The 144,179-nt window shown below is 41.1% G+C and overlaps 2 protein-coding genes and 1 long non-coding RNA gene across 7 annotated transcripts; all 3 read left to right on the plus strand.

The window, feature by feature from the left end:
• Positions 1-404: 404 nt before the first annotated feature.
• LOC116862796 (receptor-type tyrosine-protein phosphatase gamma) lies at positions 405-81,515 on the plus strand. Of its 3 annotated transcripts, XM_032850206.1 has the most exons (19): positions 405-543; positions 712-844; positions 13,116-13,202; positions 25,716-25,807; positions 37,981-38,072; positions 45,038-45,134; positions 49,886-49,968; positions 50,156-50,290; positions 51,286-51,420; positions 53,344-53,516; positions 55,047-55,182; positions 55,918-56,064; positions 57,935-58,028; positions 58,927-59,003; positions 59,494-59,622; positions 62,844-62,990; positions 63,688-63,830; positions 79,143-79,278; positions 79,838-81,515. In XM_032850206.1, exons 1-19 carry the CDS (start codon positions 420-422, stop codon positions 79,982-79,984), a joined length of 2,307 nt encoding a protein of 768 aa, XP_032706097.1. In that variant the 5' UTR covers positions 405-419; the 3' UTR covers positions 79,985-81,515. The 3 variants fall into 3 exon arrangements, with proteins under 3 accessions (XP_032706097.1, XP_032706098.1, XP_032706099.1); XM_032850207.1 differs by lacking the exon at positions 13,116-13,202; XM_032850208.1 differs by lacking the exons at positions 405-543; positions 712-844; positions 13,116-13,202 and adding an exon at positions 24,971-25,066.
• Positions 81,516-96,740: 15,225 nt separating this feature from the next.
• On the plus strand, positions 96,741-113,010 carry LOC116862797 (uncharacterized protein C3orf14-like). 3 transcript variants are annotated; one of them, XM_032850210.1, is made up of 6 exons: positions 96,741-96,759; positions 99,019-99,130; positions 99,752-99,835; positions 101,234-101,357; positions 110,838-110,912; positions 112,854-113,010. In XM_032850210.1, exons 3-6 carry the CDS (start codon positions 99,783-99,785, stop codon positions 112,983-112,985), a joined length of 384 nt encoding a protein of 127 aa, XP_032706101.1. In that variant the 5' UTR covers positions 96,741-96,759; positions 99,019-99,130; positions 99,752-99,782; the 3' UTR covers positions 112,986-113,010. The 3 variants fall into 3 exon arrangements, with proteins under 3 accessions (XP_032706101.1, XP_032706100.1, XP_032706102.1); XM_032850209.1 differs by lacking the exon at positions 96,741-96,759 and adding an exon at positions 98,296-98,366; XM_032850211.1 differs by lacking the exon at positions 96,741-96,759 and adding an exon at positions 98,296-98,366 and having other exon boundaries at positions 99,755-99,835.
• A 17-nt stretch (positions 113,011-113,027) lies between these two features.
• On the plus strand, positions 113,028-116,846 carry LOC116862798. The gene is made up of 2 exons (XR_004381706.1): positions 113,028-113,266; positions 116,580-116,846. It is a non-coding gene; the product is annotated as an uncharacterized LOC116862798 (long non-coding RNA).
• The last annotated feature ends 27,333 nt before the right edge of the window (positions 116,847-144,179 follow it).

The raw sequence follows: 144,179 nt of genomic DNA on the forward strand, positions 1-144,179 counted from the left end.
ATAAGTAGCTGGCTGGGACCCCAGGGGGGAGAGCGGCAGCCCTACCCGGAGTCCTGTTCCCGCCCCCCGCCCCCCGCCCCCAACCCTTGCCAGGGAGCCTGGGAGCCCCATGCTTGCAGGATTGTCCCACTACAACTTTATCTTTTAGGGAGAGGTGCTTTCCCCAAACAGAAGTGGGGGCAGGTACTAGAGGAAGGGGCAAGGGGTGCAAAGCAGGCAAAGAATAGAACCATTGTGGTTACAGCCAGTTATCTTAGCAAAACCCGTCCTGCCTTTCCTCCGGCCTTGGCGCTGGGGAACCTGAGAGCCTCCCAGCCACCTCCCACCACCACTCCAGTCCCTTTCCTGAGGCAAGTGTGATGCTGCATTCAGGACAGAACACATTTCTTCATTGTATCCAGAAGCCGCTCTGGGTCGTAATGTTCTTGGAGTGGAGCTGGATGTCTCTCTCCTATGCAACTCTCTGCGAGAACATCTTGGCCTCCGTCTGCGAGTCCTTCCCACTGGCCATTAGAGAAAAAGCCCGGCTTGGTCTGGGACTCGGTAGGAAATGGTGCCTGCTGCTGATTGCCCCTCTTGTCCTAGGATAGCCCAAACAGGCAGCCCCATCCCCTGGAAGCCACCCCAAAGTGGAACAGAGCTCTGTGTCTTACTCTGGCTCCCCGTTCCCCCTCGCCCCTGTCTTCTGACTGCCGTGGTTTCTCTTTGCAGCAGAAAAGAACACCTCGGGAATGATAAGCCGTCCTTCTCCAGGGAGGATGGAGTGGATCATCCCTCTGATTGTGGTATCAGCCTTGACCTTCGTGTGCCTCATCCTTCTCATCGCTGTGCTAGTTTACTGGAGGTGAGTAAGCCAGGCTGTACCTACAGAGGGGATGTGGGGGGGGCTAGGTTCTGCTCTAAGCACACTGCCCTGGGCGGGGCCGGCGGTGGGGCAGGGAAGCCCAGGGCTTCTCATTCAGTAAGGCAAGGCAGCTGGAGTGTGTCTGGGGTCACCATCTGGGGGGTCTGCTTTATCTGGAAGCTGCTGGTGGGCTAGAGCCACGATTGAGATCAAGGCCCTTAGGCGGAGCTGTTATGACTGAAAGCCAAAGGAGATTTTGCCTGGGAATCGTGGACCTCCACATTCAGACCCCAGCCTTGATACTTGGTGGATTCAAACCCCATTTCCCCCTTAAGCTTTAGTTCCTGAACCTGCAAAATGAGTAAGTTTCCTAGCATTTCCAGGTTCTCCAGGGCCATATTTCACTTTGTTGTATCTGCATAATGACCCTTCTTTACTTTAAGATGTTTGTGAAAGCCATTTGCTGGAAATCAGGTGATAGGGAAACATTGAGCACATTATGTGGCATTTATTACCCACAGTATAAAAACAGCTGATTTTTAAGTCCTCCCTGAGTTATCATTGTCCTTGAACTGGTTCTCACTGTTCCCCTGGGAAGTCTGCTTGCAGCTTCTCTTTAAAAGTTCTGTTTTCCAGCTACGTTCTCTGAGGCAGCTTAACTGAGTGAGGCAGGCTGGCCCACTTGGTTGGGTCTCACCTCTCCAGCTGCTCTAAGAAACTTCTGCCCTTGAACGAGCGTCCTCTGTGACAAACAGGTGTCCTGTTTCCATCCTTTTTTTCCCCTCTTACCATTCACTCTGTTAATTTTGAGCTCCTATTATGTGCCAGACAGTCTTACCTCCTGGAGCTTACTGGAGATAGGCAATAAGCAAAGTACGTAAGATATGTGATACTTAAAGTGATAGTAAGTGTGTAATGGAGAAAACTAAATCTGGAAAGGGGAGGGGCCTTCTGGTACTTGGGTTGAGTATTCCAAGTAGTTAAGGAAGCCCTAAAATGGCAAGTGATATTTGAGCAAAGACCTAAAGTGAGAGGGAGTCAGATGGGCTTCACTGGGGGCAGGTAACAAGCAAAAGAAACTGCATGTGCAAAGGCCCTGAGGCAGGAGTGTGCCTGGCGCATTTCAGGAAGAGCTAAGAGATCAGTGTGGCTGGAGCAGGTGAGCATGGGGAAGAGTGGTAGGAGAGAGGGTCAGGAAGAGACGGGGTAGAAGGGAGTCATGTCAGGTACAGCCTTATGGGCCATTTTGAATACACTGCCTTTCACCCTGAGATAAGTAGGGTTTGCAATAGAATTGTGTTGTGATCTGACTTCTGGATTACCTAGCTGCTGTGTTGCAAAAAGCCTGAAGAGGATCAGGGGCAGTACAAGGGCGACCAGCTGGGAGATGAAACAAGTCCAGAGGGAGGTGACGAGGGGGTAGCAGTGCAGGTGGTAGGAATCCGTTGGATTTAGACCTCTTTTGAAGGTGGGACCGACAGAATCTGCTGGCAGAAGGGCTGTGGGTCCCTGGGCCCATTCTCCATTCAGTAGAACCAGGCGATAAGGAAGGGCTCATCCCCAGCTTCCCCGGGTGTCTGACGGCAGCTGTAGCTCTATGACTACAACAGACCAGCAAGATCATGAATTTCCTGGGGTTTAGGGGTGAGCCTGGGAATACTAGACTCCCCTCCCTCTTGTGCCTTCTCTAGAACAGGGTGGTTTGCAAACAGACATTGGTCTGGAGCCCACTGGTAAGTGGGAAGCTGCCTGACATGGATTTAACTGAACACATGCAAGTAAGAAAAGGTCTGCAGGCTCCTCTCTTGGCTCTGCTCCGTCATACCGTTACATGGTTTTAATCGCAGACCCTCTACACAGCACAGCAGAGAGTGTGCACAGCTGACCCCGGGCTCGGCACGATCAATCGCTCAGCAGCCCTGACGTGAACAAGTTCCTGCCCTGAGCAGCTGTAGCAAAAACCTCAGGACTGTTTCTGACAGGCCCACCTCAGTCCTGTGCCCACCCAAGAACAGATCCCTATGAACAGCGGCTGTGGGGCCGCGCATCCATGGAGACCAGGCCAGCCAAAACTCGCACGACAGGCTACGTTAGGGGCCTGTGTAATACTGTAACGAGAACTTTGAGACCCTTACATTCAAGAGGCATTTTCCCATTAGAAAATGACAACCGTTTATACTTTCAAAAAATTTGGTTTAAACAGAAAATGTTTTGAATAATACTGGATGTATAAAATATATGATTTCTATCCTACATTTTACCAGTTTGGATATATCCCAAGCTTGGTTTTTAGTAACCAGAAGTTTGAACATCAGTGGACTCGGCATACGAGCATTTATAGACTCTTCCTGCTGGTCCACAAAAGGGAATATGAAGGAGAACATTCTTCTGGTTGGAAGTAAAATTGAATTAGTATTAGGATGGATGAGTTGGCCAAGCACGAGAACAGCCCAGAGGAGACAAGGACCTATTTTCTGTCCGACTTTTTTGTTTCTTGTTAATGCGCAAGCAGGAGGCACTGGGGAGCCCACACAGAAAACTGGTTAAGAGCATTTCCCGTTGGCGACACAGGTGTGAAGCTAGGACCGTGATGCCCTTCCCCTGCCTTCTGAAGCACAGCGAGAGTGGGGGATTGCCAGACAGAGGTGACCTAAGCTGGGCATTGAGGCTGACGAAAGCCTTCTGGGTTCTGTCCTCAGTGGCAGGTGTGTACCTGGAGTTTCAAACCAGCTCACTGTGGTGGCCGTTTCTACAACCAAGGGCTGACCCTTTGCAACGATGCTCGTTCCTGAGTGTGTTGGAGTCATTGATGCTGCCGTCGAATGAGCTCATGAGATAGTAGAAATGAAACCTGAGCTCTCTGATTTCTTTTTCTCTACCAGTGTGCCCTTGTCCTATGGTGTTCATGCTTGCTGATGTTTCCCAGCTCCCTTTTTACATGCCGGGCACCATGCCCAGTGCTCAAATGGTACCATCTCCTGTGATTCTTTGAGGAAACCTTAGGGCAGGGACTACTATGATCCCCATTTAAGAATGAGGAGCTGGGAGCTCCTGGAGGTCCTATAGGAAGTGGTGGACCCTGGTTTTGACCATGGGTCCTCTTCACTCTAGAATCCATAACCTTACTGAAGCATCAAGGTGCCGGTCTCCCACCTAAATACTGTGAAAGCTGAGCAGGACCGATATTCAGCAAAGACAACCAGAGGTGGGATTAGCAGGCCTGTTGTGCCACCACCTTCCTGTGAGCCTCCCCTGCCAGCTTTGACCAGGGAAGGTAGAGGAACTAAGGCTTGTGGAAGGCCCACTATGGGCTAAGCAGTGTGCAGTATTCCCATCTACCGTGTTGGGATTTACAAAAATCTATTTCACAGTGCCTTAAGCACAAGGGGGGAAAAAAGAATCCATTGATTCATGGAGTGGAACAGTTTGGAGCATCAGGCCCACCTAGACGGATGAGATGGAATGAGGATAGAAGGGCTCGGCTTGGGTTGTGTTCCTGTGTTTGTCACTCCCTTTGTCTCGAGTGTCCGCTCTCCCTGTGTTGGCTTTTCTCTGTGGCCCTCTGTTTCCACATGGTGGCCTCTGGCCCATGTCAGACCTACACCCTCCCATCCCGGTAGAAAGGGAATTTCTCTTCCCTAACCGTCCCGCTTAAATCCCCAGATGGTGTCTCTTAGCAGACTCAGGTCATTTGTTCACCCCTAGAACCTTCTGGAGCTGAGGGAGTAAAGACTTTGGTCAGACCTGGCTCTGAGATGAACTCTGGAGCCCAGAAGTGAGGTCTTTGCCATCGTAAACCCCATGCACTGAGAGTGCACAAGGGAGGTTTTCCCCAGGGACCCTCAAAGCCCAGAAAGGGGACCGGATGGAGGTGTCAGGCAGACAGAAGCAGCCCGTGTCCACACTGGGAGATTGGAATGAGAAGGGGAGGGACTTCTGCTGAGAAAAAAGACTTGGATGGCAGAGAATGATGCAGTCAAGTAGGAGGAAAGGCATAAGATAGGCACCGGAGCTCAGTCTGGTCAGCCTCAGAGTCTCCGTGAGGACTGCGGTGCCATGAACGCGTGGGCCATGGAGAGGAAAAACGGGCCACTTCCAGTCCCATCTCAGCTGCAGGATTTCTAGAGCCGGCAGACAGCAGTTGAGAACCATCGCGTTGTCGAAGAAAGGTGAAAGTGGTTTCTAAGATTGCCTGGGCACGGGACCCCCATGCACCTTCTCTGTTCGTGCCGTGAAGTCATGCCTGCTGCCCATCATGCTGGGCCTGGGGATCAGGGGATGAGCTTTCTCCCAAGAGTTGGGGGAAGCAGACGAGTCCATAAAATGGAGCATAGAGAATGGAGGCTGGAATCCAGGGTGCTGTGCTGGCACAAAGGTAGGACTTCATCCAGGCCTAGAGAGGGGGTGGCAGGATCAGGGAAAGCTCCCTGGAGGGCTGATGTCCACCCTGGGTCTTGGAGAGCAAGCAACTGGAAGCTAGTAAGAGGGTGTACAGGTGTGGAGAGAAGCCGGCCAGTCGTAAGCACGTCCCCGTGTCCAGCGTCCCTGGAGCAGAGTATGGGGACGGAAAGAGCCAGACCCTGAAGGTTCTGGGTGCCATCTGAAGGGATATGTACCTTCTCTGAAGCAGGATGGAAAGGCATACAGAAACCACGTGACAGGAAGGCAACGGGAGAAAGCAGCTGTGCTATGTAGGGCTGAGGGGGCAGCACAGGCCTGGAGGCACCCAGGCTGGATTTGGAGCCGGTTCCGGCGTTCACTACCCATGGCCTCCAAGTAGGTGTCACTAGCAGGGGTGTAGTTATTCCCAAAGGGGTGAAAATGGGTATTTAGGAGGTTCAAAACAAACAAATATAAATTTTTTTATATATATAGAAAGAGAGCTCAGGTATATAGTGCCCAGATATACAGCAGGTTCCTGGTGCATATCCTGGTGTATCCCAGTGGAGGGCAGTGATGAGGAAGTGGTCTGCTTCAGGATGTGCCCACGTCGGGAGGAGCACAGGCTGATGTGTGGAAGTGTTGAATCTTCGCACGGTCCACCTGAAATGGATAGAACACTATTCTGCTAACTCACTAGAATTAAAATAAGAGCTTTGAAAAGGGCCCCCTAGGAGAGGGGCCAAGGGGGGACAGAGGACAGAGGAGCTGGGTCTTTGACAAAACGACTCTACCACCTTCAGCTTCTCCATCTGCAAAACAGTTAAGAAACGTGTCCCTTGGGCTTGCTGAGGGAGAGGGTGACCCAGCACCTGGCAGGTGGCAAGTAAGCCACAGTGGCTCTGTTACCCCCCGACTTCGGGAGAAATCAGATTGTAATTCTGGGTCCTGGTGTGCCTAAAAAGTTGTTCTCTAATAGCCTCGGATTGACAGACCTCAACAAATGCTATCCCCTAAGTGTAACCCGTGTGTAGTTATTCACTTTCTGATAGTGGGTCCTTGCTCAAAGCATTGCTTGAAAATAGCTTTTGGAAGTTCCATCTAGAGTTCATTCTTTTGAATACCAGTAGTGCCAAGTATTTATCCTAGAAATAGCTAAAAGTCACGTGTCTGGAGCTAAATATAGTGTAAATGTAGGTGAACCAACTGAGGAGAACCGCTTTGGGCCAAAAAAGGAAAGGTTAATGAGATAGGTTCCTTTGGCACTCCCAATGAGCCTAGAGGCCATTCTGGAGGAGCCCGTCCCTAAGTAACTAGGTTAGAGGCATGACTGACCCACCACCCGGCACTCTCTGAAGCCCCATGGTCAGCCTACTTCACTCGGGATCGGCTGCATGAGCCTCCGTAGATGGACCCTAACACCCTCGTGGTCTCACCACTCGAAGGTTCCTTGTCACCTGTGTGTAGTCTCATGGAGCTGCGCAGCCCTCTTCCACCTGTAGCCTCTCTTCCTGGGACATGTGTTTCCCAAATGGCTGCCACAGGGTAGAAAAATCAAGGAGGCACCTTGTTTTCAACCGCATGACCCAGAACTGGAATCCCACAGTTGCATTTGTTCACCATGGGCCAGAGAGGGTCACCCAGCCCCAAGGACACAGGCTAAGGTGGAGAGCACATGGATGTTGCTTGAGTGGCCGGAAGTATCCTTCATAATTCAGACCCACTGGTATCATTTAGCAAAGAGTGAGTTTCCTTGAAGGAACAACTTTGGAGGTCAATCATTAGTTGAGTCTCATTACTCCACCTTTGGCCCAAACTAGAAAATATGGTAGGGACCTGTTTCCTATACTGCCTCCCCAACTAGAAGATTCATAGAGGCCCACTGGGGACTATTTGAGCAGTGACTTTACAGGTAGCAACATGGGTCTGGGGAAGAACCTAATTTCTGAGCATTGGTTAGCTCAGATATCACAGGTAGGATGTCACAGTTCTTAAGAGCTCCTTACGAGGATCTGCATTGAAGAGCTATAGTGACCGAAATCCCTAACCATGCAGAAGTCGCTATGAGGCTAGCAAGAAATGCATGCAAAATGTTTTGGAGCAAAGGCTGGGGTTGTAGGGCAGCTGATAAAGATGAAATCAATAGTCACAGTTTGTGTCCTCTTGCAAACGGTGCTGGGAGTGTGCCTTTTAAATATTGTAATCCATAACCACCGTGCAATGGTTCAGAGCTGTAAGAATCTATAGAAATGAGGAAGAAGCCCTAAATCGAGTAGTTTTTGAAGTCTGCCATCTCGGCCTTACTACTCAGGATGAAAACAAAAGGTACCTTTTGAGTTTCTAACAGTCAGAAACTCATTCCAAGAGCTCCAGATCCCCTGTCTTACCAAGACAAGCTGTTTACGTGGCACCAGTGTGCTGACGTTCCTAAAAAGACAGGGAGACGCACAGCTGCTGCCACTCAGGAAGGAGAGGAAGGTTTTTGGAAGGTTTTTTTCTGATTTGCATAACTTGAGGTAGAGGCTGGGCGAAGAGCTCTGTGCAGACGGCCCAGACACTGTGCCTGGGGTACAGCTTGTTCATTACCCTGCTTTGTAGCATCGCTTGGCTACTAAGCGGCAAGCCCTTGGTGTCCACGGAGAACTGGGAGTATGGACAAGTCATTTAGAATTTTGTTTTTCCTGTGACCTTGAGGAAAATTGCTCTGAAGTTAGCTTTTTTCTCTCTAAGCAAAATTGCACACCTAAAATGAGTTCATATCTCTTAAGGCCTTATAGCCAAGAATCTTTTCTCAAATCTTCACCATATTGTGTGTGTGCTTAGCGGATGACGTTGCCACCTGATCAGCATTCAAATCCTAGGAATTCCTGCATTTTGCAGCTCAGAAAACCAAGAACTGGTGAAATCAGGTGACATGCCCAAGTCACTGTTAATTTTTGGTGGATCCTGGATTTGAGCCCAGCCACTTTCTTAATCATGAGCTTATTTTGCCTAAATGAGGAGTAGCATGTCCAAAGGCATTTACTTCTTTCCACAGCCTGTTTTGATAGCATGTTTGTTTAAAAAGAAAAAAAAAATTCTATGGTTTGCATTTGCCAAGTCATGTGGAAGAAAACTTTACAGGACCAACTATAATTTCAAGGGTTTGAGAAACGGAGTAAGTTGTGATATTGAATCAGATAACCTGTGTTTTCTTTCTTATACCAGCTGATCAGTGCTATATTACTTTCATGTCAAGTTTGAGCATCTCATTGACCATAATTCTAGCTTGAAAAACTTTCCAGAAATGTAGAGCAGCTTTATTTTTTTTTTTTTTTAAGACTTTACTTATTGATCTGACAGCAATAAGCAGGGGGAGCAGCAGAGGGAGATGGAGAAGCAGGCTCCCCGCTGAGCAGGGGTCCCAATGCAGGACTCGATCCCAGGACCCTGGGTTTGTGACCTGAACTGAAAGCAGGCGCTTAACCAACTGAGCCACCCAAACATCCCCATAGGGCAGCTTTAATTCTCTGATTGAAATAGGACTTAGTCAACCATATGGACTCTGGAGCCGAAAACTGGAAACTCTTAAGTGGTTATTGTAGCATCCAACCCAGGTTTGTTAGTGGGTATTAGGAAGGTTTCACGATCTGATCTGAGAAATGTTTGTCCCCCTTCAGCACATGACTGAGCCATCTGTAAATTCTGTGGCAGATCAGTCAACACCAATTTCACCTCACAGGCAGAGGGGAAAAGGTCTCTTTTACTCCCACCTTTACACTGGGAGAAATTTTGCCATGTGCTGGTGCCTCCTCATTGAGAATGCCATTCACAAAAACAGGTGAGTTTTGTTTATGTTGCCTTTTTTTTTTTTTTGCTTCCCTGGATGTTCAGTGGGAGACAGCTTAATAAATCAGAGGGGATGCAGACCCCAAATTGCGGGTGGGGGGTGTCATGCTAGTATAATGGAGGCTCCAGAAAACAGATGCATGTGAATGTTGAGTGGAGGCAGGTGGTGATACCCCTCTCCTGATCACAGAGAGACCGCACACGTGCCCCTCTGGAGCAGGGATCCCTCCTGGATTCCCACAGAGCAGCCGTGAGCACAGGACCAGGCTCTCCACGCATCTGCTCTAGCAGCCAGCGCTTCCAGCTTTACCCCGATGACTGCACTCAGTCTAAGCATTTGTCCCCCCCCCCCCCAACCCAGGGAAGTCACAAAGGAGACGACAGATGCCATTAAGAGTGCTGTCTCCCATGCATGTGACTGTGATCATAAATACTTATCACGGTAACCAGTAATTGTGGAATCTATACAAAGCAAACATTCTATTTCATCCTCCTAGCAGACCTGGGTGGGAGCTAAGGGGTCCGGACTGCATCACCTTCTTCCCAAAGGAGGAAACTGGGTCCAGAAGGGGAATGACTTGCCCAGGATCACAGAGCTGGTGTGTTTTAGAAGTATTTAAATCTAGGGTTTTGTTGTGTTGATGTGAGACCCTTTATGGCTGGCATCTGGTTTGTGCCAGGCCCGGGCGATTCAGCAAGAAGACCAAGTTCCTGTCTTCAGGCAGCTTGTAGGCTAATGGGGGAGATGAGCAGGTAAAGGAAGGTAATCCAAAATGCAGGTCCCAGACTTATTTTACTTAGCTGACCCATGGTTTTCAAAAATCTGAATTGTTTAGAAAATTGGAAGATGTTACTTAAAACTCCAACTGTCTGGGTTCTCCTGATAAATTGGGTGAGGTGGCAACATTGTTGCCACCTTCTCCTGTGGCATTAGTGGGCTGGATAGAGCTAACCATGGGGATATCTTTTGGGGGAGAGGGGCACCTGCTGGCCAGCCTGTCCGTCTCTACCCTCCCCTGGCTGTCCCCTGCGTTTGGGTTCCCCTGAGTTTTAGTTGTGACTTAGGGAGAATGGGATGGGCTCTGACCACTGCCAGGGCAGGGTGGGAATGAGACCGAGCCAGGGAAGGCTCCTTGGAGGAGAGGATGTTGAGCTGTGATTTTCACAGAACAGAGAGCAGCCATAAGTGCTCTGCAGAGCTCTGTGTCAGCGCTGACAGCGGGGCACTTGGGTCCTTGCAAGATCCATATTGCCAGAGGGGAGATGTGGTCACACAGCCCCTTGTCCAGGCAAAATAAAGTCTGCTTTTTTTTTTTTTTTTTTAAGATTTTATTTATTTATTTGACAGAGAGATCACAAGTAGGCAGAGAGGCAGGCAGAGAGGCAGGCAGAGAGAGAGGGAAGCAGGCTCCCTGCTGAGCAGAGAGCCCAATGTGGGGCTCGATCCCAGGACCCTGAGATCATGACCTGAGCCGAAGGCAGAGGCTTTAACCCACTGAGCCACCCAGGCGCCCCATAAAATCTCCTTTTGTGCGTAGAATCATGCTTTGCTAGGGGATTCAGCCTGTGCAAAGGCACTGGGTTAGTCCAGTGTGCTCTTAGGTGGCTTGTGTGTGGAAGGGAATGGGAACGAAGAGTAGGTTTATATGCTTTAACCAAGTCTAGAAAAATCCAGGTTTCCAGCTCACACTTTGTGGCAGCTTTGTGCAATCACCTTTATCTCTTCTGCAAACAGACTGCTCAAGGCACCCCTGGTATTCCAGGCATCACTTTTTCTTTTAAAACTGGTGACTGCCCATGTCCCTCACCCCCTTCTGGAACCTGTATCTGTGGCCATAGTTCAGGATTTTTTTTTTTTTAATCAGGAATAATTTTTTATGATTCAACCCATCAAATCCTGACAATGTGTCAAGCCAGTGGGGAGAGCTAAAGCGCTTTGCATGATTGCAAAGTATGGCTTGCCTTGGAGGGCTCGGGTTGATGATATGGCGATGCTAAGCTCTCTTTGCTCTGAGACACTAAATGGCATGGGGGTGGGGAGCCGTCTGAGGTCCCCAGCTGTTCCTTGAGGTGGGCACTGCTTTTCCTTTGCCCCTGCAGCTGCGTGCCGGGGATCTGGGTCACGTGTCAGCTAATGCTGCCGATCCCAGGCAACTTTCTGCTCGATAACCGTTTCCCAAATGGCTACTCGGGGGCCTTTCAGAATTCACAAGAACTGTCAGTTGTTATAGTAACCGGCCCCCTGCTGTCGAGTTGGCCCTGAGATGCCAGTCGAAGCTCTTGGAACAGGCTAACATGTAGTCATTAGACAAAAGCAGGGAGAGATTCACTGCTGAAGGTTGCCATTTAAACATACTCTATGACACTGAAAAGAAGGGATTGGTTCTGTTAAGGAGGAAATGGATGGATACGTTTTTTTAAAAGCAAACTGACTTTTCAGGAAAGGGAAGCTCCTGTGTGGAGTCTCTTGCTACATAACCAACACCTGTCTTCGGGTTTCTCACAATGAGGTGTCCTCTCTCGCAGGATGGCTTGTGTCTGGCCTGTGGGCTTGCTTGGGTGGCCCCCGCAATTATTCCAGATATTAGTTATTGGTTTTGTGGCATTTGCTTCTCAGCGACGTGTTGTCAGTTTACGGGTGGTAGTTTTAAGCGCCTGTGATTGTGTGTGAGGAAAAGCTGCGGAGATAGCCGGCTCAGCTCCAAAATTCCCGAAAGAGTGAATCTGGCAGAATTCAGAGTAAGGCTAAGGGTTGAGAAGAAGTCTAAATATTTTAGGAAGCTGCAAATTTCAAGTTTCTATGAAGATTTGCAAAAACACTCCAACACGCTCGTGATTTCTTCAGATTAATGTTCATCACTGCACCGAGTACGTTCGTGATGTTTGGAGGACAGTTGTAGTTCCAGAATGTTCTCAACAGAGGGAGACAGGGAGTTCTGAATTACAGCGGGCTCCCTGCCCCCGACCCTGACCCACACAGGCTTTTTACATCCTATTCCCAGCTTTCGGCTTCTCCAAATTTTGGTTCATGTGCCAAGCACTTTTACCCAATATAGAGGCTAATGATTATCAAAATAAATGAAAGGTAGTATTAAAAGATAAGAGAAATCTAACGCTTGAGAATTCAAGGATGTTCATCCCAGAGTAAAAAGTACCAGGTGAATCAAAAGCTCTCCAGCTTTTGGGAATCACACACCTGAATTCAGAGTTGTGAGTCAGGCTCAACAGAACTTCCAATGAAAGAGAACTTTGTAGCAAGTCTGCCTTTGCTGTTCTGTCAACAGAGTTTGGAAAGAATAGGAATCATTCCAGTGTGAAACCCTATAGCCTAGGTTATTAGGGAAATAAATATAATTGAGCAAACACCTTCCAGTGTTGCCGTGGAACAAAAAATTTATCTTTCAGGAGCTAGAAACAAGACTCAGATGCTGCTGTTATTAAGTTTTACAGGGAAACTGAGTGTCAGACCAGGTACATAGATGTAACTCGATGACGGCTTCCCTCCAATTCCCCAGTCTGGGTTGTGAATCTGGGAAGTGTCCGGAGAGGAGAGGCATGCCTGGGGAGAAGACAAGACCCTGGTTGGTCTAAAGACACCACATTCACATACATTTGCCACAGACAGAGGGGAGGTTCAGATGATCCTTAGGACAGTCTTGCTGAGTTCTGTTGACTTTAATGGTGTCTTAAATGATTGCATTTGCCAAAGGATCTTCCCAAAGGTGGAAGGTTGGATGTATGAATGGGAAAATCCAGTCATGATTGGATTTGAGATAGCCTTACCTACCATCAACACCAGGAGTCCTACGGGTTTCCAACCTGTAACCACCACTTTTAAGAGCAAAGTTCCCATTGTCCTATTCCTTAAGGAACCGCAAAAAAAAACTTGATAAACCCAGTCCCCTTTATGTGTAAGCTTTCTCTTTTGAAAATGCCCCAAATTCGGACCGATGGTGGGTATGTTTGTATTAGGTGGGAGGGAGGGCATTCATGTGGAACTCTTGGTGGTCGATTGAAAGTACTGTCTTCTCTACCTGTTCTCTTTTGTTTTTTGTCTGTTTAGAGGGTGTAACAAAGTAAAGTCCAAGGGCTTTCCCAGACGTTTCCGTGAAGTGCCTTCTTCTGGGGAGAGAGGAGAGAAGGGGAGCAGGTGAGGGGCGGTCAAGCTTAAGCGGGGGATGCCTCTTTGGCTGGGACTGGCTTGCTGGATTTTTGTTTTGTTGCTCTGGGGATGAAAGTCCTGTAGACAGCACAGTGCTGCAACTTACCTGTCTTACCCCAACTCCCAAAAGTAAGAATTACAAATACCAACATGGCTTGCGGGTAGCTGGTAGCAATGAAAGTATGTCCCGCGTGTGCTTGCTCTGCTTTATTTGGCGGTTTCGGGGCGGGGGGGTGTTTATTTCTAGAAGGGGACATACTGGAATGTTCTATGTTGGTGTGTCTGTATGTCAGTTGCATCCATTATCTTTCCAAAATTTCAGATGTTTGCATGTTTCAGAGCTATAAAAAAAATGCATGCATTTAGCCTTACAAGTGAAAAATATCTTTTAGAAATCTAAATGTATACATAAGCTGAGGAAGAAGAGTAGGAAATGGGGATAAAGGACATGTTTTTCCGTAAGAGTGAAATTTTTTAAAAATGAAAGCACACGCGTTCTACGTGGCTCAAATACTGGGAAAAATTGTCCTGGAATGATTTACAGCAAACCTTTAGAAGTCCTGATCATGTGATCTTAATCACCCCACATGGCCTCTTGATAATATTTGTATAAGACTTATCTATACAAACTCTACTTAATATGATAATTAATATTTAATATTGCCAATTATGATAATTCCCTAATACTGTGTTGTGAGTAGTTTATTACTTTCAGTGAACAAATTTATAGTATTTACCTTAGAGTTTTTACATGGAATGATTCATCTGCCTTGGTTGAGGATAAGTCAGATCATTGAGATAAAATTTTAGATACCCATCAACTCTAATCAGGTATACTTAGGAGATCTGAGAAGGTAGAGTACAAGAACTGTGGAAGATGAATGAGAAATTCTATGATCTATCCTCTTAAGCTACATGGTATGGTTTGGGCCTTGTAGGGAAAAGGGGTAACTGCAGACACCGGTAATGTAATTATTCTTTCTAAGATCTTTTTACTTTTTACTTCAGTGTTCTAATCTGTTTCCAAAACTCCAGTGGTAAAAAGTGAAACAAGTGAAACAAGAAACCCCTCTGCATAGCTTTAGCTCAATCCCAAGTTCTAGTCTTAGAAGGTACCTTCAACATCATGTAAATGCCTAGTATTCGTGCCCAGTCTATCATAATGTGTTTCTGACTGTAACACAGTACAGAGTGGCTCAGCTCGCAGGCCCCACAGAGATAACGCCCATCTAATTCTAGGTTCTCTTCAGACACAATGCCACAGCTAGGTGGCCTGTGGTTAACTCTGATTTACGTTCCTAGCCCCAGATGTGGGAATGGCTTATTACAAATGTATTTTAGTTCCTAAGAGGGTGTATTTTGTCTCAAGCTGCCCAGTCTCTCTGGTTTCTTCTCCACTTCTGAGTGCCGGAAGCTTGGGGAGAGGATGATGACTTTCATTTAGATCTAGAAGTTAAGTACTGTCTTGGAAAGCTCCAAGTGTTTGTACAATCCACCTGATTATGAATCCCATATTTTACTTTACTTTGTTGATCATGTAGTAGCAAAGACAGACAGACCTTGGCTCAGGGAGAGACAGGTTCTCACCGTGGCTCCACCTCTTCCCAGTTGTGGGACCTTAAGCAACTGAACAAAGCCCTCTGAGCCATTTAAGACTTTTTTGTTGTCATCATCTAAGGGTAGGTCCAGTGATAGTTCCTTTTCATGGGGTTGTTGCGGAGAGGAAATGGTGGAGTACATGTGAAGTGCTTAGTGCCTGTAATAAATTTCCCCACCCAGAGGATTGGACGACAGAGACTCTGAGAAGTTACTTGTCTGGGCTCCGCAGCTTGGGTGGCTGAGGTGGGACGGCCCCGTGGTAGTCTGAGTCCTGAGCGGCGCCCCTTCTCTTCACTGCTGGATGGGCTTTGCTAATCAATCCATGATGAAGAGTGGGCCCGGGAGAGATCCTGTCCTCCAGGGGCTCAGATCGCCCCCATTCCCTAGGCGGTTGCCCTGCCATTCTCTATTCCTCCGGAGCCTACAGTTCCTCGTTCCTCTTGACGACTGTGTGTGCTGAAGACCACCAGCTCACTCTCCCCTCTCCTCCCTCCTTCTTTATCCCAGGAGCCTTGGCAGCAGCCTCCTGACCCAGTTCTGTCCTCTGCTGCTCTATAAAAAGCCTCCCAGAGAACAAGGGCCCCGCCCTCCTCTACCAGGCTGCAGGTGCTTCCGGGAAACAGGGCCGTCAGCCTCTCATCTCCTGCCATGGCCTCTTTCTGTCCACTCTCATTTCCTGTCCTGGTCTGCATCCTGTCCAAAATGTGGCAGGAATCAGGAGAAGAGCCCCCAAAACTGCCTGAATAGCAACCCTCCAGACAGTTACAGTTGCTGTTGTAAAGTCTGTGCACATAAACCCCAGGTTAACAGCCATTTGCCCGTTTGGTCTGACCTCACTTGCCTTGAACAGTCCCCGCCCACAGCGGGAGGGGGATGCCTGTGTAGTCAGCACATGGACAGAGCCCGTGAAGGCCAGACACAGGCTGCAAGAAGTGACAGCTGATTATCCCCCTCCAGAACAGAGAAGGAAAAAAAATAAATAAAAATCAGACCCAGGGGCGCCTGGGTGGCTCAGTGGGCTAAGCTTCTGCCTTCAGCTCAGGTCATGATCCCAGGGTCCTGGGATCGAGCCCCGCATCGGGCTCTCTGCTCAGCAGGGAGCCTGCTTCCCACCCCCTCTCTCTGCCTGCCTCTCTGCCTGCTTGTGATCTGTCAAATAAATAAAATCTTTAAAAAAAAAAAAAATCAGACCCAAGTATTTTTTCAAAAACACAGTAATTGACAAATTTTGCATAGGTCATACTTGACACACTTGAAAATGAAAGAGCTTAATATTCTATATACCCCTCCATCTCCATCTGGTCACCCACCCACCTGACTCCATCTACCCAGCTGACTCCCACAAATAGGTAACCTCGACTGCTGGTTTGTCATCCTTCTTCCGGACATTGGGGGCGGGCTGTGTGAGCAAATAGGAACCTCTATCCCCAGACCTTTCACACGGTAGAACGCTGTGTCTACTGTCTTACACCTTGCTTGTTTGACTTAATGCAACTTTTCTCTAGGTGTCTGTGGTTTCCTCATTCTTTTTCATGGAAGCACACTATTCCTCTGTATAGTTGTCCTGATTTATTTCAGCAATCCCGTATGGCTGTCATTTGGGTTGTTCGCAGTCTTTTGTTATTACAAGCAGTACCAAGGTGAATAACTTGATGTCCTTATGCAAGTGGAGAGATCTGTCTGTAGGATAGAGTCAGGAAATGGGCTGTGTCAGGAGCGATAGGCATTTGTAATTTTGATGGATGGCACCAAATTGCCCTCCTTGGTGCCATACGCAGGGCGGCTTCTCTCGGCAACACAGGGATCCCTGTTTCCCTACACCTTACCCACCACCGTGTGTTGTCAAATGGGGGTGATTTTTTCCAACCTCATGGGTGGGGGGAAAAATGGTGCGTTAGTATAGTTGGACTGTTTTTTCTCTTATCATGAGTGAGGCAGAGTACCTTTCATGTTAATGTCCTTTGTGTTTCTTTTGCCCTAAACTGTAGGTCTTTTGCTCATTTTTCCTTTGCATTGTTGGTCTTTTTCTAATCGAGGGAGATGACTGTCAGCAATCAGGGTTGCAGATATTTTTTTTCCTCATCTGTGGTTTGTCTCTGAACTATATTCATGCTGTTTCTTTGACACCATATACTCAAATTTCCCCATAAACTTCTTTGTTGGTTTCCAGATTTTGAGTCTACATTAGAAAGTCTTCCTCCATTCTGAGATGACTTATTTTAGTACTCTTATGGCTTCAAAGTTTAATGTTGAATTCTTACATCGTTTGGAATTTGACCTGGTTGATAGTGTGATGTCTGGATCAACTTTTTTCTTTCCCAGATGGTCCCAAGTATTTAGAAAGTACTAAATGGGACTGTTTAGTGAAAAGACCTGTCATACCTCGCTAAATCCTTAAAATAACACTCTTCCTGGTGAAGTCTGACTGACTTAACATGTTCATGAGATAGTTGCCAATAAGTGTTTACCGGAACACTGTATGTTACAGATGTTGAATCATGTGCAGGGAATAAAATGTGAGTTTTCATTTCCCACCTCCTGCCCAAAAGGAGTCAGACCATCCTGTCCCCTTTAAGCGCCTCCATCTGTGCTGGATTGTGTCCGTGCCTTGAAACAGTGGCAAGGGGAGGTGGAAAGTCCCTTAAGCCTCAGTCCAAAAATTGAGAACATTCCAGGACAGCTACCTCAAAGCTCCCGACTTGAAGCCTTCTTCTGGGTAAGAGCTCAAAGGACTGGGCAGTGCTGTTAGAGCTCCCTTGTTGAAAGCCAGCCACGACGTAAAAACTGCTCTGTTCATGTTCTCGGTCTGGTCAAAATGTGGTTTATGAAATGACCTCTGCTGTCTTATCTCCTGGAAAGCATTAGCACAATTTCAGTCATTCCTAGGACTCTCCAAGGATTGCTTGGCAAACTTAATATTGAGCATGAAAGTGTATTGTGCTGAGACCACTTAGGTGCATATAATTTAATTTCCTCCCACATTCCTCAGACAGTAATTGCAGGCACTTTGTATCCTCCAGTGAAGTTCTTGCTGCAGAAATCAGATTTTTGTCACTTGCAGCTATAATAAGAGTTGAATGGGCCACCTCTCCTGACCATGTGAGGTCTAAAATGTTTTGAAACCTCTTCTCGTTTGATACACGTATCCTCTCTCACACCTCATCCGTCTTCATAGTTTGGTTCACTTTTCCTCTTTCCTTCTTCCCTTCATCTCCTCCTCACATCTGACAGGCTGTACTTATCCAAGGTATGACAACCATATGTCTCAGGATTTCCAGAATTGCCCCGATGTGAAGTATGTCATTTGATGATTCCCAAAAGTACTTCGATATTTGTCAGATCACATGTGCCTTTTACGGTTTGGAGACTATGAGAATGAGCAGTGCAAATTCCGAATTCTTCTTTCTAGAAGATTCTGTCCCAGGAAGATAATACAAGGATAAACGGAGTTATACAAACAGAATCCTTTCACATACAGTAAAGGGAACTGAACAGCAAGTGAGTGGTGGCAGCCGAAAAAAAAATGTCAACTCCGAACTTAAAGTGGGCTCTTTTCCAAGTGGGACCCCTGAGTTACTGCAAGCAGACTCTCCCCTTTGAGGAAAAGCCCAGCAATGCCCACAGGCTTTTCCTTCTATTGTTGTCTTTGTCACTTCAATTTCCAGAAACATTTTGCCCTAATAAATCAATCCCCATCTTTTTAACATCTTCCTTGAAGGCATGTGAATGTTCTCAACTTTCTATTTATAAGTGGCTCTTTTTCATACATGGTTTACTATAACAGCTCCATTCACAAAAGTAAATATTAATGTGCTTTCTGTAGTCAACAGCATGAAAATAAATGGGATTATTAGCAGGCATGGCACTGTAAATTTAAATGAGGGCAGTATATAAGTCAGTTAGATTGCTTAATTAATATGCAGCTGCAGCTCAGCCAACTGCCTGTTCTAGTCTGCCATTAGCATTTTGAGCTGCATGCTGCATGACAAAGTCCTTGTCACCCTGATATGATAAAACCGTGGAGCTTAATTGGAAGACAATGACTGGACTTCTGACCCCTACACACCGTTCCACTATTTTGTCATCCCAGGTTTGTGGAAGATTCTCAGACCGGTCTTGTGGTCTTCCCTCGTGTGGGCCCCCGCGGCAGTGAGGTCAAGAGCAGTGTGGTAATAAGCCAGGGACCCAGAATGAGAACAATGGGACCTCTCATCTCTTGTCAAAAGGGATGTACGCTTTGACCCAGATGTCTGTACATTTCAGAAACCGCTGGTCCTGTAAGCAGGGCTGGACATGCTGCCTTTTCGGGACCCTTTTTGGTATATGGTGGTGCTGAGTGGAATTTCAGTATTTTCAATATTCAGCCTTCCCGGGCCCAAGATCAGCAGCTTGTTTTCGAAAAGTCTCTGTCACCTATTTCCCAGATTCTTGTCAGAGGGGCAGGAAAGGTTTTAAGTAAGAATGAAGGTAGCAAAGTTATCGATGTGAGTATCTGGGGGAAGAAACTGAAGCAACAGAAATGAGTCTTTCCATTGGACTTTGGTCACTCTGGGGGTTCTGGGTTAAGGGTGTGTCAGATTCCTGGAAGGCGATGGGGAGGGAGAAGGGCAGGTCTAGAGATTTCTTCCTCCTCTTCCTTGTTGGCTGCATCTTAGTCTCTGTAACTTGAGTAATGACTGATGCTGATAAAATGCTGTCAGAGCAGCTGCAGAGGGGGAGCGTTTGTCCATCCGTCTGTCTGTTTGTCTCTCTCTCATCCAGAGAAGCAGTTAAGCACCCCGGGCCTGTCCCGTGCTGGCCATGTGCGCGTGCGCTCTAGTGGGGAGCTCGGAGCTCGGAGAGCCGACACTGAGGGCTTGCGGATCCTGGTGGATGTCTACTGTATTTATTGCTTTCTCTCCAGCACAGATTCCTTGGTGTTTGAAAAAGCTTCTCTCTTCAAAATCTCTCCCTTATCTGAAGAAATAAGAGGTTATTTTTAGGAATTTTAGTCCAAGACCAAATGGTCATGACTTCCTGACTACCCGCTTAATGTGTCCGTGGGCTGTACGCAAGCTAGACTGATCCACCCATGCACGAGACCTCGGGCACCACACGGGCCTGGGCCACGGATCATGGGGTTGGGCTTGAGACCGAGGGAGCTGCTGGCCAGAATCTGTATCTGTTTGATGAGCTGATAGAGAAAGTATCCCACGTTATCCTCTTGACTTCCAGTCAAGCCTTTCCTAGAAGTCTTAAAATTTAAGAGCCCACGTTCGTTTTCTAAAAATGGATGAATGGAGAGTGATACAGAAAGTGCGTTTGCATTTTGCTACTTAGAACTTTTCCTGAGATGCACGTGTATCTAATAGGTTGGCCATCTTCGGTCAAGCACCGGAAACCCTTGGCTTGGATTTAGGATCTGTGTTACATGAAGAATGTATACGTTTAAACGGTAGACTGGCATTCAATGCTGAGAGGCAGTCTTTCTAAGAGCGGCATGTAAGAAGTGTACCAACTCAGAGACCAATAAATGTGCATCTCCCTTTTTGTTTGCCTTCTGGTCCCTACACCTCTTGAGTTGGAACTGAGGAAAATGACCTTGTGCCCACCGGGTTGTCTTTCTTGTTCCTATTTAGAAGCATTCAGTGAATGTTTGCTGTCACTCTATCTTGATATTTCTTCATGGGGAGGAGTTTGAGAGAGCCATCTAACTCCGTGTTTTTCAGTTTCATTCAAGTGGTGGGACACTTGGAATAAGGACATCAGAACATCCATGAGTTACTTAATAAGTAAATACAGTTCAATTCCATGACAGAAACTAAAATTTAATTGGCCGATAAGCAGAACCGTCCACGAAGGTGGCTTAAAGAGTCGCTTTGACTGTGAAAGAAAAACTTTCACTTGCGAAGTCTGTGATCTGACGAAACAGTTCTCCAGTATGGGTGGCAGAAGATGATGCTTCAACTTCAGGAAATGCCATCCTCTTTCTGAGAACTTAGGTTCCATAAGAAACAGAGGAGAAGACCTTTCAAATTCTTATTTAAGTATATGAGATGCAGTTTTATTTTTTACTGAATTTGAGAGGATTACATTAACATCCTTGAATTCTCAACTACGGTTTTTTATCCCATCTGGGTCCCTATAAATTCTAGGTGCTTACTTTTATGGTCACTTTCATGGTACGTGCCATCTGAGACCATTTTGTTTCTTCGGTGGCTTTCTTAGAGTCTGGAACCATTTCCCCTGTATCACTGCTCTTCTTAACCAGGGACAGCACACACCATTGTCCTCGGGGGAGTTTTTCCAGATGACACGGGCCTGTTCCCCAACAATGGAGCTGCTCAGCTAGAATCACTAGGGGTGGGGTTCATCCAGCAGGGGCGCTTTAGAAGCTCCCCAGACCAAAGAGATAGATACGTAGCTCACTGATAACCACCACTTGACTGAAATCTTACTGACTTGTGTGCTTACGTGTGAGAGAAAGAGAGAGTGACTGACTTCAGGACCCTTCAGTATGGAGGTGTACCTACTTTAGGAAACTCAGTATCAGCAGAATCTGTTGCAAAGGTAGATTAAGGGAAACAGAAGTTACCTAATTTGGATCATTACTAAGCTGGTCAGAGTCATTGGAAAAAATTTATCTGTTCTCATTTCCCAAGGGAGACATATTGATGGTGAGTAGAGGGACAATAAGGAAGGGATGAAAGAAAGGGGGAAAGGGAAGAACATAAGATGTATGGTGGGGATCCAGCAGACTGTAATTGGTAATTTAACTTGTAAATGTATTTTTCATTCCAAACATGGTGCACTTCATTGTTTTCTTTCCTTTTTTAAGGTATTTGCTAAGTAAATATTCATTGTAAAGAAATGATAATTTTAGAAAAATGGCCCTTTATGATCCAGAATCTGTTTCATTCAAGGGGCATTTTTAGAATAAGTTGAAAGCGAATCGGACCCAGGCAGAAATTTGAAATTGTATGCACAGTGACCCCCTTGAGCATTTTCAGAAATTCTGTGCCCATTCTCCTGAGCTCAAAATGAGAGACAATACTGCCTCTTCGAACACATCACCGTGAAAGCATGTAAGAGGCCTTTACTTGTTTATCCCTGGATACTGCTGAAGGCCAAAAACAATCTCTCGTGGGACTTCTCTGAAAGGAGTGAGTTCAGATTCAGAGTCATGTTGGACCCTTGGATCAGCTGCTTTTCTTAGGTATTAAACCCACCGCGTCTAATTTGCACACAAAAGAGTTCACCTCAGTGTGGTCGATGATAGTGAAAAGTTGACACCAAACCAGCATTTGGATCAGCCTCTCCGTCAAAGCAGACCACCAGGGGTGCCTGGGTGGCTTAGTCAGGTAAGCGTCTGCCTTCTGCTCAGGTCATGATCCCAGGGTCCTGGGATCGAGTCCCGCGTCAGGCTGCCTGCTCAGCGGGGCATCTGCTTCTCCCTCTCCTACTCACCCTGCTTGTGTGCTCTCTCTTTTTTTTCTTTCTCTCCACTCTCTCGAATAAATAAAATCTTTAAAAAAAAAAAAAAAAAGCAGGCCTCTGGTAATTAGTGATTAAAGGGCTAAACATCTGACCATGTGACACAGCCATAAAATGGGGGAGAAAGTCAGCATTAATGACTATATCAGTTCCTATTTGTTGTAAGGGAGTTAGTACAGTATGGTTCAATTTTGTTACACAACAGAAAACAGACTGTGCGTGTGTCTCTGTGTGTGAGATGACAACAGGAGCCCCCGATGGATGTCCTCACTCCATTTATGCTGTCCTGTCCTCCCCGCTTGTCCCATAGCAGCCAAAATGAGCGTTTGGAAGGAGACGAGTCTGACTGTGCCCCCCACTGATTGAAGCCCTGGGTCAGCTTTCCATTTCCGGTAGATACCAGCACGCTTGCGGCCTTGGAGCTGTCATGATCTGGCCCTAGGCCGCCCCTCCACCCTTGCCTCCTGCCGCCCTTCCCTTGTTTACCTCTGGCGTCCTTTCAGTTCCTGTAACAGGCAAGCTCACTCTGCTCTCGAACGAGCTCTTTGACCTGCCGGAGCCGTCCTCCCCGACACGGGCCCTTGGCTAATCCTCTTCATTCGGGTCTCTGCTGTGGTGACAGGCTCAGCCTGTCTTACTCTCTTCATGCCCCTTGACTACGTGAAATCGGTTGTTGACTTGTTTATGGCAGATCTTGACCAAAAGAAGTGCCGTGTCTGTCTTCTTGGTCACACTGCACTGCCCCCTCATCGCAGATGTTTGAGGGACAGTAATAAAAGAGGAAGAGCGTGGAAGGATATACTCCTCAAATGCAGATAGTGTTGGTCACTAGGTAGACGATTTGGAGTAACTTTAATTGATTGCTTTTCCTTTTCGTGCCTTTGTATTTCCTAATTTTTCTGCTGACATCATGTATTATGTATGCAATTTGAATGCTTGGCCGGGCTTAAGGAAGCGGCTTTAAAGCTTCTAGGCATTTGCAGGGAGAAGGCATTGCTTGCCCACTCCGTGCCGAGCGGGGGTGTTGGATCGATGTTTGCGGAGTCCCCCGATACCTTTATTCTGAGGGAAGTTGTTTCCCCAAAGTTCTGTAGGTCATTGTCCACCTGAGTCCTTGTGTGGGTGGGAAGTAGGTTTGACCTGCACTGAGGTGCCCATGTGGAAAGCTGCGTCTCCCAGATTTCTGACCTTCATCCACGGCGGTGCACTTTTCTCTGACAATCACAGGGTTATTTTGCTCCAGGGAAAATCCATTATACACAGCAGCACATGGCGCACTGGGGTGTGATGTGCTTCGGTACACGCTGCCCTTTTTCTTTTTCCCCAAAGAGAATGCAAAGCTGCTAGCTCCCCACATAACAGTGAGTGGATGGCGTCCCTGCCTTCTTCCAGAAAAAGAATCGATGATACAGTTTATCCTTTCAGAGTCACCTGACTTGAGCACTACCTTGACCAATAGCAGTTCTATGTACCAATAGCTTTATATATTAGAAATTTAACAGGTGTAGGAGTTATGTCTTAAAATAGGAGACTTATTTGCGTGTGTGTGTGTGTGTGTGTGTGTGTGTGTTTTCAGCTAGTTCAAGTCTGACCTGATGAATTGCATGTCATTTGTTTTGGTGTTGGAGAGCACTTCTTTGGGCTAGGAAGTTCCTCAGTGGTCCAGTATCTCAACAAAAGCAGGTCATCTCTAGCTATGACACTGGACGGTTAAGGTTGTACCTCGCTTGTGGAGTTCGTCACCTGTGTTTTTACTTGAATGCTACTTTCTGGAAATCCATGCAAATTTGAGGGAGAGAGGAATCCGAGATTAGAAAACTTGATGACTGATTTAGAAACAGAAAGAAGCTATTCCCTCAGACAAAATCATGTGTGTGTGTGTGTGTGTGGCTTTTTTTTCCACATGGATTTCTATCATTTTCACATGCGGTAGAAGATCTGGTTATTATCAGAGCCCTAAAACATTTTGTTCATTTCATATCCGTGTAGCTTAAGTCAGACTGACTGACGTTCTTTCCAAATTTAGGTAAAGACAGCTAACGATGAGTGATGAAAACTTGTTTTATTATTTATATTACGAATGCCAGGCAATTCACGGGGGGAGGGGAACATCATTTTCAGCCCTTTGCAAGAGCAGTCCTGCAAGACATGTGCCGAGTAGGAGTGACTTATGTTCAGAACCCCCTAATGGCATGGAGCAGCGGTCCAGATTGCTTCTAGAACAGTGCCCAAATGTACAACCGGTTAGAGCTGCTTTCCGTCTGGAAACAGGCGCTGCTGAAAGAAAAGTGCCGTGCCCAGCGGAATCATCGCAGGATACTTTGGATTAAATGAGCAAAGACAGCTCTGAAGAAAAGTTGACTTACTCTAGTGGTTGGAATGCAGCCCCCGGGAATAGCAGAGCTGGAGTGTGTCATCGGGGCTTGGTGTGGGGCGCCCCAGGAGCGGGCTGGGTCCCAGGGACACCGAGCAGCAGAAGGATGCCGCCTGCTTGGCTAAAAGCCCCAGCAGCAGGGGCAGCTACGGTGAAGCCCCTCGGCCAGATGAACGGGGACCCTTCTCTGGTCACAATAGCCATTCATGCTGAGCAGCCTCATTAAATATTCAGCCTGTGCTTCCGGCAGCTCATTAGGGCCGCAATGAGCAGTGACGCGGATGCTGGAAAGCCGAGGGCCAGCCGGCATCAGTAGGCAGAGGCTGAGTGAGCTGCCGATGGCTTTTCTGTGCACTGCGTGTCCTGTGATGACCAGTGTTTGCTCCCTGCTTTGCCTCAAGTCCAGGTAAAATAACACAGACAACAGGCAGGGGACACCTGTGAGCTCCAGGTTCTTCTCCCCAATGTTGTCTGTCCAGGGCCCCGGATCCTGAGGGCTTGCCCCCTCCGAGCCCTCCGACCCTCTTAGAAAGCTGTGTGTAGCTTCGGGGGCCTTCCGAGCACTGACAATGTGCTGCTATTGTGTACTTGGGGCTGTTTGATGACTGCGTTTGGGAGGATTTGAGGTGTGGTTTTGAACTTGGGGCTGGAGGTGTGGGAAGACCAAACGACTCTTCTTAATGGATCAAATTTAGAACTATTGTGGGGTCATCCTAACAGTGTGTGGAGCAGATTTTGCTCTGTGGATGCCAAGTTTTGGTGGATTAGAGCAGTTCACTAGTAAGCTTTCTCCTTTTAACTCTCAGGAGAGATATGGTACAATAAAATATATAATATATATATATATTATATATTTATATTCTTCAGCTATTGGGGATTCTTCCAATAGATGGAATGTTGTCCTTCTTAAATCTTGTTACTTTCCCATGGGCTTGCACTCAGTGCTGTGTGGTATTTAAAGCTGGTAAAATCTGTGAAGGAAGAATGGGAAAAAATGAACTCCAAGTGTATTTCTCTGGTCTCACTGTTTTCATGTTTTTCTCTTTGCTGCACAGGAAATGTTTTCAGACAGCTCATTTCTATGTGGAAGATAGCAGTTCACCTCGGGTCGTCCCCAATGAAAGTATCCCTATTATCCCTATTCCGGGTAAGTAAGACACACTCTTCTTTCCAGCGGGCTAATCATTTTCCTCTTTTGTTGGTACTTTTGTGTGACACCCATGACAAAATATTATTTTCCTAGCCTTTGAAAGCTTGCCCTAAGAGATCCTTCCCTAAGGGGGATTTAATGAAATCTTTTCTCCTTTACATAACTGCACTGTGATGGAGTCCTCTTTTTAAGAGGAACAAATAGCTATGAGTTAATACAGGAGAGACTCACGGACAGGGAGGGGAAGTACCAACAGACAAAAGGGAAAGCAAAGATCATTTGCAGTCTGCTTGGACCGGGTTTCATTTTGATAGGCAACTTGCACTTACATTTTTTTTTTTTTTAAATCACCATTTGTGATAAGGTTTTCTCGAGGTTTCTCTTGAGATTCCTTCCTCTACAAATACTTTATCTTAGCATTGGAAGTTTTGCTTCTTAGGAACTTGTGGGGAAGTTTAGGGAAACACTCTGGGTCCAGGACTCATTTCATGGGTCCTTGGGTAAAAAAGGTGAAACACTCAGCTGATGTTGGGGGGTCAGGACTGGTTGGAATACGATGTAGTGTATCCCGGCAGGTGCCGCTGAGAAGTTCGGTAGCTGGTTCGTTGTGGTAGATGGGATGTGGGAACTGAAGATGGCTCCCAGCTTGTTCGTTTGGCATAACTGCCTTTTTTGCCAAATCTGAACTTTCTTCCTGTGGGTTTCTTTATGTGCTGGTAAACATCTATCTCTCGATATGTCCAACATCCACCCTTCTGACATTATTTTTTTGGTAACCAGAAGCACTGCTTTTCCCCTAGCGCTACATCCCGCCCACCTGCAGCTTCCCGCATTCTCCAGAAAGGTCTTCCCCATCTGATATGCCATGTATTGTAGTTGTTGGTTTATTGTCTTCTCCTCCTACAACAAGAGCTTCATAAAGGCAAGTGGGTGTCTCCTTGGTGCTAGTTAGTCCCCGGCACATAGTAAGCATTCTTTAATTCTCTGAATAAATGAATTCATGTCAGCAAAGCATTATTCGGGTTCCCCAAAGGCTGTATCTGTGAAGCTGGGAGGTACAGTCATTCCCTTCGTGCCACAGAATGTTTCTGTTGTTGAAAAACCTTCATGAGGGGCGCCTGGGTGGCTCAGTGGTTAAGTGTCTGCCTTCGGCTCAGGTCAGGATCTCAGGGTCCTGGGATCGAGCCCTGCATCGGGCTCCCTGCTCAGTGGAGAGTCTGCTCCTCCCTGTCCCTCTGCCTGTCGCTCCCCCTGCTTGTGAGCACGCCCTCTCTCTCTGTCAAATAAATAAATATTAAAAAAACAAACCTTCACTAGGTGCAGTTACGGTTGGGAAGTTAATTGGACCTTTGTGTGTCAGTATATGTGAAGTCATTGGGTATGGCTGGAATTGGCCATGTTTTCTCCAATCTGGTCACCTTCTCTCATGAAAGCTTGTCACACGGAAACAAGAGGGGTAGCAGAAAAGTCTCTGGGTGAGTTCTTACTGGATCACTTCATGGCTGCTAATCCATCCCCAGACAGATGGGGTAGGTTTTATGCTCCCCTTCATTCTTCTTCGCTGAGCCTTACCCTTGAGTCTTGGTGGAGGAAATCCCACTCCTGCTTTTGAAAGGCAAGGAAGCAGACAGGGATCCTCAGTCTTACACTTACACGGAATAAGTAGTTTTGTCCAAGCTGCAGGAGTCACGCACTAGCACGTGTGTGTAATCATTTTCCTCTCGAGACACCCAGAGTATGTGTTGGCCTCTGGAAAATGCCCGGGGCCTTCTCTTTCCTCTGCCCTGAGTCATCTGACAGATACAGCTGGTGGGTACCTGTGTAGTTGAAATATATTTTAAAAGGTTAGGTGGTGAGATACTTCTTGGGCTGTCTTTCCATTTTTCTTTTCTTTTCCCACTGGATGGGGAATCAGAAAACCTAGGATCTCACTCTGCCTCTGCTGTGAAAGCTTTGGTCACTGCCTTGACCTCTCTGAGCCTTAGTTTCCAGAATCTGTAAAGTAAACAGGATGCTTGATCTACCCACACTTGCGGCAGTGTTAAAACTCAGGTAAGGTGTTATGTGTAAAAGCATTTTGGAAACCATAACCCAGAAATGTCCGTTGTTGAAGCTTTCCTTCCCAAATCACAGTATGGTTCATCCCAGTAGCTGTGGAGAATGAGCATTTGCCTGGTACTCAGGTTAAGATTGTCCCAAACACTGAACCAAATTTAGTCAGTGTGGCCCACCACGCCTTGCTCTATGCCTTGGACTTGGGGATTTTCAGTTCACTAGAATCCTCAGAAACTGCCAATCCGTTGTGCCTGCCTTGCCACACCTCTGGATAGGTGTTTCCAGTGTTTTCTGCCTCATTTCCCATCTACCTGTTCAATCACCACTGTAAATACAGTAGTTCTCCCCACCCCACCCCCCTTTTTCCGTGAGGCATATGTTCCACCACCCCCAGTGGATTCCTGGAACTTCAGGTCTTATTAAACCCTGTGTATACTGTTTTCTCCTCTACATACATACTTGTGAGGAAGTTGAATTTATGTATCAGGCTCAGTAAGAGATTCATAATAATTAGAAATAAAAGAGAAGAATTATAACCATATATTGTAATAAAAGGTACGTGTGTCTCTCTCAGAATCTCATTGGACTGTCCTCACCATTCTTGTGATGGTGTGAGATGATAAAATGCCTATGGGACGAGACACGGTGAGGGGAATGACATAGGCATTGTGATGTAGCACTGGGCTCCTGTGGTCCTTCCGACCATACATGGGAGGAGGGGGAGGGTCGCCTGCGTCTGGACTACAGGTTCAGGTAACTAAAGCCCCAGATGAGGGGGTACTACTGTACCCACAACCCAAAGGCATTTCTGGAAATGTGAGTTTTTCCTAATTCCATACTCACTGGTAGTGTAAGTATATGGAGAAAAAACTGCTTCAGACTCTCCACTGACTGAGAAATCCGTGGTGTTCAGCTGTGCCTCACTGGACATGGTGCAGCCTCGAGGAGCTCTAAGCAGCTGTGGAAATGAAGGAGTTGGAATCCCATATGCAGTGTGAGGGTCAAGGACTAGAGAACCAAGATAAGGCCATTCTTCTTCTGTTTTCCCAGGTGGCACAGCCTTCACTGGGGGGAACATGCCAAGACAAATCAACTCATTTCACCCTTAACTGGGAAGAAGTTACTCTCCGTGACCTTTCTTTAAAGATTTTTCAGTTTTGGGGCGCCTGGGTGGCTCAGTTGGTTAAAGCCTCTGCCTTCAGCTCAGGTCATGGTCTCAGGGTCCTGGGATCGAGCCCCGTGTCGGGCTCTCTGCTCGGCAGGGAGCCTTCTTCCCCCTCTCTCTCCCTGCCTGCCTCTCTGCCTACTTGTGATCGCTGTCAAATAAATAAATAAAATCTTAAAAAAAAAAAAAAATTTTTTTTTTTTTCCAGTTTAATCCCATTCTCTCCCTTTTTCGGAAACAACTCCCCCACTGACCTGTATAATAGTCCCATTTGTAAAATATTTTGTCATTTATGATGCAGTCTAACCATCCAGTGTTCTCTTTATTCTTATGGTTTCTTCTGGTTATTAGCATCCTACTATGTCATGCAGAAGAAATTCAGTACAAGAAAAACACACTTTTTAACAATTCATGAGCTATTTTCACTCTGGTAAAGTTTTCAACCCTTTTCCTTAGTGGAGACCTCCTTGGGATTCTTCTGAATGATTTACCCTAGGAATTATCTCATTGTTCTTATTTCCAAAAATACGATATTTACAGACTTCATAGGGAGTATTTGTTCTACCTGCTAGACCTCCGTTATAATTTTTTTAAGATTTTTATTTATTTATGAGAGAGAGAGCAAGTGGGATCATGACCTGAGCCTGAGGCAGATGCTTAACCGACTGAGCCACCCAGGTGCCCAACCTCAGTTATTTCATCCTTTTTCAAAACCTAGTAACGGGACTACTGGGCCTGCGATTTAACAACTTTTATCACTTGAACTCCTTTCCTATAACTGATTGTTTAAAAAAAAAAAAAAAAGAGAGACTTCCAGACCACCGCTCTAGTGAACTGAACCATTATACCGGTTAAGAAAGTTACGGATGCAACAGGGCAAATTTGAGAATTCAGGCACCAAACTGTTACAAAACAGAGCTTCTGGGTCATCCCTGGACTATGCAATAAGCTCTGTTCTGAGAACTTCCTTTACATTTAAGCTTGTTTTTAGGAAACCTCATCCTACAATAGATACTGAGCGTTTACTGACGCCATGGATTATTTTCACTACAGTCAGTCCTACAGAGACAGGTGCAGGGGATAGCATCATCTAGAAGCCGCAGAAACTGAGGTTCGGAGACCCTATTAATTCACCCAAGCTGATGGGAAGGGTGGAACTAACATTGGAATTCCTCTGTGTGGCTTCAAAGCACAGACGCCTGGGAAATGGCTCTGCCACCCCTTGGCTGGCTCTTCCGAAGGTTCTGCTATCTCAAGCCTTCAAGCCCCTCATTTGGATATTGATTCATTAAACCAAGGCCTTTCAAATACATGTGAGCATCCCCTGTAGTTTTTCCCCCCCGAGTTCTTGATGACGATCTTCCACCAGCCCTGACCTTTTGCCTCTCGGCTGAATTCTCTTAAAAAGCCCTCTGAATAGTTTCATTATTCTTTTGTTGAAGTTTCCTCCTTACCAAAAACTCCTCTCTACCTCTGTTACCTAGTCCTTTTTGTTCTCTTACTTTCTAAGAAAAAGGCTCTCCACCCACCTATACTTTCCTTCCCTGTGCAAAAATAGGCACATTTCAATATGTGATTGAAATGACGTGGGGAGAAATTTATAAATACGTTGAAACTTTTGGGTGATTCTGCTGTGGTTGAACTGCAGAAACAGTTCTGGTCTTCAAATCCCAAAGCACAAGTGGAATCAGTAAGTTACGCTAACTTTTTCAAAAGTATTATAAAATAGGCAAATGATTAAAGAGAGCTTTGCTAATTGATCACTCGGCCTTTGGAGATAGCCATTCATAGGAATTCCTGAGGAATTCTGAGTTATTAATTTTCCTGAATTGAATGGAAATTCAGGAGTTTAGAATCTTCAGTGTGTTATCCTGATTTAACATAGCAAAGACGGTCTTGTCAGAATGAGGACATTTTTTTTCCTGATCTCACCTACACTTATGCAAAATGCGGAAGTGCTAGAGAATGTGAATGCGATGGCTAAGGCCGGTTAGCCACAGTAGAAAGAACTCTTCTTCGGATGCAAGAGTATTTATCCAACGTGAAAGAAATTAAAGAAGTGCTTTTGAAGTTAGGTTCCAGTCACCGTAGAAGTGACAGTTCTGTCATCAGGACCATTTGGAGTTACAGTGCCTGCTGCATATATGGGAACAGTGGTTAGTTGGTTGGTTAGTTTTCCAGATAAGTTGAACTCTGACTTGTGCATGAGAATGAAAGGGGCTTTGACTTTTAATATCTTTCACTAACAATTTTTCAGAATCCAAAGTTCCATGGTTATGCTTTCTCCACTGTTACCCGGGAAGGTAAAGCATAATTGAATGCAATAACTTAGTGGGTCAGTCCCCTCGTAGTGCGAAGTAGTACTTAATCTGTGACATTTTTAAGATACTGAAGTGGTAAAACAGTTCCTTTAAGATCCACATTATTCTTAACATCTACAAGTACTTTTTAAAAATTTAGACTTTTCGGGGCGCCTGAGCAGCTCAGTTAGTTAGGCGTCTGTCTTCACTTCAGTCGTGATCCCGTGGTCCTGGGATCAAGCCCACACCCGGCTCCCTGCTCATCAGGAAGCCCGCTTCTCCCTCTCCCACTTCCACTGCTTGTGTCCCCTCTCTCGTTGTGTCTCTCTCTGTCAAATGAAATCTTAAAAAAAAAAAAAAAAATCTAGACTTTTCGATCAGGAGATACCCATTTTAAAGGACAAACTTCAATAATACGTTCATTGCAGTTGCCGAAGTGTTACATACGTATGTCATTTATAGATTGGTTTCACTACATTATAGTATTCTTTCAGACTTTCACTATATTACAGTTTTTTAAAATCAAAACTTAGCTCATGCAGTTAACCTGATTAATGAGTATGTTGTATGGGTTTTTCCAAATGTGCATATTGTCAGGCGCAGATGTCCTCAGAAATGCTTTTTTGTGGAAATCAGAGGATCTAACTTGCTAATAAAAGCATTACAAAACAAAATGTTGCTGCTAACCAGTAGCTTGGAAATCCAGAAATGATTCATGCCTTTCCAGCAGTTAAAATACATCTTAATAATTTGAAGGTCACTGGCTTCAGCAGGGGGCCAGCATATAAAGGGGTTTTAAACATGCAGTTTAAAACCCTTGGGATTAAACCAACCTTGTTGGCATATTTTATTTATACAGAGATTATCTCCAAAGGAGATTCATTGGTCTTTTGACTATAATGAAACCTTTTCGTTATTGACTTCATTGTGTCATAAATGAAAAGAGATTTCTTTTTATGGCAGGAAATATAATGTTCCAATCTCCACAACACTCCTTGCATCCAAAGAGTCTGATTTAGACAAAACTCTGCTTGTCGTGCCCTAATGTGGAAACTAAAATCTCAATAATGTTCTTTAATTTCATGTTTGCTTTATCTTCCTAAGTGGACACAGAGGTGTTACCAAATGCAGAAAGAGGCCTGAACTTGGCCTCTGGGAGCTGAGAGGCAGCCAAGAAGGGACTGAGTTCCTGAAATCCGGATCTGTCCACTAGAGGGGTGGTAAAGAGCCCAGTTGTGGGATGTGGGGGAGCAAGGGGGTAAGGTCTGAGCAGGAGGGACTTGACCCAGGGACTGTGTTGAGGGTTATAGGATCCCCCTGCTGAGAGACAGAATTGGCATAGGGTTGCAGGAACTACTGGGTTAAATGAACTTCACAGAGATGGGTGGCAGAGTGGGTGGGTGACGGAAGGCCCTTTGGAATGGTAATGGTAATTATATATATGTACCCGCACTTGCTGGTATGGGTATTATCTTTAACAGATGTTAAGCCAGTCAATCCCAGCATTAAGCATCTTGGCATGAGGGTAAACACTTTAACACTTCATTTTACCTGGCGTCATCAACGTGATCAGAATACCAGTGTGAATTTTCCAGGTTGACTGAAACTTACAGTTAAAGCTAAAGTGTATCATTTCATTCCTATTAAATCAGGAAGTTTCTTTAAAAACCGTGATTGAGGGCGCCTGTGTGGCTCAGTTGGCTAAGTGTCTTCAGCTCAAGTCATGATCTCAGGGTCCTGGGATCGAACCCCACATCAGGCCTCTCTGCTCAATGCAGAGTCTGCTTCTCCCTTTCCCTGTGTGCGTGCTCTCTCTCTTTCTCAAATAAGTAATGCTTTTTTTTTTTTTTTTAAGATTTATTATGGTTTTCTGCCCTCTCTAACCACATATATTCAAATTAAGCTCTAGAGAGAGGTCAAATAAGATAGAAGACACAAGGCTTTGGAGTCAGCCCGGCCCCACCAGCTGATAATGACAGTGGACCTTGGCCAAGCTCTTGGATCTCTTTTAGCCAGTTTCCCCATCTATAAAATGGGTAATCATAGCCCCAAATCATAGGGCCACACGGGTAAAGCAATTAGCACCCAACAATAAATCCTAGTTATCAAGCATTTACAGAATGCTAAGCACTCTTATAAGTACTTCAGTCATCTGTTGACTCTTTGTAACTCTCTGTGAAAAGTCATTATTAATCTCATTTTACAGATGAGGAAAGGCAATTACAGAGAGGTGAAGTCACACAACCAGGCCGTCTGGCTCTGGCTTCTCCACGTACACCATTGCCCCTAGGTGCCTGGCACAGAGGGTTCTTTCCACCATTGATAACAAAAATGACAGCTGGGGGGGTGGGGAATGACACCTAGACAGCTGAAGACGGGCCGAAGACGCGGCCACGGAGCTGTACAACGGGCTGAGCCCTCCGGGGCACCTCCTTGGGACTGATGTTCAAGAACAGCCTCAGCTGCTGAGTTTATTTGTTGTTTTTTCTTTTTTTCTTTCCAACGGCAAAAAAAAAAAAACCCAATAAAGTGAAGTTTTGCCCTGTCTATCTGTTATTCCTGAAAAGGAAGAGAAAGCAAAGTGAGCCTGTGTAGGAGGTTAGAACCCTAGACCAATATAGGGGGGATTTCCCTCTACCTGGCTCCAGATTGCAAGTACAACGGGACATAGCCGGATTCAGGAAACACCTTTTCTCTATTTTCAGTGTTTTCTATTGTATTTCTTGTATTGTATTTTATTTGTATTGTATTTCTGTGTTCTCTCCAGTGTTTTCTATTTCTCTATTTTCAGTGCATCATTCTTTATTTTGTACAGTGCTTTATTTAACGTTCATCCTCTTGAGCTCTTTTTTACCGTCATGGAATCTGTCACCATTGGTGCTTCCCAGTAGATGGGGACCCTCTGTGAATGCACCTCTTGGGGTGCGTACAAACCAAAGACTGATTTCAGACTCCATCAAAAGTGGTACATAAGGATGGTTGACTGAACTAAAAGGCCTCTTATAGGTGAGGTTTAATTCTAACCACTAAAGGCTGAAATCTTGGAGAAAGTGTAACTAATAATGTCAAATAACAATTTCACTCTGAAAGGTGCTGATTCTCAGTGGACTTACCCAAACATCTTATACCGGGATGATTTAAGGATAACAGCAGGACTCTGATTTGTGCCTAATTCAAATCTTTGATATCTGAAAATTCTATAACTAAAAATATTGGCACAAAAGGACACAGGAATGTTTTATCCAAGATACTCTGTTTAGTTAACCGAGATGCTCCGTTTCATTCCTTGTTCTTCCTGGAAGTTGTGCTTGGATAATGAAGACAAATTGGGTGTCCCAGTGTGGGGGGGCCCAGGCTTCGTGTTCAGTACACCGGGAGTCAGAAGCCAGCTCTGCTTGCCGAGTTATTGGTCACTTTGGACATGTTGCTTCCATTACCTTGTGTGTAATGTGAGGAGAACAGTGTCCCCTTCACCTAGTTCTGGTGATGCTAAATGTAGGGAAAGCTTTTACCACAGGTGATTCTCATTCTACTGCGTCTCTCCTGAGACCACTTCATTATATATCCTCTCCCTCTCCCATCCAACCTGTAGTTAGTGAAAACCTCTTCCTCTGATGCAAGCTCCTATTTTTTTCCTCCATCACCACTACGTTGATAGCATTTGTTCTCACCTGAGTCCTCCGATCCATCCTTTTCGTGACCGGTGGAATCTGCACCAAGTAATTCTTGCTCACTCCTGCTGCTATCCATTGCTTCTCCAACACAAATGTGCCCTGGGGCAGAGCCCACCTCCCTACGATCTGGCTGAGTCCTGGGTGCTGAGTAAATGCCTCATCTGGTAGTTTCCCATTCACTCTGACCCAGACCACAGCCATTCTCCCTTGACCTTGGGTGGCCAGCTTCCACCATAGTCCAGATTTCAGTTAATGTTTCTGAGCTTATTTTCTCAACTGTGAGATGAGTAGGGAAATAGTACTTATCCCCCAGGGTTATTGGGAGGATTGGAGTACATGCTAATCCATCTAAAGGGCATAGAAAGTGCCTGGCCCATGGTTAGTGGCTGCTAATGGTCTCTGTATGATAGAAAGATGATAACATCTTTCAGATGGATGTCCCCTAACACCACAGGGTCTTTCCAGACAAAAACTGAGAAGATCAGGTCCACAACACTGTCCTAATTGCTTGGCTGTCTGCTAGTTACGGTAATTTTATAATTAAATGGCTCATTTTGTGAGTAATTTAATAGAACTATGTAAGAGGATAACTATGAGGACTTCTAATTAGTCATAGCCTTATATTCATCTTCATATTGAGAAAAAAGATGTGTGACCCTTCAGCTTTATTTATCTTGATTGAAAGACTGTGCGTTAACTGGGTAGCCTGTGGCGGTCAGTACCGCGTGCATGTGTGTGCGCGTGCATGCGCACAAATGTGTGTGTCTGTCTGGTAGTTGTAAGATGTTACCGTGGTGCCTGGAAACCCAGAGGGGTGTGGTTAGACTTCCTTGGGTAAAGAAGCTAATTGGAGAGACTAGTGAGTCATGTATTTCCATGATTATCCTGCTGAGCTCTGCTGGGTTTTTCCTGCATCTAGGCAGGAGAATAGCAGGCAGACTGATTTCTGGACATGGATGGCATTACCTTGGATAGTAGACTTGAGTGCTTGGCAGGAAAAAATAAGTTGTTACCCTGAAAACAATTTTTAATGACCAGAGGTGGGCTTTGACCTTTAAAATGCCGTGTTTTTGACTTTTAGAGCAAAGTACCTCTGAAGCTGATAGGTGTTTGCTTATTCTGAACGAGAGTCGTGTGCACCATAAATTTATTAGAGTTTACAGTTTCTAAGTTAATCATGGGATAAATGCTGCCCTTGGCCTATTGCGCTGTAACAATGTCCCTCAGAAACAGTGTCATCTTTGGTTCTAAATGTGTTGGGAGGAAACGCCGCCGTCTATATACTAAAGTGATCGCAGGGCTAGGTTGTGTCCCATCTCTCTCCCACTCAGTTTGCCTATTGTCCAAAGAGGGGTTTCTTTGGGTTAAATCTTTTCAGGACTCCAATTTTGTACATATTAATCCTTCTCTCAACCTCAGATCGTTTCTTTGCCACTTGATCCATACTGTAGCATTTGCTTACTTCTAAACATTTTAGGCGAAGTTGATCAGATAATTTTGGAAATTTTTCTTGAACTGTGCATTCTGCTCAATATTCTGGGGAAACGTTTTGGCTCCGCTCGCTTTGTTAATGCTGGTTACATCATTATGGGAGCTATAGAATTCTTGGGCGTGCAAAATGATTGCATATTCATGAACCTCTCCAATCCTGAAATATTTGTAAATAACTTGGCAATTTTTTTTCATAAGGTGGCCTATTAAAATGATTAGGTCTTTAATTGTTCACACGGAAAGAATGGGTGCTCACGGAGCACCATCTATTTGATCAGTAACATTTTTGCGCTAAGCAGTGTGGATTATGAACATATAAGTCACCTTCCTTAAACAAAGTAGAAGAGATGCTATTTTCCGCTTAAGAATGATTCAAGTTTGAAAATGTCAATGGATGCAAAAAGCCACCCTAGAGCTTTGCTCTCTCAAAAGAAAGTAGAGAAGGAATGACATAGTCAATGTTAGCTGTCACCAGATGAAGAGAAATCAGATTGTCAGGCCTGGATCTATAACATTCTTGCCAAAGTAGGACCTCATTTACACATACAGATCTTCATACCCTTTGCTAAGAAAAGCATCTGTGGCAGTTTAGATGTTTGTGCGTTTGCCAAAGATCTTTCACTCTGAATAAAGTAAATGTCATGTCTGTTGTTTATCTCAAATTCAGCAGAGTATTTTTAAAGAAATATTTGCGGGGGAGGGTGGAGGGAAGGAGGTTGGGGAGCTCCGGTTAGTGGGGTGTGGCAGGTTTGTGGCCAGTCCTCCAATATCGGGTCAGATCCGGGGAAAATGCGCTCAAGACGGATACTTTGCGCTCATGAACTGCAAATGTCCTCTTGAAGTGACAACACAAAAAATTGGAATGGGGAGTCTTCCTGAATCTATACCTAGTCTGTCAATACCCAAAAAATCCAGTTAATTCAGTCAAACTGATTATTTGGCATCGCATAGACACAGCTGTCTTGAACTAAAATTTTGAACACTTAAACATAGATGGCATTGTACCCGAAGCCAGCTGGTACAATGGCATCTCTCTGTAATTGTGTATAAAGATTGCTGAGACTTCAGAGACCGGAAATGGAACTTCATCGCTCCAAATTCAAGCTGGACCCCACTGAAGAGCAATTTAAAAAAAAAAAAATCTTAGGCTGTGATAAAATTTCTTGACAAATAGGTACCCTTAGGAAGTTCAGACTTTCAGTTAAGAGTATGATGTGGTAATTTAATGATGTAAATTGCCTTGAATATTTAAAAAAAAAAAAAAAAAAAGAACGTATTTTACCTAGCTTCTAGGCATTCCAAATCCTAGTAAGACAGAAAAGTAAAATACATTCTGAGACTTCTTGAGGACATCTGCTTCGGGTGATACAATTCTGTCTACTCCTCACACAAATCAAATGTTTGTCTTTAATAATCCCTTATCAGTGTTACTTGTTCTATCAAAGTTTATTCTGTGTGACTCTGAAAATCATTTTATCCCCACAGATGACATGGAAGCCATTCCTGTCAAACAGTTTGTTAAACACATTGGTGAGCTCTATTCTAATAACCAGCATGGGTTCTCCGAGGATTTTGAGGTAGGTTTCAAAACTGAAAAGTAGTTTTCTAGAAACCTGACTTTTATTTTATATAGATTTTTATAAACTTGAAATGAATCCATTCGGGCATAACAAAAACAATACCAGAAAAAGTTGGGAGTTGGTTTTTTTCTTTTTTTTCTTCACCCTTCTCCTTCTGACAGGCATTCTTTTCCCCCAAAAAGACGAGGCGGGAGGGAGTTGGTTGCCCAGGTCCTACACGTGCGCTTCCAGAAAAGAACAGACTTAGTGGGAGAAATAAGGCAAGTCCCTAAGTTTTGTCTTCCTGGTAACCCTCGCTGGGACAGCAGCCCTCATGGCAAGGATAGGCCTCGTCTCCCTGGGCAGCAGCAGGTTTGCTGTCTGAGGAACGGGCAGCTGGCTCCCTAGGAGCAGTGCGCTTCCTTACCCCCGGACCCGTCGCCGCCCCCCCCCCCATGGCCCGGCTTCCTCGCTTTTAGAAATGGAGCCCACGTCCCTGACATCCCGGAGTTGGGGGAACGTGAAGGATGCCCGTCTTTGAGGGTGCCGGGTGACCTGTTCAGCCCCTGCAGAGGTGGATGGTGGCGGGCTTGGCGGTTATTAATCCGTGGAGGGAAGACGTGGGCGAAGACAGCCCTGCGATTTTAAGAACTGTCGTGCAGGAAACAAGGTAGAGCGCGGCACCACGGCCCTGCCAGCTCCGGGTTCCGTGCCAGTTCAGCAGTGACAGGGTGTCAATGAGGAGCTATTAAACAGACTGCCCTTTTCTTCACTGAGGCGCTTAACTAAGGCACATCTCTGGCAGCAAGAGTTCTGCCGAGGAGGCCAAGTTTTCATGGCAGCTCAGCTGTCTTCTAGCTTTGCGGGTGAGTCGGTTCCTTTCTCTCGCTCAGTCTTCCTTTAAAATGGATCCTTTAAAATGGAAGTGACATGACGGGGATGTTGCTAAACTGCCCACCTCTTTTCACAAACTGGGTTTCGGGGATTAAGTGATGTCATGGAAAGGCGGCACAATGAGGAATGAACACGGGACCGCAAGCCTCTGTCTCTGCAAATTCGGAGTCCCCAGAGGCCATCGTAAAGGCAATTGTATTGACAACCGGTTTTAAAGGAAGCTTTTTCCCTTGGTTTTTTGTTTGTTTTCCTGAGCAAAACCGAAGCCAAAGGTGGGAGAGCGAAAGGGACCTGCTGATGTGTTCGCCAAAGTCCCGTACATCATGGGACAGACACAAGCATGTCAAGTATTTAATGTGGCTGTTAGATGCTTACCAAAAAGGTGCCTATTCAAGTACAGAGAACATGGTTTAAAGTCAAACATTTTGTATTCATGAGGACAGCAAATGTGTGTGCTGTTGAAGTGATTTAGTTCAATTGACTGTTGGCTGGATGACTGAGCAAGAATATTGAGGCATTTAACAATGTTGATGGTATTCAGGACAAACATTTATCCTCTGGAGAACAGAATTTGATCAGGATGACCAAATGCAACTCCAGTTTCTCAATTATTTATGATTTGAGACCCCAGTGCTATTCATCACAGCTGGTTTTGACACCATTTAATTATTCAAAATAATCAGCTATACCTCTATAAACTCGATCTGACTTAAAATGGGCTTTGCTGCATCTAAACCAAGCCTGTTAACAAATTCTGGGCATCTGCACCCTATTACTGTCCTTAAAAAAAAAAAAAAAATACTGTGGCTAGAAGCTTTTGTCTCCTATATTGAACTTTATAGCTGAAGTCTGATTAGCTGTTGGTGAAGGGAGGGCGTGGAGGGCAGGGACAAGACAGGCCTTGTTCTACCTTGTCGTCCCACAGTTCCTCCTGGTCTGAAGGTGGAGAATCAGCGCTATTCAGAATGGAAGACTATCCTTTCTTCTGAAAAGAACAATAAGGCAGCAACATAAAGGGAGGCATGAGACAGAACAAGTCCTTCATAGACTGGCCTCTTCTCCTTGAGGGAGATTTTGAAATATTTGACGACAGTAGTATCTGTTTTCGGCAGCTCTGCTGAAAAGGACAATGGGTAGCAGGCTACTTAAGAAATTATTAAGGCTCTTTTATAAACGAGATAGTAATAGGCTATAAAAGGAGGTCAGGAAAAGAGATTTTTGTGTGACTGAAAGAAAAACAAAACTGGGGCACCTGGGCAGCTCAGTCGGTGACGAGTGTGTGACTTTTGATCTTGGGGGTTGTAGGTTTGAGTCCCACAATGGGTATAGAGATCACTTAAAAATAAGTGAAAATCTTAAAAAAATAGAAAAACAAAACAGAACGTTCATCATAGCAGGAGAGTAGTTGAAGTCAACCCCAGATTTCCAGATCTGTTTAAGTGGAAGAACGGTGGCCAGCATTTCCTCAGCCCTGAACGTGGATTGTTTGATTTGTTCCTCAGAACTACCTCAGAACAGGGTGCTGTTCTATGGTGCCCGTTTTACAGAGGAGGAAACTTCCTCCATGGGAAAACTGAGGCTTTGGGTGGCTCAGTTTTAAAATGGCAGAAGTTAGGTGTTAAGCCCAGGCTCTCAGACTCAAGCCCCCGTGTGTGACCTCGAGGCCCTCCAGACTCTCATTAAAGTAGTGTCCTGTAGTGACCCAGATTCAGGAAGAGGGAAAAACCTGAGATGACCAGTGATTGTCTAAAACTGATCATGCAGCTGACAAGCCAGAGGTGGGGGGAGGGGGAGGGCAGGAGAGGAAATAAGGAAAAAAAATAAGGAGCCTCCCCACCCCACTAAAAATATTGGGAGCCCATTACATGATCTTTACAGCCTAGAGCCTTCCAGAGAGTTGAGAATCTGACTTACAAAAATCTTATACAACATCTGCATATAGGCCTCAAGTTAGGCAAAGTTAGTCACATCACCTTATACTTAAAAAAAAAAAAAAAAAAAAAAAAAAAAGGAGAGAAAGGGAATTCAACTGACAGTCACCAAGTACCTGCTATTCTGTGGACACAATACAAAGTACAGAGTTGAATTTGAGACCTTGCCCTCGAGGACTTCAGTCTGGTCAGGGTGGAGACCAGAGTGGGCGAAGCAAAGTACACGCTAAATATGGATAGAAAGTTCCGGAGGAGGTCAAAAAAGAAGAATTTCTATTTGCCCCATCTTGTTTTAAAATCTTGGATGAAAGTGGGGAAAAAAAATGGTGAATAGCTGTCCTATTTTCAGAATTTTGCTGCTTGGAGAAGAATGAGAAAAACAATTCACTGGTAATTTTGAGTCTTTGTCTAGAGGTGAGGCAGCAAGCATTTTGTCCTTGTCAGATAAATGTTGGAGACTGTTAAGAGCTGGCAACATTATACCTCTAGCAGATTTTGCAGTCACTGGAAATAACATCAATCCTTGTCTCGGAATGGCGTTCGATGAATGTTCCCTTGGCTACCTGGGCTGACTTGAACCTCACTCTTCCCTGGCCTCCGCAGCCCTCGTGCAGGAGTTTCCAAACAGTGCTAGCACTACCTTTCGAAAGGAGAGAGCTCCGAGGCCATGTGGGTCGACAGAATTAACAGGCGGCAGTCAGGTGCATCACAAGTTGGAAGGCTGAGGGCAGAGACGAGGCCAGAGGTCCAGTACCCCTTGACGAGATCCTTTGGGGGAATCGCCTGGCTTATAATTAACTCTAGCTGAGCTAAATTTGGGCCAGCTGTTCATCTTAAATTAGGAGAACAAAGCTTTGTCCACCTGAGCCCATGCGCTCGAGGGATCAGTGGTCCCAATCACATTATGTGAGATCCAGTGTTCCAAGTTGCCGGTGACACATAATAGGATGTTGCCGGAAAGGGGGTGGGGGGCAGGTCGTGCTGCATGAGACTGCAGCCTGCAAGATGGCAGAAAGGGACTCAAGTCCTGTGACAAGACGCCAGTTAGGGTCTGAAATGTCTTAACATTTTTAAACCCTTTGCCTGAAGAAAACCATAGTTGCGGTTTTTATGAAAAGTGAAGAGAGAAACAGAGCCAAAATTCCTACAAATAGTGTGCAAAAAGTAATTGTATTTTATAGACCCACTGCAGGAAATCCTACGGTCTTTTCAGAGGGCACTGAGGTAAAACTGTCTGGGAGTGGGAAGGGAGCTGACGGAAGGTAGGATGGGACCTTGAAAGCCTGGCTAAGGAATCTGAGTTCCATCCAGAAGTTTCTGGAGTCAAAGCAGCAGCATTTGAAGACATGGGGCATGGCCGCGGTTCGTAGCCTAAGCAGAAACAGGAAGATGGCCTGTCCCAGGTAGCCAGCAAGGCCAGCTCTGTGTCAGCCACAAGGCAAACACCAGGCCATGGTGATCACCTAAAGAGATCACCTTCAGTAGCACACACTGAGAATGTTCTCAATACTCAGTCTAACACGTGGTCAGTCACCTGGTCCCCAGAGTATGTTCTTCTCAACTTCCTTGGGGAAGCTGAGTAACCTAAAAGGTTTCCAGGTGTGTTTTCCATCATGCTTGCACATCGAGCCACAGAAGGGTGGGACAGTAGGTCTCCAGGGGCCTTTTCCATAGCTTCTCACCTCATTGACCCCAGGCAGCAGGCGACTTCCCCCACTCGCTCTCCCAGGAACTGTGACTCTATCAACTTGGCGGTGTTTTCGTTTAAGTTTTATTTTTACACCTCTTGTTTTCGCTTGGCTTTTTTTTTTTGTGGTTTTGTGCCTGTCGATACTCATTCTGAGAACTCCAACTCTGTCATATGGACAGTAAAATACAAAGAAGCTTAAATCTTGAACTGTTGGTCAGACTGCCAGCTAGGTAACTTTGCTATCCACACTCCATCAGCCGGTGTCACTCCAGAGGGTTTTAACACCTATTAAAATCACATTAACGTTGAAATGCCAGTTTCTGATGGAGAAAAGCCACTCCAGGATCAGATGATCTTCTCAGCATCTAAATGAGCCAAACAGTTCTGCAAGAAATTACAGATGACATTATTATCCACAAGACAAAATCAGGAAGCCATAGGCAAACCCCTCGGGTTCTCGTAAAATCAGATTTAACATTATTTATGACTATTCTTTGTTTTCTGTCATTCACATAATTGGAAAAGTGAAATAGAGGCCACGGATCAGATCCAGGGTCTTAGATAACGAAGAGTTTGATTGGCCGTATTGAATGACTGCCCTAAACAGTGCAGACAGCTGCTCCCGAGCAGTCCTGGTCAATTGCATTATATTAGAATAAAGGCCCGAGCTCAGTCCATAGCTAGGGTGGTCAGATCCAGACAATGGGGAAAAAAATCAATAAACCAAGTGAATCTCAAACCAGAGGACGAAAAGCTATCATCTCTTAACACAAGATGCTTTAGCAACCCAGCCCATGCCAAAAGCCTGACCTTCAAAACCCAGAAACAAAAGGATGTCATCAATTTTGGGAATTTATGTATAGATTGAATTAATGTCTTCCAGAAAACAAATCTATTTTCAAAAGTTCTCTGCCCCCTGAAACTACTGAAGAGAGTATGCCTCAGGCGTTCAAGGCGATTCTAAAAGGCCAGTACCCCCCAAGTACTTTGAGTAGAGGTAGCATTGCTTACGTTTTGGAGAGGTCAAGGTATCAGACTCCTCACTTTCTGTCTACCCTTTATCTCAGTCTAGAAAAAAAAGAACCAAAGGCAGCCTGAGGCCCCTTTAAACCAACATTTGTGAAACCACAGTCCTAAACCATTTTAGAAGAGAAAAGAGCAGAGCTTATCACATTTAGGAAACGTAACGAAAGAGTAAGAATTGTTGTGAAACACACATTTTCCCCAAGAGTTGTGTTGAATTAATACCTGTGAACTTTTTTTTTTTTTTTTTAATAACTGGGAAGGTCTGCAACTCTGAAAAATTGACCATACTGCTTCCAAGAATCAGGAGTTCATGAGTGTGTTCTCTTTGCATGGGTAGTGACCCTTTGTTTTTAGACTTTAGATTATTTGATGACAGGGAGTTCGTTCCTCCGTGGAGAGAAGAGAGGGACCCCTCACTGGGAAGTGCTTTGTGAATATAAAAGACCGCCAGTTCCTTGTTTTCATTATGCCTGATGGAAATGCTGTGGAAGACATCCATACTTGCTGTGCATCTCCTTTGTGGAGGGGGAAAAAAAGTCTGCATGCACCTAAACTCTGTTACATCTGTTACGTGTAAAATATTTCTCCTGATGATTTTCTGTCGCTTGCTCCTGCTCTTCGTAGCAGCTGTGTACTGCTGATGACTTCCCTTGTCGGTTAACGCTGGTACTTGGGTTTGAACAAGACACTGTCGAAAAATTGGACTTCACAGCAACCTTGTATTACGCTAATGGGTGATGTTTACAGTCGTGGCAAAGGTCAGCTGAAGAGTTGCCAACTAAAGAAGGAGAATTTAAATGAAACTGGAGTTCACAAGTAACTCACCAAATCTGTATATATTTGAGCCACACAGGCCAGGTCACTGGGCTAATACAGTAGCGTCACTTCAGGACAGAGGGTAATCCATTTGAGCTCTGATAGTTATAAAAGGAGGTATAAGGTCTACACTCATACTGCAGATGCTGGTGGAGATTGTACTGCTGCCTGCAAAATTCTTGTTCATCCTTGAAGACTCAGGAATGATCTGCCTAAAGCCTTCCTCTGTGCTCCCACCCTCGTTTCTTGAGGCCTCCTTTCTATTAATCACATTGGACTGTCATTATCTTGTGGCATGTTTTCCTACCCCATCAGGCTATGACATAGTCAAAGAGAGATAGGATGTTTTGTAATCCCCATGCCTAGGTCACAATCTGCAATGAAGTAGATGATTGATGAATTAGTAAAAAAGGAAATCCTTTTATCTTCTTCACATCTTTTATACATTTGTTATGAATATGTCAGTTATTTCTGAAGTTGAGTGTGGGGAAGTAATGGTGGCCACAGCTAGGGAATGAGTAAATATTCATGTTTTTGGATCTATAGTTCCTTTCTTCCTACAACCTTGTGAGACACTGAAAGTGTGTCTAAAATCTTTGAAATTTTGATGTTTTTTTTTTCACCAGGAAGTCCAGCGCTGTACGGCTGATATGAACATCACTGCAGAACATTCCAATCATCCAGATAACAAGCACAAAAACAGATACATCAACATTTTAGCATGTAAGTAATAAACTTTAAACTATCTTCAACTGTGAGGAAATGAAATCTTCATGCTGGGGATAAGCCGAAAGCCAAGCAGTCAGCATCAGGAATGCCAAGAATGATCTACACTCGACAGTTAACCTCTCATTAGCCCATCTTCAACAGGGGACAGGAAGAAGTGGGGACATTTACAGCCCCCTGAGTCTTTCCTTAAGCTGTCGGATCTCCGCTTAAGAATGAGGTGATTGAAAGAAACATTCTGAGCTTCATGGTTCTCTCATGAAGTGATTTCATACCAGATGTTGGGAACCAAAGTCTGAATGTCCTGTGGCTCTCTAGACATTGTTTTTAGGTGGGGAGAGCCAAGTTTTCAAATAAAATAAGGACTGCTGAAAATGGAATCAATAAGCTGAATTTCTGAGACCAGGTACTATGCCTTCAGTGGTCTATACCTTAAGGAATGGAACCACCAGTCCTTGGGGCCCATGCATTTCATCCTTCCTGCCATATTTTGTGGTTAGGGATGCAAATAGATAAGCATTCTTCTTACAGGTCCTTACGGGAATACCCTAGGAAACAGGCTACTTCTCTGGCTACCATACTACTTCTCATAGACATTGGGGTTTTGGGTCACTGGGTGATATTAGATGCCTTGACACTAAAGGCAGGAGCACACGTGTTTATGGTTAACAAACACTGTGGTAAGGAACACATTCCATAGGATTTTATAGTGCATTAAATTGAACCATTTAAATTTGAACACTACTATAGATAAAGCTTTTTATAATGCTTTACTGAGTTAAAAAATCACATACCATATGAAATTCACCCATTTAAAGTTAATTTATATTTATATGGGGATTTAAATATAAACTGAATTTCAGTGGTTTTTAGTATATTCACAGTTGTACGACCATCACGACTATCTAATTTTAGAACCTCTTCAGCACCCCAACAAGAAACCCCATACCCATTAGTAGTCATTCCCAATACCTCCCTTTCCCTGACCCCTAGAAGCCACTTACCTACTTTCTATTTCTATATATTTGCCAATTCTGGACATTTCATATAAATGGAATCATAGAATCTGTGGCCTTTTTTGTCTGGGTCTGTTCCAGTTAGCCGGGTGTTTTCAGAATTCATCCGTGTTGTCGCTTAGATTGGTACTTTGTTCCTTTTTATGGCTGAAAAATACTCCACGATGTGTATATGCCACATTGCGTTTATTCATTCATCATTTGATGGACATTTGGGTTGTTTCTACTTTTTGGCTATTATGAATAATGCTGCTATGAACATTTGTGCAGACATATATTTTCAATTCTCTTGGATATGTACTTAGGAGTAGACTAGCTAGGTCATATGGTAACTCTATGTTTAACATTTTGAAGATCTGCCATACTGTTTTCTAAAGTGCCTGTACCATTTTACATTGCCCCCAGCAATACGAGTCCCAGTGTCCATATTCTCATCAACACTTGTTACTTTTACATATCTGTATCTATAGATATATCTATACATCTATATCTATAGATACATAAATAACTATGCTAACAGGTGTGAGGTGGTATCTCACTGTCATTTTAATTTGCATTTCCCTAATGATTAGTAATGTTGAGTACCTTTTCATGTATTTATTGGCTGTTTGTAGATCATCTTTGGGGAAATATCTATTCAAATTCTTTGCCCTTTGTCTTTTTGTTGCTGAGTTGTAGGAGTTCTGTATACATTCTAGATATGAATGCAAATCTATATAGATAGATAAATAGTTGGCAAATATTTTCTTCCATTCTGTGCATGGTCTTTTCACTTTCTTGATAGTGTCCTTAGAAGCACAAATTATTTTAATTTGGGTGAAACTTAATTTTTCTTTTGTTGCCTGTGCTTTTGGTGTTATATCCAAGAAACCACTGCCTAGTCCAAAATCATCAAGATTTCACATTAGTTTTTGTCAGAGTTTTATGGTTTTAGCTCTTACATTTAGGTCTTTTATCCAAATAACTCTTATGTATATGAGGTAGGGTCCAAGTTTATTCTTTTGCTGTTGATAGCCAGTTGTCCTAGCACTATTTGTAGAAAAGACTCTTCTTTCGGCCACTGAATCGTCTTAGTGCCCTTATTGAAATTCAACTGTCTATAAATGTAAGAGTTTACTTCTAGACTCTTAGTTCTCTTCCACTGATCTACATGTCTATCCGTAGGCCAGTACCACTTCGTCTTGATCACAGACTATAGCTTTGTAGTATATTTTGAACTCGGAAACTGTGACTGCTCCATGTTTGTTCTTCTTTTTCAAGATTTTTTTGGTTATTCTGGTCCTTTGTGTTTCCGTATCAGTTTTAGGATCAACTTTTCTATTACTGCAAAAGATGTAGCTGGGATTTTGATAGGCATTGCATTGAATCTGTGGATTAATTTTTACAGTACTGTTTTCCATCCATGAAGATGGGATGTCTTTCCATTTATTGAGGTCATCTTTTGTTTCTTTCAATGATGTCTTATAGTTTGCATTGTGTTATACTTTTTATTGAACTTAAGTATTCTTTTTGACACTATGGTCACTGGAATTATTTACTTAATTTTGAGATCTTTCATTGTGTATAGAAATACAGTTGCTGTTGTTTAACATTAATCACATATCCTACAATCTTGGCTGAACTCATTTATTCTAGTAGTGATTTTTTGTGGATTCCTTGGAAATTTTATATGTAAGATAATGTCATCTACTAATAGAGTTTTACTTCTTACTCTACATAAAGTCTTAAAAGAACCACAAGTCATTTTGGAATAAGAGTAATCGTTCCACTTATGTGAGAGAATGAGGAGGTAACAAAGAGAACAAGAAAGAGTCAAACCTTGCTTTTCTTTCCAGCCTTTGAATGGATGGAATCTGACTGTATTTGTTGGCCAACCTAGGCTCAGCTTGCTTAGATTATGATTTGTCCGTCTATATACCTCATTTCTAACCATGTATGTCAGGCAGGGATACATACACATGTGTGCCTTGAGTATATCCACACATACCATTCTTTCCACCATGGCAGTCCTTACTTCTGATAAACATGTGGCGAAATGGAGGAAATCAAAGCAGTGCCTGCGTGATACACCCAAGGGTCATGGTATTGCCTGGAAAGTGTACCATCTGTGGTTTGATATGGTCGTATTCTCACCAGTTCATTTATGGTTTCACTTTCACAAATTCAGATTAGATGCAGTTTTCTTTTCCTAAGTTCAGAAAGTTGGACTCTGGTGTTCATGATGCCTGGTCAGATCCTGGACACATCACCTGTCATCTTGGTCTACCCCTATATTAAGGGCTTAGTATAGCAGAAGCCGGGATGGAAGTGTCATGAAACAACTTACTGTGCAAGAAACAAAATGTGTGAAAAGCCTTCTCTCAGAGCCATTACACCTTTCCAAGTATATGTGGGTGATACCGAACCACCTCCTGTATTGACCTATTTAGAGAGCTTATTCTCTTTTAGATTAAATATGAATTTTGCAACTTGAGGAACATGTATTCTTATTTGTCAGTCTGAAAAATAATATGCAATATAGTGCTACTGAGCTAAGGCACAGTGGTTTGTATTCAGATAATTTGGGGGGTAAATTGTCATTTGGAGCCTATTTCTGGTAGGCAGCCCTTCTGCATGACAAGTGTAGTCTGAGCGTTTGTCAGAACAACAAATGCAATTCACAGTCACAAGAATGAAGAGGGCTTTCAAAAAGTGCCTGATAGATAGTCTGAGGTTATTAATGTCTAGGCTAAACCACTCATTGGACTACTTCTTGAACTGGACTTTTATAATTATAACCAGAAATGTTAATTTACTTTTGCCCATTCTGTTCCTAGCTAGAGAAAATGAAATTATGACCTTGACTTCTTATTTTATTTGCTCTCCTAAAAATTCAAGCTCACTTTGCTGGGCAACAAGAGGCATATATCCCACTCCCCACTTTTATGTTCATAAGCTGAGGTTAAGAGGATCTTAAATTCTGATCATTGGCCAGATTGCTGCAATGAGATTACTCTCAGGACAGCTCTGGTTTCCTCAATTACTTAGGTTCTATTGGGGTAGGGGGGAATCTAACTAGATTTTTAGCAAAGGAGTCTCCTGAAAATAGATGCTCAACAAATAGATTTTGTTTTGGACTTAATATCACAATCACTTTTGCACATATGTGTTAAAAGAAAAGGGATATGGCCATGGGCAATCAAAGGCTTTGGTTCTAAAATCCAGGACAAGGATACTTTGGAGGGTTGAAACTTGAAATCATTTTACCTGAACTAACAAGGACTTCGGTTTGCCTTTCCTTTTTTTTTTTTTTTTTTTAAGATTTTACTTATTTGATAGAGAGAGACACAGCAAGAGAGGGAACACAAGCAGGGGGAGTGGGAGAGGGAGAAGCAGTCTTCCCGCCGAGCAGGGAGCCCAATGTGGGGCTCGATCCCAGGACTCTGGGATCATGACCGGAGCAGAAGGCAGACGATGAACAACTGAGCCACCCAGGTGCCCCCCGCCCCCCAGTTTGCATTTCTTGGGCACTCACAGGTCAGAACATGATGGAGAAATGCCCCTGTGTTTTTAAGATGGGTTTCAATGCTGTATCTTTAAATTTTTAGCTGTTGCTCTGCCAAAAGTTTTCTTGGGGCGCTCTAAGAGACGCCACATTGCCTATTTGCCTTGTTTTCTGCTTTAGAATGCTGGTAGTTTGTGAATTACACATGTTGTTTTTGCTTTTTTTTTTTTTTTCTTTATCCTCTATAGATGATCACAGTAGGGTGAAGTTAAGACCTTTACCAGGAAAAGACTCTAAGCACAGCGACTACATTAATGCAAACTATGTCGATGTAAGTCAGAAATGTTTTATAAACCTGTTTCTCATAATTGAAGAGTGCCACAGAGACTGTTGAATGTGTTTTAATACTGCACAGAGCTTTTCCTAAAACCACAGCCTATTCAATATGGAAGGCACTGAATTATTAACTGGTCTGTGATACTGCTTTCATCTTACTTTGTGTTGTGTCATCTTTGAAGGGTTACAACAAAGCGAAAGCCTATATCGCCACCCAGGGACCTTTAAAGTCTACATTTGAAGATTTCTGGAGGATGATTTGGGAACAAAACACTGGAATCATTATCATGATTACAAACCTTGTGGAAAAAGGAAGGGTAAGAACCTCTTGGTTTAATGTCTTAATCATGTGCCTTCATTCAAAACCTCCTTATGGAGCCCCTGCTGTAAGGCAGGAACTTGACCGGGTATAAAGAGTTAAGGAGATGAAAAGCATCTTCTCTTGCCCCTACCTTGCTTGTGGTCTGGTGAGAAAGAGCTGAATGCTTACAAGAGGGAATTAAACATGGCAGGAGGGATGCACAGAGTATTAGAATGGGGATGCTGTAAAAGATGGATACATCCTCTAGAACTGAGAGTTCATAAAGGAGCTAGTATGTGAGGTGAGCTGTGAACAATGAGGGAGGAGGAGTTAGAGAAGGACCTTCTAAGAGATACGACAAAAAGCACAACAAACAGGGAAGTTCGAAGACACACAGTACAGTGGGAGAACTACTGAGAGTTTGGAGGAGGGTGAGGGGAAACCCTGTTGAAACACTTGACCATCATTAAGAGAACCTTTTTATAAGATGGTTAATATTTTAGAGTTAGTAGATTAAGAGTTTACATGGTGCTGATTTAGGCTGGAATAAAGGCTAAGCCTCAAATTCTGTTACTCAGGATTGCTACTTCTTCACCTTGACTGTGGAGTCCCTATTTCACCTTTGGTGACCCAATTGGTAAAATGAAGATTTTCACTGTTACAAGACTCTCTTGCAACTCTGAAGGCAGCCCAGTGTCCTAACATAGCCAGCTGTATTTCTTATAGGCCAAGCACAGGTTTCTTTCTGAGGCCCTCTTTAAAGTACACTGTCTGTTAAAAGATGTTCATGAATATATGAGACCCATTTCACAAATGATCTCACCCAAAGTTGTCCCAAGGTTAAACTCTTCAGAGGTATGTCTACCTCTAAGCCACGGGGCCCGTATGTTCCTTTTTCGGGTCAACTACAGGGTGATATTACCTGTTTTCAAGACACTGGAGATCACATTACCGACAGTACAAATGCGGCATCAATTACAGTTGGAACTGACAACTTTTTCCTTTTTGCAGCGAAAATGTGATCAGTATTGGCCAACAGAGAATAGTGAGGAGTATGGAAACATTATTGTCACACTGAAGAGCACAAAAGTACATGCCTGCTACACTGTTCGTCGTTTTTCAGTCAGAAATACAAAAGTGAAAAAGGTATTGAAGGAATATGGGTGGGCTGCCAGGGCATCGCTCTTGAAACTTGTATGAAAATTACTGTACAACCAAGGCCAATTCTCAGAACCAACTTGGCTTTAAAAAAGTATTTTTAAAAAAACATTTTTTCACAACTCCTTTGATTGACATCAATGTATGCTGTGAAAGATACTGGCAGAGCACATAATAGAATTTAACTGGCCTGATTAAATTCTTTAATCTCCTCTTGAGAGCTTCATTTAAAAAAAAAAAAAAAATGAACTTCTAGGTCTCAGTGACCAGCAACTAGAGCAGCATCTGTTTGTGGATTTAGCTTTTCAGTAGCAACCTTCTGAGAGTTTTCAAGCATTATTTTCCCAAACTGTGTTCCAAGGAATGCTTACCCTGCAAGATGCTTGCAAAAAGGAAACGGTGCTATTTAATAAATGTGGAGAATGAATGCTACATACTATGCATTCCCCTTTAGAAATATGTACAATGCACACAAGTGGCCAGAGTGCTAGTTAAGAAACCTCTTTAACTTTTTTTTGCCTAGTATTTCCTAAGGCAACTCAGCATAACACTTCCCAATATAACTGTTAACATCCAAGTTCCACACTTTGTGGAAAATGCTGCTTTCAAGTTATCTCAATTTCTTTTGTTCAAAATCTGCTGTTCCATCAAGGTTCATGGACCGTGACCCCATTGCTAGGAACTCTAGGTGGATGTTCATTAAGGAAATGTAAAGTAATTGCTGTAGAAAGACTTAGGAATGGCACATGTATGTAGCAATGGGTGTGATTTTTTTTTTTTTTTTAAAGTCTTGGCCATCTTGGAGAATGTGCTCAAACTACAGCCCCCGGCCCCAGAAGAATTCACATTTATTCAAATTTTTATATATAATTTCATTGGCTCCAAAATCCATCTGTGATCCAAGGTTAACAGTCTTTTTCTATGTTTAGTTTTTTTTTTTTCCTAGAATGGCAGAAGTATATAAAAGTCAAGTAGCACTATATTTATCTGTCTTCTAATAGAGCTGTTAGCTGGCTTCAACTAACCAACCAATAACCAGCTTACATTTCCAAAGCCCATTACTCATGGAAACCCTTCAGGTATTTAAACATTGCCCTCTTATTTTAAAACCACTCAGGTCAGAGGACAGAAGTCAAATAGGAACTTTGGGTGTTTTGTGCAAGAGGAAAAAGGAGAAAGAGAAAGATAGGAAAAGGAGGGTTAACAAGATTTCAGAAATCAAAACCATTGGGCTTCTGTAGCCCAGGGCCAAAGACCTTACATGCTCTGGCTGATTAATGACCTAGAGTCCTCAAAAAAAAAATAGGAAATTTTCAGGCATTTATCCAGTTATTGGCTGTAAGAAAAACCTACAGCAGCAAGTTACCTGTTTGGGGAAATTTTTCATCCAAAGTAGTTAAAATGTAAAAAGTTCAGCCACTTAAAGGAAAACGGCTCTGAAAAATTCATTTATGAAAGCGACAGGTAAATTTATTATTGACGCTGGAGACTGAGAATCACTTTCCAGAGGACGTATAACAGCAGCCAGCACTCAGAATCCTGATGGTCCAACCCAGACCACAGAGAAAGGACGGGAGTCATGGCAGGAAGTTAACGTGGAGGCTGGGTAAGCAAATTACAGAGTGCTGGAGATGGTTCCACATCCAGAAAACTGGTATTCAGTGTTCCTTCCTGGTGTAGTCTTCCCCCATTTTCTCTCCCAGGAGACGTGTGCTACTTCACACCCAGCTAGGTAGCATCTCTGTTCCTGGCCCGAGACAGCTACCGAGGGGAAAGTACCTAGCTCAGGAACAGTACTTAGGGCACATGAAATGCAACGTCCTGTTTCCTACATCCTTTCATCATTATTATTTTTTTAATCCAGAATGCCACCTGTCTGCTTACAGACCTCTCTTTTCACCTTTCTCCTAGGGTCAGAAGGGAAATCCCAAGGGTCGTCAAAATGAACGGGTCGTGATTCAGTATCACTACACTCAGTGGCCTGACATGGGAGTTCCTGAGTATGCGCTCCCGGTCCTGACCTTCGTGAGGCGATCCTCGGCCGCCCGGACACCAGAAATGGGCCCTGTGTTGGTGCACTGCAGGTGGGGCCAACATCTTTCTCCTTCTTGCACCTGGGTTCCAACATCTGAAGTGGGCAGGGTGGGAAGATGGGGACCACTGGGGCCCTGTGTTTTTAGAAACGGGAGTCTTCCACTGTAAACTGGGACCAGCACAGCCTGTTAGGGTCTGTAAAATCCCCGTATTCTCAAAATACCGGAAGTCACCTGCTACTTCTGGGGCCAAAACAAAATCTGCTCTTAGAGAATGCATTTCCAGTTTTTATAACCTCCATTATTAATAAAATCCCCATTGTTTACAGGGAATCTTGAAGCTGCTCCTATTACATAGAAATCTGACCTTAAACACAAGTTCAGGGCTTCTTACACTAGGGAGTTTGAGATTTTATAGGTGGCTTCTCTGTAGGGTTCCTCTACATAATAAAAGGTATTGTAGGAGTGAAAAGATTTTTAATTTTTTAGTTGATACATGCTCTAAAAAAGACCTTTTTGAAAGCACCGAGAAGGCCTTTTTTCCCTTAACTACCTTAAACAATTTCAGTAGGTAGTTTAAAAATACTTTTATTATCTTTCATTTGTGATTGTATTCTTGGAATTCCTTTTTTTTTTTTTTTTAACTTTGGTATCCAAACAGATGCTCCCTCTTCTGTGAGCTATGTTGCAGAGGGACATGGCGTTTTCTAAGCATTTCTTCTGGGCTGCTTTTCGTGACATGCAGCCACAGAGCAAGTGCTTGGCAGGTGTTGGAACCCACCTCCTCTTTAAAGCCTCATGAAAAGTACATTTTTTTTGCTGACCCATTGAGGAGTAGCTAAAAGAGACATGGAAGTGTCGAAGAGCTGGGGTATCAATGGTGTGGTCGTGGGAGGCGGGGAGCCTGCTGGGGGACTCTGACAAAAGCAGCCCATTAATCAGTACTCAGTACGGTGGAACTCCCATCTTCCTGAGTGGTGGTGTTTCTTTAACAATGAGGAACTGTGGATAAAAGAGGCCAGAGTTTGCAGGCATGCCATTCTGATTCCATACCGGGCTGACTAAAGGAAGGCACCCTTTAGATGGGAACTTTCTAGTACTGAACAGACTAGGAAGGTGTGCAGAAAGGGCACTTATTGAAAGGATAATGGGTGCTCCAGAACCAGGCACAAACTTGGGCGTCAGGGACACAAACTCCCTACCTGGGTCCTCAGCAGACAGGGTTCTGGTGCGGGGATGGCTCTGCCAGGAAGGGCCGCTCTCCATCCCTTGCATCACTGACTTACATCCTTGGCTTGAGCAGCAAGCAAGGCTGCGAAAGCAAATACACGTGCATCATTTCACTGCAGCTCCTGTGGTCTTTATAAAAGGCTGTCTCTGCCCCCCATCAAGACTCGTGGGAAATGTCCTCATGAAGTTGTTGGATGCTGTCCACAGTGAATAATCTGTCAGCTCTCTACTAGGTTATCTAAACAAGGTTATTTCTAAGCTCATTTGATACTTAGTAATTTTTTCAGTCTACAGTTAATGCATGACACAGTAGAGCAAAAGGTAGCCGCTGAGTGTCTTCCTTTCTTCCAGCGCTGGTGTGGGCAGGACCGGCACCTACATCGTAATAGACAGCATGCTGCAGCAGATCAAAGACAAAAGCACAGTTAACGTCCTGGGATTCCTGAAGCATATCAGGACACAGCGTAACTACCTCGTCCAGACTGAGGTGAGGAGCGGCTGCAGGGGCTCTCGAGAGATTCTAGCATGTGCTTTAAAGCAAAGTGGAATGGTACTGAGGAGAAGATTCATTCTGGTAGGACCTGAAGGAATGCACAGGTTTGTAGCGGAAGCTATGCAGACCATGATACTATTCTTTGACTCCCCGTTTATCCCTTTCTGTGAGGATCTTCTGTGTGATTTCTCAGTCACTACACCAACACTGGGTGGCTCAGTGGGTTAAGCCTCTTGCCTTCAGCTCAGGTCATGATCTCGGGGTCCTGGGATCGGGCCCTGCATCGGGCTCTCTGCTCAACGGGGAGCCTGCTTTTCCCTCCCCCTCTCTCTCTGCCTCCGTCTCTGTCTGCTTGTGATCTCTCTCTGGCAAATAAATAAAATCTTAAAAAAAAGAAGCAGACACAGCTGTATCTAGTGCTGTGTTCGATGTGAGGAGGAATTAAACATGTTGTCTGGCCTGAAAAGTAGAACGGTTCTAAAGGCCTTCGTGAAACACATTTCTCCATGGCTTGCTGCTGCATTGGGCATGGTATGGAAAAACAGAGTCTTGACCCAAAAATAATTTATGAGGGATAAACCGGGGAGTATTGGAGCAAGGCATCTAGCTGTAAATGTCTGAAGGAGTTCACGGGGCAGTCCCTGAGAGCAGAGTTGATGTGAGGTCAGTTTCATGACTTGGACAGAGGTGGCTACCCCTGACCAGCTCTCCTCATTCTGTCCCTTTTAGGAGCAGTACATTTTCATCCATGATGCCTTGTTGGAAGCCATTCTAGGAAAGGAGACCGAAGTATCTTCGAATCAGCTGCACAGCTATGTTAACAGCATCCTCATACCAGGAGTAGGAGGAAAGACACGGCTGGAGAAACAATTCAAGGTAGTGTTCTGAAAGAAGTAAAGAACTGGCTTGAGTTTGGGGAGGGTCATAACTTTTTGGCATGAATGTGTAGACTGAAAGGCATTACCGTTGGTATTCTTCAAATGTAGCAGGAAGAGAGTAATGTTTCCACCTGGGGGTGAACGGTTGGGATCCAAGCTGATGGCGCGGTGCGGTATTCCCTTCTGAGCCACTTCGCGTTTCATCTGAACGTAAACAGCAGCAGCCCCCGGCCACAGTGACCTAATGGTTGGAGTCGGTCACTCTAGTCCGAAAAAGAGTCGCTGTATTTTTTCTGAACTAACTTATCTTACCCTTAAGAAGGTTTTATTTTTAGGACAGTATGTCAACAAATAATCTATTTGAAAGACTATCAGATAGTTTAGAAACTGAGAAGGAGTTATCAAGGAATACCCGAGAGAGGTTAACTTTCCCCAAAGGATTCTTCTTTCACATGGATAAGGGCATGAAGAAGTTTAAAGGCAGTTGAGGTTTATATGGAAGTAACTGAGGGAAAAGTTAAAACAAACACACAAAAAAACAATACTATAAAGACATTAATTAAGAGCTCAGTCCTTTATTCTAACCTTCCAACACTGTTCCTCAAAATTACTAAGTACTTTCTTATTTATTAGTCTCTCATAGTCTTTTAAATTTTTTTGGCATTATTCCATATGTAATTTCTCATTCTGTATCAAGGTGGAAAAAATAGAGTGAATCTGTGCAGTCATACTTTTCATGTAAAACTTTCCATAGATTCTGAAACCATCATTTGAATCCGAGAGACTGCCATGCAAATTAATGAGCGAACTTAATCTATTTTTCATTCCATAGCAACCTTAAATTTCTAGCTGTCCTTTTATAACATCCTAACTATTCGAAAAACCATTTGAGGTAATTAATGACATTATATCCCATTTTAAATGTTTAAAAGTAATTCCTTAAAAAAATTAAGGACCAATATTTCTTAAGTTCTATTTCTGCAATATTTATTTCCACATATTTTGATGAATTTTTTAAAAGAAATCTCTTCATTCCATTGGAGACCAGGTAATTGGTTCTTCGGTAGGAACTAACCACTTTAGAACTTAAGTAGAAGGGGAAAAACAAGCGTGAGAAACTTGAAAACTGCCCCCAGGCGGGGGACAGTAGGACAAAAGTGTATGGAGGAGGTTGTTCCCTCATGTTGAGATGGACTCCCTCCCCACTAAAAAAAACAAAACAGAGGACTGACATAGTGCTCGACCAAGTTATAGAAGAACAAGAAGAATAACCAAACTACTGGGCCATGTATAATGGCCTTAGAACAATGTTAGTTTAGTTCGACAGAAATGTACCGAGAACCTAGTTAGTTACGTTCAAGAAACATGATTCGCTCCTGTGACCACAAAGCAGTCTTTCCTAGCGTAGACCCACCTGAATCTCATGTGCCTAGGAGAAATGACAGAAGACAAATGCCAAAAAGCGTGACATTTTCAGCAGAAAAATCCAGATCAATGCAATAATATCTACTGCCCATCTTGAACCTGTTATTAGAAGCCTATGGCCTGACAGGAGAAATAAGACAAACATAGCCACGGTAATGGGACAGAAGTAACCACTACTGAGAGAAAAATGGTCTTTGGGATAGAAAAATGTTTTGGCTCTTCAGTAATCCAATTGCTGACTGGCCTTTGTCTGCCAGATCATCAAGCAAATGCTATCAACTATAACTTTGTTTTGTTGTTTCCCAGCTTTACTGAGATGTGACTGATACATGGCATTGTACAAGGTGTAGAAAGTAATGACCTGAGGCTTGCATATGTTATAAAATGATTATCACAATAAGGTTGGTTAATGAATGAAAACTAAAATGTTGCCTTTCTTTCAGCTGGTTACACAATGTAATGCCAAGTACGTGGAATGCTTTAGTGCTCAGAAAGAGTGTAACAAAGAAAAGAACCGAAACTCTTCAGTCGTGCCATGTAAGATCTTAAAATCAGCTTGACTTGGTTGAGTGTGTTAGTATTTTTTCATTGAATTTTATGTATTATGTAAAGAGGCCGTGACTACCAAGGGGAATTGTTACGCCAGGAAAATTGAGGCAGTGTGATCAAATTGGGAAGGGTGGCTGTCCAGGCCAGCAAACTGCTCCTTTAGTGTGACATGAAGTCTAGCTTCCGTTGACCTCACAACTCAAGAATTACGGTACTTCTCCATTTTAACTTTAAAAAAAAAAAAAGGCAAAGCCATGATCACGGTGGCATTGATGCTCCTAGAAATCTTAAGAATCTGATTAATCTGTACAATTGGAATGCATCATTACATGATTCTGGCTATTGAGATCGAAGCACGGTGGGTAGATGCGGACCGTTGTATGAACAACTCAGGACCCAGCAGAGGATGCTGTGTGTGCTGTAGACACAAGCATGGGTGATCACTAGACAGATTCTCTCTACCGACAAAGGCCCCGGTTTTCTCAGTGCATTATGGGGAGAAAAATATGGGTAAGGGAATGGCAAAAGAGCAAAAAGTACAATGTGTTGGTATAATTGTAGGAATATCAAACCAGGGCCAAAAAATTATCTGACATCCTCTGTCATGTCTGCACAGAGTGTTCTCTTCATGATGTGCTGTGAAAACCTCTCTCACAGGAAGATTCTATTCCTCTAATGCCTCTTCCCTTCTGGGAATGTACTGCAGAATTCCATTGCCATTCTGCCTTAGCTGACACTTTCGCTTAGTTAAAAATATAGGTGAGTTTTAAAATGAAAGGGGAGCCGGGGAAATAGATTACTCACCAAGTGAATCTCAGAAAGCATTATTGGTTCTGTGTGTGTAACAAGGCAAATGTGGTGTTTTGTTTTGTTTTCCATACAATAGCCGAGCGTGCCCGAGTGGGTCTTGCACCATTGCCTGGAATGAAAGGAACAGATTACATTAATGCTTCTTATATCATGGTGAGAGTCAACAGTTAATTATAAATAAATTCAATTAAACTAAAAGGTGGAAAAGAGCAGATACCACCTATGTGGCTGATTTCATTTTTCAAATAATTTCTCGATGTGTAATAAAAATTAGAGAGATTTCTGTATCTCGCGACCTCTAACAAAAGACTGCTAATCAGCGGGGATACAGAAATGCTTTAAGAAAAGGGTTTGTTAAGAAATTAATTTTCTTGTTAATTTCCACCATCTAGTGTTTGAATAAATGCTGAAATTGCTGTTAAGTAAAAACAGCAGGGGTACTAGAAGGGAATTGTACGTGGAGAGAAAATGATCTACACGTGTTAGCCTATACATCTAAAAATTAGCCACATCTACGGACTGCCTTTTTCAATTGTTTAAGTGAGGTCAGAACAATACTGTCTTATTTCATGAACGTATTTTACTAGCACAACATCAGAATAAAATGTTTCTAACTGCTGATTTTCCGTCTCCCTAACTGAAGGGCTATTATAGGAGCAATGAATTTATTATAACCCAGCATCCTCTGCCACATACTACGAAAGATTTCTGGCGAATGATTTGGGATCATAATGCACAGATCATTGTCATGCTGCCAGACAACCAGAGCTTGGTAAGCAAAGCACATCTGCTATATATTAATGAGCCTGTGAGGCCATAAGCATAAATCATTTTGATACCTTACCACAGGGCTCACTGTGCACGTGCGCTAGGGAGGGCATCTAGACTTCTCTCGTCTTTAAGTCTGAACAGGTTCCTTTTGTATTGTCACAGTTACTGTCCCTATGTGCTCCATAACTTGATTCTCTCATGCTGGCAGGGCAGTAGAGGGTTTTGGAAAAGGGCTTTTGAGTAACCTCATTTAACATACGACCTTAACCTGACCTCTCAGTTGCAGTATGTCACTTGTGAAAAACAAAATAGCAGCTAACATTTGAGTGTGTGACTGTGTTTACATGTATTAGCTTGCTGAATCTCAATCCTCTCTACCTCTTTAGGACACAGGTACTATTATTTCATTTAACAGCTAAGAGAATGGAGGGAAGTAACTTGCCTAAGGGCATATACACAAATGACTGGAGGAAGGATTTGAACCTGAGTCACCTGTCTTTTAATCCTTTTGCTCTGTTCATCCCACCCCGCATTAGAGGAAGGTTTCCCAGCCCTCCCCCAGTAAACTTCTATCAATAGTATTAATTATCATCATTTCTCCCCCCATTCAACAGGCACAGCAGATGCATTACAGGGAAGGAGATACACAAAGGCGATTTTGTTCCAATTTAAAGGTGCTTTTAAGACCTTGACTGAGCCATAGCCCCTCTCTCTCCTCCTTTGAGTCCTTCTCGCTGTGCCTCGGGATTATATAAAAGAAGGGCAAACAAATTTATCAAGATGAGCTTAACTCTCAAAATTAGTTGGGTGTTCAGAAGTTATTATGAGGACATGTAAGCCCACAAAACAAAAACAAAAACAAAAAACAATGAGGAGCTGCTTCCATGAGGATCAGATTAGTGAATTTTTTAATCAAGAAAGAACAGCCTGTGATTGAACCCCTAGTCTTGCTGACATGCATTTGACTGTGTGCCCAGGCAGTAGGAACTTCTTCACTTTGTCGCATTTTGCTCCAGCTTCAGAATACCAAGACTGCTTCTGTATGATAGAATGGCAGCAAAATTGAGAATCTTAAGCTAAAAACTGGAGTGTAAATTTTCAAATTAGCTGGCAATAGGGGTCTATTCTGTTTGGCATGTGGAAATTGGAGGCACTTAGGGTTGTTAAAACGTTCATTTGTTGGATGAGTCAGTATTTTGTTATTGTCGCTTACCAGAAGACGGTCACCAAAAGCATCCATCACACAGGCTCATTTGTAGCGGGGAGGCTCAACCACCTGAGTCCCTGCCTGCTCTGCAGACAGTGAGGACCTTGACCTGCCCCAGAACAGGTCATCGCAGTGTCTCAGGCTGAGGGAGGCCTGGCTGGAATCCTGCATGTCTGCATTCTCAACTCCGGGGATGAAAGTCAGATTTATTAGTGCACATTTTCCCTAAATATGTAGATTCTCTTTGTTGGCTTCATTATTTATCACTGCTATAACTTGACAAGACCATGATGCTGTGAGTAGCCCGAAGTCACTAGTTCCTAGCTCAGAAAGCACCGTTAAAAATACAGGGATCTTTGCTCTACAAATGTATTTGTAAGCAAAATAACCATGAGCCCGGAGTTGCTGCTGAATTAAGAAGCAGCATGTATTTTTCATGGTCTTTGAAGATAATCAGTTATTCCCTCGTTTGCTATGTGTATTCAGAACGGTTTGGGGGGTTTGTTTTTGGTTTTGTTTTTGTTTTTTGCTGCCTTCTACCGTTAATAAAATCCCTTCGGCAGTTACTAGGCCAATTTGATAATTTACAATTCGTGTTAACTTCTTGGAGGTACGTAATGTTGTTTTCCCACTTTTCAGATATGGAAATTAAGGCCCAGATTAATTTATTCAGGATCACATCCAATCCTAAATTCCGTGCTTAGTCTGTGCATATCGATTAAATGTATAGGCCCTGTCCATTATTACCTTAACATCTTTAATATCTGTTAAAAGGGTCTTACTTCCATTTCCTTGGACAAAATGTATTAAAACCCCTGACAGTTACAGACTTCTTTTGTATAGACTAAACCCAATTGCTAATCTGTTTCCCCTTATGCTGAGCTTTAAAAATAAAAATGTACTTGGCAATAAGCTATATTGAAACTTGAAAGGGTGATAAGTCTTATTGGACTGTTGGCTCATTTCTGATGCAACAGTGTAAGATTAAACAAAACCTTCTTTGTTTTGAACATTATTCAGAATTATTTCTGACTTCACTAGTAGTATCTAAGCATTTTCAGGAAAATGCCCATCGAAATACAGATATGCCAGGCAAAGTAGAGTTTGCCATTTGAACTGGTGAGAGAAAGAGACATGGCAGTGGGGGGCAGGGGTCTTATCCTAATCACTGTATTTCTCACAAAATCTCCAACCTGTGCACCCCGTAACTTTTTCTTAGGCCTCCACAGTTTTCAGGGATGGAATTCAAATACCATGCCTGAATATTTCTTTTTAATCCTAAAATAGATGAACATTTAAAGCTTGCCTGATTCAAGGCTGAAAGACTTTTTCTATGTTAATCTCCATTTGAAGCCTAACATGGATTAACTTGTCTCTGAAAGAGCACTTTGTACTCCATGCCAACATAAGCTTATTGATGCATAACCTCTCCCCAGACAGGTTCTGTTGCTTACCCTTTAGCAGTAGTGTGATTTCAGACAACGTATAGACTTCCCTGAGTCTTGATGTCCTCCTCTGTAAAGACAGATAATAAAAATCCTTTACCTCTCTAATATGTTGCAAAAATTAAATAATATAATATTGATGAAATTCCTGGGCAAAATGCTCATCATCTGTAGGACTGTTTTCATAATCCATAGGAAGTAAAAACTAGGATGTCTTAGTTACTTAAGCAACTGTGAAATAATATACTAACTCCAGGTGAGAAATGTTCTATAATGTATCATAGTGGAAAAAAATAATAAAAACAGGATCTAGGTCAATTAATTTTAATATATCACCTCTAGAGGGAGCATTTTTGGTTGTTACAGTGACCTCGGTGGGAACTGCTAGGAAGTGGTTATTACTGAGTATATTTTACAATCACCACTGGACTTGGTGAAGCGGGCATGATTAAATGGTGACTCGGGAGGTACGGGAGATGGCAAACATTATGCATCAATTTGCAAGAATAATTAAAAAACAAATGTTTGACAGCACTGCAGAGGAATTTTTTCTTTGGGGGGGGTTCATAGGCAGAAGATGAATTTGTATACTGGCCAAGTCGAGAAGAATCCATGAACTGTGAGGCCTTTACCGTCACCCTTATCAGCAAAGACAGACTGTGCCTCTCTAATGAAGAACAAATTATCATCCATGACTTTATCCTTGAAGCTACACAGGTAACTTAAACCTCCATTTCTCAGTAACAGCCATACCTGGGCCCTGCATCATCTTTCTAAGTAGTAATAAAGTCACTTGCCACCCTCGAGACAGGCCCAGGCATTTGAGTATGACTTAATTTTAAATATGTACGCTTCACTTTTTCCTTCCTTCAAATATTTGCTTTTTGCAGTTGGGTAGATGAAATGTAACTGTTGTCTGAGCATGCATACAAATAGGTCTGTTGACCTAATTATGAAAACAATATACTAGAGCTCAACATTCTCTTTGCCACCAGAAATGTAAACCTTGCAATGTGTTACAAATGATAATAGTAAGACTTTTTTTTTTTTTTTTTAGTAGTAAATGACATTTTGAGATATAATAACTTATTATGGGGTGGAAAAGACAGGCACTATCTTATATTAATAACTTAAATGATGATTTGTCCTTTTTTCCTTTAAATGTATAGATAAATAGGTTATGTAAAGTCTCTTATAATTTATTGTCACTTAAAATTTTATTATCCCCTGAACAAAAATAAGATTCTGCTTTCATGACCTGGTCATTTTTTAAGGGCAGGCAGGCAGTCCTCCCTACTATTTGGCACTTGTCAGTTATCTCTAATACGTACTTTCTCAGGAACAAGTTCTAGGCCACACATTAACAGGTGTCAGGAAATAAAGTATGGGCTATGACTTGTTGTATTGGTTACAGGATGACTACGTCCTAGAGGTTCGGCACTTCCAATGTCCCAAATGGCCTAACCCAGATGCCCCCATCAGCAGTACTTTCGAACTTATCAATGTCATCAAGGAAGAGGCCTTAACAAGGGATGGCCCCACCATTGTTCATGATGAGTATGTATCTATTTCTTAACTTTAAAATTCAAACATTTTTCTTGTTGACTTGCTTTAGGAGTGAAAAGGGAAGATCCTGACCCTTCTTTCTGTGTTACCAGTGTGTGCAGGTGCCTGCTGTAGATCTGTTGGCATTTTAAGGTGTCAGGCCCTCCCCAAGGCTTCAGATATTCCTGGTCTGTATGTTCTAGAAGGTCAAAGCACTATACCAGCCTATAAAAATAGACTTGCAAGCTTTCTGAGGTTTTATGTTTCAAAACACTAATTAAATAGATAATGTAAATAGTTATTTAATAACTTAATTAGTTACATTTAATTTTATACCCTTAGTGAATTTCAGCACTTATTAGAGAAGAAAACTTTTTAAATACAATTTAGTTGATTAGGAGTGAGAATGTTACTATTAATCATAAATTTAGGGGCACCTGGGTGGCTTAGTGGGTTAAGCCTCTGCCTTCAGCTCAGATCGTGATCTCAGGGTCCTGGGATCAAGCCCTGCATCAGGATCTCTGCTCAGTGGGAAGCCTGTTTCCCCCTCTCTCTCTGCCTGCCTCTCTGCCTACTTGTGATCTATCAAATAAATAAACAAAATCTTCTAAAAAAAATCATAAAATTTAGAGCTTACAGTGTGTTTTGAAGTTTGAAAAATATGACTCTCAAAGAGAACAAATGATTTGCTCCTGGTGTCAGAGCTTCTAGGTACCCATGTTGTATTCAAACTCCCAACATTTTCCTCTTTATTCAGAGGGAAAGGATCATAGATTAAACTTATGATATGTGAATATTTGGAGTCAAACTTCATGGCTGGGATTGACCTATAAATCAGTTGTGTCATCCCAGATTGTTTAGAAGCTCACAACATTTTAGCTAATATGGCACCAATTATAGGTCCTCGTTTCTTAAAAAAAAAAAGAAAAAAATGATTTATTTTAGGGGAGGAGGAGCAGGGCAGAGCAGAGGGAGAGAAGCAGACTCCTGCTGAATGTGGAGTCCAAGGAGGGCTCGATTCTGAGGCCTTGAGACCATGACCTGAGCCAAAACCAAGAGTCGGCCACTCAACCGATTGAGCCAGCCGGGCGCCTCTGTATCCTCATTTCTGTTTTACTTCCAAGGTAGCGCCTTTGGAAATTCTCAGCAAATTATCGGTGTATCCATTAAATTAGCAGCTACTCTGCTTACTTTTCAGTTTGAGAGTAAGACTAAAGTTTTCATTTTTTCTAAACAAATGCTGCAACATGAAGTGAACAGACTTTTAGCGTCGGTTAACACCTGTACCTCAAATCATGGTTTCCTCATATTTGAAGATGGCCATAGTATTGGCTGCTTCCAAAGACTTTTATGGTCTTTTTTTTTTTTTTTAAAGGAAATAATGACTATTTCAAAACGTTGGCCCGACTCTTAATTAGATTAAGATGGCGGGGCGGGGAAAGAGGGAAATATAGTCGGAGCTTTAAATATACTGAGATGCCTACAAACGTGACAACAGCCAGCAGTGTTTAAATAGTGAAGCCGGGGGGCACCTGGGTGGCTCAGTGGGTTAAGGCCTCTGCTTTCGGCTCAGGTCATGATCCCAGGGTCCTGGGATCAAGCCCCGCATGGGGCTCTCTGCTCAGCAGGGAGCCTGCTTCCTCCACTCTCTCTGCCTGCCTCTCTGCCTCCTTGTGAATAAATAAATACAAACATTTAAATAGTGAAGCCGGCATCAAAATAATTGGGCAGCTGTTACTGGTCTATGAAAATTGCAGTATGTAAAATTAGGGCTGCTTCTATAGCTTTTTTCCCCCCGCTAATTTGTATTAGTTTTTCAAATACCTCTGGGTTTTGCCAGCTTCTTCCCATTCAGACTGAATTCTAATGCTGCTGCCCAGTTCTGTTAATGATTTTGCTGTTATTTTGTGCTTAACTCAGTAAAGCAGCTACACTTCTATTTCATGGTAAGGGATGTAAAAACTGGCAATTTGTTAAACAATTTAAAAACCTATTTAATTCATTTGTCTATATTCAATTTGGGGGGGTATATGGTCTTATTCAGTGATTTTTATTGTATGCCACGTGCTAAAAATGTCACCCCTGAAATTAATCAAATGCAGCTTGTTCTTAGGCCTACATAAGAAAAGAGCAAATGAATTCTGAACTAGATCAGCACAAAGCATGTAAGTGAGCTGCATTAAAAGCCACCTGAAGAAATATGTTCCTTCTATTATATCCACTCTTTGGGAGATAAGCAATTCCACAGAAGTGACTTTTCCACATTACCCAAGCAAATTTGACATTTTTAAACAGCTGCTACTGGTAGTGTACTGTTCTGAACACCAGTTAGCTTTCCATTTCCATCCTACCTACTTTTTCTGCCTCTAAATACTCCCTTTCCTGCTGGCCTTCAGCCCTCTCAAGTGTCGCCTATCTAAAACCAAACTCAGCTTCCCCAGCCACGGAGTTGGGCAAACCAGAAACCTACCAGAGCCCCCATCTCTCTCCGGCCACGAGTCTTCTTGATGTCCCCCATTCTTGCAGTACACTTGCCACATTCCTTTACGGTCTGGGTGAAACAGTCCTCCACTGAATTACTTCCCGCAGGCCCCCTTGCCCCTGCAAATACTATTTCCTTTGAGGGCTCTTTCAGTCAGCAGATGGACGCTGTAAAAGTCATTCTCTTTGAAGAGGTAATCGTTTAACAGCACTAATGACACCCCGTTCTTGCCAGTGCTGTTCTTGGGTACCGCTTCCTACTGCAACTACTTGTTCACAGGACTGTCACCCCCAACCCACGGAGACCAGCAGAGGTAATTCATTTGTCCCGGTCTCTACTGCGTGAAGCCCAATGCCTGGCATGTAGTGGGTACTGGGCTTCAAACTGACCTTCCAATAAGGATATGGACCATGTCCTTAATAGGAACTTTCCCCAGAGAGCCTTGTGCCTTGCATTTTGTTTATCATTATTTTCCCTCCTTACAAATGTTTGAGCTCTATCAAAAGGAGAGGTGAGAAGGCCAGGCCACTTGCACTTAAGTCAAAGAGTTGAACTTCTGAGCAGACAGACTTGATATTTATTGGGTCTTCACAGACATCTCTTAATACCAACTCTCAGGGTTCTCAGCTGTGTGCCAGACGGATGAAGTTTCTAGATAAATGATCTAAGGATAAAATTCCACACCCCAAAGTAAACCGATTCTATTTGAAGACAAGCACAGCTTAAAAGCAAACTGCTTTATTCACAGCATCCTGTAGTCAAGACCGTTCTGTTCGGAGACTCCTCTATCAGCATTACTGTCAGATTTTTTTTAAGCAGAGCCTACATTCCTACAGAAGAAGTTTGGAACATGAGCACAGTTTTTACAGTCTCATGAGACTACAGATTAGACATTCACTCACAGAAGACCAGTTTCTTGTGCAAATATTTAATGTGATATCTATCACCCTGTTAGAGCTCCTAGAAGGCTAATTCCATTAACAATTCTCAAAGTATGTTCTGAGGACTGCAGGTTGGGAAGGAGCCCATTCCAGGAGATTCAAAAGTTCAAAACTATTTTCATAATAATGCAAAGATACTATTTGCCTTGTTCATTCTTACTCTGATGGCTACCATAATGTGTGCTTGCGTGGTTTTGTGTTTAACGTTTTCTCAGTTCCAATTTTTTATAGAGTAAATATTGATAGATAAAGCCCAAATAAACAAAAGCTCTTTGAGGATCACCAGTAAACTTTTATTTTCATTTGATCCTGAGAGAAGCAGTAGGAGATGTAGAACTATCTGGACTGCTTTCTCTGTCAACTGCTGCAAAGATACCCGCACATAATAACTGGTTTCCTTTTCTTACTTAGATCCCCTCTCCTCACATGAGAAAGAAAGCAGTGTGAAGCAAATAGGGCCTCTGTACACAAATAGTCAGTGTCAGCAAGGACCAGCTAACATAATTTGTGGAGTCCCATGTAAAATGGAAATGCAGGAACTCTTGTTCAAAAATTAAGATTTTCCAGATGAAGAGTTCAAAGTATTGGTCATAAAGATACTCACCAGACTTGAGAGAAGAGTGGATAAACTCAGAACCTCAACAAAGAAATAGAAAATACAAAAAAGAACCAATAACTGAAAACGAAAAATACACTAAAGGGAATGTATACTAACATCCCATTTCAGGGGTCCCAGAGGGAGAAGAGAGAGAGAGGAAGGGACAGAAAACTTCCCTAACCTGGGGAAGGAAACAAACATCCCAAACAAGATGAGCCACGGGCAGTCCACAGCAAGACACATAATAAAGAATCTTAAAAGCATCAACAGAAAAGCACTAGTTATTTAAAGGGGAAACCCCATAAGGCTATCAGCCGACTTTTCAGCAGAAACTTGCAGTCCGGAAGTGAGTGGCATGATATATTCAAAGTGTAGAAAGGAAAAAAACCCACAACTGTGAATACTATAACCAGTTAACATTCAGAATTGAAGAAGAGGGGTGCCTGGGTGGCTCAGTGGGTTAAAGCCTCTGCCTTCAGGTCATGATCTCAGAGTCCTGGGATCAAGCCCCGCATTGGGCTCTCCACTCAGCAGGGAGACTGCCTTCCCCCTTGCTCTCTGCCTGCCTCTGCCTACTTGTGATTTCTGTCAAATAAATAAAAAATTTTTTTAAATCTTAAAAAAAAAAAAAAAAAAAGAACTGAAGAGATAGTTTACCAAACAAAAATTAGGAGTTCGTCACCACTAATCCAGCCTTAGAAGAAATGCTGAAAATGGCCATTTAGGTAAAAAAAGGAAAGGCTGTAAGTAGAAGAAAATTATGAAAGGAAAAAGTTTTACTGATAAAAGCAAATACATAGTAAAGGTAGTAGATCAATCATAAAGCTAGTATAAAGGTTAAAAGACCAAAGCAGTGAAACTAATTATATCTAAAGAATTAGTTAAGTGATTCACAAAAAGATGTGTAATATGGCATCATATACATAAAATGTAGAGGGGGTAAAGTAAAAGTGTAGCTTTTAGTATGTGTTGGAACTTAAGCAACCACCAACCTAAAATAGACTGCTTCATACTTAGGATGTTATATATAAGAATCTTATAGAAACCAGAAGCCCAAAACCTCTAACAGATACATTAAAGAGAAAGGAATCAAAACATAACACTAGAGAAAGTCATCAGTCACAGTGAAAAGAGCAAGAGAAGAAGGAACACAGAACTATAAAAATAACCAGAAAACAATGAACAAAATGGCAATAAGTACAGACCTCTCAATAATTATTTTAGGGAGTTTAAATATTCAATCAAAAGACAGGATGATTGAATGGGTTTAAAAAAAAAACAAAACCCTGTCCAGATGCTGCCTACAAGAGATTCACTTTAGCCCCAAACACATACACAGACTGGAAGTTGAGGGTATGGAAAAAGATACTCCATGCAAATGGAAATGAAAAAAGCTGGGGTAGCAGTATTTATATCCAACAAAATAGTTAAAACAAAGAATGTAATGAGACCAGACAATTCCATAATAATAAAAGGATCAGGGGTGCCTGGGTGGCTCAAGTCAAGCATCTGCCTTCAGCTCAGGTCATGATCTTAGGGTCCTGGGATGGAGCCCTGTGTTGGGCTCCCTGCTCAGCGAGGAGTCTCCTTCTCCCTCTGCCTGCTGCTCCCTCTGCTTGTGTTCTCTCTCTCTCAAATAAATAAAATTTTAAAAAATAAAAAGGATCAATCCAATAAGAGGATATACACTTTTAAATATCTATGCACCAATGTAGGAGCACCTAAATATGTAAAAATATTAACAGACTTAAAGGGGGAAACTGACAGTAATAAAATAGGTCATCCAGACAGAAAATTAATAAAGAAACATTGGCTTTGAACAATACATTAGACCAGGTGGATTTAACAGATACATATGGAACATTCCATCTGGAATAGCAGAATACATATTCTTTTCAAATGCATATGGAATATTCTCCAGGATAGATCACATACTAGGCATAAAACCAGTCTCCAAAAATCTAAAAAGAATCACATCAAACATTTTTTTCTGACCACAGCAGTATGAAACTAAATTATAAGAAAAAAACTGGAAATAAAAACAAACATATGGAGGATGAGTTAAGAAATCAAAAAGGAAATCAAAAAATACCTGGAGGAAAATTAAAATGGGAGCACAAAATCTTTCAGGTTCAAAATATTTTGAGATGCAGCAAAAGCAATTTTAAGAAGAAAATTTATAGCAGTACAGGCCTACCTCAAGAAACACAAAAAATAAACAATCTAACCTTAGTAACCTAAAGGAACTAGAAAAAGAACAAAGGCAAAATTTATTAGAAGAAAGGAAATAAAGATGAGAGTAGAAATAAATGGAGACTTAAGAAACTATAGAAAAGATCAGTGAAACAAAGATCTGGTTCTTTGAAAAGATAAGCAAAACTGAGAAATTTTTAACCAGACTCCTCAAGAAAGAACACAGATTCTATTAACATTAGAAATGAAAGAGAAGTAACAACCAACACCAAAGAGAAAAGATTATAGTAGACTACTACTAAAAATTAGAAGCTAGCAAATGAGACAAACCTAGAAGACATAGAAAAATTCTTAGAAAAAACTTCCAAGGCTGAATTAGATTTAGAGAATCTGAGCAAACCAATTACTAGTAACAGAATTGAATCTGTAATGTAAACTTCCTAACAAACAAAAGTCCAGGACCAGATGGCTATACAGAGGAACTTTACCAAAGATATTTTTAAAGGTTTTATTTATTTGAGAGAGAGAAAGAGCGAGTTGGGGGAGGAGCAGAGGGAGACAGAGAAGCAGATTCCACACTGAGCATGAAGCCCATGGACTTGATCCCACGACTCTGAAATCACAACCTGATCCAAAATCAGGAGTCGGGTGCTTAACTGACTGAGCCACCTAGGTGCCCCTCTACCAAACATTTAAAATAGAGTTAATACATATCCTTCTCAAACTATTAAAAAAAAAAAAAAAAAGCCAGAAGAGGAAGGAATTTATTCTAAGAAGCCACCATTACCCTGCTACCAAAACCAAAGATACTACCAAAAAAGAGAAAATTACAGGCAATATCTCTGGCAAACACAGATGGAAAAATCTTTTACAGAATATTAGCAAACTAAATTCAGTTCTGATTTCCAGGATCAGATGGGATTTATTCAAGGATGGCAAGGATGGTTTGACATCCACAAACTAATCACATGATATACTACCTTAACCAAATGAATGATAAAAATTAGGATTATGGCAATAGATTCAGAAAAAGCATTTGACAAAATTCAACATCTACTCTTAATAAAAACTCTCAACAGAGGGGGTTTACAGGGAACATATCTAAATATAATAAAGGCTATATATGACAAACACAGCTAATATTCTCAACATAGGTAATAATACTCAATGATGATAAGCTAAAAACTTTTCCTCTAAGATCAGGAACAAGAAAAGGATGTCCACTGTCCCCATTTTTATTCAACAAAGTACTAGAAGTCTTAACCACAATAATCAGACAAGAAAATGCAATAAAAAGGCATAAAAATTGGTAAGGAAGGCGCCTGGGTGGCTCAGTGGGTTAAGCCTCTGCCTTTGGCTCAGGTCATGATCTCGGGGTCCTGGGATCAAGCCCCGCATCGGGCTCTCTGCTCGGCAGGGAGCCTGCTTCCCCCCCTCTCTGTGCCTGCCTCTCTGCCTACTTGTGATCTCTCTCTGTGTCAAATAAATAAGTAAAATCTTTTTAAAAAAACTGGTAAGGAAGAGGTAAAACTCACTATTTGCAGATGGTACTAAAGAATGAATGAATTTAGTAAAGTTGCTGGATACAAAATCAATATACAGAAATCTGTTGTGTTTCTATACAATAATAAGGAAGTGGCAGAAAACAAGAACACAATCCCATTTATAATCACATCAAAAAGAACAAGAGTAACTAGACATAAACCTAACCAAGAAGATGAAAGAGCTATACTCTGAAAACTTTAGGATGCTGATGAAAAAGACTGAAAATAACACAAATGGAAAGACATACCATTCTTATTTTAACAGTTATTAAAATGTCTATACTATCCAAAATAACCTACAGATTCAGTGCAATTCTTGCCACAAAACTAGAACAAATAATCCTAAAATTTGCACGGAACTACAAAAACCGCTAACAGCCAAAGCAATTTTGAGAAAGAATAAAGCTAGAGGTATCACAGTTCCTAATTTCAAACTATACTACAAAGCTGAGGTAATCAAACCACTATGGTACTGACACAAAGATAGACATCTGGATCAGTGGAGCAGAATAAAAAGCCCAGAAATAAATCCACATTTATATGATCAAGTTATCTACAACAAAGAAGACAATAATATACAAAAGGGAAAAGACTGTCTTTTCAATAAGTGGTGCTGAGAAAACTAGACAGTTACATGCAAAAAAACAACAACAACAAAAAAAAAAACTGGACCACTTTCTTACACCATACACAAAAATAAACTCAAAATCGATTAAAGACCTAAATGTGAGACCTGAAACAATAAAGCCCTAAAAGAAAACGCTGGCAGTGACCTCTTGCACATCAGCCTTAGCGTTATTTTTCTGGATCTGTCTTCTCAGTAAAGGAAACAAAAGCACAAATAAACAGTTGAGACTATATTAAACGACAAACCTTTTGCATAGTGAAGGAAGCCAACAAAACACAGGACAGCCTCCCAAATGGGAGAAGACATTGGCAAATAATATATCTGCTATGAAGCTAATACCCAAAATATATGAAGAACTCATAAAACTTAAAAAAAAATAATAACCTGATTAAAAATGGGCAGAGGACCTGAATCAACCTTTGTCCAAAGAAAATATCCAAAGATGACCAACAGACACATGAAAAGGTGCTCAATACCACTAATCATCAGGGAGAAGCAAGTCAAAACCATAGTGATAGGTCACCCTGCACCAGTCAGAATGGCTACTATAATAAGGGGATGTAACAAGCGTTCGTGAGGATGTAAAGAAAAGGGAACCCTTGCGCACTGTTGGTAGGAATATAAATCGGTGAAGCTACTGTATAAAACTGTAGAGCAGTTCCTCAGAAAAGTAAAAATAGAAATACCATGTGATCTAGTAATTCCACTTCTGGGTATTTACCAAAAGAGAACAAAAGTACAGATTGAAAAAGATGCACGCATCCCTAGGTTCATTGCAGCATTATTTACAATAGCCACAATATGGAAGAAACCTTAAGTGTCCATAAACAGAGGAGTGGATAAAGATGTGGTGTGTACATACAGTGGACTATTACTCAGCCATAAAAAAGGAACTCACCATTTACAACAACATGGGTGGAACTAGAGGGTATTAGGCTACGTGAAATAAGTCCTATAAGACAAATACCACAGAATTTCACATCTGTATGGAATCTAAAAAACAAACAAAAACAGAAACAGACTCAAATACACAGAGCAAACTGGTGTTTGTCAGAGGGCAGTGGGGAGATGGGCAAAACCGGTGAAGGGAATTAGTAGGTACGAACTTCCACTTGTAGGTAAATCATGGGGATGAAAAGTACAGCATAGGGAAAATCGTTAATAATACTGTAATAACTTTGGTCACTACGCTTATCTTGGTGAATATTTCAAAATGTGTATGCTTGTCAAATCACGAGTTTAGCCACGTGAAACTAATATATTGTATGTCAACTATACCTCAGTAAAAAAAAAACTTACAGATGACAACAGCACAGCATTAAACTAAGAGCAGGACTCTTCTGAAGAGATGCATCAAAGTGCAGAACTCTCCACAACCACACAGATTGAAGCCAGGAATATGGCCCTGGCTGCAGTCAGATCCAGAGCTATCATCAAATTCTGCTTAACACTGCCTCCTGAGTGCACTCCTGCACTCATCTCATTGCTTCAGACTACGTTTTTTTCCTACTTTATTTTCTCATTCACATCCAAGGTTTTAATTTCTTAAAGTCCTGTGGAGGGCTTTTGTGTTGCCTTTATTCCCCCAGAGTGATGGATACTCAGGCTTTAACTCTGTGTTCCTTCCTGCCATAATGATTTCTAAGGGAAGCTTCACTTTCTTCTAGTAAAAGGGTTATAACTCTAAATTTCATTCTTTTTTTTTTAAAGATTTTATTTATTTGACAGAGAGAGAGATCACAAGCAGGCAGAGAGGCAGGCAGAGGGGGAGGGGGGAAGCAGGCTCCCCACTGAGCAGAGAGCCTGACGTGAAGCTCGATCCCAAGACCCTGAGATCATGATCTGAGCCGAAGGCAGAGGCTTAATCCACTGAGCCACCCAACTGCCCTAAATTTCATTCTTGATTATGATTTTTAAAACCTTTTAAAAGCAAAGGTAGGATAATTATATAATTATATGGAACAGTAAAAAGTATCATTAAATGCACAGAGGTATATACAATGCAAGGAACCCCAGTGTATTTTAAAATGAACATAGAACACTTAGAAACATTACTTACATCAGGAACTTCAAGTATTTTTATTTCCTTGAGCCATAGGCAAGAAAAGATGAAAATACATTTGGCTCTTTTCTTAACTGTGCTAAATATAAATAAGCTTTGCTCTCATTGGGCCCTTTGAGAAAGGCAAACAAACTACCAAAGCCAGTGTATTTATACTTGTTTTATGTAGGTTATAAACTACTTGTATCACTTTTTCACCAAGTCCTTATAGTTAGAAGTGCAGATCCATAAAACTCGACAAACATCTTTAATCCTACTTCATTTCTCTAAACTTCTGAGAATGGCCTTCAGTTTTGCAGGCTTTATCCTTTCATTATAATGCTTGGTATGCAGAAGATACTTAAATTATCTGTATATTTGACTAATATGAGTTAGTTTCTAGTCATGTTTGAAATCTTACTGTGTACGTAGTTTTAATTTAGGTACTTTTTTTAAAAGTGGCAAAATCTATGAAAGGCAATCTAAGGAAAGGCCAGAGTACTCCTACAGGGAGTACACACTACATAATAAAATAGTGAAATATGTAATACCTGACTTTCCTATCTGAATGGCTATGAATAGCTCTAAGAAAAAGATTAAATGGGGGGAAAGGGTCCTGAGTCTTAACAGTTTCACTAGAACAGAGTAAGCAAAGGTTAGATTTTATCCTACTGAGAAAAAAAAGTACATATGATTTAAAATATGAGGAAAACCAACACGATCAAATCAGGAACAAACAAAAATACAGTGAATCAGTTACTAGATTAGATAATAGTTATAAGAGATTTTTTAGATATATACTCTGAGATCTAACAGAAGACTATGGCATTAATCAGAAACATGTTATTAAGCAATAACAAATGAGAGTCTGAGAAATGGGAAAGACAAGAGATGGTCTAGTAGTAGAGTACACAGAAGTGAAATCAAACTCCATTACAGAAGCTAGGTAAGTTCTAATATATGTCTGAGAGGTGATCCTTGTTGAGAAAAGAGACTAAAGAAGAAGAAATAATGGCTGAGATTTTCTAAGACATGAATAAAGGATGAGTAAAGTCTCATAAAACTTACTATTTTGGAGAATGGTGAAGAAAACAATTAAGGAAGTTATAAAATTACACTGGGAAGGAAAAATCTACCATTGATTAAATATTAATATATAAGAAATTTTAAAAAATATTTGATAACTGTTAATTTGCTTAGGCTTGACCATGTTTACATATTGTCATAAATCCTAATTTTTTTTAAAGATTTTATTTATTTATTTGACAGACAGAGATCACAAGTAGGCAGAGAAGCAGGCAGAGAGAGAGGAGGAAGCAGGCTCCCTGCTGAGCAGAGAGCCCGATGCGGGGCTTGATCCCAGGACCCTGGGATCATGACCTGAGCCGAAGGCAGAGAGAGGCTTAACCCACTGAGCCACCCAGGCGCCCCCAAATCCTAATTCTTACATGAAAATAACTAATGAATAAAATGTTTGGGATATGCTTCAAAGTATATGGGAAAGGAAATAGATGTGAAACAAGTTTGGCCATGAGCCCATGACCACTGGAACTGAGTAACTGCTATGTGAAGGTGACTGAGCTTGCGCACGTGTTGGATGTTTTCTAATAATAAAAAGTTAAAAATAGAAATATTTTAAGGGAAACAAACACTCGAAATTCTTTATACCAGTAAGCGTTGAAGAGCTGAGAGCAGGTGAGTTCCCAAACTGCTGAGATAGACCAAGTGCTCACCCGGCTACCCTCGAACAGTAACAAGAGGAAATGTAATATAACCATGATTTTAAAAAAAAAAAAAAAAAAAAAAAAGGCTAGCACCAGAATGGAAAAAGTATAGGGCCAGTCTTACTTAATTGATTATGGCTGTAAAAATCTAAGTAAAATACTGTCAAATAAAATTCAGTGTGTTGAGTTAAAAGAATTTTGTATCATGAAAAAGTAAGATTTACCCTAGGGCTTATAGAGGTGGTTAAATGTTACCACTGTTCTCTCAAGTGAATGCAGGACATAATCAAAGGAATTTCTAAAAAAAAAGTCAATAGATGTTGTAAAGTACAGAATAAAATCATTCATTCATAATCTCCCTCCCCAAAAGAAAACACTCTTAGCAAACTGAAAGTCAAAAGCCTTTTCTTTAGCTTGATAAATATTATTGGAAGCCTACAGCAAACATTTTTATTTAATACTAAAAATTTAGAAGCTTTACCATTAAAGAAAACAATATGATACTTCCTTGCAAATACTGGTTAGAATGCAGAACTATAGGGTTCTAGCCAGTACAATAAAAGCAAAAGATGAAAGAAATAGAAAAGTTGAAAAGAAACAAACCTGATATTATTGGTGGATAAAGATGTAGCTGGCTTCCCAGAGAATCCACAAATTACTAGGAACTTAACTGCATGGCTGGATACAAGTTCACCATGTGAAAATCAGTCACTGTCCTATGTATCAACTGAAACCAAGCAAAATGTAATAAAGAGAGGCCATTCTTAGTAGTAACAAACACTAACATTGAGAAATTACCCTAAAATGAAAGTGCCAAAGACAATAAAGAAAACTATAAAATATAATTGAAAACTACAAAAGATATGAACAAAGGGAGAAAAGACCTCATGTTCATGAACAGAAAAACTCAAAAAAGATGTTAATTTCCTCAAACGTGTGTGTGTGTGTGTGTGTGTGTTCGGCACAAGCTAACCAAAATGCCAATAAAACTTGTATTTCTTGACAATCCAGTTTCACATGAAACAGGATGGGGAGGGATAGAGGGATAGAGGTATTTGGAAATGAGTATAAAAACGAAAATGGAAGTATGTTTGAAGCACAAAAGAAAAATGAAAATGAATGTAGAGATGGCCAGGTCTCCTGTAGATACTTGCTTTTTCAGATTCCGAGACTTATCAAAACCTTATGGGAATTAAAACATATATGAGGAAATACAAAAAACATATTAAAGGACCAGAGAGTTCGGAAACAGGCCTGTATATATGAGGATTTAGTATATGATATAAAGGAAGCTCAAGTCAATGAGAAAAGATGAGACTATCCAATTAAAAAAGGTAGCTATCCATGGGAAAAATAACTAAAATCAGATCTTTACCTTACATCTAAATGAGATTCAGATGAATTAAACAACAAAATGTAAAAAATAAAAATAGAAAAATGTCGGAGAATGTTACCAAAATGCTGGGTTAGAAAAAGCATTCTCAAGATTCCAATTAAGCCAAAAATAAAAGACTGATCAATTTGATTATGGGTAAACTATACTTCAGTTTACAAAAATGCCTACAAACAATGTTAAGAGAAATCAGAGACTGGAAAAAATATTTCCAACCTATCCTACAAATAAAAGAGACAAAGCCAAGAAAAATGGCCAAAGTATATTATTAAACAATTTCAGAGGAGGAACTATAGATGGACCTAAAACCCAGAGGATTCTCCACCTCCCTGATAATAGAGAAAATACAAATTAAAACAACATCAGATAGAATTTTTCACTCATCAAATTAGCAGAAGCATGTCAACTTTAAAATGATGAAGAGAGGGGCACCTGGGTGGCTCAGTCCATTGAGCGTCTGCCTTCAGCTCAGATTATGATCTCAGGGTCCCAGAACTGAGCCCTGCGTCAGGCTCCCGGCCTAGTGGAAAATCTGCTTCTTCCTCTACCCTTCTGCCTATCTCTCTCAAATAAATAAATCTTTAAAAAAAGATAAAATGATGAAGAGAAGCAAGTATTCTCCTGGGAAAGGTATAAACAGGTAACAACCACTATGAGAGAAATACCATAGCATCTTTAAAACTAAAGATGGGCGTGCCTGTGACCTAGTTTCTACTCATGGTACTTCTGCTGGTGCGCACAAGATACGGACAACGGGTATGGCCATCTACAGGGAAGAGAGGACATCCAGTACGCACACAGCACATGAAGTCACAAGCTGGACTGAAATGTACTGATACACCAAACCCCGGGCGGCTGGACCTAAATGTGTAACATGTTTTACCTCAGACAGGTTACCTCTCACACTGGGGACTCTGGTCTTTTTGTATTAAAGTTGTGCAACATCTGTAATGGCCTAATTGTATCTGACAATAATAAGCTCAAAACTGTACACCCAGTAGTTTTTAACAGAATAGTGAACACGGGGTATAAAACTCTAGTTTCATTTCGACCAGCATCACCACCTGGAACAATTCATTTAATCCTCTGCCTTCTTATCACTGAGAAGCCACCACAGGTTCCTGGAAAAAATGGGGTTGCCAGTCCAGCCTGATGGGGAAGTCCACCCTTCTAAGTGCGCGTGCATGTGTGTGTATAAGAAAGAGCATGTGCCATGTTTTTCCAAGACTTTTTTCGAGAGTACTCTAATGACAAAGTTCCACTTCAGTGCCAAAAATAATTACCGAATATGAAATTCATTTTGAAAAATTTTGGACTGCACTTTGAGCCATACAGTTCCATTTCAAGTCACATTCTGGAAGTTCAATTTAACCATTTGGGATGGTTAAAAAAAAAATTTTTTTTCCAGATCCTTTCACCACCTCTACTCGTCCAGAAGCCTGTAGCTGGGTTCCTCATATTCTTTTTCCTGTTATGCCCCCCACCTCATTCCCAACATCATGTCTTCGATAGCCATCCCGTCTGTTGTTGACCCTCTCGTTTCATCTGGGATATTAAGCTGAGTATCTGATAAGCCAGTTTGGGAGATCTCACGTTCGAGAATGAACGTCACCTTTATGCTAGCTTCTTACCTCTCCTCCTGGGCCAGCATTTCATTCATTACAAAGAGATGTCAATGCAGTCTACTTAGCTTCTATGCAAAAATAGGATATTCATTTCCTTCGAAAAACTCAATCCCTTAGAAAATCTGAAATAGCTTCTTTTTTTTCTCCTCTCCAAGGTATGGAGCAGTTTCAGCAGGAATGTTGTGTGCCCTTACCACCCTGTCCCAGCAACTGGAGAATGAAAATGCTGTGGATGTTTTCCAGGTTGCAAAAATGATTAATCTTATGAGGCCTGGAGTATTCACAGACATTGTAAGTACTTTGTTTCTCTGTGAAACCTGTTCTGTCATCAGGTGAAACTCAGGCTCACACTTGAATTAGAACACTGGTGGTCCCCTGGGGATGGTTTTGCCCCCCCCAGGCGATGTTCAGCAGTGTCCAGACACTTTCTCATTGTCACAACTGGGGATGGAGGAAAGCGCTCCTTGGAGCCCACCCAGAGACGCTGCTGAACATCTTGCAATGCGGCAGACAGAGCTCTACGACAAAGAATTACCTGCCTCGAAACGCCAGTGGTGCTGAGGTGGAGAAGCTCGGTTTTCTAGAGTATGACACTCTCCAGTTACAATATAAAGATCTGTTACGACCTTACCTCACTGTCAACAGAATTGAGCTCCAAACTAGCAACAATCAGAATGACATGCAGAATGCATAGGTCTTGATTATAAAGGCTCCAAGTCCTTTTCTTGAAGTTTCTTAACAAAAATGTATATTCTCGTTTTTTACAAGTAGATTTTTAATTGGTCTTGCTACCTTAGATGAAATGAGTCAGCTGTTCTTTGTCTCAAACGGTCTTCCTCTTGTTTTTCAGGAACAATACCAGTTTGTCTATAAAGCGATGCTCAGCCTGGTCAGCACTAAAGAAAACGGAAACGGTCCCATGACAGTGGACAAAAATGGTGCTGTTCTCATTGCGGATGAATCAGACCCTGCCGAGAGCATGGAATCTCTAGTGTGATTGGAATCCCGGAAGGGCACTGAATTTGTAAAACTTCTGAAGACTGAGAACTTTTTTGAGGCCTTTTTTGCCAGACTCTAGGTTATACAATAACCCAGTTACTTTTTTACACTGATAAAAGTTTTGATATTTATTTTTTGCCATTTTATGTCTTAATGGTATCCTACTGAGCATTTGCACCTCTGTTCATTTCACACAGTGAAACGCAGTTTTCCCTAGTTTGCACTATACGATCAGTGTTACTGCCTATAATCTAATACTAAAGCCCTGATGTGACATTCCATGACAACATACATGCTACTTTTTAGTTCAGTACAGTGAAGGTCTTTGTTATGACAGTGAATCTTGGTTTATGTTTATTATTATTATTATTATTGTTATTGTTGTTATTGCTAAAGCAGTTGCATCCTCCTAGCAGGCAATGCTGAACTTTTCCTCAGTCCTCTCCTATTTTTTTCAGGCACTGCTCCATACTGTCTGCCTTCTGTATTTTAATGGAGTGAATGGGCATTGTTTTCTTTTAAGGAATAGCAGGTTCCTGGGAGCTACTAAGACAGTCTATCAACCTCATGGCCTTGAAACAGTTCTACTTATGATGGTGAAGGTATCCATTAAGAAATTAGAAGGCTTTAAGAGCTTTATGTGAACATCACTTATTAGTTAAAGTTATATTCATAGCCTAAAAAAAATGCCCAACTGTGTCAAAATAAAGGATATCTCTGTATTACAATTTTCACAGTAGCTATGTGGATGGTGTGTGTTATTTCCATCTTGACCCTCTGAAATAGCTATACCCTACAATGAGGGCTATCTTTTACCATAGAGATATGGCAATATTTTACACATCTCACCTATTCCTTTAGTAACTCTCCATTCACACTTCTTGGTTTCTAATATCACACCTCATGGCAGGTAATATAATGAAAATTTTTGCAGGTGTGTAATTTTGAAATTAGTCCTCTAAAGTATCCCTATTACTTATAGCTATCTAATAAAAACTACCTATATAGTTAACATTCTTTTCTTTCCTTCTTTGCCAAATGTTTCCTAATAAATCCCTTAATTACATACATTCTTCTACTTGGGATGGAAGTGAAAATACTGTATTAGCTAGTCTGGGATAGATTCCCAAGTCTTATGTAGATTCCCACACATCGATAAGTCTGATTCAGAGAGAGAAATCAGAATCTTAAACAGAAGGAGAGATCAACATTCTCAAGTAGATTTTAAAAGAAGGAGATGTGTCTTTGTGTGCTTTTGTGTTGTGGATCCTCAAGAACAGACACACTTCACAAGAGGCTGATAATCATTACACAGAACCCAAGGAAGTTACGAGATCTAGCCTCTGGAGCCATATTTACCCTGCAGTAACTACATAATTGGGAAATTAGGAGCATTAATAAGAAATATCAGTTCAGTTAGAAAAATAAGCTACTACTGAGATCTGTTCTTGTATTTCGTATTTGCATTTGAGGAATAACTTCTGTTAGAAGTGAAATCATCACCACAAAGAAAAGGCCTATCACAAAGACAAAGGATTTTGGTTAATTTTTATGTCAATAAACTTTGACCAAAAAAAAAAAAAAATCCATACTGGCTACTATCATACTATGTGAATAGGCTCTATAACATTAATGATAATCAGTGCTGAGGTTCTATTAACCTTAAGTTGGCTGTCTGTGAAGTTTGTCAGAGTGGTGCTGTGGAGTTAAAGCTGCTAAGGAGACGCTACAGGCCCAAGTTTGGGAGTTCCAATGCACAGGCTAGGGTGATAGATTTTTCGTGATCTATGTACCTGCCAGGGGTAATCTCATGTTTTCATCACAGAAATTCTGCAACATGGAAAACAGTCCACTGTTCATTAACTGTATAGGTGAGGCTTAAGAAAAGGTGTACAGCTGAGCAGTTTGCTAAATGGTATGTGTTAGAGGAAAACAACACCTTTGCAGCCCCTCTGCCCCCATCACAGGTAAAATACCAGGAAGCTCTACCCAACACCTAAGGAAGAAAGCTTGAACATAGGAACACCACCACTGCCAGAGGCTGAGAGGAATCAGGAAGGACAAGGTTTCAGATCATGGCAAGAGCTAGATCATTTCAGTCAATTAAGCAGGTTACACTTCATTTATATAATGACAGAGGCGTGAACTCTTTTTAGTAGTTGGCACATACTGGATTTTCGGAAGTGATGTTCAAGTTGGGGCTCATGGTCCCCTGGTAATTTTTTCTTATATAAGTGAACAGTGGTTAGAAAGCAGGGAGTGTTTCCTTCTGTGCTATTTACAGAGGGCTCAAGTCCTGCAAAGGCCTATGTTCCAACACAGTCCTGTGACCGTTTCTTACACAGGTATCATAGTCGAAAGAAAGATTGCTAGTAAATAGAAACATTTCAAAGGGTGGTTTGAAGGTCTCTGAGAAAATATGTGACCATAGTGGGCCTGAACCTGTCCACAAATCCTGACACTGAAATCTGAGCAACTGCTGTTTGCCCTTCTTGCCAAAGTGGTCCAAACACACTTCAGTAAGGACAATTCTACTCAGCAGTTCCTCACTTTCCCCAGAGAGTGTATCCTGAATATTAGTCTTTGTTTGTTATCGATGTTAATGTTCTTGCATCTTTCCAGAGGCACAGAGTTTTTCAAAGACGGTATTCTCTTTGAGACATAAACACACTGCTTAACTACACAGCAAGGTTATTATCGCCTGCACTCAGGGGGAAAGGAACTAGCTATTGCAGACTGACATGTGCTAGCTTATAAAATAAGCTCACTGCGTATGACTTCAGCTCGAGGCGAACAGAAGGCACACATCATAAGATACTGAGTTGTACTGATGGGACCAAGTGGCCATGCTGGGCATCAGAGGAGACCCACATTGCCATCAGGAGAACTCTCGCATCCAAAAGCCACATCATCTTTTATACGTGTGTGTGTGTGTGCATTAAAAGTTACTTCTGAATCTCAAGAATAAGATTAATTGAACTGGTTTTCCTAAATTTGTATGCCTTGGAGCTTTTAGAGTCCGTTTCGAGTTGAAGAGTCCAGCACGGTCAGAGAAGGTTACGGTGTTCAGGGTCTGGCTGTTGGAAATTTTAGCCCAGAGTGACATACTGAAATCAACAAATAACCTTAATTGTTTTATAATGACACAGCACAACTGCCTTGTTAGCAATTTTTTCTTAAATGCATATATACTATATTTAAAAATTAAGATATAGATACCAATTTACCAAAGATACATATTACTAATTCTGAGCAAAAAATAAACCCAAACTCATCACAATTTAAGAAATAATAATCAAAATGTAGTTTGTCTTAAGAATTTAGCAGTTATACTGGAAAATGCATTTTCAACTCCTGTGTTCTGAAGTTTATGTTCAAATGGTGCCAGTGAATTTTTATATGAAGGGAAAAATGCCTGCTTTTTTTTTTTTTTTAAAGAGCTATAATTTCACTTACCCCTTTGCGCTTTCCCTTAGTTGCCACTAACATGCAATATTGGCTTTACTTATCTCTAGAAAGAAGGCATGCTACAAATAGGAAGGAATTGTTATAGTATTTGGCCTCTACTTTGTCTTAGCTGTTAAACTGTTTTTAGTATTTTTGTTAAATATTTGCAAAGGGAAGCATTTTCTACAGAGGATAATTAATTTCAAGAAAAATATCTTGAGTTTTAAGAAATAAACATCTCCAGAAAAGGAGACAGCTGATTTTATAAAATGTTGCAACTCTCCAACATTTGGGGTAGTGACTCCTTTTTTGTTAGGACATTTGAAACTAGCAAGCAGCCATTGTTTCTAAAAAAGAAAAAAGAAAAAAAAACCTCAGCCTTCATGTTAATTCATGTTTCTTTCACTTCATTTTGAAATAGCTAAAATCATTAAAACTGTAAATATTTTGTTGCTTGGATAAGCATCTTCTGGGAACTTTGTATCTATGGTATATAATCATAGAATTTTATATTTTCATATAAAGCTAATTTTTTTCTAGTTTCAACTCCGTCATAGTTTTTTGTTTTGTTTTGTTTTGGGGGGGAGATTATTTTGGGGGTTTTTTTGTGGTGGATATGTGAATTCAACTTTCTGTGTATTGAAGTAGCAAGAACCATCTTTGCATTCCAAAAGATCCAACATGTGTTATTTCTTTGAGGCAGTGATTGTGAAAATTGGGTTTTCTTTCTTAATTCCATTGACCATTTGTGCAATAGGAATTAGACATAATTAGTCACTGAATACATTCGTTGCATTGACCCATTTGGAAAAAGTGGTTGGTTTTGTTTTGGGGTTGTTTTTTTTTTTTTTTTCCTAATTTGTTCAGGGGGGAAGGGGTTTTGTAACCTGAAATTTTTCCCTTTTTTCTTCTTCTGTTTAAAAACATATCAAATCATTCTATTATAGTGTTATTTAATATGTAAATTGTATTGCTATACATAAAATAAAGTATGGTTTTTGATGTATTCATTGGTGCTGAGCATTTCTGTGAAAATATGGCCAATAAAATTGTTACTAGTCTCCCTTAACAAATCACATTTATACCTGCCAACTCTTTATCTTCGTTTTCATGGTACTAAGATAAATGTTAAGAGTATCTTTACACAAGCAACAAACCAAAAAGAAATGTCTTTTCTGAGTTCTTCCATCTTTAAAGAATGAAGAATGACAGCTTTACCTACATATGGAATCAAACCTTATTTGCATTATGAACCACCTAAGTTATAGGCAGAATTACTATTTTTTAGCAGTCTATCAACTAGATTTATAGCAACTTCTCCCTCTTAATTATTTACTATGTTGGACAAAGGATGTATCCTGCCAAGACTATTGGAAAATCTATGAGATGTATGTAGAATCACAAAAATTGCTTCTACTTATAAGCAGTTTTGACGTTTCCGAACAGGGAGGAGTACACAGGTCTCAAACTTGGCAGCTTGGGCCCACCATTCTCTGTGAACTTGCAGTGGGGCCAGGAGCTCAGTTCTTATTACCAGGGCCCCAATTTTCTTCCCACAGGGGTGAAAAGCTTACATTTCATTCTCCCTAAGTAACTGGGAATTTAAGAAACAATATTAATCTCATCTAGTCTACTGCTATCTCTGAGACCAATTACAGCAAAAAGAAATAATGAGTCTCTCTGATGATAAACCCTAGTCTTCCCCAAATTACACCCACAGTGACTTAATACTCTGTATCACGGAGCATGGGACAAACTGATGTCCCATAGATCATACATCCACAGATGTATGTTATTTGGCCCATAATTTTAACTATTTTTAAATTTTATTTTGTTTGTTTGTTTAAATAGACTCTATACCCAATGTGGAATAGAGTCTATTGGAATGACCCAATGGTCACACTCACGACCCTGAGATCAAGAGTTGGATGCTCTACCAACTGAGCGAGCCAGGGGCCCCATGGCCCGTAATCTTAAAATTTCACATTAGCTACCTACCAACATCTTAAGAAATGGAAACTTTCACATTAAGATTCAGATTTCAAACTCCTTTCAAAAATGTGGGCAGTCTTAATACAGCAGGTTCACATTCTCACATGGAACTAACAAGCTGGAGAGGGAGGCACAGTTGCCCCTTTTGATGCTGCTACTATCCAGTTCACCAGAGTCTCCCCAACCTCTCCCATAACCTATGCCTGCCCCCTGTCAGCCATTTAAATAACCTGCCTGGATTCTATAAGCAGTTGCACAAGAATTTTGAGATCATCTTCCATCACTAAAACCCTAAGAAGTCAGCATGAGGAAAGGGAGCTTCCACATTCCTAATTACCTCTAAGTCCACCCAAGATGGCTCTGTGCAGAAGCAGTTATAACTGCTCAAAATAATTAAATTAATTCTCTACTGCCTGATTTTTACTGTCCAGAATAGAACTATATACAAGGAAGTCTCATTTCTACTACCAAGAATGGGGCAAAGAAACGAGTACAGAAAGCTACTGCAAAAACTCCCATTTCTAACAGGTAACATTCAGATTGTTAAGAACTACAAGATTCAGCAACAAGTTGCTAGGAACTATGCCTAGATTCAGAGACAGGATTAAGGACATTGGTTTTAGTATTTATGACTATTGGTAAGAGAGCATAAAGGCACTAGCAAATAACTAGAAGCTGGGAACTGGCAAGGGAAAAATGGCTTTTGTGATCATGAAGTTCGGCAAGAAAAATAATCAGAAAAGAAAGATAATTAGACCAGCAGTTTATCTGAACCTAACAATAACATTATGTTGCTCACAAATTGAAAAATAGGAAATTAACTTTATCTGATTTATGGTAATTTGAAAAACATTCGACTTCAACAGTTAAATGGCCTATAAACTAATTATCTTCAATCCCTTCCCCACATTCTGCTTATGCAGGGCATAAAGTCAGGCTTTGTGGCAAGCACCAGCAGGCCTTTCAAAGCTTAGGCGAACATTCTAAATCATAGATAAATTTAGCATTCTGTTAGAATTCATCCCAAAAGCATTTGCTTAATGTCTATCACAGGGCACATGTTAGTTACACCCTGTACAGAATGTAAAGTTGTTGGCAGAGGCATTTCAAGTCAGATAAGGCAAAAGTTACAACTTAATCCTAAAAACTCATTCTTCAGTTCACTCAAAAATTCTTACTCAGCTCTGTCTTAGAGATGGAGTACAAAAGACAGTTGTGCAACACTGTTAGCAAAGAAGCAAAATCTGTAACCATAGGCTCCCTAACTTCTACACTGCTCACACAACTCTATTTTTTTAAAGATTTTATTTATTTATTTGACAGACAAAGATCACAAGTAGGCAGAGAGGCAGACAGAGAGAGAGAAAGGGAAGCAGGCTCCCTGCTGAGCAGAGAGCCCGATTGGGGCTCGATCCCAGGACCCTGGGATCATGACCTGAGCCGAAGGCAGAGGCTTTAACCCACTGAGTCACCCAGGCGCCCCCACACAACTCTATTTTATATTAAATTTGCCTCTGGAACTTAGAAAGCATTTTCCCACGGGGGGAAAAAAAATGTTAAAGAATAAGGACTACCAAAAAAAAAAAAAAAAAAAGAGTAAGGACTACAGGGCGCCTGGATGGCTCAGGCGGTTAAACGTCTGCCTTTGGCTCAGGTCATGATCCCAGAGCCCTGGAATCAGGATTCAGTCCCTGCATCAGACTCCCTTGCTCATCAAGTCATCTGCTTCTCCCTCTCCCTCTGCCTGCTGCTCCCCCTGCTTGTGTGCTCTATGTCAAATGAATAAATTAAATTTTAAAAAAAGAGTAAGGACTACAATCCAAACAGCCAAGGGTCTAGTCAAGTTCGCCACTGACTGACAGTCATTTGGGGCAAGTTGCTTGACTTCTCTAAATGCCATTTTCCTCAATTGTAAAACAGAGAAATGGGACTCCCAGGGACTGCTGTAAGGAATGAATGAGATGCTTGCAAAAACTCTTGGGACAGTCAACTAATATTAACCATTATAATAATCCTATCACCTAGCTTTATTTTTCTTAATTGCTCAGCTGACCTTTTGTCAATCACGAAACAAAAAGTCAACAACGTGAGCTTACCCATTTAGATAGTAACACTGAAAAACTTCCTTCACTGATGAGGAATCTCACCTTATCAAAGTGGATGCAAGGGAGGTAGATGGAGATGAAGGTGAGCAATGGAAGTAGCCCATGTATCCTACAACCCAAAAACAAAAATGCCAGAAGCTGGGAATGAATGCATATACACAGTGTCCCATATGTTGACTATTTCTCTACTCGTGGTTTAAATCTCTCAGTGCATTCTAAGAACTTGTTTTTAGAAGAAGCTCCATAGTTTGAGAAAAGTCAAACATATTTGTTAATGTCAAACCCCAAGTGCAGAATACTGCATAGCATTGTGATAAATTACAAACATTTCTACACTAGCTACAATGCTCTATCTCAACTCCCAAACTCTATAAACTAATATGAACGGTGATAATTCCTTTACCCTCAGCCAATTTTTATCCTCTATAGCTCTCACTACTTTCAACATATCACCTCTCGTTATCAACCACCATCTTACCTCACCCTAGGCCAGAGTTGGCCTCTTTAGCCACTCAGTACTCTACTGTGAAGAAATAGCCATAAATTAGAGACTTTTCCTGGTTTTGTAACAGATTCTTAAAGCCTATCAAGTATTATTTCAGAATATCACCCTACATAAATAAGATCATTTGTGTCCTCTGCCAAAACTTTGTCGATTATTGAGGGAAGAAACAATCAGGATGAATTATGACTATTTAATATTACAAATTTTGGTACCTTAACAATACATTAAAATATATAATCTGATCGGTGCGCATGGTTGGTGCAGTAGGTTAAGCAACCAACTCTTGGTTTCCTCTGGGGTCATGATCTCAGAGTGATGAAATCAAGCCCCGCATTGGGTATGAAACATGTTTCATGGAAAGCTGCACATTAATCATGTGAACTTAAGCTCAACTTACTGATACTCATTATTTATTAAGACACCTCTTGTTGAAAGTAAATTTTCACATTGCTTAAGAATATTCAAACTGGGGGCACCTGGGTAACTTAGTTGGTAAAGAATACAGCTCTTAATCTTGGGGTTCTAAGTTTGAACCCCATGTTGGTAATCAAGAGATTACTTGAAAAATAAATATCTTTAAAAAAAAGAGGGGAAGAGGGGTGCCTGGGTACCTCAGTCAGTTGAGCCTCCAATTCTTGGTTTCAGCTTGGGTTGTGATCTCGGGGTCTTGAGATTGAGCCCTGTGTAGGGCTCTAGGCTGAGCATGGAGCCTGCTTAGGAACCTCTCTCCCTCTCCCTGTCATCCCCTGCTCCCCATTCATGCTCTCTAAAATAAAATTATAAAAAGAAAGAATGTCTGAACCGGATTTTTCTGCCAGAACACCTGAATAGGTGGTCCAGGATTCTTTATTTTTAAGCTTTCATGATAGCAATAATCAAATATTCTCCACTAGAAAAAAGAAAATCCAATTTGCCTCCTTGCCTTTATTTGTTAAATACCTCATGCAGGTGTACGCATGTGAGCATCCAGGCTGTAGTTCCAAAACCATCCCTTGGCTTTTAAAAATTATCTCATGGTTTTTTAAAAATGATAGAGAATTTTGCTCTATTTCAAAAATGATTTGGGCCTAATTATCCCCTAAAATTCTAAGAAGTACTTAAGAAAACATAAAATGCTATCGTCTCTGACCCCACCATCATCTCCCTCAAGAGCTCCCCTTTTGATAGATGTAAAATTTCTCTGGGTTAGATTCACAGGTAACCCATATCTCTAAAGAAGGGTATACACCAGAGCAAGTGAGTTATGGCTGCTTGGCTGGCAGTAGTTGTAATCTATTTTTCCTATCCCTATCATATTCTCTATTTATAAAACATGAACACTGTGGCAAGCATGGTTTTGTTTATTGCAAGGACAGTCCAAATAAAAATACAGTCTCTAGAACTTTATGGTATACTATAACACCTTCACTGATAACCATGTTTACAATAAACAAACAAACAAACAAACAAAAACCTTAAAGGACTTAGGGATGCCTTATCCCAATAATTTAGGCAGAAGTAAACTAAAATCTTATCAATGTCCCTAGATCTGTAACTCATGATCTTTAACTTTACCTCCCTCCTGTTACAAAAGAAAAGGTGTCCTTGCTCCTATCTAAGACAGCCCTTCCATCTTCCATGACTTGTAAATGGCCCATCCTTGTCCTCTCAAGGACTTCATTTCTGCATTAGCTTTCCTATCAACTTGAGTCAAGTGATACCTTGCTTTCTCTACTGAATCATTCATTTTGGCATACAAATACACTCTATTATCACCACCTTAGAAAAACCTTTCTTGATGCCAAGAATCCTTTGACTAGCATCTCATTTGGTATGTCTCTCTGATTATAGAGCTCCTTGAGAGTTGTCTGTAGTGACAAGATCCATTCTTTTCTTCCATTCTCTCAACCTGTATCAACTGGGATTCAAGCAGAAGCATCCCACAACTCTAAATTCTCCAAATACTCCAAATACCTTGTTTTTTCTCCTCAACACCACTAATTTTTTAGCAACCGACCACACCACTTTCTTCTTTCAGCACTCAACAAATATTTACATAGCACTCACTATGCATCAGGAGAGTAAGAATTACAGCAGACTTATCATAAACCATTCAAGCCATAAAACAATAGAGTGACATATTTAAAGTCATGAAAGAAAAAAATCTGTCGACTCCAAATTCTATATCTAGTAAATAAGTTATTCTTTCGAAGAGAGCAAGATGGAAGAGGAGTAGGAAACTGAAATAAGATCAGGTCCCAGGAGTTCAGCTAGATAGATATCAAGCCATTCTGAACACCTACAAACTCAACAGGAGATAGAAGAGGAAAGAGCAGCAACTCTAGGAACAGAAGAAAATCGACCACTTTCTGGAAGGTAGGATGTGCAGAGAAGCGAATCCGAAGGATGAGAGGATAGATAGACAGCAGGGAAAGGGGCCAGCTCCCGCCAAGTGGTGGAGCGGCAGAGCACAAAAACAGAACTTTTAAAAGTCTGCTCCACTGAGAAACGTCGCTCCAGAGGCTAAGCAGGGGTGGAGCCTGTGCGGGGACAGTATGGCGTCAGGACCCGCAGGATCACAGAAAGATGAGGGATGTCTATGTGGCAGAGCTCCCAGGTATCGGAGTGGGGAAGACTTTAGAAAGGGAAAATGTAGAAAAAGTAAAACTAATAAAGAGGCACTCATACATTTCTTCAGTACTTGCATTTTTGGACCCAAAACAGGCAGCACATGGTAACTATAGCAAAGCTATCCCAAAACTTAAGGTTACTCTTCGAGAATGAACTTAAGAAGGATCAAAATGCCAAGAATGGGAACAGATTTCCATAGATAATACTCAAAAGTCTGATGGTGGACATGAAATTGAAGATTTCCAGAAAGATCCCAAAATGTATTTAAGATAACCAGTATAACCTCAAACAAGTGTGATTGGACTGTACCATAACTAAAATACTTAAGCCAATCAATCTTGTATGTTATGGAAAAACAAAACAAAGCAAAACAAAACAACAAATGAGGAGCACCTGGGTGGCTCAGTCAATTAAGCATCTCCCTTTGGCTCGGTCATGATCTCAGGGTCCTGAGATGGGAGCCCCGCGTCAGGCTTCCTGTTCAGTGGGGAGTCTTCTTCTCCCTCTCCCTCTCCCCCTCCCCCTGCTCATGCGAGCTCTCTCTCTCCCCCTCTCAAATAAATAAATAAAAATTTTTAAAATGAGCTAAAAAATTAGGGTGGTATACATTGAAGGTTGTAAACCATCGGTCTGCTGTTGTATTTTTTGGTTGTTTTTTACTTGAAATAGTTGCTAACACTGAAAAACCAGAAGATTTCACATGAAATCTAAATGTCTATCTTCCCTTGAAAAATTAGAAGCTCTGGCAACTCTGTATCCTTGCAAGGCAATAATGTGCAGCAACTACATTAATTGTTATAAAATTTTAGTAGAAACTTCCTTAAAATAAATAGATAAATTCTTTTCCATCTGTTTTTGAGTAACATGGGACTTTTTAATGTTGCTTTAAAAAAAAAAAAAAAAAAAGATCCTGGGGCACCTGGGTGGCTCAATCTGTTAGGCAGCTGCCTTTGGCTCAAGTCATGATGCTAGGGTCCTGAAATCGAACCCCACTCAGTGGGGAGTCTGCTTCTCTCTCTCCCTCTGCTGCTCCCCCCACTTGTGCTTTCCCTCTCTCCCTCTCTCAGATAAATAAATATTTTTTAAAAATAAAAATAATTTTAAAAAATTATCCTTGTCAACTTCAATATATTTGACAAGCATTTATCAAGGCCCTACTAGGAACCAATATCTGCTAATAGGAGTTTGGAGTCTAGGAAAATAACTCCAAGGGCATACGTACTCTTTACAATGAGATCATCTCTCTTGAAGAGCCTACTAAACATTAATTCTACTAACTCAAAAGGCAAATGCTAATTCCAAGATGTGAGGTTTTACAAAGTCCAGCTTCTCCCAGTAGGCTGCCCTGAACCTCCACACTGCTGTGGCTGAGAGGCACTTCCCCCTGCCTCCCTGAGCGCAAGGTTACCAAGGTTTTGGAAGTATATCAGCTGCCGCCTATGCCATAACCCACTATTTGAAAATAGACTCAAGTCATATCACTAAATACAAGAAACAAAAGTCAATCAAGTAAGTCCTCTCAAAAGAATTTGTTACTTCATATAAACCTGCAATATAACATTTTTTTAAAAAAAGAAACCATATTTTTTCCTTTTCTAAGCAGCCTGACAAGACAGATGAGACTAATTAGGTCTTCTTTAAGTCCTTTTGATTCTTTTCACCAGTCACCATATCAACATAATCATATGCCAGAGATAGTTGTGCTCCACAAATTTATAGAACATACATGCTATCTATTCAAAGAGCTGAGACCATGAGAAGAGAACAAAGTATGATCTGCCAAGCTTTTCCTTTCTCTTATAAATACTATAAGAAACATAATTTAGTACCCCCACAAGCAACAAGCTAATGTGAATTAAATACTTATATGTAAAAATAGGTACAGTAAAATAAAATGTAATCTCAAATGTACATGCAGGGATATCTATGCCAGCTTTTGGAATGGACTAATATAGAACACATTTCCTCATGAAAATAGGCTTTACTTATATTTTAACATTTCAAGACATTAAATATGTAATAGTTTTCCCAATGGCATATGGTTTGAATTGATATTGGTAAATAATTGTACATTAAAAAAAACTACACTGAATTAAATGTTGGTAAAAATGACAAAATAAAACACAGGCAATATAAGCCATTGCACAGGTGTATGCCATATTACCAGTTGAAAAAAAATCTTGCAATTACAAGCCTACACTATTTATTTCACTTGTGTGTAATTACATCTTATACATGTTTGTTTAGTAGTATCAATCCAAGACATCATTTTGAGAATATAATTAACTGGATGGTAGAACAGAATGTGTGTGTATTTTACTATTTTTGTGTTTCTGTATTTCAAACAAGTTGGTCTTTGTTAGCTGTGTTTAACTGCCATCTAGAGTTAAAATGAATCCATTTCTTTTCCCTTCTACTTTTCTTCAAGATTTTAGGCATATAAGCCAACACATTTAATCTATTTCATATCAAACAAGTACTCTTCAGACAACAAAATGTAAAGAACTTTATACAATTTTTCAAAGTACCATTAACATTTCCACCAGCTGCAAATATTTTAGGTTGACTAAAACTTGAAGCTCACATTTAATTCAGTTTAAACATTTTTTGAATATATAACATAGGAATTAACCCAATACACATTTGGACTTAGGGAATTACACTAAAAACTTGAAGAAAATTAATCTACTATCTTTCTCTGTGCTTTCCTACTTGTATTTTTTTCAGAGCCCAAGGAAAGCAGACCCATATATAAGGATATTCAGGAATTTTTTCATGTTGTTAACCTCTGAAAAATAGGATTATAAAAATCAGCCAAATCCCAAGTGTATATTTAACTAAGGTTTTCAATATTCTTAAGTTAAAAGTAACATCCATATTCGAATTTGAGGTTTGTAAGAACAAACCATCAATATAATCAACTCAGCTTTCAATTTAATAAAGTCTGAAAAGTCATACCAAAGGAATACTTAAGAGAAAAAAAAACAGGTTTCAAAGTAAGATTTGATGTCTAGAAAAGAAGAAAGGTATTCATATGAAATGTTCAAAAAACTAGATAAAATATTGTTTCATGCTGTTTTCATATAAATATAAATGAAGGGTATGGGCAATTTTTAAAAAATTATCTGTCCCAAATGCATTAATCCAGAATGGCCTTTTATAACAATATCTTCACATATCATTAGATCTTGAAGCAAAGAAGTCGCAATGTGGAAAATCTCCAACCCTTGTTCTTTCAAAAGATAGGTTTTCAAGTGGATGCATACAGCAAACAGTAATGATGGGAAAACAGGCTGGCGCAAAGAGCCTCTAATTTTTTTAGTAAACGCAATTGCAGAGTATTACAAAAAGATGGGAATTGCAGAATACAATGTTCTAAGTAGTCAAGTATGCATTAAGAAGTTATTAATTGGGGCGCCTGGGTGGCTCAGTGGGTTGAGCCTCTGCTATCGGCTCAGGTCATGATCTCAGAGTCCTGGGATAGAGCCCCGCATCGGGCTCTCTGCTCAGTAGGGAGCCTGCTTTCCCCACCCACCCACCCCCATCTGTCTCTCTGCCTACTTGTGATCTCTCTCTGTCAAAGAAATAATAAAATCTTTTTTTAAAAAAGTTCTTAATTACTTACTCAGTAGTCGACTGATAAAGTTGTTACAAGATCCTAGGAGTAAAAAAGGGTGATAACATGGAGAAAATAAACAGGCAGCAGGTCTATGAAACAGAAAATCCTTACTTTAAGAAAAGCCTGAGCTAAAGAGTTAGAGAGAAACTAATTTGTAGATTGAGAGCTGGTGGGAAATCCAGGAACCAGGATAAAAAAAAAAAAGAAAGAAAGAAAGCCTTTTACATTATACACAGCTAGAAGGGTATCAGTTTAAGACAAAAGGATTGTGTGAGCTTTAAATTACTGAAATTTAGAAAGGAGGAAATATATATATTTACTATAATACAATGTACAAATGATTTGCTAAGAATTATCATTTTTGCTTTCAATTTTTAAAGTTCTAATGTGTTCTCAAGTGAATTTTAGAACTAGTGAGGTTTTTAATTTGCTCTCCCAAGAAAGAAAAAGCTTATGCAAATTCTTACTGGAAATCTCAAGGAATAAGCATAGTTTTATCAGCAGTCTTATTTTCTCAGCTAAGAATGTCTATAATGCAGGCACCAGCTGTGATAATGATTTCTCTATTGCTGAGTTTTATCTGATTGGACCTAGACTGATAGCTGATTCATTGGCAAAAGATCCTAAAGAAGTATCTGGTTGTAAATTCTCTTTGGTCAAAACCCATCCAGGGCCAATTTAAAGCATTTTAGAGATATTATGAGTAGAGAATATTTTTCCATAGTGATATGGACAATCTATAACTATAGAAAAAGATAAAAGTCTAAAGAGTATTTCAAAGTGAAGAAAAGCAGAAATACACCCAATTGTACCCACTTTGCCACATTTCATCTGGGATATCCTGAAACAAGGAGGAAAAAAATAACCAACTCCATTTCAGCCATGAGTTCTTCATTTTCTTATTATTTGTCTACCCAGAGCATACCTAAATGAAGTCTAAAAAGAAGGCCTCTGTATAACCCATAACAGAGTTTACTGTTAGTAGTCTGAAGTCTTTGATATTGTCAAAGATCCTGGGATTCTTTTGTTTCTTACTCTTTAAAGCTTGTCCTTCCTTTTTCACCCTCAAGCCTTTCTATTCTTTACCTACCAGTCTCACCTTCTCCAATACCTCCTTCACATTATTACTGCCAAATTTTTGTTTTCTGAGTCTCTGACACTAGAAATGAAATCTTCAAAATTGGGGGAAATAAGGAGAAAACATTCCTCTCAATGCTTCCTCTCCACTGGCCCTCACCCCAGACATACCTTTATGCACACACTTCTGCACAGACACACACCTCCTTCGCTTAGAAGATTTCACAGTCTGTCTTGCCACCTGATACACCCAATTAGAAAAGTTGACCTCCAAATTCCACCCAGTTTTCCAAATTCACTTCAGCCTTCCAAATGTCACCTAGACTATTTCAGCTCTTGGTGCTCTCTCCTTTCTTCTCTAGCACCCTCATAATCTGCAGGACACTTTTTAGTCACAAGTTCTTAATACACTCTATATAATTACATAAAATACTAACATCAAACAAGCCAAGGCTCATTTACTTACAGTGTGATCCTAAATCATGTCTCTAAGCCTGTTTTCTCAGCTATAAAAATGGGGACAGTACATAAACTAGCAAACAATGTTGTCTTACTCACAGGGTTGTTAGGATTAGCTGAGGTAAATCAAATACAGCGCCTAACACGGAATGAGCACTTCATGAATATTAGTCATTTTTATGTTGTCAGCCAAAATCCTCTAGCTTTTTTAATTCTTTTTTTTAAATTTTATTTATTTATTCGACACAGAGAGAGATCACAAGTAGGCAGAGAGGCAGGCAGAGAGAGAGGGGGAAGCAGGCTCCCCGCTGAGCAGAGAGTCCGATGTGGGGCTCGATCCCAGGACCCTGAGATTGTGATCTGAGCCGAAAGCAGAGGCTTAACCCACTGAGCCACCCAGGCCCTCCTCTAGCTTTTTGTATATACCTTAAGAGCCTTCTAGGCTCCTGAGGGTAGGGGCTATGCCTTAGAAATATTTAATAAATATATCTTTAAAGAATTTATGACAAAAGAGCACAAGGCTTTGTAAATAATGAGGCTTAGGGGACAATTTTAGCATGCTGGTGGACAGAACTCTGCCAGGGTTAGGAAATATTAACTTCACTGCACACTTACAGAATCCCCCATTATGAGCCAGGCACTACTCAGTAGGTTCTAATAATCTGCATGGTAGAACACGAATATCTCACTCCAGGAAGTACCCAAACTTACCTAATAAACAGAGAAGCCGTATATTGACAGACTGCACAATTGCCAGAGACGCTTCTTCTCCAGTCAAGTGTCTCAAGGATCAGATGGGGGCTGTCATGAAGACAGGAGCTATGACGGCAGATTTTTAAGTAGAAAGCACTTTTGGGGATCCTATAAGATATATTATCACAGTCTGTCTAGACAACCTCTAAGTGTCTGTGAGGTATTCCTGATTACCATTCTCCTAAAAATTGCAAGAAAATTCCAAGGTATTCCTTCATTCACTCCTAGGGCAGACAATGAGGAAAAGAAGACAGATTCAAAGCTTAAAGGGCTGGTTTGTCCCAAAAGTGTCACTATTCAAACTTACATAAAGCAGGGAGGGGAACAAAGTTTGTTTTAAATAATATACACATACACATACTAATGTGCAGCTTCTTTGTTCTCTATTTCAGGCAACCCATTACCAATTTAACAAAAATCCTTTTTTGTAACTTTACATAAGAGGTAAGAATGCTTTGTAACCATGCAAAAGTTCCATTTCGTTCCTAGAACACAAAGCTATTCAAAGGTCTGTTTTTCATCTTTACTAAGTAAGGCTGTGAAACAGCTAAATCAAACGTTCTATCAGCTGAAGACAGAACCTCTCAAATTATGATATTTCCATCTGGGATTATTTCAAGGCCATTTTAGTTCCTGAGGATACAGCAGCAGGTAATCAAAAATACTTGTTCTTAGGATGTCCAAATTCTAGTAGGAGTGCACTGATAAACACATAAACAAGTGATTGTAAAATGTGGGGAACACCGTGTTCTGGAGAAAAAACAAGAAGGAGGACAGAGATAAAAAATGGAGTTGCTATCTTATACTGAAGGTCCAGGGAACGCTGCTTCTTCAAGGAAGTAGCCTTGAAAGATGAGAAACTAAGTCTATGTGGGTTTCTGGGCTTTTCCAAGCAAAGGAACCATGAAGTGCCTGTAGTCCCTAAGCAGGAGAGGAGTTTCATGTAGATATTCTGGGAGTTAAGAAATAAAAGGCACCTGGATTGGAGTCCTAGCACTTTGCCCTTTACCAACTCAGGTTAAGAAAGCAACTTGACCTCTCCTGAATCTGTTTCTACCTCTGAAATTTGGGATAGTGCTTCGTGTCTCACCAAGTTATTTCAAAGGGAAAAAAATGCTTAAGAACGCACTTGACAGCATTAAGAGATTATTCCCAAGTTTGTAACCTGAGGGTTGTGGGAAATTTCCTCAAGGCTCTACTGACTGCAAGCTCCAACCTAAATAAACAGCCAACCTCATTTGACGATGAGGACAAATGAGGACGATGGTACCTATATCACCAGGCGTTGTAGGGTAAGAGCTAAGAAAATTCACCTAAACACGGCAACCCGCACGCAAACCCCTCAAAACATCCACGATCGGTATTACTGTCCCTCGTGCAGCCAGGGGCTCCACTCCTCTGCTTTACACCTGACGAACAGGGGGAAGCTCTCTGAAGCAAAGACCTTTTTTTACTGACTCTGCAGACCATTCAAACACGCTGGAGTATTTTGAAGGATTTTTCCCCATTTCCATATTCTGCGACATTCTAGCTTCCCTCTCTAAAACATATTCAGGTTTCATCTTAAAAGGCCTAGAAACTGAGCTACCATCAAACGTTTTCGTAAGGCTCAGGAGGACCGCTTCGGTAATCTCTCCCCTGAGCGCAGCACCGTCACCTTTCGCGCCAGAGGCCCGCCTTTTATAGCAACGTGATCACGTCATCTCGTCGCGCGTGCGCAAAGACGGTGGCGTGACCACGCCCAGGCCTGTGCTGAGACCCAGCGTCCGCACGGTAGCGGACGCCTTTATGGAAAAGGTCGGAGTGGGACTAGGTGAGTGAAGTCCCACAGCGTTACCGGCGGCCAGTGGGTGCCTTGACTGTCCGAGAACAGCACAGGTGCTCGCAGGGCCGGTGGGGAGCATGTCGTTAAAGGGGGAAGAGCCGGGATGAGGAGGAAAGGTCGTGAGTCCTCTGAGTATAAGCAGGAAGTTGGAGTGGTTGCAGGGTTAAGAATTCAGAGCCCGCGGATCTTCGGTTCGAAAGGCAGAATTTATCTTGGGGTTTGTCTGGAGTGCTGATGGCGGGCGTTACGGAAAAGAAGTTACCGTGGACTAACTTTCCGAGATTTCCTTGACGCTGCATTCGAAAGGGGGAGGAAGGCGGCGACGATTGGTCCGTAGTGATCTTAGAGGATACGTGTCTGTAACTAGATCCTTGTGGCACGCTGGCGGGCGAGTGCTGTCCGCGGTGCTGAACGCGAGACATTGGTTTCTTTAGAAGGAAACCCGTTGAGGGCAGGCAGTGTTTCCTTGCCCTTGGCTGGGATCAGTGCTATGTGCCTCCATGTATGTGCACTGAAGGAGCAGCTCAGTCTATCAACGCTGGACACTCAGAGATTAGCGACAGTGTGTAAATCATAAAATTTACCAAACCCAGTGCTTCGCTCCAGGAAAAGAATTTCATTCCTGTTTTTTCTCCCTTAGGACAGTCACCTTCAGCTTTTGCACGCAACCAGATGATTTGCCTTCGGGCTCTGAGCCTTCAAAGCACTTGACTTGATCTTTTATCTGTATTGGTCCAGGCCCTTCAGTCAAGGTGAGCTTGCTCATGTGCCATTAAAATGGGCTTTCCTAAACTCCCCAAGTGGGAGTCCTGAGCGCCCAGGGTAAGGTGAAAAGACCAGCTGGGCTTTTCCCCGCAGTTATACATGAAAAATACTTTCTTATTTGGAAAAGAGATGGTAGAACTGGGCAGTCTTCCAATAAAGGAAAGACCATGAGTTTCCAGTTGGTTCTTATAACTTGTTTGCCTTTCTATGTGTGTGTGCACAGGCATAAGGGATGGTATTCCTGTGTTGAATTTTACAGAGTGGATTTTTTTTCTTTCTGTTGATTCAATAAAATGTTTACTAGTCTTAGTACCAGCTGCTTGTTTGTTTTCAATTCAGATTAAGGTTAAAGTGTGAGGAAGTAAGAGGAGGAAATGTAAAATCTGTTGAGTTTACCTGATTCATGGTGATTTTGGATGCGTCTGGCATATAAAAAACTGTGCATCGTAAATAAAAATGGTTTTAAATGCATTCTTTCATTTTGTACATCATTATATCTCAATTTTTATTTTTCTCTTCTGAGAGAACCAATGGGTTGAGGTAATAAAACAATCAACTGCTATGAAGCTGAGGACATTAAAGTAACTTTAAATATTTTTATTATTTAGCAGAAAGCTTATAAGGCAGCTTTGATTAAACATGACCTCCTTGTTTGCTCAAGAAATTCGCCTTACTAAGAGACATGAAGAAATGTAAGTTTTTTAAAAGGCTTATCTAAATTAATAAATTATACTGGCTTTGTTAGTGGAAATATTGTGTGCCGAAGACTTAGGAAGTCTGAAGGTGTCATTTAAATTTTCTGACACTTGAGAGATTTTGGTGTTAGGGAATGTCACTGTCTCTTAAGAATAACAAAGATTACAAGGTATGATCATGTTCTCTTCTTACAATTCTTACTATTATCTGGTTAAATTCACACTTCTCACCTTTCTGGTTTCCTCACTGATATATATAATGGACTTCTGTACACCTCTTACCCAGGATAGGCTTCATGAGTATGTGACCTGTGTACTCACAGTTCCTATACTTGGTTTAACAGCTCTACTGTTGCTGTCTTGAAATTCCAAATAGTTTTTTAAAGGAGCCCCACATATTCAGTTTGCATTAGGCCTTGCAAATTATATAAGCAGTCCTGCACTTATACTTGATAATAACCTTCTCTGCCTCTTTCTGTGGGCTCTCATGTTTTCCTTTAATTAATTACCAGGCCCTCTTCCTTGGCTTTCTAAGATCTTTCCCTTATCAAAATGTTGAAATAACTCAATTTCAATGCTACCCTCAAGAACAGCCCTCTGAAACACAGCATTTCTTAATAACCTCCACAACTATCTGGAGAGTAGACTGTTATATATATATATACCACATGTATTTTTTATCGTCTGACTTTTTTTAATCAATCATTTAAGGGGACCAAAAAACTTGTAAAATGAGCATTTGACCAATGAGAAATTTTTAAAATATATGTAACAAAGTAGCTTGAAAATTTACTTAAAACTTTCTACATCTTCCTTCAATTACTGTTTCACCTTGTTGTGAGTATGCATACATACACACAGCCTCTCATTCATATATGGAACCATCATCTTTCTCTTGGAAAAAGAGGAAAAAAATATTTTTATTGCTTCTTCAAACATATGGAAGTTTAGCGCAATTCTAAATGTGTAACATGAGATTCAGGGGTATTGAAGTGTTAAGCAGAAGGTTTCGTATAGCAAGTTATATCAATGTATGTGTGTGGGGAGGTATATATAAGTATGTGTACAAAGGGATATGTATTACAGTTTGCATTTTCACCAAAAATTAAAACATGTTTTTAACACTCTAGAATAATTGCAAAGACCATAGAGGCTAAAAAAACAGAAGCATGTAGTTACGACAGATATGTTGATGAAAATAAGAATGATTTTACCCAGATTTAAGACTGACTGGACTATCTAAGTTTTCCAGTGCCTTATTAATTGACATAGTAATTGGTTTTCAAAATAGGTTGAACTTGAAGTGAGGTATAATTAAATAAATTTTTTATGTTTGTCAAGCAAAAAATGTACCCTTTAAAAAAAAAACTTTATATAATCTTTATTTTTTTCTAGAGTATCACAAAGATTAATGTTACTTCAACAAATGGAGAATAAATTTATAGATGAAAACAAGGGAAACGCATCTCAGATGCAAGCAGCTGAGACTGCTTTTAAAAGGAACCTCAGTCTTTTAATGGTAAGTTTCCATGACTTGAGTATAGAGACTTTTTCCCCACCTTTGCAAAAAAAAAAGATTTTAAGTGAATTTCATAATTTTGATGTATATACTTTGTTTTGAGTAATAAATATAATTAATGAAGTACTATCTAGTTTTTAAACCCATGTTAGTTGGATACGTTGCAAATGGATTCCTTTTTTAATGGAAAAAAAAAGGAAGTTTGTTTAACCTAAGTGTTTTTAATCAACCAGAGGAACCAATGACCATAGAAGAAATTTAGAGGTCACCTTTGTGCAAGAAGTAATAAATACAAGATGTAGCTTTCCATCTTCCATCTTCTTTTATTTATAGGGAGATCCTAAAACCCCATGAACTACCTATAAGGTTTTTAGATCCAACTCAAAACTATTCAACATCATCAAAATAAGAAAAATTTGATTTTGCCCTACTAGGGCCACAGTCAGCACGTAGAATTCATATCTAAAATAACAGATTTCCCAGATCTCTCTTGATAGTGATGGAGGAGGTGGTCAAAGTATGTGATTGCGCAGGGCCCCACCATTTGGCCAATGTGCCCATTTGGAGTAAAATCATATGTGTAACATTTTTGGCTGCTTGCTATACTTTGCTTCCAGAATTGTATGGCTTCATCCATAATTAAAACCCTAAAGTTTGCTTCCATTCAAGCTTCCAAGAGATCCTATGACTAAAACATTTGGGAGTAAGGCTATATTATTTAAGTTATAAAGCAGTGTTTTCAGTTTTTTATTGTTAAATATTTTCATCGATAGGCATGATATAGTTATCTTATGTAGTCACTAGAGGATAAAGGAAGAGGAAAATTCAGTTATCTTCTCAGCTTCTGGCAGTTTGATCCACAGTAATTTAAGTCACAGCCATAGTGCTACCAAAGCATTCTATGTTGCCATATGTCTTACTTGCCCAATGGTGTTTGCAATATTTATTTTTAAATGGAAATATATAGGATAATCTGGAATTTGCTGTGAAAAGTCAGAAAAACTAAATTAGAAGGCTTGATGGCATGATCGCTATTTACCTGCAACAAGTACAGGTACTATTTGGATTTTTTCAAGTAGCTTCCTTTTAGTGAGCAAGTATTTGGTGAATGCCCAGAAGGGCCTTACTACTGAGCTAGTTCTGAGCAGACAGTGGAGTTAACAAAATAATTCAGAGTTCTTTACATCAACTAGCTAACAGGCTTAACTGATGACATAAGGTTATCACACACAACTTAAGAGACCTTAGTTAATTGAACATTAAGTTATAGGGAATCCTTAGCACTTTAGGAGTATGTATTAAAAAAATCATCGAAAACTAGAATATTCTAACAAGTCTGAGAGGGGAAACTAAGCTGGAGCTGTGTTTGAATAGGAAGATGCAAGATATTCCATTGCATTCTTACAGAAGAACCACGACCAGAAGAATGAGTGGCCGTTTTAGTGTCCATGGGACCCTGAGCTAACTAGCTTGTGAAGTCACGGGAAGCAAGGTTGGATATGTTTTGTGAGACCGACTGAAGAAGCTGAGACCTGATATGTAGGGATAATACAGTACTAAAAGTGTTTGAACAAATGAAAAATAGGGACTTATATAAGAAGCATATGGGTATTTAAGAAAGATTCATTTCCTATTTAGATGCAATGTGATTTGCAGAATGGAGAGATTAGATTTAAGGAGAATAGCTAAGAAATCATTGCCATATCTGGAAGGAAGATAATGAACCTAGTTTCACTGTCATTAGAAGGAAGCTTTGATGGTGTTTTAGCCCCCGATTATAAAAGTAATATATTCTTCTTTTTAATTTAAGAAAAAATGGTTTTTTTTTTTTAATTTATTTAACAGACAGAGATCACAAGTAGGCAGAGAGGCAGGCTTCCCGCCAAGCAGAGAGCCCAATGCGGAGCTTGATCCTAGGACCCTGGGATCATGACCTGAGCCAAAGGCAGAAGCTTTAACCCACTGAGCCACCCAGGCGCCCCTAAAAGTAATATATTCTTGCTGTAAAAAACTGGAAAGAGCCAAGAAGATGAAATGGCATACTTTCCAAATCATCCCACCCAGCTTGAAATTAATGTTTTTATACATTTCCCTTTAGTGTTTTAATAAGCATTTACTGAGCTCTTATATTCCAGATACAGTGCTTGCTGTTAGACATGCAGTCTCTTCCCTGACTTTTTTAAAAACATATTTTGAATACTTGTATATGCATTTTTTTTTATCCTGCTTTCCCTCTTATTATTTTGTTTTAAACTTTGGAAATAATTTTAAGGGCTCTACCATAGAGGTTATCATGAAAATGACCTAAATAGGACTTAATCACAGAATTTTCAGGTGGGAGAAACTTTAAAAAGCACATAGATTATATTTTCACTTAAGGCTTTAAATTTTTTTTTTTAGCATAAAAACTTTTTTTTTTTTTCAAAGATTTAGAAAGGGTAAAAGTGGACCTGCTTTGGCCAAAGGACCATCCATTCAGCCCCTCCTTGCCTGCTCTACTGTGGCTCTAAGGAATAGTGAAAACCACTGACCTGCGCTGATCTCCTAATTTGGAGAGAAAGAACATGAAGTAACTACTTCGAATACCCACTCCCTGTCAAGAACAGGTTCAGTAGGGCACCTGGGTGGCTCAGTGGGTTAAAGCCACTGCCTTCAGCTCAGGTCATGATCCCAGGGTCCTGGGATCGAGCCCCGTGTCGGGCTCTCTGCTCAGCGGGGAGCCTGCTTCCCTTCCTCTCTCTCTCTGCCTGCCTCTCTGCCTACTTGTGATCTCTGTCAAATAAATAAATAAACTCTTTAAAAAAAAAAAAAAAACAGGTTTAGTTACATCAGGATATATACTTCAGGGGTGCCTGGATGGCTCAGTGGGTTAAGCCTCTGCCTTCAGCTCAGGTCATGATCTCAGGGTCCTGGGATCGAGCCCTGCATCAGGCTCTCTGCTCAGTCGGGAGCCTGCTTCTCCCTCTCTCTCTGCCTGCCTCTCTGCCTACTTGAGATCTCTCTGACAAATAAGTAAATAAAATCTTTAAGAAAAAAAAAAAAAAAGGATATGTACTTCAGTACAGAATACATTTGAAAAATGGTTCCATTGAAACTTGAAAACATTCCTCTAAAGATAGTAACAAAATAAGGATAAGCTCTATTACCATCCATTATTTGACCTTATTTAGATGCTCTGACCAATATAAGAAACATTAACATAGAGTGAGCTTTAATTTTTGGAAAGTAACATATAATCCTAGTATTTTTTTTTTAAAGATTTTATTTATTTATTTGACAGACAGAGATCACAAGTAGGCAGAGAGGCAGGCAGAGAGAGGAGGAAGCAGGCTCCCCGCGGAGCAGAGAGCCCGATGCGGGGCTCGATCCCAGGACTCTGGGATCATGACCTGAGCCGAAGGCAGAGGCCCTAACCCACTGAGCCACCCAGGCGCACCTAATCCTAGTATTTTTAATTGATAATGCTATATACTTAGAAAAGCCAAAGCTGTTTAAAAACTAGTGTATTGTGAGTTGAGTAAAATTAACAGATACAACGGAAACATTCAAAAATCTGTAACAATCCTATATATATATACAAATGGAAAATATGAAATGACATTTACATTACAATGAAATTATAAAAACACTTGGGAATGCTTTTAACAAGGGATAGGAATGATTGGTATAAAAATAATTCTTACATTTCAATGGGAGATTTAAAATTTAAATGGAGACATAGGCCTTAATCCTGATGGGGAAACGATTTTTTTTTTTTTTTAAATCAGGAGTCACAGTGTTATTTTTAGATTTAAAAATAAGCCCACCAAAATCTGCATCAAACCCAACAAAATTTCTCTAAATGTATTTGGAAAAAATAAAAGAATGATTTAAAAATGGGAACAATAACAAAAAGACTAATCCCAAAGGTCCAAGCATAATAGTAAAACAATGGACATGAATTTAAGTAGTGAAGAAATTCAAATTGAGGGTTTAGTCAATGAAATATCACAGATGATAATGGATTGTTAGTTTCTGCTAGTTTCCCTCTTATGAGTAAAATAAGATGTGTCTGCCTTTTAAAAACAAACATGATTGGTACAGATTTGGAAGAGAGAGAGAATTTTGTTTCTATAAATACTTCCATGATGTAAACAGTCATCTCTTCGACCTCTTTCCCCACCCCACCCCACCCTCACCAACAGAATTTAGTTTAACCCAAAAGGGCAATTTTGAGGTAGCGAGCATCACCTCATGGGAAGTTGGACCAACATTCCAGGGTGAGAAAGAATGGGAGCAGCAGATTAGACATACGACGAGTGCTTCCCTTAAGGCGGGTCCTAGAGGCCTTCTTGGGGCAGCTGGCAGTTACAGCCTTCCCCACCTCCACGGCCAGTGACTTAGAGGACATAGTCTCTCCTCTTTCCTCCTCACACTTCTCCCTTTCTCCAATTCAATGAAGAGCAAGTTTGACAAATGCTTAAAGGTTCCTTGTACCAATGACCCTGTATCTCGTGCTTTAGGATCTTCTTTTTTCAATCCTAGAAATTGCCCCTTCAGCAAATTAAAAGATTAAACCCAGTCCAGCTATGGCTGGCTTCACTGTATATACTTATAGGAAGATAGATATTGCTGGGTTAGGAGGAAAGGACAGGTCTAGGCAAGAGGAAAGAAAGAAATCTCAGTAAATGACTTTGTGCTCATAGTTGATCTTTCCTAATCACGGTCAACTCCTTTACAGAGGCTGGCTGCTGAATTCTGTCATGGCGTAATATTTATACCACCATCCATACCGGAAACTTGTTTTTTTAATTGTTACATAATATTTCAAACCTATGTATAAGAGGGAATAGAAGAATGTACTTCCATGTGCTTATCTCCAAGATTCAATAATTTTCAAAACACAGCCAATTTTGTTTCATCTACACTCGTCACCTTCACATCCAACCCCTCAAATTATTTTGAAGCTAATCTTCAGACATCACATTGTTCATTTGTAAATATCACGTCTTTTTCATCAGTAATTATCACTCAGAGATAAGGGCTATTTTAAGTACAATTACAATACCATGATCCATCTAAGAAATTAACAAATATCCTCAAATATTCAGTCAGGATTCAGATGTCCCTGATTAAAGTATTTTTACATTGTTTGAATCTGGATCCAAATAAAGTCTAGTACGTCATTGATTGATAGGTCTCTCAAATCTCTAAAAGTTCCCTCTGCCTTTTTTTTTTTTTAACCCACTTTTATTTGTTGAAGGAATTGGCTCATTTCTCCTATAGTTTCCCAAACTCTGAATATTGCTAATTACATTGCTGAGGTATCACTTAGTAAGTTCCTCTGTTCCCTGTAATTCCCATAAATTGACGGAAGTTATGTTATGCAACAGAAAGATAATGCAAATAATTTTAAATTTTCTAATAATGACGTTTTAAGCTTTTATCTATTTAAGTAATCGCTACACTCAACATGGGACTCAAACTCATAACCCTAAGATCAAGCATCTCCTGCTCTTCCCCACTGAGCCAGCCAGGCACCCCTCTAGTAACCACTTTTAATAAAGCTAAAAGGCACAGATTAAAGGAAATGTATTAATTTCATATTTCAAATGTAACTGATATTGGAAGTTAGTAAATATTTTATGCTTTTTTCCCCTCATTGAGCCTTCAAAATTCAGTGTGTAGTTTCCGTTTACAGCGCTTCTCAATTCGGGCTTGTCACATTTCAAGTGCTCAGCAGCCGCTGAGCATAATGGATTAACGGAGCAGATCTAGAGGCCTGATCAGATTCAGGGTCAATGTTTTGGGGAAGAACACTTCATAATGCCTGGCCATCTCTCTTTCTGAAATGTTAGCAGTCACTGATGATCATGATCTGTTCACTAAGGGTTGCAAAGTGATACTGAAATTCAAAGATAAACATCCCCTCATCAATTACTGGGTTACACTGAAGTACACTCCATATAGGAAAAAGTATATAAGTGCTTGCCTCTTTCTCTGTACTTAGTTTTCAAAAATAGATTTGTTCTCTAATATCCCCCAAAAGTGACCAATTAGATGTTGATACTCTTAAATACCTCTGTGATTTGAAAGGTCTGGACCCTCTTCAATTTGTATTCCCAGTGATGCTCAAATTATCCCATTTTTACCAAGGGGGAGCCTCCATGTTATCTCCTGAATGCCTTTGACATGATCTTAATTAACAGTCTTTGATAGTTTTCTTTCTTTCTACTCTGGCATCTTCCAGGCCATCATTTGCTGCTTAGACCTGGAACTGACCATTGCTCCAAGGAACCCTGGATCCTTTTGATGGGAATACATGTTTAGAGCCCTTCATCTGGGCTCTAGGGATGTTTATTATAACTTTTTTTAAAAGATAAAATTCATCAAGAGCTCATATAAATAATTCCATTTTGATTACATGATTATAAGACTTTTAACTTAAAATCCATCTTTTACCTCTAACTATTTTCCTCCTCAAACCAAAAACCTTAGTTCCTAAATAATTTTCCAGTACCAGCATAACTACTCATTTACTTTAACCCATAATATAGACAGCACTACCAGCAACAATATGATTACTGAGTACAGTTTTCAGTCAAACACTTTTCACTATCCTTTTTGTTTGTGGGGTATAGCTCATTACAGATGCTCAGTCAAAATACTGTGTTCTAAGACCACCTGAGGTACTTTTTCTTAATGTGGTTATGCCACCAACTAGATGACAGATTCTTTCTTTCCTTCTGTTTTCAATTTTTAGGGACTGCTTTTTCATTTGTTCTATAATTGTATATGTTTTTAAATGATCTAGTGGCAGATCTATAAGGCAAGATACCAAGATCTGGACAGGTGAGTCTAGCTGCTCTTCATCTGCTTTTTTTTTGCTTTTCTCCCCCTACCCCCTTGGGTACTTTTTTTTTTTTTTTTTTTTAGTTTTTTATTTATGCACAGGAGACTGTTGACACCTTAGTCATTTATTTACATAATGAATATTTAAGTGTTTAGTACATACCCTGCACTTTGTTAGATTCTCGGATGCTCAAAGGTTGAATGAGGCACAGTCCGTACCTTCTGGCAGCATATAGTCAAACAGAAGGTTCTTAATTGGAAGTAATGGGCTATAACTTGCTACAGAAGGCAGAGATTTTTCAGTCAGGCTAAGGAATTCATACTTTATCCTCTGTGTAGTGGGTCTCTATTTTTTTTTAAATCTGTGTAAAGACATATTTAAAGTAGTGATTTTAGCAAAACTAATCAATTCCACATGTGGTTAAAGTAAAATGAGATATGGTCCAAATACATATTTGTTGAACAAGGAAGTGTGATAATAAGACCACAGCACTGAGAATGGCATGGACAGGCTAAGGGAGACATCCTACAGGAGTCATCTATGGACTTTTGAATTTTTAAATGTCAGGGAATAAGAACAGTCGAAGGTAGAAGATACAGCATAGGTGTCTGCAAGAGTAGAACTCCCACTACTGTACATTCAGTACACTAAGTAGGAATAAGGGTAGTTTGGTTTCATCAGGTTGAGAAATAAGGGCTGGGAAGAAAAGTTATCCATCCCTCTATATTAATCGTTGAAGCTAGATAAGAGACAGTCTTGGAGAGAGAAAAAGTAAAAAGAGGAGGACAGATGTCACAAATCTTAGAAAGCCCACACTTAGGATTAAGAAGAGAAAAAGGCGCCAACTTAGGAGAAAGAGAAGTAGGAGTCAGAGAGGTAAGCAAAACATCTAAGAAAGTAAAATCTCACTTATGAAAGAAGTTCTCTGGAGGGGTGATAATCCCTTGTCGACAGGCTGCAGAGATGACAGTCAAGTTACTAACCATAGGCCTGTTTTACCAGGTCAGAGATCCCTGCTCATATCTACTCTTCCACGGCAGATCTGCTCTTCTAGGAGAGAGGGCCAATATCCTTATTTCCTGGTCTTTAAGAGAAGTGTTTATCATCTTGTCTATAGGTGCTAGTGGCACCTAGGTCTACCACCAACCATAAATTTGCAACTGTTCTTATAATGGGGTCAGTGGAGTTGTGAGTCTATTGTTTGTTTGATTTATGAAAGTAAAAAATAATTTTCCCAGGACGTTGTAAAAATCTCCGTGCAATCACAGGAGAGTTAATCTCCGGTATCTGTTGTAACATTGGCATCAGAAGCACTTTAGTGTGCGTCTTGGCCCTAAACTTCTGGTAGGGAATGGACGTGGCTAATAAGATGGGCTTTTTATCCCTAAATTGATGGTTTTCCCCTTCAAATCACCTTCTTCGAGACAGCAGGTGCATTAATGGTTGTGCAACTTTGGGGAGTCCCTTTAGGGAATTTCCTGTTTTTCCCTTTTACATTTCACACCCATTCCTTGCTCCCGCCACTGCCATCTGCTCGCTCTTTTCTCCTGTTCAGCATTGGATTCTTCACACCCCACGCCCACGTCCTTTTCCATCTCTCTCCGTCTGTCCAACAGCCCTGTACTTAGATCGCTCCAATGCTTGCACACGGATCAGAGAACTTTCTCTTTTCCATCAACTCACTGAGCTCACAGGAGAGACAAAATTGACACGGCCCACAGCCAAGGCCTCTGTCAACTTGACAAACATAAGCAAGCACAAGACAACACAGGTGCCAATTTGGGAAGCATGAAACGGAGCTCAGTGTTTCACTGACGACGTGGGAGAGTCCTACATTTCTGGGCCTGTACTTCATCCACATATCAGGGTGACATCTTCACTCGGGTCTGCGTTACATGTAATTGCCCCTGCGCTTCTGCAACCGCAAGAGAAAATGCACACACCCACACGTCACACGACAGATTAAAGCACAGGGCTTAAATGTCATCAGCTAAATGATGTACGACACAGCCATAACGCCGGCCAATGAGAATGCCCCAGAAATCGAGTCCTAAGAAACCAGAGTCTTCTGAAAAGACTCTTGTTGCAAAGTACTGAGGTACCTCATTGACTTTCTTTCGAATACGTGGAGGATTTGCATAAGTATAAAATTAAAAAAACAGAATACTGAACAGATGAAATGTGTGACCTTAATACACCATTTGCATGATCTAGACTAGAACGCTTCACTTTTAAGGTTAGCTCAGTGTGGGGCTGATTCTCTGACTGTTTTTGGTACCTGAATATTGGACCATTTTATCCATCTGGCTGTTTTTAATGGTTTTAGAGCTATATTAGTGTCCTGAGCAGTTTTGGAAGAAAGTCCTGTTTGCCAGGATTACTGGCATTTACTGTTTTAAATGAAAAGGAAGACCTTGAAAGTCCCACCCCCCACACTTCTTATTTTAAAACAAGAAACGCTGCTTTTTCTACTTGAAACTGGTTGATTAAGTAATGATCAGTCCTCCTACTGGAATGCCCTTCCTTCAGTTCAGACGGTTTATCCAGAGAAGAGTTGACATTTGGGGTACAGACATTGCTATTACAGGTGCCATTTGTATGCGTTACATAAATACATTTTGTTTCTAAAACACGGACACCTATTACAGGATCTAGAAGCCGCAGAAAAGTCTCTGCAGACCCGGATTCGCCCAATTCCACCACCAGAGGTGGTTTCTCTTGAGGTGAGAATCTTAAAGAACAAAAGTATAGAAAGAGACCCCATTCTGTTAGTAGTGCACTCTAAATTAACCGTGGTTAGGTGTGTGTATTTCCCAGATTTATTTATTCGGTAAAATAAGATGTGTCTGATTGCTCCTTACATGTCCACAGTGCTGTGCTTTGTACACGGTGAGGAGGGGGTAAGTATTTTGATTTCTAAAGATTTATCAGGTGACAATTTTATAAAGATCCCGTATCTTCTCATCTAGAAACACCTATCTTGCTCAACCGTAACAGACAAGAGACAGCATACACTAAATCGATTTACCAAGATGACGGCGTGCCTAACCAAAGTGCTTTTCCTGTTGGCCGATGCTAGAAGTTCAGTCCTTTCACCAGATTCCAACCAAAGCTATTTAAGTGCCTATCGTCATGCAGTATCGTGTGGCTTTTGTCCGTTTTATTTTGCTCAGTTCAAGAACAGATTGGGAAGACTGTTGGCAAAAATAAACCCTATTTGGTATATGAATATATCTGTGATGAAAGGAAATTTACTACATATAGAATAGTTTCGTTTTCTATTCCTAATGACCTTTTTCAAATGCAGTTTTGCTTGCTGCCTAAACAGGGATGTGAATAGACGCAAAATTAAAGGCTGAGAATTTGCCCTTCAGTTTTCTGTGCCATCTAGAGTAATAAGGAAAGGCAGGGATCAAGGACAGAAAGAGCTGTGGTACAAAGTTGTGCCTTGGGCATGTCTTTTCCTTTGTTGAATTCTCCAATACCTTACTCTGGCCTATACGGGGCCCACACAATAGGGGTTAATCCAGCCGTGAATGGTGGAGAAACTCCCGACCACAGGCCCCTGGTTGGTATTTTCCTTAGCTAGTCTTGCACAACAGGATGACCTCCATTTTAAGTGTGTCTGGCTACTTCTCAGACCACATGCACAGAGGGGTGGAAGTGCAAAACTCTTCATAATTTCAACTTTCAGAACTCCTATACCTTGTTAATGTGCAGAATGAATCACTATGTGTTCTTAATGCTAAGTAATTCTTTGGCTTAATTCCCCAAAATAAGATTGATAGTGATGATCCCATCCAAAATGCCCTCCTATGATACAGAGCTTTTGTCAGTATACTTTTCTTTGGCCCCCTCAGGGCAGTCACCCAAGAACCATCAAAGCTTGGAGATACTACATGGTGATCTTGCCTGAGCCTTCATAGCTTACAGACTTGCTATACTCAGGCCAATAATATAGTGTCTCAACTTCCAAGTTACTGGAATTAAAAATGGTTACATGATATTGGTATTATTTTTCTCAGTATACAAAAAGAAAAAGAAAGGAAGGAAGAAACTGGGAAGAAATTAAGTTTACCGTATCAAGTACTCTTCTAAAAGATACAGTGGATGAATATTTTAAGTGTTTTTCCCCATACAATTAAGGAGTCAATGTACCTGAGTCCTGTACTATAACACACTAGTTATGTTTCAGTTCCTGATCTCACCCCAGGTGAAATCTTTTTATATTAGTTATAAAGCAGTTGTTCATGTCTAATCATTTCATTGTAATATTTTTAGTATGGGTAATCATTTGGCATGGGATTTGGAAGAGTAAACAAAAACATTTAATGATTGTAGCCATAAATGATACTACTGGTAATAATCACACGGTTGGCCACAAGAGGGCGTGTAAAATCACAATAAAATCCCCAAACCTGTAATTCTGCCAGGCTCCGGTTTTACTGAGAAATTTGAAAATTAACACTAGTAAGTAGCCAGATTTCTTTCTAAAATTAACATAAAATATTCTCTAGAGGAAGTGCATTCTACGTATATGTGTGTATGTGTGTGTGTGTACACGCACACACACACTTCAGTGAATAAACATTTAGACTATTATGAAGAGCCAAGTTCAATTGCTTGATATGCTTTTTTACTTTTGGATGTTGTTTTTTTTCCAGACTCTTTACTGGGCATCAGTAGAAGAATATATTCCCAAATGGGAACAGTTTCTTTTAGGAAGAGCACCATATCCTATCGGTGTTGAAAATGAAAATGAAGTAGAAAATACCGTTCAGAATGAGGCACAGTGATAACTTCTTCACATACTCTTTTCAACAACAACAACAAAAAAAAAAAACTGTTTAGTACAGCTGAGTATTAAAGAATACGCAGGTCATTTCGGGTGCCTTAGGAATCAAATATGTTCATATTGTCCCATTACCTCCTCGATGACATGAAGATAAGAGAATCAACTGACAAATCTCAGGTTCTATCCTTTGAGACCTACTCTTACTTCAGGATCATGAATTTGCTTTCTGCCAAACACATGGAAGTGTTAAGAGCTAATACCGAAAGTTGAACTGTTTATTAAGTAAATTGCTAAGTAAGTGTTACATGTGTCCTTCTTAAAAAAAAAAAAAATCATTTATAATCATTCTCATCTAAACAATGAATACTTGTTGTTCTGGTTTTACATTTTCTAGAATCACTTTGGCTCTTTTATTATGGGGATTAGGTTCAGCACAGGATCCAAGTGGCTGTTGGCCATTATAGTTTCTTTTAACAAATGGAAAAAATAGAGGCACTGAACTGCTTCAATATAGTATGTCAGACAATGGGTTTATAGGATTTTGTCCCTTATAGATAATCAAACCTCTGAAGGTTCCGGAGGAAAGAACTAAACTACAAAGCATTTGAGAAGTAGCCAGTTTCAGCGGAGCTCAGACTTGGTTCTGAAAAAGGTCACCTATTAGAGCTGGAAATGGTTATTGGATTTTGACTTAGATATTTAAGGACTACCAACCCTGTGAATGCAAGTAACTCTTCTCATCTTTTCATCTTAAAACTTGCCCTTCCCTCTCCTTTCTTTATTTCCTAAACAACTGTCAGAAAGCTTTGCGGCTCCCCAGTCCTCCACTGCTGGAGTGCTCAAAATTTTTTTTTAATTTTTCTGACTATAGACGCAGCTCCTGCTAGTAAGGGGAGTCTATGCTCATTACAATTCAAGAGTATAAAAATTTCAAACGTGTGTGTGTTTACATGAAGACAGTAGAACAAGCTTTAAAAAACAAACAAACAAACAAAACCTATATTGAAACATCCATTGTGCTGATCAGTTCCCTTAAACTACCATCTTGGAAATATCCTGTTGAGTGGGTGTTGGTGTGGGTAACAATAATGTTGTTTTCATAATATGCGCTGGCAGATTAGCACACTTCTCTACAGTGTTAACAGTTGTAATTAAGGAATAAACAGCACAGAGTGTCAGTCCGATGACAATTTCATCTATAGTGTCACAATACAAAATGTCACAAAATATTAGAACTGTTATATAACTATAAAAAGTATCGGCTTAAAAGCTGAAAGCCTTAAAAAGAGAGAGAGAGAGAGAAAGGAAGAAAAAAGAAAACTGGCATAGAGACCAGAACAATTTATACCTTCTCAAGAATCTTCTGACATGAAAATAAATTGATAATTTTTTTTCCTGTTACATCACAGTTTGGTTTCTAGCCATCCAGTTGATTTAGCAGGAGAATACAGGGCTTTTTAGCAGCTTTGAATTGGTAAACAGATTTAGATGTAGTAGAAAGGAACATGAGGAATTTTTTTTTTTTTTAACATCCAATCTTTCCCAGCATATGCACATAAGAAGGTGAATGAAGCGATGTGAAACTTATTTCTCTTTAGTCAAGTGAAAAAAAGGCTAAACATTTGTTGAGATGGTAAAATATTGTGTCAAGCAAGTAGGCACATTCCAAAATTAAACAGTGGTTGATACGTTAACATCCTCAAATATTTGAGTGCACACTTCCTTTGAGTTCTGTAAATTAAATCACCAGTAGATTAGATTAAAATACAAAATGAATAGCAATTTAACCATCTCAGATAAGGTGGGTTTTTTTCCTCCCCTAAATTGACTAACTTGCTAAATAGTTTCTAAAAAGAGCGTACATTTAATATACCCTGGGTTACGACTTATGGCAGAAGCGATGTTACTTCTAGGTTTTAGCTGTACTGTTTCCCTATTACTAGTGAATACCTCAAAAACTCCCACATGTGACTTTATTCCTGGCCCCCACAGAGCTCCCCCCCCTTCCCTCCTTGTAGACTGTAACAGATTGCACCACATGGTGTATGTTTAAAAAAAAAATTTCCATAGGGACCTAGATACCCCATTAAAGGGCTTTATATTCTTTGAGGCAAATTAGCTTTACATAGGAATTTCCAACTATTGTTTTCTGTAAGGAGGGAAGAAATACCATTAGCTCATGTATATTTTGTATGGCTCTTAGTAGAAATCAGACAAGGAAAAAGAAAGGTCATCTACTCATACTACCTCCCTGTCCCCCACTCCACCCCACCAATTCAGTACCTTTACCATATGCTACATTGTACCTCCTAGTCATGAAAACTATGAATTTGTTTTGGTGTTTTTTTTTTAATAATAACAAGATTTTCAAAATAAAGTTCATTTCAAGATTTTCTTTAAACAGCCTTCCTTGGATTATTGCAAATGCGTAAATATTCAAAGCTCATTTTATGCTGGAACACTTTTAGTATATGAAATTATTAAACTATAAAATATTGAGGTCAGAAGGAGCTGCCATTTTTCTCCAAACTTCAAAAAATAAATTTTACTAGGAAAAAGCCCAATACTCTAGAAACCAGACATCTGGTCTTTCCTGGGCGTTGGGAGCAGTGTGAATGAAAATGAGGTCAAATGGACAGTTTTTCCTTTGCATTACATACAAGGTGTTTTCACTTGTCAGCTGAAGACCTAGAGGGCTATAATAATCTTTACCTTTCTTCACAATTTGGTCTTCTCTGCCTCATCCCCTTTTCCATCAAAAAAAAAAAAAAGAAAGAAAAAGAGAGAGAAAGAGAGAGATGGGTATGTGGCTGTATTTTTGAATCAAAATTAAGCTTACTTGGAGATTATTTTGTCACTCTAAGACAACCTGAGACAAGCCTGGGGGTGGAGGTGGGGGGTTTGAAAAACCAGGGTTTGCAATCACAAGAACAAGGCCCTGTCAGGTTTTAGAGTATAAAATTTAGTGCACAAGGCCATGAATTTGGTTAATCCACAAAATATATTATTTTCTTTCCTTATTCTATTAGTCTTTCTTACTCTAAACCAATTCACATTTTATATTTAAAATAGACTTTGAAACTCTTTCTGATGAGTTTCTACCCTCCCTGTTTCAAGAATTGCCCAAACATAATAGCTACATGGCTTGAAAACACTTTTCATTTCAACAGTCTGGTTGACCTCTTTCACTTTAATTAGGATTCTAAGATTTTTTTTTTTTAAGTGTTTCTGACTAAAAATTTACTCTTCAGAGAAGGTACTAACTAGATAGTGAGTTCCAATGCAAGAAAAAGAGGAAAAACAAGCAAGCAAGCAAGCTGTGGAAAATATGGAGAAGGAAAAAAGAAATTACTTTGAGAAAGCTTTAAGTTGAAGCAGGACGTGCCCTCCCCACCTTCTCGTGGTGTTTTTATTTGTTTCTCTTATAATTTAGAAGTTAATTTGTCTACATAGGAAATTTAATTCCCTACTGCTAATAAAAGAACGTTTTGAGTTTTCTGGGACAAACACAGGGACGTGTCAAACTTCAGCAATTAAGGAGAGGATTGATATGTGGATTTGACACCTGGCATTGTGATCTCCTTTTTCTAACTAGAACTGACATTATATCCTTACCTAAATCCAAGACGAGGAAAAGGACGCCAACAAAGACAGAGGCTAAAAAATACTTCCGGACATCACCTTACCTCTCAGAGTCAAGTTTCCTTGCTTAACAAGAGAAAAAGGACCCGGTTCCCTACTTACAGTAATGTTGCAAAGTTCCTGCTATTTTAAAACCTCTAATTTGTATCTCAGAGACAGAGCCTGAGACTGCTAAAGCAGTATCTCCACTGACTAGCACGAATCAATAAATAGTTGCACAAAACAGAAACGGTGGCGTGTTCTCATTTAAGAAAGGGATGATTTAGTTTGTTTCTGTGTTTTTGATGATAGATCATTTAACCTTCACTGTTAGGGTCAAATGATTTTTTGTTATTCCTTCATAAGTCGGGGTTATCATTGTACAAGGGTCTCTGATGTTCTGCATGTTATCACTTTGGGGACACTATAGTCAAATTAGAGGGGGACAAAATTCCATGTATATAATTTCTCTAATCCATCTCTGTCTTCTTTCCTTTCCCAATACAACATAATCCTTCTTCGTACCTTGTTTCCAACCATTTATAAGGTCTATATAACACAGACATTTTGTACTAGAATGCTCTACCCCAGGAAAACCAGTAACACTGAGATGTTCAAAAGAAGCTAAATGTAGAACCTTTTAAAATGCTATCCAGGAAAACATAAAGCTGCGTAACATTTAAGCACCATTCATTCATGCCTTCAACAGATCTTACTGATTGCCCACTGTGTAGCATTCACAGTTCTAAATGCCAGAGGTATAGCAGGACACAAAATTGCCCCTCAAATCCATGTCCTCCTGGAATTTACATTGTGGAGAGGGTGGAAGGTGGAGAGATTTGAAGTTAGATTAAAACAAACAAGTAATACATAATATATTAGATGGTAATAAGATCTAATATAGTATGAACATATAAAATATCTTCTCAATGCAAGAAAACAAAGCAGATTTCATAGTTTCTTAGAAAATATGACCAGAATGGGGCACCTGGGTGACTCAGTGGGTTAAAGCCTCTGCCTTCGGCTCAGGTCATGATCTCAGGATCCTGGGATTGAGCCCTGCATAGGGTTCTCTGCTCAGCAGGAAGCCTGCTTCCTGCCCCACGCCCCACCCCCACCTGCCTGTCTGCCTATTTGTGATCTCTCTCTGAGAATAAATAATAAATGATAAATAAATAAAATCTTAAAAAAAAAAAAAAAAGAAAATATGACCAGAAGACATTTTTACCCCCATTGAAAGATCTTGAGTTGGGGTTTTCCAATGAAGAAACTTTTTCACTGCTACTGATTTGGACATTGTCTAAATTTAATGGATAGATTTGTAATAAAGAATGAAACCCTCACTATTTCAGAAGATAATTTTTTACATGAATGTTCACAACAACAAAATGTTCTTTTGTTTACAAAAGAAAGTGGAGGTAGCTATTCTTCCATCAGTCAAAATAGATGACACCAAAAATAGTACCGAGAGACAAAAAGGTCATTATATAATAAAGGGGTCAATTCATCAAAAAAAATACATCATATAAATACATATGCACCCAACATCACAGGGCCTACCTATGTTAAGCACACAATAACTGATGTGAAGAGAGAAACAGACAATAATACAATAATAATAAGAACTTCAACACTCCACTTTCACTAATGGACAGATCATCCAGGCAGAAAATTAGCAAGGAAATCTTGCACTTGAATCATACAATAGACCATACAGATCTAACAGACACTTATAGAACATTCTAGCAAACAGCAGCAGAATATACATTCTTCTCAAGTGCACACTGAACATTCTCCAGGATAGATCATAAGATATGCCACAAAACAAGTCTTAAAAAATTTAAGAAGACTGAAAATCATATCAAGCATCTTTCCTGACCACAATGGGACAAAACTAGAAATCAGTAAGAAAAAGCTAGACAATTTACAGTCACATGGAAACTGAACAACACACTCCTGGCAGTCAGTGTGCCAAAGAAGAAGTCAAAGGGCAAATTTAAAAAGATCTCAAAAAAATGAAAACAGAAATACAACACAGCCAAACCTATGGGATATGGCAACAGCAGTTCCAAGGGGGTATTTATAGTGATGAGTGCATCTATTAGTAGAAAGATCTCAAGTAAACAATCTAACCTCTAGAATTAGAAAGAAAACAAACTAAGCTCAAAGACAGCAGAAGGAAGGAAATAACAAAGATTAGAGCAGAAATAAATTAGAGATGAGAAAAAAATAGAAAAGATCAATGAAAATAAGTGTTTTTAAACAGATAAATGAAATAGACAAAACTTTGGCTAGACGAACACAAAAGAGAGAAGACTCAAAATCAGAAATTAAAGAGGAGACATTATAACTGATAACTACAGAAATATATAAGAGATTACTATGAACAATTACATGTCAATAAATTCAATAAACTAGAAGAAATGGATAAATTCCTAGAAACATAACCTACTAAGACTGAATCACAAAGAAATAGAAAATCTTAATCAGTAATCACTAAGGAAATTAAATCATTATTCTAAAAATCTTTTCACTGGTGAATTCTACCACACGTTAAAAAATAATTAACATCAATCCTCCTCCAATTCTTCTCAAAAATTTAAGAGAAGGGAACTCTCCCAAATTTATTTTATAAGGCCAGAATTACCCTGATATCAAAGCCTGATAAAGATACAGACCACTATCCCTGATGAATACAAATATAAAAATTCTCAACAAAATATCAGAAAACCAAATACAACAACACATTAAAGTTATCATACATCATGAAAAAATGAAATTTATCCCTGGCTGGAAAGTACAGTTCAATACACATCAATCAATATATGTGATACACCACATTAACAGAATGAAAGACAAACCATATTATCATCTCACTAAATGCAGAGAAGGCATTTTACAAAATAAAACATCCTTTCATGATAAAAACACTCAACAATATGGGTATAGAAGAACATACTCAGCATAGTAAAGGCCATACATGACAAACCCACAGCTAACATCATACTTGACGACAAAGATTGAAAGCTTTTCCTCTAAGAACATGAGTAAAACAAGGATGCCCACTCTCAGAAATCCTAGCTAGAGCAAGTAAGGAAGAGAAAGAAACAGAAGGTATCGAAATCAGAAAAGAAGATGTAAAAGAAGATGTAAAAGTCATTATTTGTAGATGACATGATCTTACATGGAGAAAATCCTAAAGACTCAGCCAAAAAAAGTCAAAAAACTAAATCAATGCAGTGAAGCTGCAGGATATTAAATCAAAATACAGAAATCAGTTGCACTCCTACACAGTAACGATGACATATCTAAAAAGAAATAAAAAAATTATCCTATTCACAAAAGCATCAAAAATAATCAAACAGGAATAAACTTAACCAAAGAAATGAAAGATTTGGACAATAAAAACTGCAAGATGCTGATGGAAGAAATTGAAGTCACAAAAAATGGAAAGATATTCCATGTTCATGGTTTTGAAGAACTAATATTGTTACAAAGTCCAAAGTACCCCAAGCCATCTACAGATTCAAAGTAATCTCTTTCAAAATTCCAATGTCATTTTTCTGAGAACTAGAATAAACAATCCTAAAATTTAAATGGAACCACAAAGTCCACGAATAGCTGACGCAATCCTAAGAACGAAGCCAAAGAGGTATCATACTTCCTGATTTCAGACTATACTACAAACCTATAGTAATCAAAACAGTATGGTATTGGTATAAAACAGACATTTTGACCAATAGGACAGAATTGGCAGCCTAGCAATACACCCCCAAATTTATGGTCAGCTAATATTTGACAATGGAACCAAGAAAACTCAATAAGGAAAGGATAGTCTCTTCAACAAATGGTGCTGGGAAAACTGAATAACTGTATGCAGAGAAACAAAATTGGACCTCGCTCGTACACCCCTCAGAAAAATTTACTCAAAATGGAGTACGCCTTTAAAGGGTTAAATTTAAGACTGCACATGGTAAAAGTAGAATAAAACAGAGTGAAAAAGCTCACATCTTGGCAACAATTTTTTAGATAGAACACCGAAATCAAAACAAACAAAAGCAAAAATCAACATGTAGGGCCACATCAAACTAAAAAGCTTCTGCACAGCAACAGAAATGATCAACAACATGAAAAGGCAACACACAGAATGGAAGAAAATATTTGCAAACCATGTACTGGTTAAGGGGTTAATCTCCACAATATATAAAGAATTCATACAGCTGAATAACAGTAACAGCCCAACAACACAGCAATCTGACTTAAGAACGGGCAGAGGAATTGAATAGACGTTTTCCCAAAGAAGACATCCATATGGACAACAGGTGCGTGAAAAAGTGCTTAACATCACTGATCAAAAGGAAAATGCAAACCTAATCTGCAGTGAGGTATTACCTACACCTGTTAGGCTATCATTAAGAAGATAAGCAATAACAAGTACTGGGGAGGGTGTGGAGAAAAGGGAGCCCTTGTATACTCACTGTTCGTGGGAATGTAAGGTGGTTCGGCCACTACAGAAAACAGTAAGGAATTCCCATCCAGCAATCTGAAAATAATAGAAAAAGATTACCAAAAGACTTCTGCACTCCCATTGTTCATTGCAGCATTGTTCACAATAACCAAGACATTCAAACAACCCAAGTGTCCATCAACAGATGAATGTATCAAGTATATATATACATACACACATACACGTGTATACATAAGTACATATGTATATATATGAATACATTCGTAAATACAATTAAATATTATTCAGCCCTAAGAAAGAAGGAAATCCTTTCGTTTGCGACAACATAGATGGCTGTGAGGGCATTATGCTCAGTGAGGTAAGTGAAAGACAAATATTGTATGATATCGTGTCTAAAAAAGGCAAGCTCCTAAAAATAATAGCGGTGCAGGAGGTGGGGAGTGGGAGATATTGTTAAAGACTACAAACTTCAATTGAAAGATAAGTTCCAGGATCTAATACACACCATGGTGATTGTAGTCAACAATACTGTGTTTACTATGTGTAAACACAATACTGTGTTTATAATACTATGCTTTAAAACTGCTAAGAGGGGGCACCTGGGTGGCTCAGTCAGTTAAGCATCTCTTTTTTTTTTTAAGATTTTATTTATTTTTTTGACAGAAATCACAAGTAGGCAGAGAAGCAAGCAGAGAGAGAGAGAGAGAGGAGGAAGCAGGCTCCCTGCAGAGCAAAGAGCCCGATGCAGGGCTCGATCCCAGGACCCTGAGATCATGACCTGAGCTGAAGGCAGAGGCTTAACCCACTGAGCCACCCAGGCGCCCCATTAAGCATCTCTTCAGCTCAGGTCATGATCCCAGGGTCCCTGGATCAAGCCCCATATCAGGGTCCCTGCTCATCAGGGAGCCTGCTTCTTCCTCTGCCTGCCGCTCCCACTTGTGCACTCTCTCTGACAAATTCTAAAAATCTTAAAAACTGCTAAGAGACTACATCTTAAATGTTATCACAGGAAAAAGAAATGATAATTAGGTAATGTGATAGAGGTATTAAAGCTATGATGGTAATCATATTACACTATATAAATGTATCAGAGCAAGATTATACACATTAAACTTACACAAAGTTATGTCAATTTTATCCCAATAAAAATGGGGTATATACAAACAATGAAATCTTTTTTTTTTTTTAGAGATTTTTTTTTTTTAAGATTTTATTTGACAGAGATCACAAGTAGGCGGGGGGGGGCAGGCTCCCCGCTGAGCAAAGAGCCCAACATGGGGCTCGATCCCAGGACCCTGGGATCATGATCTGAGCTGAAGGCAGAGGCTTTAACCCACTGAGCCACCCAGGTGCCCCCAAACAATGAAATCTTATCCAGCCTTAAAAAGGAAACTCTGACACATACTACAACATGGATGAACCTTGAAGACATTATGCTAACTGAATTAAGGCACGCAGAAAAGAGTAAGTATTTATGATTCCACTTATAGGAGGCACCTGGAGTAATCAAATTCATGGAGACATACAGTAGAAAGGTGGCTCTCAGGGGCTACAGACTTAAGAGTTTAACGAGCAGAGTTTTAGTTTCGGAAGATGAGCAAGTTCCAGAGATGGCTGGTGATGATGGGTTTTACAGCCATATGGATGTGCTTAATGCCACTGAAATGTACACTTAAAGGTTGAAATGGTGTATTTTATGTATATGTTGCCAAAATTTACAAATTCCTCACTAAACATAACCTGAATAATTCCATAATGTAATCTCTTTGATTGCAGTCTCATTATGTGTGACCATCAAGCATATGTAAGCAGGTCCATTCCTCCTGGAAAACTTCTCCATCAACAGTTAATGCATTATACCCCAAGCATTCCAATTCATTTGACCACCTGTCTTTGGAAAGGTTGGTATTCCAGATCATCTAATACCTATGAAACTCCTTACAAACAAGGGTCTAGTTCCAGGTCTGCTACTAACTGCCACTCCAGTGGGCTGAAGGAGATCTATGTTTTTCTGATGGTGGAAATGTTCTTAATCCACACTGCCTAAATATGGCAGCTACTAGCCTATGTGGCTACAGAGCACTTAAAATGGAGCTGGCTTAACTGAGAAACTTAACTTTTATCTAATTTCAATTGCTGGAAAAAGTTTTAAGTATGTTTGGAACAAGCTGGGTATGTGAATGTACTCTTAGAACTAAGTTTTATGAAATCTAAATAGAGATCAAGTATTTCCATATCTTCCAAATGGAGATATGCTACAAGGGTAAAATATACATTGGATTTTAAAGACAGTAGGAACAAAAGAAGGTAGCTTCTTAATTTCTGTACTGATCATATATTGAAATGATATTTTCAATATACAGAATTAAATTTTTTTAATGTTTTAAGGATTTTATTTATTTATTTGACAGAAAGAGAGTGAGAGAGATCATGAGTAGCTGGAGAGGCAGTTGGAGAAGGAGAGGGAGAGGCAGAATTCCTGTTAAGCAAGGAGCCTGATGCGAGGCTCAATCCAAGGTCCCTGGGACCACAACCTCAGTTGAAAAAAGATGCTTAACCAACTGAGCCACCCAAGCACCCCAGGTAAAATTTTTATTTTTTTAATTTCAGTGTTCCAGAAAAATTAAATATATTATTAAAATTAATTTCACTTGTTTCTACTATTTTTAAAGTAGCTACTAGAAAATTCTAACTGCATATGAAACTTGCGCTCTTTTACTGAGCAGCTTTAAACCAGACATTTCAAAGAACACTAGCACCTCCTTGAATCAGAAACTTTATAAGCATTTTTTTAGATTATTTGAGAGTCTACACACATGGGAGGAGGGGCAGAGAGACAAGCAGACTCCCGGCTCAATCCCAGGACCCTGAGATCTTGACCTGAGCCAAAGTCAGATCTTAACCAACTGAGTCATCCAGGCACCCCTAAAAGCATGTTTAAAAAATCCATTCTCATATTTAATAACAAAGACTATAATTTACTGAATCGGGGGGAAATTTTTAAGGTTAAGTAGTTAATTGACATTTTCATACTTCACTCCCAACAGAACACTTCAGAAGTTAAATGAAAGTTTACAAGAGCCAAGTAGAGGGTACCTGGGTTGCTCAGTTGGTTAAGCAACTGCCTTTGGCTCAAGTCATGATCCCATCCCGGGATCGACTCCCACATTGGGCTCCCTGCTCATCAGGGAGTCTGCTTCTCCCTCTGACCTCTTCACTCTAATGCTCATGCTCTCTCTGTCATTATTTCTCTCTCTCTCAAATAAATAAATAAAGTCTTTAAAAAAAAATACAAGAGCCAAGTAGAATATTGTTTTGTCTTCAAAATTGTATTAAGATGTATATTCATTTAAAACTCCCAAGTCCAAGCACAATGGCTAGGAGATATTAGATGCTCAATAAATAGTTTTCAATGAATATTAAAATGAAGACTTGCATTTTGACCAGACTCTTAATTAAAGCACATTTGATGAGAACATTAGTTAAAGATGAAACAGCATCAGGCCACTAGCCAGATGAAATAATTTGGCATTGGTTTTCTTACAGTACAAGATAAAAAGAAGTGGGATACTGAAATCAAAGGTTGGTTTTTCCTCAGAGGACCCTGCTAATCATTGGAGGCCATGTTACTACTTGGTGATAACAAAGCATGTTTTATGGGAAAAGTACATTACAGACAAATACTATTAATCATCAAATTATAGATGGTGAAATGGAAGCAGTGTGACATTAGTGACTGTCAAAGTCCCATCAGGGGATCCACTCCTACACCTGGGCACTCAGCAGTCACAGTTTCTGCTTCTCCCCTGCTTCCAGGGCCACGCCAACAGGTTCTCCAGAGGAACCAGAGAGAAGCAATTACCAGTTAAAATTAGGTTGAGAGGAAACACTGCTTTCACAAAGCATGTATTTTAACTTCATAAACTTAATAGCCTGGGTCCAAAATGGAATTAACATCATTGCCACTCACTGGTAGAGGCTCCGAGCAGACCTTTGTATCAACCTTCATTCGAAACTAACTTAAAACACACACACACACACACACACACAAGTCCTTGAAGTGCTCTGCTCTGCTCTCACTGGCAATACCCTGCTCTCACTGGCAATACCCATGTCATGAGAAATAGTGCTATTTCTGCATAAATTAGGTAGTTTTCTCATTTAGTAGAATTCATTTTCTTCATTTACTCTCCTACGTGCACATCAAATTCAGGCTCCCCTCTAACTACGGCAAAGCTTCCTTCTCCCTCAGCTCCCTTGTAGAATTGAATTGGAAAGTCAGGTACAATTCAACAAATATTTACTCCTGAGACCCGGAAGGGACCAGGGATTAAGAGCTAAAGGATGTGGCTGCCTCTGAAGGGCTCTTGTATTTGGGTCGTCAGCCATACATACAAAGTGAAATGTTGTAGAAAGAGGAAGGGAGGGCATCTATCACAGCCTGGAACAGGGGAGGGACAGCATGGAAAGGTAAGGAGGTTCGGAGAGAGAAAGAAACCAGGGCTACATTTTAAGTATCTCTAATAGAGCAGTAGAAATTAGCCAAGAGACTTCCAACTTCAAGATCCCAGAGAGGCGAGACCGACAGTTCTCTGGCTGTAGCAGTATGTGAGTGTACGCCCCTCGTGTACACAAATTCCTTCCTCACCTCCAATTCTCTCTCCAACTCCCTCCACGGTGACTACTCCAGTTGAGGTTACCAACGCTTCTATAGTACTACGTCCAATGCTTGCTCTAAGCATGCATCTTCCTCCATCTTTTGGTAGCATCTGACACAATGAGGCATGCCCTCTTTTTTTTTTTTTTTTGTTAGATTTTATTTATTTACTTGACAGAGAGAAAGAGAGCAGGAGTGCACATGCGGGGGGAGCAGAAGAAGCAGAAACAGCACCCCCCTTACAGTGAGTAGGGGAGCCCAATGTGAGGTTCGATCCCAGGACCCTGGAATCATGACCTGAGCTAAAGGTAGTCCCTTAGACAGAGCCACCCAGGCGCCCCTCCCTCACTCTTCAAACGGTTCTTCACTTGGTTTCCAGAGCCCTGACAATTCCTGCCTATAGGCTCCTCTTCCTAGGTCCCTGACTCAACACTGGGTGGTCCTTGGTTTGGTCTTTGACCCTATTCCTCTCTCCAGCTCTTCCCTCATTAATATCAAGAGGTCCATGGTATTAAGTATGATCCCTGAAGGCGACAGCTCTCAAATATGTATCATCAGCTCTGACTTTTCCCTGAGCTGAATGCCCTCTCAACACTTGGATAGCTAATCAGTACCTCAAATTTAACATGTCCAAAATGGAACTCTGGATTTCTTTCTTCAAGTGTACTCCACCCAGTCTCCTCCATCTTTATAAAGGCCATGACAACCCTCTAGGAGTGCAGGTCAAAATCTTGGCATCACCCAACTCTTCCCCCAACCAACAAGTCATTCTGGCTCCACCTTCAAAATATATCCCACACCTATTCCTCACCACCTCAATCAACCTGATCCTGGATACCGCTGCCTGGACTATGGCAGTAACCACTTGACGCATGACCTTCTTTTCATTCAAGAGCAACTAGAATAATCTAAATAATTCTCTCCTGCCCACAAACCTCCAAAGCTTTCCATTAACCTGGAAATATAATCATCTTTATCATGGCCACCAAAGTCCTTTGCGATCTGGATCTTGGCTGCCTTTTCAACATCAGTTCCTAACACTCTGCCCCTTGACCTCTGAGCTCCAGCCACACTAATTTTCTTCCCATTCCTCCCTCTTACCTCCATGCTTTTGTACTTGCTAAGTCATCTCCTTGGAAGTCTCTTCTCACCCTCATTTCATGCAGGCCTACGGCTCATGTGACTTCCCTGATCACCTTCTCTAAAATAAAACACCCTCTTCCTTATGCCTCTTAAGTTCTACCCCATCTTACTTGAGTTGTCTTCATAGTACATGATATTGTACTATGTAACCATTTATTGCTATGTTGTCTATTTCTCCCACTGAAATGCAAGCTCCATGATGGCAGAGTCTGTCTTGTCATCACCACACCACTGGCCCCTATCATGGTGGCTGGCCGCCACCAGGCACTTGAGGAATACATTTTGAATATTTTAAAAGAGAAAGAAGTTACTATCTATACAGTCCTGCTCAAAAAACAGGAGGAAGATAAGCTTAGGGGCTTCTGGGTGGCTCAGTGGGTTAAAGCCTCTGCTTTCAGCTTAGGTCATGATCTCAGGGTCCTGGGATGGAGACCTGCATGGGGCTCCCTGCTCAGCAGGAAGCCTGCTTCCCCCTCTCTCTCTGCCTGCCTTTCTGCCTACTTGTGATCTCTGTCAAATAAATAAATAAAAATCTATTAAAAACAAACAAACAAACAAACAAAAACCGGGAGGAAAACCCAACAAAGAGTCCCGAGATGTGAGAGCAGAGGAGCCAAAGCAGTGAACCAGGACCCAAACAAGAAGCAACCAGGGAGGGCAGCGAGAAGCAAGACAGTCGCAGAAAAGGAAATGACAAGAGTCACTCAAGGTAAGAAACAATGTTAAATCTCAAAAACAGTCAGCGAAATCGGGTAGAAATACTCAGGAAATAATAACAAGGATGAGGAAATCAGGAAGAAAAAAATTAACAAAGTTTAATATGATTAAGGGCTGTAAAGAGAAGGGGGAAATGTCCTGTTATATGCTGCTGGGAGGAGCATAGTTGGGGCAGCTACATTGCAGGGCAATTTCACAGTATCTATTAATTCCCCCAATTCACACATCCTATGGCCCAACATTTCCATTTATATTCTAGAGAAACATTCACACAGCTGGACAATGAGGCATAGAGAAGAATGCTTACTGAAGCCTGGTTTATAATATTAAAAGAATTAGAAACAATGTGCATATCCTTGTAGAGAAATGGATAAAAACCCCACTATCTATTCATACAATAATACACACTATTCAACCAGCATGAGATAAATCTGAATATAATAGTACGTAGTCCTCTCAGAGACACATTAAGTGAAACAGGCAAAATGCAGAATTATTCAATATATCATTTCTATTAAAAATAGGGGCATCCAGGTGCCTGGGTGGCTCAGTGGGTTAAAGCCTCTGCCTTCAGCTCAGGTCATGATCTCAGGGTCCTGGGATCGAGTCCCGCATCGGGCTCTCTGCTGGGCAGGGAGCCTGCTCCCTCCTCTCTGTCTGCCTCTCTGCCTACTTGTGATCTCTCTGTCAAATAAATAAATAAAATCTTAAAAAAAAAAATAGGGGCATCCAGGGGCGCCTGGGTGGCTCAGTTGGTTAAGTGTCTGCCTTTGGCTCAGGTCATGATCCCAGGGTCCTGGGATTGGACACCTGGGAGCCTGCTGGGTAAGGGGCCTGCCTCTCTCTCTCCCTCTGTACCTTCCCCCTGCTTGTGCTTTCTCTCTCTCTCCCACTCTCTTAATAATTAAAAAAAAACAATTTTTTTTAAAAGAGCACACAGAGGGGCACCTGGGTGGCTCAGTGGGTTAAAGCCTCTGCCTTCAGCTTGGATCATGATTCCAGGGTCCTGGGATGGAGGCCCACATCGGGCTCTCTGCTCAGCGGGGAGCCTGCTTCCTCCTCTCTCTATGCCTGCCTCTCAGCCTACCTGGGATCTCTGTCAAATAAATAAATAAAATCTTAAAAAAAAAAAAAAAAGAGCACACAGAGTTACTACTACATACTGCACAAGGAGATAATATGCATGTGTATGCCCGAGGGCGCAGAAGCAAGTCCACTGTCAAAGGGGACCTTATCTTTATAGGTTACACTTCAATATTTCACAGGTAATTCATGCGAAGATGTATTTTAAAGTATAAGGAAATTAACGGAGAGAATTGGGCAAGAGGGTTGTGTTCAGAAAAGAGCTAACAGCAAGAAAGCATGAAAGAGCTGTATCTGAAGAACAAATGGCCTGTATTGTTGGAGCACAAAGACTGAAGCAACAAGTGGCGGAAATGGAAACCAGAGAGGCTGCCTGGCGTGAACGGTGACCAGTCTTGTGGGCCAGGCTAAGTCTCACGGGCTTTGTCTAATGACTCTCCACACCATTCACCCATGTTTCTAATGTAATTCATAGCTTTGAGAACGACGGGAAACTTCTCAATAACCAGGACTGACCTTACACATCTTAAACGTATCTTAAATCATTACATTCTCTTACAGCCCTGTTAAACAGTCATTATCTATAAGCCCCTCTCCTAATTTATAGAAGTTGTCCGGTTAGTATCATCATATGAGTTTAAACGTTTTAAAAAAGCAGCACAGACGGACTTCCTCACCTGATACATTACCTATGCCCCACTTCTTTGAAACTCCAGGAAAACTCTTAAGTCAGAAAAAAGACAAGGATGCTCAATCATAAAGATGTTTGCAGCCTGACTATTTAACTGCCTTATGGTGAGAGCATTCAGCTCATCATTCGGCACATCACTCATTCACCAAACTGCTGTTGAGTTCAACTGCATTAGGTGCTAAGGCTACAAGGATAAGCACGTAAACCCCCCACTCGTGAAGCTCACAGATGAGACAATAAAGAGATACTAGATGAACTGCCCCGACAGAGAAATGTAAAATTGCAACACTAGTAAGTTCTAGAAAGGGGTGGTCCAAGGTGGGTTAAGCACATAATGGCGGAATAGGTCTTAAGAAAGTCAGAGAAGGCTTTGCTAGGGAAGGGGAGATGGAGATTTAAAGGAAGAAAAGAAAAAAGCAGGAGAAACAGTAATGGGTAAAGAAGTTAATTGTTTTTTAAAGATTTTTATTTATTTCTTTGTCAGAGAGAGAGAAACAGTGAGAGAAGGAACACAAGCAGGGGTAGTGAGAAAGAAACAGGTAGAGAGAGAAACAGACCCCCTGTTGAGCAGAGAGTCTATGCAGGGCTCAATCTCAGGACTCTGGGATCATGACCAGAGCTGAAGGTAGGAGCCTAACCAAGTGAGCCACCCAGGTGCCCCAAGAAGTTAATTCTTCCTGACAAATGAAACGGCATATGCAAAGGTCTTGCGGCTGGAAAGGCAGAATGCAGCCATTTCAGTGGACCTTTGAGAACATGGTTGTTGAGAAGACTGTTCCATGCTATTCCCTAATTTGTCAACCTGAAGTAGGATGGACTTTATATCACGTAACTAAACATTGCCATATACCCCACATAATGTGTTTTGTTTTTTGTTTTTTTTGTTTTTTTTTAGTAGAGAACAAGGTTCTAAATCCATTATTTGCTTGAGGAGAGACTCTTAAACCTGAGTCTGAATTGCATAATCAAGTACCACAAATAGTCAAATCAATAGCATCTTTAGAAGGAAAGGCTGGTATTCATAAAGTAAGAAAACTCATACTTCAGCTAAGGAAAAAAGCAAAAACAGAGCACTTCCGTAGCTCTGCTTAGAGCAAACAAGCAATTGCTTGCTGAAATTTTTACCTTATAGGATCTTTAAGCATCTAAAGAAACTTCCTTCTACAAGAAGAAAAGTTTGTTCCTGAGTCTCCAACAAAAACTTGTCAATGTCCTCAGCAATGACTTCACAGATTATTTTTAATTATAACCTACATTAAGAAATCTATTTCGCCACAGATATACAGACACACAGACAAAAGTTTCAGGTTTTAAATAAACTATAAAAAGATTTATTTTTAAAAAATTTAAAAGCGTCCTTCAGATCAAGTAGAATATTCTGATATTCTGAAGACTGGATATTATATAATATTAAATAATTGTTAATTTTTATTAGGATTAATGACAATTACATTGTGATAATGTAAGAAGAGGTCTGCAATTTTTTTTTTAAAATACATCCTAAAATATATGGGAGTGAAATGAAATAATGCCCTGGGATTTACTTTAAAATATATCGGAAAAAAAAAAAAGATGATATGGCACAAATCTTAATAATTGTTGGATCTGGGTGATGGGTATACGTGGGTTTATTCTACTATATTTTTTGCATATGTTTGAAATTGTTCATAATAAAAACATTAGGTTCAAATGAAATGAACCCACCCCACTCCTTCCCCTACTGTGCACAATGAAAGTTTGATACTTTCCGTTCATTTCTAAATTAAAGCATAGACAGGGGGAAATGCTAGTAATAACCCCTCAACTGATTTCATGATATACTAAAAGGTGTGGGAGGCGTGGCCTGAGACTGTCGGCCACCTTGGTATTTGCTCTGCGCATACGAGTCATTCTCACACAGAAGACACTTTTTGGTCACTTGAATGCACATTAAAAACAAAAAGCCTAATTCTCCTCAACGTTTCCCACTTCTAAACATGTAACGCGTCTTGACATTTCGCTAGTTGTCTATCCAAGTTCAACGTAAATAGCCGCTGCTGCTTCGGGAGCGCCGGATGACGTCTGTCACAGTACAAGGATGTGTGTCTCTCTGGTGACATCTAAATGTTGATCTTGTAAATTCTACAGCAACACATAATGTAGTACAAAGATATGCCAAGTAGCATCAAAAACATTTTTTTTTTCAAAATCTGGGTTTAATATAAATGTCAAATCAAATGGAGAGGAAAACAAATTACAAAAGTATTTCAAATGACTTCAGCTCATTAATTTTCTCCATTGGTGATATTTTGAACTTCGGACACGGAGGTTATTCGGTGCTTTCCATTGTGAATTATAGTTGCTAATTTACGAAACAAATGAATTGTATAAGCTCATTAAAAAAAAAAAAAAGACATTCTACTTCTGTACTAAGTGGGAATTTCCAACATTAAGTATGTCTATCTATACCCAGTGTTTTCATTGTGCTAACGGATGGATAAAAAAAAAAAAAAAAACCTATGATCCAAAAGATATATATATATCACACACCTTCCTTTGCTAACCCGAGGAAGTTATCCGTTGCTTCTACAGTGCCTCTCTGGCTCTGTAAAGCTCTTTCCTACCTTCTTTCCCAAATCTCGGTGTAGTGGGTATTGTTGGCAGGCTTTCTAGCATCCTATCACTGCTTCCTATACCCCCACATTTTCATTTTTTTTTAAGTTTTATTTATTTATTTGACAGAGAGAGAGGTCACAAGTAGGCAGAGAGGCAGGCAGAGAGCCTGATGCAGGGCTCAATCCCAGGACCTTGAGACCATGACCTGAGCCAAAGGCAGAGGCTCAACCCACTGAGCCACCCACGTGCCCCTTTATTTTCATTTTTAAAAAATATTTATTTGAGAGACAGAAAGGGACGGTGGGGAGACAGAGAGAGAGAGAGCGAGAGAGTGAGTGCAGGGGGAGGGGCAGAGGGAGAAGGAGACAAGCCGACTTCCCCCTTAGCAGGGAGCCTGACCTGGACTCAATCCCAGGACCCTGAGAGCATGACCTGAACCAAAACTAACAGTCAGACCCTTAACGGACTAAGCCAGCCAGGTGCCCCGACCCCCTTTCCTCCTTTTTGACTGCAACTTAGTTTTTTTTTTTTTTTAAGATTTTATTTATTTATTTGACACACAGAGATCACAAGCAGGCTGAGAGGGAAGCAGAGAGGGAGGGGGAAGCAGGTTCCCTGCTGAGCAGAAAAGCCAATGCAGGCTCCATCCCTGGACCCTAGGATCATGACCTGAGCTGAAGGAAGAGGCTTCAACCCACTGAGCCACCCAGGCACCCCCGCAACTTAGTTTTATTCAGAGATCTCATCTCTCCAAGGTGACACACTTCAAGGAATGTGTCCCATCCCAACTGGTAGTTTCAGGGGATACACTCCAATTTATCTAAGCCAGTTATGCTAATCCTTGCCTTCTTCTTGCCATTGACTGGGTTAGGAATGAACTCTGTGATAAAATTCTGACCAATGAGACAGGACAGCAAGTCAGCCAGGAGGGTTTCTGGGAAATATTCTCCTGCTCCTAAGAAGCAGAAGATGGTTTATTTGGACATCATCTGGCCTTCCTGTGGGGCTGGGACTCCTGCAGCATCTTTCCGTCAGCCTCCAAGGAGACTTCACACAGGGGAGGGCCAATCTAAGAGAATCACACAGCCACAGACCAGAGGCTCCTACTCCTGACTTTCTTACAGTATGAAATGATCGATTCCTTGTCAGTTAAGCCGCCGGCATGTAACTTGCAGGTAAGAGCTCTAAATGATATATTAGCTTTTTAAAATTCCAGAAAAAAACATCGGATCCGTCCTTGGTTAAGCAGACTGTGAACTTCAACTAATAGTGGACCTGCGGGACTCCCAAACAACTGGTCTCTTCACCTCAAAAAACAACAACAACAAAAGTGAGTATACGAGTAGGTACGGTACCAAGAAAAAACCCCAACAGCACAACTCTCTAAGTCTAGGGGTATTCTAGCAAATGGGGTGAAGTCAAATAGAGCAAAAGAAGTAGATAAGAAAACTGCTGCCTCGGTTAACCCTATTAGAACTAGGGAAAAAAGAACTCTCACACTTCTGACTTTCACACATCATTATTCCTAATACGTTTGGAGGCACGACTCTAAGGTGTCAGCTGCTAGAGAAGGATCTTAGAATTCTGGCTAATTACAGACAAACTGCACACTTAAAAAGATGTCCAAACGGCTAAAGTTCTGAGCAGACACAAGATGGGCTGACCTATTTCATTACGTTGTACTGAAGCAGAGGGTATAGAAGCAGGTGATGGCTGAGGTCAAGTTTCAGCAGAAGGAGAGATGCTGATCTCATCTTGCTGAAGGAGGGATGGAGGTAAAGGAAGATTGACTGAATATTGACAACAGATCCTTTTGTGGGGAGAGCGAGGCTAGGCCACCCTCATTCTGCAATTGAGGAGAGATTACTGGGCAAGGGAATGATCACTCCTTTACATTTTTAATTTTTAGAGAGGCATGCCTGGTACAAGAAAAGGTAGGTCGCGCTTGGTTTCCACTAAACTGTAGGAGGGTAACATGAAGATAGTGGTTTTAACTCTAAAAAGAAATAAAAAGAAAAAACTTGGGCTCCTTGAAAGAAAGGAACTATGTAATCTTAAAATAAGAATAATTATGTATTTTATGTAAAAGAGTTATATGCTTGGCTTATGGTATTTAAAGCAAAATGATCGCAGCATATGTTTGTTTTATATTATTTGAAAAGTGGCATTTGAATTTAGAACATTGCCTAGCACGTAGTAGGCACACAGAACCCGGCTGAAGTACCATTCGTTGACTAATTACTAGAAAAGAGTTTGAAAGGACGAAAGCATATTGTTTATTCGTCTGAATAGAAGGGGAAAACCTTTTTTTAAGTTTTAAAACTTTTAAATAAGCTTAACGTCTTTTTTGTATGATATACCTTTAGAATAAACGATTCCTATTATTAGCTTTGGGTTTTTTTTTAAGCTGACAATTTTTTAAACTAGCAAATATATTTTTAAACAGTTTCTAAAACTAAATGAAGCTTGATAATTAGGTGTAAATTGAGATGTGAGTGGCAATTCTATTTAAACTCTTTCAAATCCATTCTATACTTGTTAGTATTCTTAATATAACATTTGAATTTTAGAAGAATTTGAATGGAGATAATATATAGTCATATCTGCTTGCTCTGGAGGCTTCCATGGATTTATTTCAAACAGGTTTTTGATTTATTTTTCTAAAATTCCATAAGTCTAGTCTAGTACCTTAACAGGATTTTCACTGATAGGGGCAGGACATTATGAACCGCATCTCAAACATGTACAAAGTACATTTAATTTTAATGTGACCCACACATGTACTATTTCTTAGAAGCTTATCAAATCTAAGCCTTTGAAAATGCATACACTGTAACAGATTTTTCAAAAACATGATGGAAAATATATACCACCCAGCTAAACACTCTCTTGATTTAGAATCGAGGCCTATATGTTTCTATTTCCATAGTGACTATTGCTGTGGAATCGACATGTTTTAATTTAGATTTGAGATTATAAACATCATTTGGAGACAGAATTTATTTTCTCTCCTACAACTTCTGAAAATTGATCAGTCTAAGTGCGACAGAACAGAAGCAAATTCTGGAGCAGGATTTAGAAATTATCTGGCTTAAGAGGCATTGTATCTAACAAAAGGTGAGTATTGACAGAAATTCATGGCTTTTTAATCCTTAAATTTTTTTCTTTTAGCTTTGTATTTTATACAATAAGCTAAAGAAGGGATTTCTTAATCAGGTCTCCTTCTAAGCCTGTATTTGTTTAAAAAACAAAACAAAAAACAAAAACACAGGGTGACTAGGGGAGTACAGATTCTGCAAAGATTTGGGTCTAAATTTCCTGAAAAGTTGAAATGAGACATTTTTGTCTTTACCAATTATCTAGGAAGAGTAACTCCAGTGTGGTTCACATTTGGGTCAAATGAAAATTAGCAAACCGAATTGCTCATGGAAGGGAAAGGGAAGAGCAAATTATATTCATTCATTAGTTTTTTCAATGAACTTTTTTGGAACCCCTACTATCCATGTGCCGAGGAAGCTTGTGGGCAGGAGGAGGAGACCAGCAAGTGAGGCAGAGACTGGGTACCTGCTGTTGCAGAGAGCTAGTAGGTGCTGGCAGAGCAGAAACAAAGCCCTGGGGCAAGGGGCACAGGGGGGAGCCTGGGGGGGCATGGTGGGGGGGCACAAAGTGCCCTGCAATCTCTGCAAAACAAAAAGCTTTAATAAACCCAAAGGAGGGGCACCTGGGAGGCTCAGTGGGTTAAAGCCTCTGCTTTCGGCTCAGGTCATGGTCCCAGGGTCCTGGGATGGAGCTCTGCATCAGGCTCCCTGCTCAGCGGGAGGCCTGCTTCCCTCTTTCTGCCTGCCTCTCTGCCTACTTGTGATCTCTGTCTGTCAAATAAATAAAATCTTAAAAAAAAAAACAAAAACAAAAAAAAAAACCCTCAAAGGAGAGGCTGCTTCTTAAAACAAAAACAAAAACTCAGACCACTCTGTCTAATATGGTGGAATCACACAGCCCAGCTGGCAAGAAGCAGGCACCATCCCACACCTTGGACCTGCCATTCTTAAGAAGCCACACTAATTAAGGTAACGCTTATACAGCAACATTCAGATTTGGATGAATAGGGTTGAAAAATGCATCATAAATCCATTATCTTCAGCTCCTTCTGATTGCTTTTTTGTTTCCACTCTTAAGAGTAGAGAGAAACCTAGAGGTCTAGATACACACCCCAAGGACTACTAGAACTGCCCCACCCTTAAAGCCAGCTCCTTAGAGAGGGTCCACCATGAAAAGAAATGGGAGTCTGCAGAGGGTAAGCTGTGAGAAACATCAGCAATGACAGGGGACAAAAGATGGCAAGACAGCCATTCATTAATCATTTTATTAAAAGTTTCATTAATAATTAGGCAGATTCACCAAGGACAGCAGAAAGCAAAAAGCTAAGGCTTTGCAGTGTTACTACAGTACTATTTCTCTTGAAAGTCTTGCAAGTGCTCTTCTGGTACACTGTAGAAGGGACCATATTTAGCATCTAAGCGACAGTCATTCATTCTTTGAAGGGAGACTCAATGAAGGTTGTTGTTCCTCCAAGGGCAGTGAACAATAGGGCAGATCAAACTAGGCAAGACAGCCATTCATTTCACATTTACTGAGCACCTACTATGTGTTGGGGTCTAGTCTGAGATCCAGGGATGCAGCAGTGAAAGAAAATATATAAAGATCCCATCCTAATGGGAGTTTACATTATAGTGGGGGGGAGGGGCAGGGGAGATAGACAATAAATACAGCATAGAAGGGGCAGAAGGAATGTGCGACTGTAAGTGTGTCTGTGGGCATCTAAGGGAAAGTTTCACATTCCAAAGAGATTGGCAGAGGAAGGTCTCCTTCAGAAAGCAAGATCTGAGCAAAGACCTGAAAGGAGAGAAGGACAATCCATAGCGAAGAGGGTTCCAGAGGAAGGCACAGCCAAGGCAAGGGTCCTGAGGCAGAAGCTTGCTTGGCATGTATGAGAAACAATGAGGAGGTGTGCAGTAAGTGAGGGGAAGAAGGCAGAGGAGCCCAGAGACATCAACTCAAGGGGATATGGGGAGGAGGTTTGTAGGTCACCGTAAGGCTTTTTTTACTCTGAGTGGTAAGTGGCAAACCCTTAGAGAACTTGGAGCAGGAAAGTGACATGATCCAGTGTTTTTCAGCAAATACTCCACTGAGCACCTACTGTGAGCTAAGCACAGTGTTAGGCCATCTACTTGGGTGCTGGGCATATACTGATGCACAGGACAGACAGAGTCTCCACCCTCATGAAGCTTATATCGGAGTTATAAAGAAAGAAAAGCACGTCAACTGCCTCGCAGAAATCGCAGCCAGTTGGATAATGCTGAAAACCACATCAAGGACCTTACATACTGATAGATAGGTGAGGGGAGGGCACTGTGAGGCCTCTTTTGGGTATGGGCATCAAGAAAGACTTCTTGGAGGTGGCAATATTGGAGGAGAGTCTTAGGGGAGGCAGAGGAGATAGCTAAATAGAACCGTGGAGGAAAGAAAAGAGGGAACCACATATTCAAGGGTCCAAGAAATGAAAACGTTGTGACCCACTGCAAGGACAGAAAGAAACTAGCAAGCCTCCAAAGCACGAAGAGAGTTACTCAAGAACAAGTATAGGCATAGGCTGGAACCAGACCAGGCTGGATGGGGAAGTCCAGGCAAAGTGGTCTGAATTAGAACCTGGTGACCTGAGGTAGAAAATAGGCATCATTAGACAGCTATAGATAAAAAGCTGTGAGAGTTTAAGAAAGACAACTCACATGGGGCATTTGGAAGAAGGAAGTAGTGTTGAGCCAAACCTTCAGGATATACAGAATTTAGCCCCTTCCAGGCAGGGAGGAGAGCTCCTTGGAAGGGGCAAAGCTGGAGGTGGCTTCTAATGCTTACCCAACCAGTAAGAGTGGGGCCAAACTGGAGCCTTCCAGACCCTCCTTTCCCCCAAGTGATGGGACATGTGCCTTGCAGGTTAGAAAGAAATATAAATAATGCTGATAAAATTCCCTGTACACAGAAGATGCCAAATAAATGCAAGTTCTCATGGTAGAATATAAATGCTGTTGGATTTCTTCTCCCCACTCCAAGTGAGAGCGTACAAGCAGAGACAACCACAATCCAAATGCTGTACATCGTTCTCCACACGATGTTTTCAAGGAGGAGGTCTGTAACTTCATCACCCCAAGACATGATTGGTGCCTACAACATGCTAGGCATAGAGCCAGCCCTGGACACATAGCAACACGACAACATGACTGTGGTCCTTCCAGTGTACTTGGGAGCCAACGAGAAAGGAATAAGTAAATATAGGATTTGCGCAACTCCTAGGAAGGGAGGAAATAGGCACTGCGTGAGCAGAGAAGAACATCTAAGTTAATAAGGGGAATAAGGGAAGGGCGCCTGGGTGGCTCAGTGGGTTAAAGCCTCTGCCTTTGGCTCAGGTCATGATCCCAGGATCCTGGGATCGAGCCCCGCATTGGGCTCTCTGCTCAGCAGTGAGCCTGCTTTCCCCCTCTCTCTGCCTGCCTCTCTGCCTACTTGTGATCTCTGCCTGTCAAATAAATAAAATATTTTTTTTTTTTAAAAAATGAGGGGATAAGGGGAGAAATAGGTTCTTTCCCAGGGTAAGGCTCATTTGTAGGCCAAACCTGCCCCTACCATTAGTACCCTGTCAATGTCATTGAACCCTGTCCTTTCCAAGAAAGACCTTTCTGAAATAAGCTATATACTAGGAGGATGAGAAGGAACCGGCCACAAGAAGAGAGAGGTAGAGGAGGGTTAAAGAGGCCACTCCATGAGCTGACTACAGGGAACAGCATGTGCAGAACACCAGAAGTGGGGAAGCTCAAACGGAAACGAGCCACTATTTAAAAAAAAAAAAAAAAAAAAAATCTCATGGGGAAATGAAAACCTCCCAAATCCCTCCTCTCTAACAGGACTTTGGCATTTATTTTCCCAGAGGGTGGAATGTATAACACTGCCTTGCAAGGCTCTTGACTTCCCACGATCTCCCAGAAGTGATGTGATGAGTACTTTAAGCTTAGAGGAACCACTTGTGTGTCCTACAAAGCAGCCCTCGGGGGAGGCAATTGCAAACATCAGTACATTCTTTTTCCAACACAATATTCCTTTGCAGCAGATAGTCAATGGTCGTATGTCAATTTTATAGACCTGAGAAAAAAACCACAGAGATCCTGTGCGCCGTCTTCAAATTAATCTTAGTTCTACAGTCAAATCCCACATTTACTCTGGCTCGCTCTACACATCCAACTGTGCTCTGCCCTCCTCCCCAGAGAAAACGTGCAAGTTTTACGATCGATGTCTAACATAGGAGAAATTTATAGGAGAGAAAAAGTCTGGCCGAGAGGACACTTTTACTAGAAGCCATGCATTTTCATGAACCAGCCACACTAGTCAGAGGGCTTTGGCTCCCTGCATTTCTTTTTCCATGAACTCTGTGCCATGATTGAAGTTGGCTGGCGCCTTCCAGTCACAACCCAAGCGATTCTAACCTCTAACGACTTGATCAGTATGTGGGTTTGTGAGGGCAGACTTCACAAGATTCAAGACTGAAGGGGTGATTGAAAAGGAAAGTCTCTGAGAAAATCTGGTCAAGGAAGCTGTTCTATTTGTTTTCTGGTGCTCCTTGAAGATGGCAGCGGCATAAAACCCACTGTCGTTCCCTTTTTGCCTCAGCTTCCAGAAGACTCAGCGTCTGTCCAAGCCAGTCTGCTCTCTAACCCTTACAGGTCCCACATTTTTCTATTTGTTACCTTGATTTTCCATTTATATTGACCACCTTATTCAATACATGGGGATTGGGATAAAATTATGTTAATTCATTTTTGGAAAAAGACAAATAATAATGCTTCTTGCCCCAGATGTGCGCTACGTTTTAGGAGTTGTGTTCTTTTAGGCTCAGAGCCCCGAAATGAAAGCCAGCCTTCCTCCCAGCTCACTACTTGACCTCAGCCCACCTTCTTCCTAAAGTCTATGTTGAGACATCCTTTTTTTCTGTGTACTACACTCAACAAATTGTTCCTACATTATGGGAATGCTGGAAAAAAAGAACCAGATCATATCCTGAGTGTTCTTCCTTCCTTTTCAGGGGAGGGGGGTAGGTGGTGGTGGTGTTTTTTATTTCCCCAGCTTTACTGAGATATAATTGACATGCAACTTTGCATACAAGGTGTGGGTTTGCTACACTTCCATTTTGCTATAGGATTACCACCACAGCCTTAGCTAACACCCCCATCCAGTCACATTTAAGAACCACTGTGTGTGTGTGTGTTTCTGTGTGTGTGTGTGTGTGTGTGTGTGTGTGTGTGTGTGGTGGGAAGGGTTGAGAACATTTAAAAATCGATTTTCTTAGCAACTTTCAAGTATAACATACACTATTATTAACTACATTCACAATGCTGTGTATTAGATTCCCAGAGCTTATTTATCTTCTAAGTGGAAGCTTATACCTTTTGACAATCATCTCCCCTTCCCCTCCACTCTCCCCACACCTACCCTAAGAGGTCTTTCTATGCAAAATAACCGTCCATCTCACCTCTGTTGTGCTGTATTTTTTAACTTCTTTCTTCCTTGAATTGCTTGAAGCAACCTCAGCTCCACCTCACCCTGAACACTCTGCTTTTATTCTGAATATGAAATATGGGGTGTAGGTAGGGTTGTAGGGTTTTCTTCCTCCAGAAGTGTTTCATGTAGTAAAGTAAGCCCTATCCACTTGGAAGATTCCTGAAACTCAAGGATGAAATTCAAGCAGACAATAAAAATGCTGGACAAGATCTCATCTTTCACTTCAGATGTTCTGTTTCTAAGGGCTAGAAGAAGAAGGTGAATCATGGGTGGGGAGATTACTAGTCATCGTCTTTGGTTGTAAGCCACAGAAAACAACTGTAGCCAATTTATGCGGAAAATTAATCCACTGGAATGTTATGTGGGACCTAATAAAACAAAGAGTTGTAATGCCAGGTTTGGAAGGGCAGGGATAAGGGCAACTCAAGATGCGTATAAGGAGTAGGCTGATCCACAGTCTCCTTGGAATGGAGGTCCATCAGTGACCTGTAATCTTATCCCTCTGTTCAAGGGTCAGATTCTAAAGACATCATCTTTGTGACCTGCTTTCTGCCCCATGTCTGTCCCTTGTCCAGTGGGTGTGACATGGGAAGCCTTCTTCACAGTTACAACAGTCTGTGCTTAGTGGACGAGGGCAGCTCCCTCCAAGCAAAACCAGAATGCTGATAACCAAAAGAAGGGAAAGGGGAGGCCGGTCAGGCGGAAACAAACAAATGAACCATCTTTATGCTTATGAGCTGTTCAGTAGTGGCAGTGATTGGCACCAAGGCATCCTCTAAACCTCATCATCCCATGAGCTGCCTCACACTTCACTCGAGCGTTCCCCTCTCCTGACACTACAGCTAGGTCTCTGACTCCTGTGACTTCAGGAAGTGTGAGAGAAAGAGTGGTATCCTGGAAAGCTCTCACCCAAAAGTCTGTTAAGAGTCTCAAGTTCCTAAGACAAGAAACTACCTCCTTGTGGAAAAATATGGCCTACCCAATATAACTGTTAAACAGTCACATTTAAGTCAAGGATGTGTTGCTTCGGTGATTCCATCTGGAGACTTGGCTGGGAAACACAGGCTTTAAAAACATGGCAGCAGTATCTCTTTCTATAAATTTTTTTACTTTGATCAATTACCATGCCATTCAGTAGGAAAAATTGTATGTGGGTCAATGGCCTATAGCGCGCACTGCCCAGGGATGCTTTTTGTTTTCTGCAGCATACCCTGGAAAACCCTTTTTTGGAGTCCCAAGCAAATTTGAGCTGGACCAACCAATGTACCTGTGAGAAAGAGGTTTTTTTTTTTTTTTGGTACAAATGAATTAATTCTAGGGTCTACCTTGAGTTTTGTGGATGCTTCTCGTAGCTGCTGGGTACAAGAGGTGTGCCCACATGGCTGCTGGTGCCAACCACCTATGTCAAGCTGATTTCTCCCACGTTAAGGACTTTCATGGCCCATTCTTAGTTCCTTCCTGGTGTTTACATAATCTGAAATTATTTCCTGACTCTTGGCTTATCCGTCATCGGTCTTCGACCACTGGATGAAGATCTACTGGGGTGAACTCTGTCTTGTTTACAGGTCTTTCCCCAGCACAATGCCTGGCACACAGCCTTCAATAAATATTTGTTTTACAACTGAATCAGTATGCAATGGAGTGCAAGTGTCTGCCTAGACTGAGCAGGAGAACTTTCTAACCCGTGGGGAGGAGAAAGAAATGATAACCACCTTTTAATTTGTACACCTACTAAGTGCCAAGCTTTGTGTGCACAGCGGTGAACAAAGCAGACAGTCCTTGCCTTTTTAGCACACGTGGCACTTTACTGTTAAAGAATACTGCAGTCCTTGGGCGCCTGGTTGGCTCAGTGGGTTAAGGCCTCTGCCTTCAGCTCAGGTCATGATCCCATGATCCCAGGATCCTGGGTTCGAGCCCCACATCGGGCTCTCTGCTCAGCAGGGAACTGGCTTCCTCCTCTCTCTCTCTGCCTGCCTCTCTGCCTACTTGTGATCTCTGTCAAATAAATAAATAAAATCTTTAAAAAAAAAAAAAAAAAAAGAATACTGCAGTCCTGGATGAGCACCGGGTGATGTATGGCACTGCTCACTCTACTGTACACCTGAAACTAATACAACACCGTATGTTAACTCTACTGGAATTAAAATAAAGATACTGCCATCCTACTTGCTTTTCAGACCAAGGATCTCAAAATTATTTCAACGATGATTCTCATAGTAGTAATTAGTAGTACGAGTAAATAGCCATAATTGATCGAACAGTTACAAAATGCCTGGCACTTTACACATATTATCTCATTTAAATCCTTCTAACAACCAAGTTAACGTTAAAGATGAGGCAGCTCAGTCTCCCAGTGTTAAGCGGAAACGCCCACAGTCACACACAGCTGGTGAGCGTGGCGGCTGATCTAGGTGACTCCAAAGCCTCCAATACAGCATGTACCTAACCGGCTTCACTCAGAAACAGAAAGGCTTCAGCAGCAGTACTGGGGTAGAAATCCCTGCCCCACGAGAGCTCTAGCTCCAGCAGACCTCTCCACTGAACCACGCAGCAATTCCGAATGCCAACCAGTCACTCCCTCTTAAGGTGCCTCGGCTTCCCGCGATAACTGCAGCCATTCCCGACTGCCTGCAACAGAATCAGGTGTTTGGCCCCAAGGCATTGCCTCCTAACAGTCCGCTTTGCAGAGAAGAAAGCTGAGGCCTGGAGAGGGCCAGCCTCCAGCCCAGAGTCCCACAGCTGCTCAGAACCAAAACTGGGTTTCAGAGTCACACCCGGCGACATTAAGCCACACCGTATCTCCAAACCCCATACCAAACACCACCTACTTGCGTCAAGCCGCGGTTCTTTAACTTCTGGGCTTTCGCTTAGGCAGCCTGAGAGAGCTCTTCCTCCGTTCCTTCATCGCGAGCACCTCCTGGTCTTCGAAGACTCAAATCAGGCACCACTTCCCCTACAGTGGCATCTCAGACTTCCCTTTCTTCTGCCCGGTATCAGTCAGAAGTCTTAGGGAGAGAGTAGAGGCTCTGGAGTAGAGCAAAGAGCCACGAAGTCCAGGTGTGCATCGGGATTCGGTCACACCAGGGTCCCAAGAGGTCTTTAGGGCGGGCTCTTAATTCCTCTCCCTCCTCGCTGTACCACTGTCAGTACCCGACGGGCTCTGCTAACCTTGTAGCAAATAGGCCTACACCACACCTCCAAACTGGCGACCACCCTTCTAAGAAGCCCAGAGGAAAGGCTTCCGGTTTGGCAAAAGTCCTGAGTGGGACTTTTATTAGCCCTGTTTGGGTCAGGTGCCCAGTCCTGAGCCACTCACTGTGGCCAGGGAGATGCTGTGCTCTGATTGGCCGGGCCTAGGTCACATGCCCACCGTGGGGGGACGGACTAGCCCCCACCTTAACCATATGGACTGAGAATGGGGGAGGGGTGACGTCTCCAAAGGAAATGTTGGATGTTGTTCCCAGACGGGGAAATGATGATCAGCAGGCAAAAATAACAGATGTCCACTACACACCCAAACCCAGGCTGCATTGAATGCCCAATTTCATCTTCATAACCAAGTTTCGTAAGGGGATTTTTGTTGTCTGTGATTTTTCTCCTCTAATAAACCATAAAC

This window comes from Lontra canadensis, unplaced genomic scaffold, assembly GCF_010015895.1.
Source record: "Lontra canadensis isolate GAN:19392208 unplaced genomic scaffold, GSC_riverotter_1.0 scaffold332, whole genome shotgun sequence".
Classification (NCBI taxonomy): Eukaryota; Metazoa; Chordata; class Mammalia; order Carnivora; family Mustelidae; genus Lontra; species Lontra canadensis.

Coding starts and splice junctions, on each gene's coding strand:
- LOC116862796 (XM_032850206.1), top strand. CDS start 420: ATGTTCTTGGAGTGGAGCTGGATGTCTCTCTCCTATGCAACTCTCTGC. Junction 55,183..55,917: donor ACTACCTCGTCCAGACTGAG/GTGAGGAGCGGC, acceptor TGTCCCTTTTAG/GAGCAGTACATTTTCATCCA. Junction 62,991..63,687: donor TTATCCTTGAAGCTACACAG/GTAACTTAAACC, acceptor TATTGGTTACAG/GATGACTACGTCCTAGAGGT.
- LOC116862797 (XM_032850210.1), top strand. CDS start 99,783: ATGACCTCCTTGTTTGCTCAAGAAATTCGCCTTACTAAGAGACATGAA. Junction 99,836..101,233: donor ACTAAGAGACATGAAGAAAT/GTAAGTTTTTTA, acceptor ATTTTTTTCTAG/AGTATCACAAAGATTAATGT. Junction 110,913..112,853: donor CAGAGGTGGTTTCTCTTGAG/GTGAGAATCTTA, acceptor TTTTTTTTCCAG/ACTCTTTACTGGGCATCAGT.